We start from the raw sequence: 144,179 nt of genomic DNA, 5'->3' as shown, positions 1-144,179 counted from the left end.
AAATGCGCGTTTAGCGTGTTTTATAGCAGGGGGCTGAAAGGAGCTAGGAATTGGCCCAAAACGACCAATGGACTACTAGTTTCTGGCTGAAACTTCACCAAATCGGACACTGTACATGAGCAAAGCAAGTACATAAACACACAGAATCAGCATGTACATGAGCAAAGCAAGTACATAAACACACAGACAGCATGTACATGAGCAAAGCTAGTACATAAACACCCAGACTCAGCATATACATGAGTAAAGCAAGTATATAAACACACAGACTCAGCATGTACATGAGCAAAGCGAGTACATGAACAGGCATACACACACACAGACACACACACACATACACACACAGACACACACACACATACACACACAAACACACACACAGACACACACATACAAACAGACACACACACAAACACACACACACACATACATACAGACACACAGACATATACACACACACACACACACAGACACAGGCACACAGACAACACATACACACACATACACAGAGATGCACACACACACACACATATACAGACAGACAGACACACACACGTGCAGACACACAGACACACACTGACACATGCACACAGATAGACAGATGAGCACACACACATGCAGACACACACACACACAGATACACACACACAAACACACACACACACACAGACACACACACACACAAATACACACAGATACATACACACACACACACACACACACACACACACACACACACACACACACACACACACACACACACACACACACACACACACTCCCACACAAATGCGCACACACATATAAACAGACACACACAGATAGATGAGCACACACGCACACACACACACACACACACACACACACACACACACACACACACACAAACAGACACACAAGAGACACACGCAGACACACAGACACACACACACATACAGACACAGACACACACACACACACACACACACACACACACACACACACACACACACACACACACACAGCTATGCAGACACACACACACACACACTCACATACACATTCAGACATGCAGACAGATACACACACATACAGACACACATGTAGACACACATACGCATACACACAGACACACTCCCACACAAATACATACACACATATAAACAGACACACAGACACACAGACAGACACACACACACACACACACACACACACACACACACACACACACACACACACACACACACAGACACATACAAACAGACACACACACATGCAGACACACACACACACTGACACAGACACACACACACACACACACACACACACACACACACACACACACACACACACACACACACACACACACACAGACAGATGAGCACATGCACGAAATGTTGTTAGTGCATATGCTCCACAAGTTGGGTGTGCAATGGATGAGAAAGAAACATTTTGGAGTGAGGTGGATGAAGTGGTGATGACTGTACCCAAGGGCGAGAGACTGGGAATTGGAGCAAATTTCAATGGGCATGTTGGTGAAGGGAACAGAGGTGATGAGGAAGTGATGGGTAGATATGGTGTTAAGCAAAGGAATGCAGAAGGTCAAATGGTAGTGGATTTTGCGAAAAGGATGGACATGGCTGTGTTGAATACGTATTTTAACAAATGGGAGGAGCAGAGGGTGACATATAAGAATGGAGGAAGATGCACACATGTGGATTATATTTTATGTAGAAGGAGATTGGAGACTGTAAATTGGTGGCAGGGGAAAGTGTAGTTAGGCAGCATAGAATGGTGGTTTGTAGGATGACATTGGTGGTCAAGAAGAGGAGGATGAGTGTGAGGGCAGCACCAAGGATCAAATGGTGGAAATTGAAAAAATGGTAATTTTGAGGTGATGTTCAGGGAAGAGTTAAGACAGGCACTGGGTGGCAGTGAAGAGTTACCAAAAAGCTGGGTAACTACAGCAGAGCTAGTAAGAGAGATGGCTAGAAAGGTGCTTGGTGTGACATCTGGAAAGAGGAAGGAGGACAAGGAGACCTGGTGGTAGAATGAAGAAGTACAGGAGAGTATACAGAGAAAGAGGTTGGCGAAGAAGAAGTGGGATTGTCACAGAGATGAAGAAAGGAGACAAGAGTATAAGGAGATGAGGTGCATGGCAAAGAGAGAGGTGGTGAAGGCAATGGATAAGGTGTATGAAGAGTTGTATGAAAGGTTGGACACTAAGGAGGGAGAAAAGGACCTGTACCGATTGGCTAGACAGAGGGACCGAGCTAATAAAGATGTGCAGCAGGTAAGGGTGATAAAGGATAATGAGGGAAGCATACTCACAAGCGAGGAGACTGTGTTGAGGAGATGGAAAGAATACTTTGAGGGGCTGATGAATGAAGAGAATGAGAGGGAGAGAAGGTTGGATGATGTGGAGATAGTGAATCATGAAGTGCAGTGGATAAGCAAGGAGGAAGTAAGGATAGCTATGAAGAGGATGAAGAACGGAAAGGCTGTTGGCCCATATAACATACCTGTGGAAGCATGGAGGTGTTTAGGTGAAATGGCAGTGGAGTTTTTAACTAGATTGTTTAATGAAATCTTGGAAAGTGAGAGGATGCCTGAAGAATGGAGAAAAAGTGTTTTAGTACTGATTTTTAAGAATAATGGTGATGTGCAGAGCTGTAGTAACTACAGAGGTATTAAATTGATCAGTCAAAGCATGAAGTTATGGGAAAGAGTAGTGGAAGCTAGGTTAAGAAGGGACGTGATGATTAGTGATCAGCAGTATGGTTTCATGCTAGGAAAGAGCACTACAGATGTGATGTTTGCTTTGAGAGTGTTGATGGAGAAGTACAAAGAATATCAGAAGGAGTTACATTGTGTCTTTGTGGATTTAGAGAAAGCATATGACAGGGTGCCTAGAGAGGAGTTGTGGTAATGTATGAGGAACTTGGGAGTGTCAGAGAAGTATGTAAGAGTGGTAAAGGATATGTATGAGGGTAGTGTGACAGCGGTGAGGTCTGCAGTGGGAGTGACGGATGCATTGAAGATGGAGGTGGGATTACATCAAGTTTCAGCTCTAAGCCCTTTCTTATTTGTAATGGTGATGGACAGGTCGACAGACGAGATCAGACAGGAGTCCCTGTGGACTATGATGTTTGCACATGACATTGTGATCTGTAGTGAGAGTAGGGAACAGGTGGAGGAGACCCTGGAGAGTTGGAGATATGCTCTAGAGAGAAGAGGAATGAAGGTCAGGATGACTAAGACAGAATATATGTGTGTGAATGAGAGGGAGGATAGAGGAATGGTGAGGATGCAGGGAGTAGAGGTGGCAAAGGTGGATGAGTTTAAATACTTGGGATCAACACTTCAGAGTAATGGTGAGCGTGGAAGAGAGGTGAAGAAGAGAGTACAGGCAGGATGGAGTGAGTGGAGAAGAGTGTCAAGAGTGATTTGTGACAGACGAGTACCAGTAAGAGTGAAAGGGAAGATCTACAAGAGGGTAGTGAGACCAGTTATGTTATATGGGTTGGAGACAGTGGCATTGACAAAAAGGCAGGAATCAGAGCTTGACGTAGCAGAGTTGAAGATGTTAAGATTTGCACTGGGTGTGATGAGGATGGACAGGATTAGGAATAAGTATATTAGAGGGTCAGCCTAGGTTGGAAGGTTTGGAGACAAAGCCAGTGAGGCAAGATTACGTTTGGACATATGCTGAGGAGGCATGCAGAGTATATTGGGAAAAAGATGCTAAGGATGAAGCTGCAGGTAACGGGAAAAGAGGAAGGCCTAAGATAAGGTTTATGGATGTGGTGAGAGAGGTCATGCAAGTGGTTGGTGTGACAGAGCAAGATGCAGAAGACAGGAAGAAATGGAAACAGTTGATCTGCTGTGGTAACCCCTGACGGGAGCAGCCGAAAGAAGAAGAAGAAGACATGCAGACACATACACACATACACACAGACACACACACACACACACACACACACACACACACACACACACACACACACACACACACACACACACACACACACAAAAACAAATACAGAAAAATACAAACATACATAAAAATGTATCACAATTCAGTAGTATGCATTCCCATCTCCATTCCAGATCCATGAACGTTTACTTTAGGAGTAACAAAAAATCCACATTTGACTATCATTGTTTGGGGATTATGTATTTAACATTTGTTAAATGGGACAGAGCCCTTATCCAAGGTTTAAGTATTTAACATTTGTTAAATGGGACAGAGCCCTGATCCAGGTTGACTGATTTCAGGTTAGATCAGGAATGATACAGAAAGTTGATGATATAAACACTAAATAAATATGGTAAAACAAGGGTCTATATTAGAACATCGAAGTATTACTACACCGAATGTTCTAATATTGAACCATTTCACTTGAAACACCACAACATCGAACACTCAGAACAGCAAATGTTTTCCCTGGGAAAAAATTTGCTGTTCCAACAAACGTACACACAACACTAGCACACCAAAATACATAATCCATACACATACACTTCACAAAACTCTACACTAAACCATACATACACTACTAGCTATCCACTTACCTTAACCCAACCCTAACCATAAGGTCCATAACTACTGCACACTCACCTTACCCGCTCCCTAACCCTAAAGTCCTTATTGCACACTCACCTTACCCGCTCCCTAACCCTAAAGTCCCTTTTGCACACTCACCTTACCCGCTCCCTAACCCTAAGGTCCCTATCGCACACTCATCATTTGCACACTTACCTTAACCCGGTCCATAACCTTCGCTTCACAGTCGAGGAAATAGTGAAGCTGCAGAAACAGCTCACTGAATACTTTCGCTAGGAAAGTATTCGATATTCTGCAGCTTCGCTATATTCAGCGTTTGATGCAAAGGGTTCGATATTAGTACATTCGAAGTAGCAATACTTCGATGTATTAATATAAACCCGTAAAACAAGTCCTGCTGACTGTAAAGCTGTGCTCAACCATAAACCAAGTAGTATGAACAAAAATGTTGAACACAGCACTACAGCAAACTAATAAAAAGCAGATGGCAAAGAGAAGTGTAAAATCCAAATGGACTTTTATTCAAACACAGGTGAGCGCTTTCATGATAAAATTGCTTCTTCAGACCATACAAAAAATCAGCAGCATCTCAAATATTTAAAATGCAATCAGTTAAATATCTACCAATAAAAAACATTCAAGTACAATAGCCATAAAAATTTAAAGGCACAGCTTTCTTTTAAGACAGAAACCATAAAAGGCTATTGCCATAAAAACACACATAGCAGTATATTTATTTAAGAAGCTTTCTTTCTTTCAGAACTGGCTTAAGAGGTACTGATTCATTCAAACGTGCACCTCTGTCTGCTGATAGTGTAAGAATCCATCTTAATTCTTTCCCATCTGTGACATTAGTTATATCACCCAACCTAAAACTTTCATAAAATACTTCTACTGCCATAAACGTAAACCAATGGTTAGTGCCTTTCTCTAGGATGTGTTTAGCTAAGGCACTGTAACTATGGCCCTTATTGGCACAATAATAACGGACTCAAATTCATTCCTTAAGTCGCCTATTAGTTTTTCCTATATAAAAATTTGAGCAAGTCACACACTGTGCTAAATAAACTTAAGTTTCTGGTGTCACAAAATAGCTTTAACTTTAAAAACATAATGATTACCATTGTCTGGTTGTATTAATGTTTTGGATACATCAATGTAGTCACAAAAAGTACATTTACCACAGATAGAGGCACCAAAACTAGTTGTTCTAATACTAGATTGCTTTAGTTTACTTGTATTAGGGAAACAAAGCTGTCTTTTCAATTATTTTTTATTTTTATACACAAAATTTAGAGATGCACTAACAAACTCACATAGAATAGGGTCAGAAGATTAAATATGCCAATTTTTTGTAATAATATTTTTATAGCTATGCTGTCAGTAGTAAAAGTGACACGATAAGCTATATTGCTATAACTACTATTATGGACAGTCTTTTTTATGTTTTCTTTACGTGAAAAAAATGGGCGTCCACTACTTTGTCTAACTTGACCCTTTCACATGCTTTACAAACTTCAAAAGGTTTAAAACCGCGTTCTATAAAATCCATACTAGTGGAACACACAGTTGTTTCAAATTCTTGTTCCTGGTCATGGAGCTTGGAAACTGTTAAAATTGACCTCTTACCACATTTTCAAAAATATCCTGTGGTGCTGTGTTCTACATTATTGTTCAAACTAAATAAATATGCTTAACAATGAACTAGCATTACATGTTATAAAATCAATATAGTACATAATTTATAAGCAAAAATATATATATATTCTAAAAACAAATAATAATTACTTAGGAACTATCAGATAGTTCCTCAGATTAGGAACAGTTAGGGTTTATACTTAAATGTTGATGACCCAGTATTTTAGGAGCAAAAACAGATCTCTTTACTGGTGTGAGGCATACTAGTGCTGTTTGAGTAGGAGACAGGGAAGCACAGGGTGCAGGAGGGTATCTGTGACCACCTATAGTTTAGCTATTGCAGGTGAATGGAGCTGAAAATAATGGCTAGCAATAAAGAAAAAACATAGTTAATTTTGTAATATAACATGGACTATGTGTAATAAATAAGAGATGCAATGTTTATTTTAGCAGAACAGTTATTAGGATGAGTGCTGTATAAGGGCAATATTGAGAGGTGAGAGCTTCAACATTCTTGATGTCACAAGGAAATCTAGACATTGATGACAGTGGCTTTTCTCATTCTTCCCAAAATGGAGGTCCATACCTCCAAATAATTAAATGGAGGTCCATACCTCCAAATAATTAAATGGAGGTCCATACCTCCAAATAATTAAATGGAGGTCCATAACTCCAAATAATTAAATGGAGGTCCATAACTCCAAATAATTAAATGGAGGTCCATACCTCCAAATAATTAAATGGAAGTCAAAACCTCCAAATAATTAAATGGAGGTCCATAACTCCAAATTAAATGGAGGTCCATAACTCCAAATAATTAAATGGATGTCCATACCTCCAAATAATTAAATGGAGGTCCATACCTCCAAATAATTAAATGAAGGTCCATACCTCCAAATAATTAAATGGAGGTCCATACCTCCAAATAATTAAATGGAGGTCCATACCTCCAAATAATTAAATGGAGGTCCATACCTCCAAATAATTATAGCCACTACAAGGTTGCACAACCTCAGGATGAATTATAATCTCCCTTCGTACAGATGGAATATTTAAATATACTGTCTGTATGTCTAACTAATGCATGCTTAGGAACCCTTTGTCTTTCATGAGTTGGTATTATTAAAGCTGTGGAAGACTTGTAAAGAACTTACACCAGTCAGAGGTAGCACTATGGGCACAACAGCCATGGCAGGCATAGTTAATATTTATAAGGTACTACACAGTTCTTTTGCTTCCTAGTCAAAACTGCCAATGGTAGGGTCATATTTACCACCTTCCTGACTAAATGTTTCTCAGGAATCATGAAGCTAGACTTTCGTCAAGCTACAGCAAGTCCTCCTTGTATCTTCTGATTTGATATCATACAGTGAACTTAGAATTACATACAGGAAGCAGTTGCTGGATCTTTGTAGCCCTCTGCTCTGCCCCAGTCCAACACTTTTACAAAGGATAACAATTCACGGAGAAGTCAGTACATATGTATCTGTGGTGTAAAAATACAACATTAATTGATTTTTAAGTAAATTAAAAACACTTTCTCCACCCATTTTAATTTGATTTCATATGCCTCTAGCTCAATTCCTTTTAATCTACCATTTCTGTAAAATGTATGTGGTCTTATTTACAAATGTGAAATCACTGCAAAACTGTATACGTACAGTACTTCTCAATTGATTTCAGCTGCATTTTCTGCATATGGAGCACTCATTGTCTGTTACCATTTCACTTAATAGCAGATATTTCATTTTAAAATCACTGTTTGTTTTAACTCTGTGGTTACGTCTACATTCGAATGCCCTTCAGAATTCTTTTTTTCACTTTATTGTTTATTGTTTTAATCATAACATAACAATAATACCAAGCATAGAGTACAAAGAATAGAACAAAGAAGAAAAAAAACATTTTAACATGCCAAAAAAGAGAAAAAATATCAACTATGTAGTGTCAATAGGTTTAAAATACTGGTGTTCTCCTATTGATTGTTGCATACTTTGTATGATTTAGGACCTTGGTGTTAAAAGCATGTATGGTAAAATTGATACATCTTGGGCTTAAGTTTTAGGGGAACAATTAACTTGTAAAATATAAATTGAGATCTAGCTACACTATTTGCACAACGGATGGCACTAGTGGCTAGGCTAAGAGATATTTATAATGTGTTTTTAGTTTCTTTTTTATTTTTTATTCCTTTTACCTAGAGGTGGTCTTCATTGGTTTTTGAAATATATAATTAGAGATAGGTTTTGGTTAGTCCATTAGAATAGTGTTGAACAGATTGCTCCAATAAGTTTGGAAGTATGTCTTTTTATTGGGGTATGACAGGATATGTACTTTATAGCCATTACTTTGAAATTTTTCCAGGAGATTTTGGATTATTTAGCCAGTTTTTTGCAATAAAATATTTGATTAAGACACAGATTGTGCTTAAAATATGTTTGTGCAGCCTGGTGAGAGATGTGGGAGTTATATAAAGGATTGCAATTTTGCAAGAGAAGGTGGTCTTTTCATACCCCATCTTTTCAAGTTTTATTCTACTATAGCACCATAGTTTGTATACTATTTTACAGCTCCAAAAATATGAAGTAAATCTGAATTATCCTGAGTGCAAAAGGGGCAAGTTAGTGTTTTTTTATAACCAAATTTTTTTAGAACAGGGGGAGTGTGATATGCATTATTTATCATGAGCTGTGTATATATTAGATTCTTAAATGGAGTTAACTTTAATGTATTTTGTAAAGTATCGGATTTTTGATCCATATAAATGTTTTTATTTTTGTCTTCCCAGTATTTGGAATATAGGAGTGAAGATTGGAATTTAACTGCTGATATTAGTTTATACACGTTGAAGATCATTTTGGTTTTATAGGACAAAGTCTTGAGAATTAACTGGTTGTTATGATGTTTTATTCCTCAATTTTGTTTTTACAAGTAATTTAAGTTGTCTAAGCATAGTATCACATTTACATGGTGCTCCTGGGTGGGATCTTAGTTTGTCAATGTTTAGATTATTTAGATGGTGTAGCTGCCAGACTATAATATTTTTGATTTGCAGATATTTATTAAGATCTATCATTTTGTTATTGAGTTTTAAATTTGGATGTATGGGTTGCAGAAATTCAAGTGTGTTTTCAAGATTTAGCAATGCTATTAAGTTTTGAAATATAATTATCTTATTTTGAATCGTGGGATGATACCATCAAAATTTTATGAAATTCCTACTCTTACAGTTAATAATTGCACAAGCAAACCTCCTGGAAATAGTGCAGAATCAGGCCATCCACTGACATTTTTATTAATTACCAAATTACTTTTTTTTATTTAGTATGTAAATTGTTGAGCAGAAAACTGTTTCAAAAATATATAAAATCATGTTTTGACCTATGTTAAACACAGTGTGTCTTTTTTATTAGCAGTTATTCATTCTATTCAGTTTTATAGCATTCTAATTCTTAATTTTTAATTCTTTGTCATTGTAATTCTCAGTTAACAATATTCTAAAATCATACTTTAAACAAAGTATTTGAAGATGGCTGACCTATTTTTCTATCTGGCATTGTTTTGTACCTCCTTAAAAGGTATGCATATACGATTTCCAAGGCATATGTTGCCATGGGTTGTTCTGAAAGCCTTGGCTAATGTGTACATAAATCTTTCAGGAAGTCATTTTGTTTGGAGCCATAATGCTATCAATAGCTTATGGTTAAAATCCAGTATTTGGCAAAGTCTGTAATGTGCTGGATAGTAAACTGAAGTAAATTATTTATTTATTGTTTAATTTAGCTATTTATTGACATTTGATTACTGGGAAAGTCCAACTGGGTAGAAGCCCATTTTCAGCAGAGGCCCGAGGAGAAAAGCTTCAAATTATTACAAAACATTTAAGAACAATAATTTTAACATCTTCAAAAATAAAACAAAAGCATCTATAGTTTAAAAAATTATAACAAATTAGACATAATAAAAAACATTGGTTGAGAATCGATACAAGGAATGTGACAATCAAGTTAGTCTAATGCACACAGGAATTGCAATATGAACTGAGGGAAAACAGGCTTATGGTACATTTAGAGATAAAGTCAGAGATGCAAATTACACAGGAATTGCAATATGAATTGAGGGAAAACAGGCTTATGGTACATTTAGAGATAAAGTCACAGATGCAAATTACACAGGAATTGCAATATGAATTGAGGGAAAACAGGCTTATGGTACATTTAGAGATAAAGTCACAGATGCAAATTACACAGGAATTGCAATATGAATTGAGGAAAAACAGGCTTATGGTACATTTAGAGATAACGTCAGGCTTATGGTACATTTAGAGATAACGTCAGGCTTATGGTACATTTAGAGATAACGTCAGAGATGTGAATTAGAAAGCAATAAGGAAGTAAGTGAAGAGGGGACAGAAAGGAAGCATAAAGAATGAAAAGGAACGTGTTTACATTTAAGGATACATGTTATCCTGGCTTTAAACAAGAACAGAGCCAGATTTTAGTTAGGAAGCCTTTCAGAGTGGTTTTCAAAGATGAGAAGGTAGGTATAGACCTGATGTATACAGGTAAGGAGTTCTAGTCCTTAGCAACCTTGTACAAGTGTAGACAATGCCCAGCAGACTTGCTAGGTTTGTAGACAGACAGGAGTTTTTAGTCGCTGGATCACAATGACCAATTGGGAACATAGCTGTGCAGAATGTCTTTTAGTGCTAGGCAGGCAGATGGATGCTGGGTAATTTTGTAGGTGGTACTTTGTGTATATCTTAGTTAATTATTAGTTCTTAGGACTTTAAAAATGTTAAAGAGCAATATTTCACCTGAGTCAGGAATAACAATGTTAGGACATATGGATGTAACGTGATCTCTGCTGTGGTCATCCATCCATCCATCCATCCATCCATCCATCCATCCATCCATCCATCTATCCACAACCCCTTTTCCCATTTTTGCAAGTGGGGTTGAGGTGTGTCTTCAACAGTGATTATAATCTTGGACCAAAGTTCACACCACCAGATATCTAGCCCTTCAACAATGGTAGTAAATGTTTTCCAGTAAGTCAAAGAAATATAAAATTTTAAATGAATTCTATCCTTTGCTGTATTGACAATTTTTACATTTTTATAAGGACTAAAGTTTTGTTTAGGCAACTCTAAGCTTAGAATTGATGTACTTTTCCATTTCTGGAAACATATTTTCTCTTACTAATTTCTTACTTATTTATACTCCACTAATGTGCTTCATGTGCATAATGCAGAGCTAACTGTTGTTACAACTTGTGCCTTACCAGTCTTTTTCATCTCAAAAATAATTCACCATCAGGAAATCAGTTAGAAAGTTACTGTAAGGTTGATTTGATAGAATGCATAATTCCTCAGGATAGAATAGTGCAACATTTCATCAGTGTTTTCTTTAAATAAGTGAACAAATTAATCTTTTGTCAAAAAGGATCTGTGCTTGTTTTGGCTCAAATTTCTTCTACTTTAGAAATTGCATGTCATGCAATAATATCAATATGCTTGTCTTTCACTTTGATTAGGCTGCAATTTTGTGCTCATAACAAATTAGATGTCTGGGAATAAAATAATCTGAGGTTTTCTTTCATTTCTTATACTTATCAAACAAACATACTTGTAACTTTGTCCTATTTCTCTGTCCATGGAGACAGTTTAACTTAAGATTGTTATAAATATTAACTAGTGGCTTGAGATGTGTTACAAGACTGAAATTGTGTCATCATAGGTACAGATGCAGAGGGTTGGGAGGGTGACCTAATGGTTAAGGTGTTTGCCTTACAAACACAATGTACAGGGTTTGAGTCTCACAAGGGATAATTGGATAGGCTTAAAATGGCTTGCAAGGGCAGTTAGCTTAGTACTAACCTATAAACCTGTGATGGAAATGTGTGTGTACTAAGGACATTGCCTTTCAGTCTAAGAAAAACACTTCTGAATATCATTAAGGGATCCACTTGTATATCGTACAGGCTAGTAATAATCACTGTATTTCTGTAACAGAAACACACCTAATCCTGACAAGTTTGTATCAACTAGGAATTGAGGTCACTTGCTAGGCTCAATGTAGAGGACTTTCTAGTGGTATTCCGATTTTGTCCATATCCACAATATTCATTTTCTAGTTACACTTCTGGCTACCTAAGTGGTCGTAGAAAACTTCTGTATAAATCATTCACTGGAGTTTTCCATGCCCATTAAACTTCAATTAACAGTAGGATCTTTTGCTGGTGCATTTTAAAGTACATCAACATCATTTGGATTTAGAAACATATTATCGTTAAAAATATGAATCAATATAGTTCTTGTTTGCTCTTATTAAACTTGAATTTGTCTCTGTTTAGTATTAGGCTATTTCATTTTATTTTATCATATATTAAAAATTGTAAAACCTCCTTTAAATTGGAGTAATGCTACAATTTTGACTTGTGAAATTCAATTATATCTTCACTAAAGTTCTGATATTAAGTATCCACTCCAAAATGTGAGTTTTCTGATATTTCTTCAGCTAAATTTATACTAAAATCAATAATTTGTATTTTCTTAGACTCAAACTGCATGGTAAGAGTTGCGATGTTCCTAATTTCAGAGTGAAGTTTTAATTGATGGTATTTTTATCTTAATCTTGGGGATAATTCACTGGAAACATTGTCATCGCTCATGTCTAAGATTATTTTATCTACAACAGATGATTGGTATCAAAGGTGTTTTCTGTGAAAATGACTGTAACTGCCTAGGTTTCTTCATTTTGTTTTGTCTTTAATGGTATGATTGCTGGACTCAGGATACTGGTACACATACTCTTTCTGTGATGTCTTCCTCTTCAAGTTATCCAGGGTCTTTTTCCACTTGACTTATTAGTTATAAGAATACACTGTTGTGTCACTGACACATGCTTTGCAGAACTGTTAATTTATAATTTGATTTCAAAATTTCAGCTTGCCCTTACCCATGTTTGTGTATACTTCTTCGAGCTTGTCAGCAGCTGAATGATGACCTGAATTATTTGTTAATAGGTAATAAATTAATAAATACTTTGATTGGGTATATTTTCTCAGATATTATGCAGCTTAATAATGATCTCAAAGTTCCCTTAAATACATGAAGTGCAGCTTTAATAGTTTTGATATGTGCTGTCATGAATATTATAAAAATGCCTTAACTGATAATATTTCCTAGCTGTTATATTTTTTAGAAATGAGTGTAGTTATAGACTTAAGAAAACACTTTAAATATGTATCCACCTGCTGTACCTGTGTCTAAATACAAGCACAGGGTTGTTTTAATGTATGTTCTCATTTTTCACTTATTACTTTACAAACAGAGTTTGCTGGATTCAGGCTGCTTATGTTTTTTTTTTTTTTGTTGAAGTACATTCCCTTTCAATTTGATGAAGACAATATTTACTCTGGTTGTAATTCAGTAGGTTTCTGGTGAATTTTCTTGTTTGTCTGGCTAACCCCTATACCATTTATCAAAGTGGTTCTCTTTCTCACATGTCACATATCATTAGCCTTCTGCAAGATGATTATACTTGTTTTGGAAACTTTTCTCACAGTTACTGAATCCAAAAGTGATTGGTGACTTTTGTCATTGCGTATTTGTTGATGTTTATCCTTTCTGGGTTCACCGATATACTATACATTTGACGATGCATTAACTTCACATTTTCGACTTTGCGCAATTCGATCTCCAAGCATTGCTGATATGTCTAAAGATCTCTCACAAACAAATATGTATAAGTATTAGAAATGGATTTCTGAATGTCCTTCTTGAAAGTTTTGGTGATAAAAATCTTTGTATTGTCTATGTTCTGATTCCACTAGCTATGTTGGTGAATCCACAGTTTTGTGGCTAATATTCACAATCTGGTATGTTATACACTTAATATTTTTATTTTCTCGTATAGATATTTTTTATGGCATTAAATATCTCAAACTCTTTTGTCAAAATATGTTTCTATTTTGACTTTCCAATGCTGATAGATATCTGACTCTTCATTTAGTATACGATACACGTCATTTATCATTTTTCCTGCCATATATGACATCATGGCGTTTGATCTTGAGTCACCAGTTATAGTTTTATTTATTTTGTTTATTTTCACATTTGTTGACTGGGTTAGTCTGACTGGGCAATAGCCCTTTTTCAGCAGAGGCCCAAGGAGAAAAGCTCTACATTTATAGATAGACAGATGCACACATAAAATTATTTGTGAATTTGCATAGGAGGTGACATTTGGTGAGTTGTGGAGGAAGGAGTTCCATTTTACCAATGGATTTTTTTTAACACAGAGAGTCACCCAGTTAAGTTTGACATTTTTTTGAAGTAGCCTGTTTGATGAGCGCAGACTATTTAGATTTGAGCATGGGGGTGATTAAGTGCACAGCGAGGAATGGGTGTGTCAGGTTTGAGAATTTTGAAAGCTAATATTAGTTGGTTCTGCTGGAGTAGTAGATTTGCTAATTCAGCCCAGCCAAGGTTTAGGTTAATACAGTGAGTTGTTTTGTAAGGCATGAGTAGCGGGAGGCATATAAGAGGGAGGAGAGGAGATGTGACGCTATGTATCTTTCGAGTCCTGGGAGTCAGAAAAGGATTTTATTCTATATAGGGGTATTAACTGTTTTAATAGTTTAATTGTTGTGTTGGTCAAATCTAAGTTTATTGTCAATGGTAACCTAGTAACTACTTGGAGTTAGTCCGGGGATAATAGTCCTCCGTTTTGGATTGGATTTGAAAGTATAGGGAAGGTTTTGGGTAGGATGGAAGAGTAATAGTAATTTTTTTTTTTTTTTTAGTTGTGGATGGCCTGACCAACCTTCAACAACAGCAACCAGTCTTCAGTCAGAGTCTAGTAGTTTAGGGATAGTAGTTGTTGATTCTGATTGGATTTGTCTGAGTAATGTATATCCTGTCATCCAAGATTGTGGAGGGATTGTGGGATGATGAAAATAATGAAAATCAGAAAAGAAAGAGGTCCCAGTATGAGTCCCCTGACCCCCCCTGAATTAGGTAAGAGGGAGAGGACAGAGTGTTGTACAGCTTTTGCTGTACATGAAATTGGCCAGATTTTTATTATGTATGAAACCAATTGTTTATTTTTTATCTAGAGTGAAGTTTTGTGTTTGGTGGTGGTTGAGTTTAAAGGCCTCAGACAGAGGCAGAAAGACAGATATTTAAAGTTTGCATTTTGATGTTTTTGTTTGTCTGTTATGGTTGCAGAATGAGAGGAGGGGAGGGTGTTTGGGCCTGAAACCATGTTGTGAGCTAGTTAAAAGATTGCCTGGGTTAGGTAGTGTACAAGTTTTTGTGTATACATTTTTCCATGATTTTAGCGTGTGGTGAATATGGCTGTTATTGGCCCCTATAGACAGATCAGTGGATTGCCCCCTTGTGTGAGAGGGATTACATAGGAGATTTTCCATATTGAGGGGATAGTAGATTCAGTTAGTTTATGGTTAATTAATGGAGATGTGGGGCTATAACTCTACATAGCTTTTGTAGGATATTCAGCTGGTCTGGTAGAGGTCTGCAGCATGGCAGTTTTAGTTTAGTTTCTTCTTAGGTAGGGATCAATAAAGGGTGGTGGAAACTGGTTGGGGGGGAAGGACAGCACAGACTTCAGAATCAAACTTGGGGATTGGTGGGGGGGGTTGTTGTTGTTTGAAAGAAATGATAGATAACATTGAAAAGGAAAGTGTTGCCTAAATGGGGCCACTTTTTTCATCAGCTTTTATCATTTTAGATCTGCTGGAGTTGAGTGGTGGTCTTCCTGGATGGAGAAGGTTTTTGTTTACCGTGTTGACTTTGGAGTTTGTGTTGGTAGTTATCTTGGAGTGTTGGGTAATAAATTTTTTTTTTGTCAAAATGGATTTTTTGTCTCATTTCTAAGTTGAAGGAAGTAAATCCCATCAAGGGAGCTCCCGGCACGCCATTTGCTTTTTGCTTTGTTCTTTTTAATTTTTTTAATTTTGGATTTTTTGCTGATTTTTTGATTTGGCTTTTGATTTGGCCGGGGCATCGGAATTGGAATTTGTTAGATTTAGAGTTTTAAGTTTTGTTGCCGTATTGTTTAAGTACTATTAGGTATTTAAGAGGAGAGGTTGTAGATGAGAGAGAGTGTTAGTTAAAGTTAGATTGATCTTTTCTAAATTGTGACTGTGGTTTATGATGTTTTTTTACTCTCTTAGGTGATGCTTTGTTTTCTTTTATATTGGTGATGAGAGATGACAACTGATGATCACTTGGGAGGGTCCCAGACCTGTAAGCATGTTTGTTGATTGTTTATGAGTTTCCAGTTGGAGTCTTTCTTACTTTCTTTTCTGATTACCATGGGGGTGGGGTTGTGGGGAGGATATAATCTGTGAGAAACCATGGAGATTTATGTGGGTGGGGTTGGACTCTCCAGTTATGATTGATATCTAATTAAAATACTTAACTCATAATAAAACAGAGCATAAAAGTGGTTGCATATAGTTACATACAAAAGCTAGACAAGAAAAACACACTGATTGTGAGCTATAACTTTTATAAATGGCAAAATGTTTTAAGTAAATTTTATAATTTGTAGTTTAAAGCAGGAATTGTATAGAGGAAGGTAACATAAAGAGAGGATGAGTTTGGAGGTAGAAGCAGGATATAGCTGCAGTGTGATATTTGGGTATGTCTGACTGTTTTAATATAATTGTGTTATCTCAGCATCTACCTGCACTAGTTTGGAGCTGGTAATCTTTGTTCACTCCACTGTCCACATCAAAATACAGTCAGAGTTGATTGTTACAAAAACATTTTCATTACAGTGTACATAAAGACTCTAGAAATGGGGAGAATGAAGAAAGAAGAGACAGCAAAAAGCTGACAGATGCTGAGGAATGAGAAAAGACACTGCTTGAGAAAGGAGGCCATAAAAAATAAAAAGGAAGTGTAATAAAATACTACAAAGGAGGTGTAAAGATGGAAGGAAGGAATTAGACAGAAAAGTTTTAGCAGGAAGACGTAGAATGCATTTGACTAAAGGGAATAGAACACTAGAAAAATAGAAAGGGTCCTACTGGGGGGAATTTATTGAGAAGAAGGTTAGACTGGTGGTTCTTAACAGATATGGAGATGAGCCCAAAACTGACACTAGTTATTGTAGTTCAGAGCGGAGTTCAACAAGTAGTGGGAGCACCACTCCAAGTGGTTCAGATAAAGACAAATGCCTTAACAGAGGCCTATGTTCCCATAGAAGGGTGTATATCGACACACATCTTTCTGACTTGGGTGAATATTACCTGATGCATTCGTGTATAGACCCATCCTGACTCTTCTCATCTGTAAGGTAGACCAACAAGTCATCGTGGAGCTTCTCTAACAGGACACAGGTAATATCCCTACTGTTTACCAAACACATGTGGGATTTGCTCAGGATACATTGTGTCTATTACATCTGTTCAGTGTCCTCAACTAGGTCACCAAGGTCATGCATGATAACATTATCATCCTGCATAACTGGACCTGGCCAAGGCCCGTACCTCAGGGCTCTCTGCTAGGCCTTATATCTACAGTCCAGTGATTGGGTCCATACCTCAGGGCTCTGTGTTAGGCCCTATATCTAGAGTCCAGTGATTGGGTCCATACCTCAGGGTTCTGTGCTAGGCCCTATATCTAGAGTCCAGTGATTGGTTCCATACCTCAGGGTTCTGTGCTAGGCCCTATATCTAGAGTCCAATGATCAGGTCTGTACCTCGGGGCTGTATGCTAGGCCCTATGTCTAGAGTTCAGTAATCAGGTCCATACCTCAGGGCTCTGTGCTAGGCCCTATATCTGGAGTCCAGCGATCAGGTCTATACCTCAGGGCTCTGTGCTAGGCCCTTTTCTGTTCATTATTTAAGTCTCAGATGTCAAAAATAACTTACACATCCTTTGTCCAACCACCTTTGTGGGGGACTGCAGACTGTGGACGATCATTGAATCCAAGTGTGGTATCGGTATAATACAGAAAGAATCAACACACACAAAGGATTGCTGCCATAGCCATGGAGACACGGTAGAGCAATAAAAATCACGAGGGAATTAGTTACGTAATAAAAGAAAATACACAAGCTAATTATAATACAGACAGCACACCCCTATGAGCAGACCAACTGGTACGGGACCTGGTACTCAGGTAGATGTTGTGTGGAATGTCCACCAGCATGTGCCCACAGTGGTGACTACTCCCTTCTATGTAACACAACTCCTGAGTATGTGCGGGACATCCACATCAAAGGGCATTATAGTTCCATTGTTCTCATCCCTCATCACACCAATAACTGAGTACAATGCACTCTTTTTATGTACCTCACAACACCCAGGGATGAGTTACCTGTGTGCACCACATTTGCCATAGTGAGCTCCCACACATTTTATCAGGCATACCTAAATATTCTTTTTGTTGCTTTGTGTTTCATGTTGTGAAACCCCCATCAAGGTGTCATACAAGATGCATGTGTGATATGTGTTCCTGTGAGGCACACAGTAAATACATAGCTGATTGACAACATTTATGGCATGGGTTACATTCATAACAGTGTTGATTGTGCCATATATATGGCATGTACACCTGTCAACTAGCCAGGACTGTTCCTAATTTCAAATGCAGGTACAACAGTGTCCCTTCTAATACCTCCAGCAGATATAAAATTATGTGGACAGTGTGCTTGATTCCCCTCATAGATAAATCATGACTGTTGTACAAGTGTGATCTTGCAGAACCAGCTATGATCACTAACAATCACATGTTATTTTATTTTTATTTATTTTAGTTTACATTTGTTGACTGGGAATGTCTGACTGAGGTGAAGCCCTTTTTCAGCAGAGGCTCAGGGAGAAAAGTTCCAAACTAATACAGAACAAAATTAAGTTAAGATAATACCAGTAATATAACATTTCATGGTAACATAAGATGACATACAGTAAGTCTAAAATAATTAGTTAAAAAAAACAAGCAGCAGTACAGAAACACCCTGCCCAAAGTCTTAAGATGTATTTACAGAGAAAAGAAGGAAAAAAAAGCGTAGAGTTGGCTTGGAGGGAAGAAGGAGAGAGTAGGCCGAAGGTAGTGTAGCATGGAATAAACTCCCTCTCGAAATCACACCTCTCACCCATTATTTGAAGCTGTGAGAGGAGGAGGAGGAGGTGAGAGTAAGGAGGAAGAGCTGTAAGTTAGTTCGATGAGTATATTCAGGGAGGGTGAGAACAGTGGCAGATCCATTGCCCTTTAAGGTACTCTTTTGTGGTTAGTTTAAATTGTTTGGGATGGGTGAGAGTTCTGATTTTGAGAGGGAGTTTATTCCATGCTATGGAGGGGTAGTAGCTATATATGTTACACACTGATTTAGACTTGGGTTTGTAAATATTTAATAGATCTTGAAATGAGCTGCAGAGGTTCCTAATAGGGGGATAGTGGGAGATGAGAGAATGTAGAGCTGGACAAAAGGCTGGCTGATATAGGATAGAGTGTATTGTTTGCCACTGTGAGAGGAGGAGGAGTAGGTGAGGTAGTTCAAGCCAGTTTAAGTGTTTCAGAGAGAGACAGTCGTGAGATGTGTAGGTTTCTTGAGCAGTAAATCTAGCTATTTTGCAGTATGCTCTCTCAAGCTTGGTAAGGAGAGTGGAATTTATATTAGTGAGAATTTGTGAGCAATATGTTAAGCGGGAGAGGAGATAAGCATGAGTGGAGTGAGAGAAATTCTAGCTTCATGGGTGAGAAATTGTTTCTGTATAAAAGTCCTAGTTTGAGATGAGTTTTCCTGATATAATTATTTATATGAAGGTCGAATTTTAGTTGATCATCAATGGTAACACCTAGGAGTTTTGTGCTGGATTCAAGTTCTATAGGGGTATTGTTGAGTGACTTTATGGAAAAGGAGGGTTTGATATGGTTAACTGTTTTAAGATGAAAGAGTAGTAATTTCATTTTTTTTGGGTTGAGGATGAGTTGATTATTGGAGAGCCATGTTTCCACTGAGTTTAAGGAAGACTGGGCAACAGTACTCACTGTAAGCACTAAATAAGCGACAAATTACTACAGCACTCAACTTTCCTCACTTGCCTAGAGGAAAACAGGTTTTAGTACTTAATAAATAAGCACCAATCCAGGCATGTCTAAGGGTCAGCTCCCAGTGTTTTTTCCTGTCTACCTGATGAATCTGGGCATCTTGGGGAAATGCAGCAATTCCCTCATGTACACAGACAAACCTCTCCTCCTACCAACCAACACTACAACCTGTGAGAGATGCACTTATATAGCCAAACTGGAAGCAAAGCTCTCTTCACCCAAGACTGGACTATACAGTCAAGAGGAGGGGGTAAACACTTGCACCACACCAAACTCATCACATAGTCCCTCAAAACCTACACCATCAAAACACACACATAAAAACACAAAACACACACCTACATTTGCAGAGGCTCTCAATAAAAATCTTCCCAAGCAACAGGGACCTCCAAAGCAGAAACACAAGCAACTTCCACCCCCAACCCAACCCAAATGACACACAGCCCACAAACTCTGTGTGCCACTCAACCACAGCCCATGAAGCATAACAACGTACCCAACACTCTAGTCATAGGTGACTCTATAGTCAGGTACACTGATGTTTCACTCATCAGGCTAAACAAGGAGAAAGTTACTGTCAGCTGCCTGTTGGGTGCCAGGATCCGCCACATAATGCATTCACTCAGGTCACTCCACAACAAGCACAAATATGACTCTGTCATTGTTCATGTTGGTATGAATGACCTGAGATGTACCTCCCTGGACTACACGAAAAGAGACATGAAGGAGCTGTTCCATCTTATAGCCCGGTCAGGTATGACACTAGCCCTGAGTAGCATCCTGCCATCACCCAGAATGATACCACAGTACAAGGACAAAATGATTGACTTCAACAACTGGCTAAGCTACTGGTGTCATTCTAAAGGGATCCAATATCTGTCTGCCTGGGATAACATGATCGACAGACTGCGATGCTTTGCCAGAGATGGCCTGCACCTGCCACCCTTGGGATTCTGGATACTGGCTAAGGCTCTTGCCAACCCTATGGTGTTTTTTTTAGGCAAGATTCAAATGACAAACTCAAGACCATAATAGGTACAAGCAAAATCTGAGGCTAATGCTACTCAATGCTAGATGTCTAAACCTCAAAATGCACTCACTCGAGGCACTCCTTAAAATGGAAAACATTGATATGTGTGCAGTGACAGAGACCTTGTTCAAGGCTCCAGAGAGCACCCCTGCATTACCAGGCTGTGCAGTGACAGAGACCTGGCTCAAGGCTCCAGAGAGCACCCCTGCATTACCAGGCTATAATTCATACCACACCTTTCAGACACCTAACCTGGACTGAAACACTAAAGGTGGAGGCATGTCCATATTCATTAAGGATATCCACACCTTCAGGCTAGTTGCTTGGCATAATGCATCCAAGATTATCCAAGTGCAACTAACAGTGGGCATGACCACAATCCAAATTGTAGCTTGCTACAGATCCCCCACCATGCCCCAGGATTCCAACACCTCATTTCTTGACACACTGGAAAATATTAGGGTATAACCTAACACCCTAATAATGGGCAATTTCAACTACCACACCATTAACTGGGAATACTATTCATGTACCAACTCTTTTGCTCAACGTTTTCTGGAATTCATAAATTTCAGCACCTTGGATCAACTTATCCACACCCCCACCTGGGGCGGCAATATCCTAGACCTGGTCATTACCAACATGGGCAACCGGTGTTTCACACCAGAGGTCAATTCTTCGCAGGTCAAATCCGACACAAGCTAATCACCCTAGACATCATCCCAGCCCTTATTAGGGAAATTACCGTCAAAAGTTTCTCCAAAGCCAACTTCATGCTTCTTAAGACAGAACTGGCAAACTTCACGACGCCCATGCAGACAGACAATAGAGGTACGACTGTTGAATCCTACACAAATGCACTTTATAAGCACTTACATGAGTGCATGGATCATGCAATTCCGAACAGAACCAAGATGCTATCCTCCAAAAAAAGGAAGCCAATCTGGTGATCTTCTGCCATAAACAAACTCTACAACAGAAGAAAGAAACTGTTGCAAAAAAATAGTAAAAGCCCATGATTGGAGGAACAGCCTCAGTAAAAAGCTGAGATCCCTCATAAAATCCTCCAAAGCTAGTTATGAAAACAAAATCACCACTGATTCTAAAGACAAACACAAAGCATTCTATAACTATGTCAAGAATCTCAATGGCAACACTCAGATCTGCTCTGAGTTACAGCACAATGGCACTAAATATACAGAACCAACTGATATTGCCAACATCCTGGCAGATAGGTTCAGTGCTAACTTTACCCCTCTATGACCCCCTAAAGGGCCCATCTCTATACCGGAAGAATGCAAAGTTCCTGTAATCATGGCTGCACAGGTAAAAAACACACTCTCCAAAGCCAAGAACACAGAATCCATGGGACCTGACAACATCCCAGGCTGCATTCTACATGAACTACAGAATGAACTGGCACCCCACCTAACTACCATGTTCAATCATAGCCTCACCTCAGGCTTTGTGCCCACTGAATGGTGCACAGTGATGATTATCCCATCCAATAAGAGGGAGCCACTACAGACCCCAGGAACTACTGCCCCATAAGCCTGATGAGCCTGATCTGCAAGGCTATGGAACATATCGTCATGGAACTTATAAACAATGACATTGGTCATCTCCAAACTCTGGACCCCACCTAGTTTGGGTTTGTAAAAGGCAGATCATGTCTCCTAAACCTGATAGACTTCTTTGAAGTGGTCACCAAAGCTGTAGATGAGAGTAAGGTGGTTCACACAGGCTATCTAGATCTCGTCAAGGCTTTCAACACCCAATCCCCCACTCTGGAATTATAGATAAGCTCAGTAAACTAGGTATAAATCCCTATGTCACAAGATGGGTTGCCAACTGGCTCACTGACAGAACCCACACTGTGAAAGTAGCAGACTCCAAATCCGACTTCAGACCAGTGACAAGTAGAGTACCACAGGGTTCAGTCCTGGGCCCTCTCCTGTTTGGTATCTACTTCTCAGAAGTACAGGCAAACACAGAAGGTATTTGGCTAGCAAAGTTCACAGATGACTACAAACTAGGAGCCATAATCGAAATTCCTAACGATGTGGACATCCTACAAAAGGACTTCACTGAGACAGATGCCTAGTGTCAAAGCCATGGCCTCAAGCTCAATGCCAAAAAGTGCATTGTCATCCCTTTTGGTAAAAACTCTGTACCCATGAACTACCACATAGGCGGTAGTCTATGTAACACCAAACGTGTGATAAGAGACCTTGGGACACAGGTGGACAATAGTCTCTCCTTTGATAATCACATCACCACAGTAGTCAGGAAATCCTTCTACATGGCACACCTCATCACAAAAGGTCATTGTTCCCCTCTACTCATCACTCATTAGATCCATTATAGAGTACAACTCCCCTTTTTGTATGTACCTCACAAGACATCTACAACAACTAGAAGCACCACAGAAATATCTCACAAAGAGGATTACCAGCCTCAAACGGATACCATACCCAGACCGTCTCAAAAAACTTCAGCTTTACTCCCTCACATATCACCTACTCAGAGGCGATCTCTGCCAAACATACAAAGCTATGTCAAACCCAGAGCTGCTGGACATGCTCCACTTAAAGAAATCCCAATCCCACCAAGCTACATGCTCTAGGGACCTAAACAATAAATCCCAATCCAACCAAGCTACATGGTCTAGGGACCTAAACCTTGTCACCACAATAAACAGAACATGCTGGAGGGATAGATTCCTATCTCAGAGACTTCCCATACTCTGGAACAAACTACCTATCTATATCAAACAAAGCTCCTCATTAGCACTCTTCAAAAAAATCTTGATGATTGGATGGGAGATAGGAAATTCACACAGGGGATCCCTTCTGTGGCTCTGCTCAATAGGGGCACAGGAAAATAATTTTCTTGGGTGGCAAAAGCCAGGGTACCTTTTTGGCTAGACTTATATAGGCCTTAGGGCCAAACGCCTATTACCTACCTATGAACAGATAAGAGTTCAGAGGGAGAATTGGCTATAGTTATGAGTGTAGAGTCATCAGTGTATTTGACTATAGAAGAATGTGGACAGGAGGAATGGAGTAAGTTAGTGAAGATATTGAAAAGAAGTGGTCCAAGAATGGATTCTTGAGGGACACCCATTTTTACTGGATGGGAAGTAGATAGAGCAGAGTGCTATCTCACTGTTTGCAGTCTGTCTGTGAGATAGCTGGAGACAAATAGAGGTTAGACAGTTTGTTCAGTAGCAGAGAGTGGGAAACAGTGTCAAAAGCCTGCGAGAGATCAAGGAATAGACAGGAGATATGTTTCCGATCATCTCTGGTTAAAGAAATTGTGTTGAAGAAGGACAGAAGAGCAGTAGTGGTGCTATGTGTAGGTCGGAAACCATGCTGTGTAGGAGTGAGTAGGTTTCTCGGCAAGAGTTGTTGCATAAATTGTGCATGTATACACGTCTCTAAGACTTTAGAGAGAGAGAGAGAGGAGAGGATACAAATAGATCCGAAATTAGACATTTCTAATGAGTTACCTCCTTTATGAATAGGGAGGGTGTAGAATTGTTTCCGGATAGATGGGACTTTAGATTCAGAGATGGAGCGATTAATAATGATGGAAACGGGCAGAGCAAGAGAGTGGACAGCTATCTGGAGAAAGTATGATGGGATATTGTCAGCCGATACAGGGCATGGTTTAGCCTAGAGAGCAGGGTTTTGATATAGGTAGTGAGAACAGGTTTGAGGGAGAAAGTGTTTAGAGAGTTAGAAGTTGAAAAGGTTTAGATATGGATTCTACAAAGTAGGTGTTAAAGGTTTTGGCAGTTTCCTCTGGTGATTTGTCAGGGCATGGTTTGGTGAGGTAGGGTTACCAGGATGTAGTGGTTGGTTTATTGCATTTCAGATTTTTTTTGGATCAGATTTTAGAGTTGATGGGGGGTTGTTGTAAAATTCACTTTTGTCTTTATTGATGAGTTTTTTGCCTGATTTCTTTGTTTTTTATATCTTTCTAGGTCAGAATGGATTTTTGATTGTAACCAAGGTTTCCAGGCTTTCATGAGGGTCCATGTAGTTTTTGATAGCCAGGGGGATATATTAGCTTTTATCCATTTTATGGAGTGGAGCTAGTGAGTTTAAGATGTCGAGGAAGGTTGAGTTGAAGGCTAGGACAGCTTCATCTAGTGGGAGCTGAGTAAGGAAATTCCAGTTTACTCTAGAGATGAGGGTTTTAAATGTATCTGGGCTGAAGTTGGAGAGATTGCGGCAGGTGATGTATCTGTGAGGTTTAGACGGTTAGTATACATGACCACTTTTGTGGGTGAATGGTCACTCAGGGAATCAGGGAGTGTTTCAGGATTGTGATATTTAGAGGAATTTGAAACAAGTATTCAATCTATGAGGGTACAGGGGAATGAAAGTTATTCAAATGAGTTGGTCTTGAGATTAGCTGAGTAAATCCATATAGATTTATATGATGTGGGGAGCAGGCGTTATAGACAATTAATATTTATGTCCCCAAGGAGGATATTTTCATTAGGGATGTTCTATGATAAATAGGAGAGAATGTTTTCCAGTAGGGAAATATTTTCACCTGAATTGGATTAAGGATGGTATTATTCTGATATTATCCATGACTGTGCATACTTCTGTCTACTGTTGTCCATCAGCCTGTTACTATGTGTCCCCCTTGGTTGAGACCTCTGCTGACATTACATTCATATTCAGGCCTTGCTGCTGTGTGTCCATGATAGGTTGAGACCTCTGCTGACATTACATTCATATTCAGGCAACTCATTTTGCACAGCTTCACAATGTTCGCCTACTCTCTGTTGTATATACTGTCTTTAATATATGTCCGCACCAATTTTCATGTCAAGATGCTTATATCGCACAGAATGCTCTCCACTGATATGTCACCTTGTGTGACAGTCACATAATGTACAATAACTTTGCAGTACATACTGTACCATGTAGATATATGATTAGTGTTTATGCTACAACTGTCTTCATTGACATGCTCACATCTGCGGTACATTACCATGTTTCACCTGTACTCTTCCCCTGTGCTCATTCTTACAATTCATCTGTGTGTCCCTTTTCAATGCACACACTACCCTGAATGTTTATTTATAATGCAGTCTATGTACTCTTGCTGATCATTTACAAAACTTTTATTCAGTACACCTGAAACATGTTTCCAAACTGTTCTGCACTATATACACTTTCATGTAATGTGTTGAAACTGTTTATGCTGCTTTATATTACAACCACACACTGTGGCTTTCCACACAATCACACAGACCTAGTTTGTCTGTAGGTAAACAGGTGTACATGCCTGCAGGTGTTCATGTTGCTTTACAAGGTTCCTGGCCAGCAACACTATTGCTGCCTATGAAACCACTCTTGTTTACGTTTAAATGTGGTGCACATCATATATATGTAATTAGCACTGTTGCTCACCGTGCAAATATGTAAACTCCATGTAGGTTTCACGCTAAGCCTACATGGAGTTTTTTGAATCACCAAGAGTATTTCTGAAACAGCTTCCCTGTATGTTTTTTTTTTACTTTTTTGGTATAATTTAGGAAAATTCATTTTTAACTTGTTCACAACATGATAAATTCAAAAAGCCATGTTGTTACTATCATTTGACAATGTAACAATATATAAACAAGGGTCAACATTGTCAACAAGTACATATTTTATGAGTGCATATTTGGTAGAGTTCTTTAGCTATTCTCTTTTAATGAAAATAATAATATTTAAGTGTAGTAAATACAAAATATGAATAAGTAAACATTTTTGAGTGGTACCAAACATGTAATAATGTACTTTTCTGTCAGCTGTTGTTGGTAAAATGGGGACTTCCGCCAGCATACTCACATTCACTATAATGAATCTATTGAAATACTAAATCATACTGACATATGGAAAGATGAAAGTGTAGTTTATCACCACAGAAGAGATTACTAACAAAATGCTCATTGCTGACCCTGAATCCGAATAGAATCTGCAATTACAGTGTCTGACAGTTGTGCTGTGCTCACGTCATCTTATATAATGCATAGACTGGTGACACTGAAGAAAGCATACCATACATTTTTGTCACCAAGGTGAGCTACATGAGAAGGTCCTCAGCATTACTCAAATTCAGAGATAACAGCATTTTCAGACAGACAAAATTCTAACCAGATAAGATGCTAAGCACTAAGAACGCACACATCCTTCAAGCGTGAATTAATGTCAGCTGACAGAGACGGCATGTGTCTGATTGTGGGGTGCAGATAGAAGCAGAAAGCATGCAAGTAGCGCTGATCTTGAAATGTAACGAGCTAAGAAACTCTGCCGAAAAGAATCATATACTATAACGGCTGAGTGGGACTGCTACAATATATTGCAAGAAGAAACATCATGCAGTTGTACAACCATTCATTAGGCAAAATCCTTATTCAGGAAAAAAACTGCTATCACAATTCAATATTTTTCCACTTCATTTAGATATCACAGAAGGATAACACATTTCTCTTAGACTCATTGAAACATGCTGTCATCATTATGATGCAATCTTTCATGCTGATGAAATCAGAGACACTATAGTCATTCCTGTCTATCATCCTGACATGGACATTTCTTGGCCTTTCTGCATGCTGCTTTGAAAATCTCGGATGACCTGTTGATACATCTTGGTCATAGATACCTCAATACTAGTCAAGATAATGCTACTAATTGTCACCCAGATTCTTTCTACATCTTTTTGAATTATCTGTTTGAAGGACAGGAGCTGGTAGCAGAGAATTTTGATGATGATGATGACAAAATGCTTAGTACAGCTCACGATATGTCATATGGCGTGAGTGATGGAATGAAGTGAACACTGAGACACATTACTCTGGGCACCACTGAATATCAGGAAACACACTTTAAACAACTTGTGTAGCCCCATTACAAGGCAGGCCTTGCACTGATGTTGCACCTACTCGACAAACTGTGAACATTACAAAACCAGAAATGGATTTTTTTCATATCTTCAAATTTCTCAAAAAGCAAGTTTGCACACTACAGTACAGATAATAGTCAGAATACAGAAACAATTTCAAGTGCACAAGTGAACCCAAAAACGGCAGACTGCTCCAGTTCTTCAAATCTCTTTATTCACAATGGGATGAGCACTTTCGCAGGTTATACTGCTTCATCAGATACAAACAAGAATAAAAAATACTGCATTAAATACTCTAATAAACAAATCACATGCTGCATTTCACTTAACACTAAAAGGGACATAGTCCTAACAATACATAGCATTATGCACACTAACTAAAAACATATAAAATTAATGAAAACAATATATCTAATATGACTATAAACTCCTTTTAAAACAGTAACTACACAAATACTCTATACTAAGTACTGCTACTTTATCTGCGTAGGAGCCTACTCTTTAGGTTTAATGGGCACCCTGTCATTCAACCCATGCCCATAGTCACTTCTGAGACTGATTATCCATCTGGCTTCCAGTTGTTCAGTAGTGTTTCTAATATCACCACATCTGGCACTCTCAAACACTCTACCATTAGCTATAAATAAAAACATGTGTATCAAATCTGTCTCCAAGATACGTTTAGAAAGAGCACTATTTTGGCTGCCTTTACTAATATGATAGGCATGTTCTTTTATGCGATCCCACAGGGCTCTATCTGTTTTCCCAACATAAAATTTAGCACACACTGTGCAGGAAGCTAAATAAATGATGTGTTCTGAACTACAGGTTGCATATATATTAAGTATACATTCTTTCTTTTGATCAGGATGTAAAAACATGTTGTTATTATTTATATACTTGCAAGCAGCACATTCGCCACAGGGAAATGTTCTCTTATCTATTCTCTCAATTCTATGTGGTTTAGGGTAGCAAAGATGGTTCTTAAGGGATATCATCTTTTTATATATAAACCTTGGTTTGGTATCTAAAATTCCCATAAGACTTTCATCACTTGCATAAAACATGGGTATTCTTAACTTCATGTCTTTCCCAGAATCTTATGGCACTACTGTCTCATTTAACAATTTCTTTATCCTGATAGACTCTCTGTGAATGATTTTCTCAAGTTATTAGTTTGATGTTGGTAATCACTTTTAAGTGCGCTTAACCCAGACATCCTAAACGCTTGACTGCGGATTACATTCTTAAAAACTTTAGGTGGGTACATATGTCCCCTATGAAGAAGATGGTTACAATAGCACGGTTTTCTCAACACATTTGTATAAATACCGTCACCATTCTTTGCTATGTTCACATCTAGAATATGTATACTTGTATTAGATGTTTCAGAAGTAAACCGTAAAAATGTTTCTTTAACTAGTACAGATTCCGCATTATTATTTACTGTTGCTTGAGAGTCAAACAGTTCATCTTCAGAGTCATTGTCAGCAAAATAAAGAAAAAGAGTTTGTTTAACCCAGTTCTAGACAGCACCCTGTTTACTTTCCTTAATATACTGCAATAACGTGAATACAGACAAATGGTTTAATTTGTCACATAAGGAGTCTCTTACACTCAGATCCTTTTCCACTGACAAGTCATTAAGAATAACATGAGCTGACAAAGGTACAGGGGTAGTACTAATGGAACAAGCTGAATACGTACCAAGAATACAGATTTAACAGGTAATGAACACTACAAAATGGTTTCTATTGAGTATGTTGAGCAACAGTTTGATAAAATTGATTCATTACTGCAATCTCAAAACATACTCAAAACAACTCTCACTTTGACATCACAGCAAAAGACAACCACCACTATATACCCAACTGAACACACCAAATTGCTAGGAGTAGAAATAGACAATAAACTAAAATTTGACATTCACATATCCATGACCGTAAAAAAAGTCCACAAAAAACTAGGAGTGTTATACAGAAATAAGCAACTTCTCACCAAAGCAGCAAATATTTCAATAGCAAATTCCCACCTTATCTCCACCCTACTTTATGCCTCTCCAATATATTCCAACCTAAGGCAATGCGATCTAAACAAGCTAGAGACCTGCTACAACAAAATTGCCAAATTCGCCACAGGGTCATCCTACCATAGTCACCACTGTCTCTCACTTGCTGAACTGGGCTGGCTTGAACTCCCTCACCTCCTTCAATGATATCAACTATCACTCGCCCACAAACTAGTAAACCATCCACTAAATGTCCCATCCCTCCAGAATCTACTCCAACCCTATTGCACCACCAGATCACTAAGATCCAGCCAAAAAATCACTTGCAGATCGCTAAAGCCAATAACTCTGCTGGTGAAGCACTATTCTCTTGCACCATAGCCAAATTATGGAACTCTCTCCCACCCACAATTACCTCCATACCATCATGCACCCACTTCAAAACTTTACTAAAAGCGCACCTAAGAACATGCTGGCTATGCCCTTGCAACTCCCACTCTTAATATCACCCAGCCCATCCAACCACTACCTTTCTTTCCACTGCGCTAACTACCTTGATTATAGCAAGCTCAGATGCTCATAAGCCTAATACTTATTATACAGCAGGAACTTCTTATTGTAACATTTGTTAATGTCTGTTATGTACTTCACAGATAAAGATTCTAGTTGTCTACTGATGTACTGTGTTCTTCATCTGTAAATATGTTGTAAGTAATTGCTATGTTAAATTGTTAATCGCTATGTAATCCAATGTAACTACTGTCTGTTTATTTTAACTGTGGAGCTTTTCTCCCTGGGCCTCTGCTGAAAATGGACTTACATCCAGTCGGATACTTCCGGTCAACAAATGTAAATAAATAAAATAAATAAAAATAAATAAAAATCTCTGGAGAATGACGAATTCATCACATTAGAGGAATTACAATACTTACAGGTATTTAGTCCAAGTTTGGGAAAATGTTTTGGCATCCCCATGATTCATAAAAATGCTCAACACCCCCCATTCAGAATCATTATTTCAAATAAACGTACAAAAACTGAATGTATTTCAGAATACATTGACAGTGTGTTCAACCCCATAGTGCAAAAAACACAGTTTTATATTCGAGATTCTTGGGGCTTTTTAAATGAGATATTTAAAGTGAAATTAGATGTGAATAACTGCTGTTTTGCTACACTAATTGTTGTGTCCTTGTATACTAATATTCCACATCAGGAAGGGTTGCAAAATGTGAAAAAATACCTTAGAAATTATGCAAATTTTGGACATACCAGGATTATGACTAAGTGTTTTAATAGAAATGGTATTGTGTATTAATGTGTATCAGCAAATTAAAAGGTTAGCCATGGGCTAAAAAACGGCTCTGTCCTACGACAAGCTTGTACCTGCTGCCTGGGAAATAGACACTCTTGTTCATTTACCGGGGTTCCAGCACAACCGCTTATACCACCATTGTATTGATGACATCTTTTTTGCATGGGTGGGCCCTGCCCAAGATGTGGAAGACGTTTTACTAGCCATGAGTGACAGTATTAGGTTTTTGAAATTTGATAAATCAGGTTCTGGTAATGCTGTTTCCTTTCTTGATACTTGTATTTCTACTGATGCCACCAGCAGGAGTATAGTCTCTAACATTTTCAAAAAGGAAACCTATTGTAACAACTGTTTAGATTTTACCAGCCAACACCCCTTTTAGATGAAAAGAAATGTGTTAACGGGTCAATTCCTTAGACTCTGCAGACTGGTTAGCATGGATACTACTTTTAATGCTGAGATGCACTTGTTGTGTAATCTGTTTTTGCAAAAACAATCCCTAAGACCCCCAAGGATCTTGTGTATAGTGTGGCTTATGACGTGGCTAGAGACAGACACAGTAAATTTCAGCCCATTCTTCACTGTGGTTTTACACCTAAACAAAATAAGACTAGTGCTTTTCCAGGCAGGACACTGAGTTTCCAGATAAATATTTGCAGGGAGATGAAAAGTATCAGAAATGTCATCTCTCACAACTGGAACATTGTTACTAGTTCACAGAATTTACTTGTTAGGGGATTCTCCATTGTTTGCATATAAAAACATTAAAACAATTAGAAATTCACTTGAGAACAGAGATTCTACACTGGTGTTAAATTCTGTTGGAAACATTACTGACCCACATGGCATGTTCGAGTGTGGCAAATGCGTTTGTTGCAAGTTTATTTTCAAAGGGAACTGCTACACTTTTAAACACAATGACTTTAAAGTTATGTTTGCCCATCATTTTGACTGTTCATCCACTAATTTGGTTTGTAATTCTTGTCATTTTTTCTATGTAGGAAAGACTTGCAGGAAGCTGTCAGACAGAATAAATGAACATTGTGGGGCTATCAGAAGTTCTGACTTTCGAAATGTGCTAGATAGGCATTCGCTAACTTGTAATAATTTTGAAAAATTTCTATTTTTAGTATTAGAGCAATTTGAACTGTTTTTTGGAGACTACGCTACTCTTCTGGAGGTTAGGGAACTCAGATGGCAACTTTTGCTGAGAGCAGATTCAGCTCCTGGTTTGAAGGATAATATCAATTTAAAATGTGCTTTGAAATAGTATACATGACTTCACATGACTCGCTTTTCAATAGTTTGCTTTATACTGTACATGGCTTTTCAGGTCACTTCATTACCTTATAATGATAGGTGCATATTTTAAGAAGGATAGGGTTATTTCATTGGCTTTTACTATTTTACTGCTTTATTGCCATATGACAACATGGAGTGTATATTTACTGATTTTCTTTGTACTTTCTTATTTCTGAAGAAGTTTGTACATATTAAAAGAATGAAAGTGCACTCAATTACTGGTTCTGCTGTTGTTGTTGTTTTTTCCTATAGCTGTAGAAGTTTTTTGCCAGTGTAAAGTTCTTTCTTCATTTTGCAGCTTGTATGTTTTATTTGTATATATATATATATATATATATATATATATATATATATATATATATATATATATATATATATATATATATATATATATATATATATATATATATATATATATATATATGTGTGTGTGTGTGACAAAAGGAGGTACTACTAGCATAGCTAGCTGGAATTTTGTAAATGATTATATGTCAATTGTGAATATCAAACTAATTTATACAAGATGCTTGTGTTACAAATGTATTAGAACTGTATGTCTTGTGTATATCAATCTGGCTTGTACAGAAGTTTGTGTTGAAAAGGTATTTGTAAAGTGCTTGTGCTTAAAATGTAACCACAGTGTGCCCTACTGGAAGAAAAAAGAAATGTATATACACTACTGTAACTGTTTACACGTGTATGTTTTGACAGAGAAATTGGAGGGTTAACCTCAGTCCAGCAAACTTTAGAAAAATATCTGAAATTAAATTACTTTATAGGCTAGGCCATAAAGATATTTCCATGCTGCTAGAGACACAAAGTCTGTATTAGGAAGCTTTCTGTATTGTCTTTGGGGTGAACTAATTGTTAGTCTGGAAGCATGCAGGAATACAATTGTTTTATTTTATTTATTTAACATTTGTTGACCGGGAAAGTCCGACTAGGTTCCACAGAGCCTGTTTTCAGTGGAGGCCTGGAGGAAACCCACATGAACACAGGGAGAACATGCAAACTCCACACAGAAGGTACCCCAGCCGATAATCAAATCGGAGAACCTTTTGCTGTGAGGCGACAACGTTAACCGCTGCACCACTGCACCACCCTTTGACTTTATGACTACACTTTATGACTTCCAGCACCTGCCAAAGATCTGAGCAAAAGCCCTTGTCTGGGTATTTTTACAGGTAGATGCTAATTACTACCAGCTGCCAGCAATGGGGGGTTGCATAAGAACTAGAAGCCAGATGACCAAAGATAATGTCATTCTGGAAGCTATCCCAGCAGTAATATTTTAGATATTATTTTGAGAAGTCTCTCAGTGAGGCAGAGCATTCTGTATTCCGTCTTGGATCTGACAACAAGAAGAAACATTCACCACATCATCTGCCTTGCTCTAATGAAGTAAGTTTCTAGAAACAGTATAATTCTTTTAGATTCAGTCAGGGGTATTGTGAAGCTTAGTTTAGATATTTTTCTTTATTTGTTTGAGCCTGTCCTGCAATGTTGTTTTATTTCCTGTGATTACGATGTCACTGTGAATATATACTGAATATTTTCTTGTTCTTTATTATTATTAAATATAATTAAATCTTTCATTGTGGCACGTCTGTGTAGAGATATTTACGTTTTGAGAGTATTTGCATATTTATTTGTGACACTGTGTGGGCCATTCCAATCAGCCTTGCTCTTGGTCAAACTACCATTTATATTAGTATTAATATTACACAGTAAAAGTGGACACCCTTTGTTAATGGCCCTAAAGTAGCTGCTAAGGAGTGACTGGTGGCTGTGGTAACTACCTTAGAGTATGAGCAGAAAGGGGTATAGCTAGTAAACCTGTGCCAACCTTTCCCAGGTGTGTGTGTGTGTGTGTGTGTGTGTGTGTGTGTGTGTGTGTGTGTGTGTTAGCTACTCGGGCAAGGACACAAACCACTGGCTAAACAGAGAGGGTGCTGGAGATCTTGGCTTGGTCACTCAGCTGAGAGCTTAACTCCATAGCTGTGCCAGTGGGGAGTCTTACTGGGGATCTGGACAGAGGGAGAAACCAGCCCCAGACTAAGTGTTGTCTTTGGATGCTCTTAAGGGAAATTGCACTTGATGCAGTGTGTACCTGTTATCCTCTCAGTGAATGTCCCCCACTGTTGCCAGTGGTGAGGATTGAGGCTCCTTGATTACTGGTTGGCAGTGGTGCATCATCACATATTAATTGGTGGCAGTAGTGGGATCACCACATCACATATTGTGATTCAGTGGTATTGATATTGAACTTCTGTAGCCTGTAAACAGTGGTCACTAAAGAAGGTGTTTGTATTCTCATGCAGCCACACAGTAGACATTCAGAGTTTCGTATCACAATAGTTTTATTTATTTTTTGTTAGCTTAGTTAGTCAGGGAGAGCAGGCCAGGATGTCAGCAGAGGAGTATGGCAAGCTGACAAGGAGCCAGTTGGCTATGTGCCAAGCCAAAGGACTAGTGCATGCCAACCTGACTAAAGTGGAAATGATTGCAGCCTTAGTCACAGCTGCATCACAGACCAGCAACCAGGAGGACAACCAGACTGGTCTCAGGGATGTACAGTTCTCAGAAAATGGACAGTTCAACTTTTCTTCAGAAGACTTAGAAATCCATCTGGAGTTAAAAGACTTGAACTAGAGGCCAAACATTTGGAACTAGAATCAGCAGAGAGACTGTGGCAGGAAAAACAAATGGAATTAAAATCAGCAGAGACTGAGACATTTGGAAGCTGAAGCACCAACAGCTTCATCCACCACAAACGAGCTAAGTTGAAGTTGAATACATTTTAATCCAGCAAAAGCAATGGCCAGCTGTATTAAAAACATTATTTATTGTGGAAAAAATAAAAATACTAAGCACTTTCATCTAGATAGTACTGAACTTCATCAGAGTAATGAATGCATCCACAACAGCAATTTATATAGCCCCTAAAACTTCACCCTCATAAACTACTAATTAAAAACAATAATTGAATTGGGGGGAAATTGGGGGGAAATTTTCTTAAAAAAGTAAGTGAAGACACACAGAAAAAAAATACCCAATAAAATATAAAACACTAGATGTTGAACCAATGCATTTTGAAATACTAATACTTCATATAATTCTAATCCATCATTGGTCTTTTTTATTTTACCATCACAATTGTTGGGTTTAAAAATGTATTCCTCATCTACTTAGCTTGTTGGTGGTGGCTGAAGCTGCTGCTGCTTGTCTTCAGTACAAGTGTTTGAGGAGTACTGGACATAATACTGAAAATAACCAGTCAGCAGTATCATCTGTGTTCCTAGACTTATCTAACGTGTTTGACACTGTATCAGACCAACATGTATTCACTCAGCTTAATCCTCCCTTATCTGGTTCTTTAGTTATTTATCAGGAAGGTAACAGCAGTCAAATGACAACAGGACCTCTCTTCCTGTCTTCCAGTTACCATAAATGTCCCTCAGGACTCTGTGCTAGGACCATGTTTCATCAATATTTTTCTAAATAAGCTTTACACTGCCAGAAACCAAGCAAATATAGTACAATGTGTAAATTATTCAGCTTTAATATATACAGAACCCACAATATACAGACTCCAAGAAATCACTGAAATTTCTTTCTCCTTCTGTCTAAACCTGGCTGAAAAATTCAGACTTGCTCCTTAATCCCAATAAAACAAAACTGATGTTTTTCAGCCTGAAAATTATCTCAACCAAAAACTAAAATTGATATAGTACCACATTCTAAATTACTGGGCATTATAATGGATTACAGTCTTAAGTTTGATCAATATATTCTTCAAACAGTTAACAAGACCAACCAGAAAATTGGCTCTCTTTATAGGGTAAACAGTTCATAGGTTCATAGGTTAGTACTAGGCTAACTGTCCTTTTGGGCCATTTGAAGCCTAGCCAGTTACCCCATGTGAGAATCAAACCTTGCACCTTGTGTCTTTAAGGTAAACACCCTAACCACTATGTCATCCTCCCACCCTGTACCTTACAAATGTGTGCAGCAAGCATAAGGTAAGGTGATTGTCAGTCAGTAAAGGAAAATGTATGATATGGGTTATCAAGGAATTGTATCTCATCTCTTAGGTTGGATAATGCTTATACTAAATAAACAAAGGTAAAAGGATCATTATGCAGACAAACTGCTTCTGTTCTCCTGAACTAGCCAGTATTCTAGTTGTAGCACTCAAAACTGTTTCTCTTCCCTTAAACTAGCCAGTCTTCTAGTTTTAGCACTCAAAACTGTTTGCTTGTGCTCAGCACTTGTCCAAGTCTCGCTGCAAGCACTAAATAATCAACAAATTACTGCAGCACTCAACTTTCCTCACTAATCTAGAGGAAAGCAGGTCCCAGGACTTATATTAATAAGCACTAACCAGGCATGTCCAAGGGTCAGCTCCTGGTGTTTTCTCCTGTCCACCTGATGAATCTGGGCATCTTGGGTCAATGTAGCAATTGCCTCATGTACACTGACAACCCTCTCCTCCTACCACCCAACACTACAATCTGTGAGAGATTTACTTATATAGCCAAACTGGAAGCCTTCTCTCCAGCCAAGACTGGACCAGACAGTCAAGAGTAGAAGGTTAATACCACACCGCACTCAACACATAGTCCACCAAAACCTGCACCTCCCAAACCCACACATAGTAACACAAAACACACACCTACATTCATGGAGGTTCTCCATAAAAATCTGCCCAAAACAACAGAGACCTCCAAAGCTGAAATGCAAGCAACCACCCCCCCAACATTACCCAAACAACACATAGCCCACAAAATCAGTGTGTGACTCAAAGTTAGCCCATAAGGCAAAACAATGTACCCAACAGACTAGTCATAGGTGACTCTACAGTCAGGCACACTGACGTCCCTCTCACCAGGTTAAACAAGGAGAAAGTTACTGTCAGCTGCCTGTTGGGTGCCAGGATCCACCATATAATGCATGCACTTGGGTCACTCAACAACAAGTACAAGTATGACTCTGTCATTGTCCATGTTAGAGTGAGTGACCTGAGGCGTACCTCCCTGGACTACATGAAAAGAGACATGGAGGAGCTCTCTGACCAAGTGGCCCAGGCAGGTATAACACTTGCCCTGAGTAGCATCCTGCCATCGGCCAGAAAGATAGCATAGTACAAGGACAAAATGATTGACTTCAACAATTGGCTAAGCTTCTGGTGTCTATCAAAGGGGATCCAGTATCTGTCTGCCTGGGATGATATGATCGACAGGCCACGATGCTTTGCCAGCGATGGTCTGCACATTTCGCCACTGGAATTCCAGATACTGGATAAAACTCTTGCCACCCCCATAGTGCCTTTTTTAGGCTCAGACATCAAACACACCACCATAGTAGACATAACAAAGTGAAATCTAAGGGTAAAGTGAAATCTAAGGGTAATGCTACTCAATGCTAGAAGTCTAAACCTCAAAATGCACACACTCTTGGCTCTCCTTAAGATGGAGAACATTGACATCTGTGCAGTGACAGAGACCTGGTTTAATGCTCCAGAGAACACCCCTGCATTATCATGCTACAATTCTTACCACACCTTTCAGCCACCTAACCTGGACCGAAATACTAAAGGATGAGGGGTGTCCATATTCATAAAGGATATCCACATCTCCAGGCTAGTCGCTCAGCATAATGCCTCCAAAATTATCCAAGTACAATTAACACTGGACAAGACTGCAATTCAGGTTGTTGCGTGTTACAGATCCCCCACCATGCCCCAGGATGCCCACTTCATGTTTCTCGATATACTGGATAATATTAAGATGCAGCCCAATGCCCTAATTTTTCAACTGGGAAAACTACTCATGTACTAACTCATTTGCCCAATGTTTTCTGGAATTCATCAGTTCCAATGCCCTGGACCAGCTTGTCCATACCCCTACCAGGGCTAGCAACACCCTGGAACTGGTCATTACCTATATGGGTAACAGATGCTCCACACCAGAGGTCAACTCCTCGCTGGTCAGGTCCAACTATAAGCTAATCACCCTAGACATCCATGTCCCCCCATTAAGGAAACCACTGTAAAAAATGTCTCCAAAGCCAACTTCATGCTTCTTAAGTCAGAAGTGGCAAACTTCATTACACCCACACAGATGGAAAATATTAGCATGACTGCTGAATCATATACAAATGCACTGTATAAGCACCTACATGAGAGCATGGACCGTTCCATCCCCAACTGAACCAAGATTCTATCCTTCATAAAAAGGAAGCCTATCTGGTGGTCCCCTGCCATAAATAAGCTCTACAACAGAAGGAAGAAACTGTTACAGAAAAGAGCAAAATCCCATGATTGCAGGAACTTCCTGGTCAGCCTCAGCAAGAAGCTGAGATCCGTCATAAAATCCTCCAAAGCTAGTTTAGAAAATAAAATCACCTTGGATTCTAAATACAACCACAAAACCTTCTTCAGCTATGTCAAAAATCTCAGTAGCAACACTCAGATCTGCTCTGAACTAAAGCACAACAGCACTACATTTACCAAACAAACTGATATTGCCAACATCCTGGCAGACAGATTCAGTGCTAACTTCAACCCCCCCCTCACCCCCCCAAAGGACCTATCCCCATACCGGATGATTACAAAGCCAAATCACGGCTGCACAGGTAAAGACCGCACTCCCCAAAGCCAAGAACACAGCATCCTTGGGACCAGATAGCATCCCAGGCTGCATTCTGCTCGAATTACAGAATGAACTGGCACCCCGCCTAAGTACCATGTTTAATCATAGCCTCACTTCTGGCTTTGTGCCTAAGGAATGGCGTACAGTGATGGTTATCCAACTCCACAAGGGGGGTGCCACCACAGACCCTGGGAATTACCGCCCCATTAGCCTGACGAGCCTGGTCTGCAAGGCCATGGAATGCATCATCCTAGAGCTTATAAACAAAGGCATAGGTAACCTCCAAACTCTGGACCCCACTTAGTTTGGGTTTGTAAAAGGTAGATCATGCCTGCCAAACCCGATTGACTTCTTCGAAGCAGTCACTAGAGCCATAAATGAGGGTAAGGTAGTGCACACAGCCTATCTTGACTTCACCAAGGCTTTAGACACAATCCACCACTCTGGTATTATAGATAAACTCACTGGACTTGGCATAAATCCCTATGTCACAAGATGGGTGGCCAACTGGCTCACTGACAGAACCCACACAGTGAAAGTAGCCAACTCCAAATCTGACTTCAGACCAGTGACAAGCGGAGTACCACAGAGTTCGGTCCTGGGGCCTCTCCTGTTCAGTGAAGTCCAGGCCAATACAGCTAATTTCGGGCTAATGAAATTCACAGATGACTGCAAACAAGGAGCCATAATAGATTCACCTAAGGATGTGGACATTCTACAAAGAGGCCTCACTGAGACTGATGCTTGGTGCCAAATTCATGGCCTAAAACTCAATGCCAAGAAGTGCATTGTCATCCTCTTTGGGAAAAATACCATACCCATGAACTTCCACATAAATGGTAGCCTACTAAACACCGAAAATGTGATAAGATACCTTGGGACACAGATGGACAGTAGCCTCACCTTGATAATCACGTTGCCACAGTAGTCAGGAAATCCTTCTATGTAGCACACCATCACATAGGGGTTTTCCTCCAGAAAAAGAGAGGTCATCATTCCTCTCTACTCATCCCTTATTAGACCCATCATAGAGTACAATGCCCCATTTGGCATGTAGCTTGCAAGACATCTGCAACAACTGGAAAGGCCACAGAAATACCTCACTAAGAGGATTACTGGCCTCAAACAGATGCCATATGCCGACCATCTCAAAAACTCCAGCTCTACTCCATCACATATCACCTACTCTGAGATGACCTCTGCCTAACGTATAAAGCCATGTCTAACCCAGACCTGTTGGACATGCTACACTTAAAGAAATCTCAATCTCTCTGTGCCACATGCTCCAGGGACCTAAACCTTGTCACCACAATAAACCGAACATGCTGAAGAGATAGATTCCTGTCCCAGAGACTTCCCCTGCTCTGGAATAGGCTGCCTATTCATGTCAAGGAGTGCTCCTCATTAGCCCTCTTTAAGAGAAATCTTGGCAACTGGATGGGAAATAGGAAATTCACCCTGAGAATCACTGCTGTGGCTCTGCTCGACAAGAGCACAGGAAAATGGTTTTCTTGGGCAGTGGAAGCCAGTGAACCTCGTTGGCTAGGCTTGTATAGGCCCTAGGGCCGATAACCTAGTACTTACTTATGAACCTATGAAATGTAATACATAAAAAGACATTAAAACATACAATACATGCCCCTTTCATTGTTCAGATTAAGCAGGTTACTTCTTCAGTATCTGTTTGATAACCCATTTTAAATTAAATTATCTCAAGACGCATTAAAGCTTTCATCTTCGTAACTCAGTTACTCATTAAGGAAAAGCATTTCAGGTTCTTAACATTGTATCTGTTTAAATAACTCTGATTACACCATGGTGTCAAGGGGAAGGGGTACTTGGCTAAAGGAATGATTTTAATGCATCTTTTGCTCTTAACAGAACCACCCTCTGTAACCACTCCTTTGCTCCAAACAACCTGATTACATATAAATAAGGAACGTTTTGATGCTTCTCATTGTACTCAGCTAGGATCGCTTGTTTGTGTTTCAGTAAAGGATGTTCTATTTGTAACTCAGCTGTAGACTACCTACTATTTTCTATTTGATTATTTTGTAGCACCTATTTTACAGTTATAGTTTACAGTTCAACTTTTATTAAGTGAACTAAGTGCATAACAATTTCGGAAGTGAACATCACACCCTCCACACTGCGAGGTTTCTTCTTGGTTTAAATAAGTATTTACTAGATTTGTTTAAACATGTCCTTCCCACTTATCCATTTGGAACTTTCATTTTCTCTGTGTAGACCTCACTGACTTGTTTTGGCACAGGTGTTTTAACTCACAGAGTTTTCCTGCCTTTGTTATGCACTCTCCTGAATGCAGATATTTTTTATATGTCTAAATAGTTACGTATTTTATTTTATTTATGACTGTTACCATGCTGATTATTCTAATAGCATTTCACTGCTGTTTTGTTATTATTGTGTTTTTCACTTACATATTTTTCATTTTGATAACAGTACTTAGGAAATATGCACTTAAGTAAATTTGAGCTTGAAATATATTGCATTTTAAATTTCAGATGTCTGACCTTGTTCACAGAGAAAATGTTTTATGATATTACTGTGCAGCATTAGATTTATAGATATAAGTAACAACCTGCTCTACAAAATTGACTAATATGTGACACTTATGACTCTTAAAGAATCGGATTGAGTGCTGACACCCTGAAAAAAAAAGACCAAAACAGCAGGACGAGAGTGAGCATCAATCATTGTTCTTCTGTTATAAACTTGTGTTTTGCAGGGGAAATCCACCTGCATCCTCCTCCAAACATATATACCAACTCTGATATCATCATACCTCAGAAAAATAGGAATATTCCAAAATATGACAATCTCGGCCTTGGTATATGCGAGTCGGATTTTTTCAGCCATTTAGTTTCCATATCTCACAAAGCAGGAACTGACATTTCAAATGGCTACTGGTAAATCTATCTGGAAAAAAAAAGTGCTGTTAGAGAGTCCTTACATTCTGAGTCACAGAAAAATATTTATGTCCGCGGAATTACTAGAAGTATTAAGGCTAGTAAATGAACTGCATAGAGATGTGTAATGCCGCAGTGAATGCCAATTACTTTCTTTTCTCAAAGCCTAGTGTAAAAAACATTTCACAGAATGCCACCTCAGTGTAACTGATAATAGTAGGCACCTGGGGCCTGTAAAATCTATTAAAATGTGAAATGTAAAGATCAAAACACAATGTAAAACTAAGCAGCTTGCAGAATTTGCTTGGAGGAAACATATTAGCACTTTGATGCCATATGTCAGCAACACAGCAAAATACAGTTTATCCAAGGGGGGGGGGGTTGCAGTCCAGAGTATTTTTAGAAATCATCTACCCAAATAAAATCTCTGGATGATACTTGAAAAGCCATGCATTTCTTTTATATTGCATGTCCTCTCTGTACCTGATAACCACTAAGCCACCTATCGGTAGTTTGATCTAATTTTTCCCCAGTACAGGGCATCCCCAACATGGTGGGAAAAAAAAAACAACCAGATAGGCCATCATAGAGGCAGCCATGGAGATGGTTTGTACCCTCACTTGCATCTTCTGATGCTTTTAATGATAATGCAGTGAATTTTGATGTGGACACTTGTGTCACCATGAGGGCTACCTATGCTCTCCTGATGTATTTTCCTGTTTTACATATAATCAGATGAAACCAACTGTCATCATCATCCTCTTTCTGGTAAACCCAATGCCACAATCCTTCTTATACCCTTTTTTATTCGCCAGCTTCTACTGGTTGGAGGTAGAAGCTTTGACCAACGATACCCCTCCTTCCCAGGATGTGCAAGTTGGTCAACCACTCACTGCCATCTTCTTCTCTCCCGTCTCCTTCAGCAGCAAAGTCACTACTTGAATGCGGGTCACTGGGTCACAGTCACACCCTTATCCTGGGTCACAGTCATGCCATTATCCCAATGCAGCATGAAAACAAGCCTAATAGTTGTGAATTGTTTAATTAATAACCATGGTAACCATTTGTTACTTGTTAATGTGAGTCCATGAATGCACAGACTGAATGATGCAAGATGCAGACTTAATGTATATTAGGTCTGAGATTGCCATTTCTTGGAACATTCCCTTCCTATCTCTGTGAGGTATGGAAATCTTGGAGATGGTATATTAAATGTTTTGGGGGTGGGAGGAGTTTTACCCCCACATTATGGAATGCAGAGAGTTATTCCCTTTCAAAAAGCAAGTTCAGTTGAGAACAGTGGGGTTCGACATATGTTATTCTGCTGTATTTTTACACTTTTTTTTGTAATACCAGGACCTGCACATTTGAACCTCAGAATTACAATAGGGAACCTGTTATAGCACATTTATTGAAGAATGCCAAGAGTCAACGTATAGTTACAGTGAATGATGGGATGTCCTTCTTAAGGTCTGGTGCTATACAGTGATGTCAGTCATGGTGGCATGGTACATCTCAGTGTAGTGATATGGTGCATTCCAGTCCAGTCATGGTTATATGGTAAATCAACTCCATTCATGAAAATAAGGTACATCCCTGTCCAGTCAGGGTGGTATGGTACATTCCATTTCAGTCACTGTGATATGGCATATCTCACTGCAGTCATGGTGATATGGTACATTCCACTGTAGTCAAGGTAATATGGTACATGTAAGATCAGAAAGGGTAATATGGTACATTCAAGTCTAGTCCAGTTAGAGTGATATTATATATTCTGAGCTAGTAACCACACCTGGAACACACATAAATTCCAAAAACTCAGGGTGGAAAGTCCAGAACCACAATACTTAAAAGTAAAAAGGCTTTATTTAAAAAAAAAGATAATCACTTTCATCCTAAACATAAACAGACTTCTTTAGAGAGAGTAACAATGACAAAGTGTCACAATTTAAAATTTCATAAAAGCCAATCACCCTATATGAGTAACCAAAAAAACAAACTTCAATAAACTAACAACAGAAAAATATATTCAATTTGACTGGATGAATTGTTTGTATTAATGTTATTTTTAATGGCAGACTGTAATTCTGATGAAGTCTTCATGTTTGTCAGATGAAAGCGCTCAGTCTGTGGTTCTATTAATTTAAAATTTGTTGAAGTGTGTTGAAGTTCATTGTGGAATGTCCATTCCACATTTTGTTTTTTATTTTTATCCTGTATGAGTGTTTAACCCCTGTCCACTCAAACTCCTGCAACAATATTTACTTTTCTTTTAGCAAATAAAATATCCTACAACTTAAACATTGTGTATATATATATATATATATATATATATATATATATATATATATATATATATATATATATATAGATAAAATAAGTATACAAAACATTAACAACTTTGTATAAAATGCTGACTCAAAAAACATGCTAAAAACTTAATAATGAAGTTGATTGCTATCTTCATAAATCAGTATACCCTAAGCTCAAACACATCGGATATAGATATAAAATGATTCATACCAGGTGACGCATTAGCTTTCAATGTCAGCTGCCAAACTAACTCCTTATACTCCAGCTGCATTTCACTGTTACCACCTCTTTCATCATAGGGTGCTCTATCAGTACTGAATAATACAACACCTAAAGAAGTTTTTTTGGGGAGTTCGCATTTGAGGAGACTGGAGAGGATAGCCAGTCAGTGCGCCTCCTATTATTACCCTCAGAGGAATTAAAATCACAGAAAGAACCAAGGCAATGGTCATGGAAGAGGCATGAGAGGAATTACAATCACAGAAAGAATCATGGGAATGGTCATGGCAGAGGCAGCAGGAGATAACCAAAGACACAGGTTACGTTATCGAATCAGTGTCAGGTAACTAAGTGGGTAAGGAATTTAAGGTATGTAACTTTCTGTTATTATACCAGTGGGTGCTTTTCTGCTATTTAAAAAGGCTTCACTTTTGAATCATGTTCGAGATTAAATTTGGTGAGTGCACTTATTCAGCTCAGCCTATTTGCAAGAACATTGAACTTGACTTTATATTCTTTTTTTCTAATATTTGGAATTGTCATCTAACGCCATTTAAAAGGTAAAGCAATTTTGTTCCTCCACCACATCCTGTTGTCCTAGTTTTTGAGAACCTTTGTGAAGACCAGTTTAGGTGGTTACACACATGAAAATCTTGTATCCAGGATAACGTATCATGGCAAGAGAGGCAAGTCCTAGACTGTTTGACTGGGAACAGAGATATAAGAGCGATGAAACTGGCAACAGGGTGCAGTAGTCCATTGTGGAGCAGACTGACTATTAACTTAAGATGGCTTCCCTTTTGTCTGATGTAGCTACTTACGTGAGGGCTTCCAAAAATAAAGTTAATATAGGCCAGAGCATGATCCTTCTTTGTATTTTTCTGAATCAGCATTTTATACAAAGTTTTTAATGTTTCATATGCTTATTATAAATGAAATGTTTGGATATAATGGATGAGTAAGCAGGAACACACTGAAAGAGATGAAATGGGTGATGGCTCTGTCTCAAAACCTGTTTTACTTCCATCACATCAACCTCGTCCCACCAAGCATTATTGTTATTAAAATCAGATACTGTTAGCTACCCAATTTCTCTAGCAGTTACATCTGAAGAGTATGTAAAGAACACAACAGAAGGAGTGGTGTGAAAGAAATACAGAACCTGGGAAGAGGACATTGGTGTGCAAAGGGACAGCAGTACCAGCATGTTTGCAAAGGAACTACTTCTGTCTTAATATAAGAAACAGATCCACACAGAGTAAATGCTCCCAGCAAGCAGCTATAAATAACAATACCAATAATGAAAATCACTAGGAGCAAAGCAGAGGAAGGCTGGGTCAGTTCTATCCAAACTTGCATAAACCCAATGGATGTAGAAACGATTCAAACTTAGTCCATAGAATCCAATAAAAGATATTTATTACGTGCACATACAGTAGTTGGTTAGCGCTTTCGCTTACAGCTTCATCAGACCAACTATGACTCCCACAACAGTGGTTAAATACAAGTAATGGCGGGAAACAATCACAAACATTTAAAGGCATATTCTAACATCTGACAAATATACTGCAGAAATTTATTGGAAACATATATATTATAAAATGTTACTAATCATCATATGGTTCAAACGCCCTTCTCATAGAATAGTTTATATATTGTCTTATAACTTAAATACATTGAAACATTAAAACCTTAATGACTATATAGGAGGCATCAAGAAGTTATACAAAATTGCCCTATAATAAAACATATCTAAGCAGTAGAACAATTGTTTAAAATCTAACATACTAATAAAACAACATACAAAAATACGTATATAGAGCCATAAATGGCAGCCAGATCACTCATCATCAGCTGACATAATATTAACCATGTAGAAACCAAGTGTAGTTCTATGTCCCTGCACTACAGAATAAATGCATAGACATGTGTCTTACAACTAAACACAGAAGATGTTCTTGCATATCTCCATATACTAGGTTCCTGGTTGAATTAACAAATCATGGCCCTATAACTTAATACCACAACAAAAATATATAAAACATAAGAAATATATAAAAATAAATATGTGGCAGATATGTATAAAACAAACATATAAAGGACTTAAATAATCAAACTTTTAGTCTCCTCATTTTTAAAAATGGTTTTATCGGTACCTTACCATTCAAACCAGGTAAAACATCAGCCCTAAACTTAATTATCCAACTACTTTCTTTGGACTCAGTCAAATTACAAACATCACCACCTCTCTGCATGTCAAATAACTTCTCCAATATCCTGAACCTGAAGGTGTGTGTTGGATCTGTCTCAACCACATGCTTGGCCAATGCATTGCGTAAACACCCCTTCCTGATGTGGTAAACGTGTTCCTGCATTCTATCCCTGAGGCACCTATTGGTTTTCCCAACATAGAATGCGGGACACGCAACACAAGTGGCCAAGTACACCACATTTGTAGACATACAATCACCTCCGGTTCTCATTCTAAAATCACCATACCCATCGGGGTGGACAAAAATGAGTCTTAAAAAGATGTTATGTTATCCTAAGCCTTCAAGAGATGTAGGTCAGAATAATAGCCACCACACATCTCCGTGTGGTCATTGTAATTTCTGTTCCTATATTGAATCTAGTGCGATTTTTGTCCACCCCAATGGGTATGGTGATTTTAGAATGAGAACCGGAGTCCCGCATTCTATGTTGGGAAAACCAATAGGTGCCTCAGGGATAGAATGCGGGAACACGTTTACCACATCAGGAAGGGGTGTTTACGCAATGCATTGGTCAAGCATGTGGTTGAGACAGATCCAACACACACCTTCAGGTTCAGGATATTGGAGAAGTTATTTGACACGCAGAGAGGTGGTGATGTTTGTAATTTGACTGAGTCCAAAGAAAGTAGTTGGATAATTAAGTTTAGGGCTGATGTTTTACCTGGTTTGAATGGTAAGGTACCGATAAAACCATTTTTAAAAATGAGGAGACTAAAAGTTTGATTATTTAAGTCCTTTATATGTTTTTGTTTTTTATACATATCTGCCACATATTTATTTTTATATATTTCTTATGTTTTATATATTTTTTGTTGTGGTATTAAGTTATAGGGGCCATGATTTGGTTAATTCAACCAGGAACCTAGTATATGGAGATATGCAAGAACATCTTCTGTGTTTAGTTGTAAGACACATGTCTATGCATTTATTCTGTAGTGCAGGGACATAGAACTACACTTGGTTTCTACATGGTTAATATTATGTCAGCTGATGATGAGTGATCTGGCTGCCATTTATGGCTCTATATACGTATTTTTGTATGTTGTTTTATTAGTATGTTAGATTTTAAACAATTGTTCTACTGCTTAGATATGTTTTATTATAGGGCAATTTTGTATAACTTCTTGATGCCTCCTATATAGTCATTAAGGTTTTAATGTTTCAATGTATTTAAGTTATAAGACAATATATAAACTATTCTATGAGAAGGGCGTTTGAACCATATGATGATTAGTAACATTTTATAATATATATGTTTCCAATAAATTTCTGCAGTATATTTGTCAGATGTTAGAATATGCCTTTAAATGTTTGTGATTGTTTCCCGCCATTACTTGTATTTAACCACTGTTGTGGGAGTCATAGTTGGTCTGATGAAGCTGTAAGCGAAAGCGCTAACCAACTACTGTATGTGCACGTAATAAATATCTTTTATTGGATTCTATGGACTAAGTTTGAATCGTTTCTACATCCATTGGGTTTATGCAAGTTTGGATAGAACTGACCCAGCCTTCCTCTGCTTTGCTTCTAGTGATTTTCATTATTGGTATTGTTATTTACTTCTGTCTTAATGTTTAGATAAACATGAAGAGCAGAGAAGGAGATTCCAGTTTGCAGAGATGCATTTATGTGTTGGAAATAACCACACACAAGTATTCATAAATCATCTTTAACAGAAAAGGACAATGCAGCTAGGAATTCATGTTATGGACAGGATCTGGTCATTTATAAAGAGGAATTATTAACAACTACTGAAAAACATTCACATGCTTGCATTGCAAGTCTGAATTTTTATACACAGCCACAACAGTTGTATTATATGATTCTATAAATTAACACACACACACACACACACACACACACACACACACACACACACACACACACACACACACACACACACTCACACACATATATATGCATGTATATAACTCTTCTCTGGTAACAAGTGAATTAAAATCTATGCATCAGTAAATATACTTATCTCTTATTAAGTGAAGGTTTAAGGATGGCACCCAAATATTCAAAACAAGGGATAGGTCTTTCAAAATGATTTAATTTGTGGCCAACCTTCTTACGTATCTACCTATATACATACAAAGCTACATACCTGCCTACCTCCATACCAACATACCTACCTACCTACATACATAAATATCTACCTATGTACATGCATATAAACATGCATATCTATATACCTACCTACATACCTACCTACCTACATACATACCTGCACACCTATGTACATACATATATACATGCATATCTACTTACCTACATACATATATACATACATACCTACCTATATAGATATTTACATACATACCTACATACCTATCTGTTTACATATATATACATATGTACCTATATGCCTGCCTATGCATATCCGCATATATATATATATATATATATATATATATATATATATATATATATAGAGAGAGAGAGAGATAGATATATCCCAAAAGATCACACATGCCATCTTGCCATACATCACTTACACATATGACTAAACTCTCTCCCAATAGGCATTGTACTGAAGCCCTTAGCAGCTTCACTAAATCAACCATAATATTTTGTATCCATGGGTTTAAGGCGCTGATATGTTATATGATCATGATGCTATGCTTAAGGTAGCATTGTATACATAATATCATATGTAACAGAGTTTGGGTGATGCATGGTACCTGAGTTGATATGTTATATGATGATGATGCTATGCTTAAGGTAGCATTATATACATAATATCATAAGTAACAGAATTATAATGAAGCATGGTACCTGAGCTGATATCCATTATGATGATGTTATGGTTGAGGCAGCATTATATACATAATATCATATGTAACAGAGGTTTAGTGATGCATGGTACCTGAGCTGATATTTTATATGATGATATTATGCTTGAGGTAGTATTATATACATAGTATAATATGTAACAGAGTTATAATGATGAATGGTACCTGAGATGATATCTTATTTGATGATGTTATGCTTGAGGTAGCATTATATACATACTGTCATATGTAACAGAGTTATAGTTATGCAGGACATGAAGTACATGTAAGGGGTGGCACAGTACACTTTACTGATATGTTCTACGATGCTGACGTGAGGTCTGTGGCACAATAGCATGCAGAACAGTAGCACCATACATGAGGTGGTACAGTACATGTAAGCAGTGCTATAAATGCTGCAGCTTGGCCAGTAGTAATGGCATGGAACAAGGGGTGGCACAATGCATGAGAGCATCATGTTAGACAGCTGGCAGAGTGTACAAAAGTTGCATTTTACATAAATTTGGCATGATAAATGATATTAGTATGTTACATGGATGTAGAATAACTCCTGACCAAGCACATTACTTGACTGATGTATGGCAAATAACAATGGCATTATATTAAAAGGTGTAGGATATATCTTTCAGTACATGAGATAGATGATATGACAAATGATAATGGCATGGTACATGACTGCGGCTTGGTGCATTACAGTAGTATGTTATTTGAGTGAAAAATAGTTCATGACAGATCACATTACATGACTAAGCATTGGCATTATGTTAAAATCTACAGCACATAATTTGCTGTGCATAAGATGACATGATACATGACAGTAACATGGTACATGGCTGTTGCTTGGTGCATTACAGTACCATGTTATATTGATGTAGAATGGATCATGACAGAGCATATTTCATGACCATGGCATGATAAATATTGCTATCATATTAAAAGAGTACAGAATATATTATTGTACATGAGGTGACATGATAGATGACAGTAACATGGTTCATGGCGTAGCACATTTTATGACTGAGGCATGGTAAATAACGACATTATATTATACTGTGCAGTGCGTGATATCTTGCATTACATGAGATTACATAACAAATGATAGAAGCATAATACACGACTGTGATATGACAAAGGACTATACCTCCCAACCTGCAGACATTTAAAACAGGTATGTGGAGGCTTTGAGAAAGTAGCTACATCTAGAGAGTATGGAATTTTCATATATATAATTACATATAACTCCTGTGAGTTATACTATGATGCAGGGTATATATATATATATATATATATATATATATATATATATATATATATATATATATATATATATATATATATATATATATATATGTATATTTATGTATATGGGTCTACTTTACAAGACCGAATTACCATATAACCGACTTTCAGAAGACCGTGACCAAAAAACTGAAGTTTTACGTGAGTGAAACTTCACAATACTGACATTCAGAAGACTGAAAGTTTTGAATGCCGACCTGAGAATGCTAACCTGAGCAGAACAGATATCTACTCATTTCCACACTGTAGTTTCTTTAATTTGCAGGGGGTTTGGGGGGGCAGGGGGCACACCCCCCCTGCAAAAATGTAAAACTTGGAATTAAATAGCTGTTGTTATTGAATTTAAGAATTTGTACTGAATATTCATGATGGACAGGTTGGACTATTGTAGTTTAATGTTGCTATGGGGTAAGTTTTTAGTGTCATAATGTGGTTGAGTGGGAGGAAGTAGGGATTTTTTGTTGAAGTGTTGCACATTTATACACTTTTATATTTCATAATATTTGAAGAACATTGTTTTTTCTAAGTGTTGCACATTTGGATTGGTGTTTTATAATCCTTTGTTGCGGAGGAGCATTAAGGTTGCTACGGTCATGGAAAGAGGTCGCACATCTGCGTGTTTTGTATGTGTTTTATGTCTGTCAGTTATTTGCATTATGATAAAATGAAAGTCAGCTATATGACATGTCAGGATTTTGAAATGGCATTTTAGTCTCAGTCTTCTGAAAATCGGTGATACGGTAATTCGGTCTTGTAAAGTAGACCCATATAGATATAGATATGTCTATATAGTATCATATATTTATTGTGAGATAACATTATTTGCTCAGAGCCTTTGCTGCACTTAGGAATGGAATAAAACGTTTAGACTATTACTTGTGATTCAATCACAGCTATGCTAATCTGCTCACAATACAAAGCATACCTTCTCTGTAAACAGCAATGGAACAAGTACAGATAGAGTGGCTTGCACAAGAGTATAGTACTACAGTACTCAAAAGCAAGATAATTGCATACTTCAGACATTACTTTAAGCATGCTACTCATCTGATTCAAATACTTTCTGCCATCTGTTTGCCTTTCACATGATGACGTTTGTATATAAAGTAGAGCAATATATTCCCTAATGAGCTGGCCACGGTGGTGCAGCAGTTAGTGTTGTCACCTTACAGTAAGAGGCTTTCCGTTTCGATTCTCGGCTGGAGCACCTTCTGTGCGGAGTCTGCATGTCCTCCCTGTGATCAACTAAACTTTAAAAAGACATGCAGGTAGGTGTGTGAGTGCGTGTGTGCCTTCTCTGAACTTTACTCTGTAAAAAATCTACTGCCAATCATAAGTGGAGCGGTGATCTACTGTGGTGACACCTAACCATGAAAAGCTGAAAGACTTTTAATATATTCCCTAATGACACCTGAAAAAAGTCACAGCCTTCAAATGTCTTCACTATTTCCTAAACGTTTGTATGTAACAGCTAAATCCAAAACTTTTATAAATGGTCTGATACTCCGGTTACAATCTCTACAAGAGAAAGCACATTTCTTAATACGATAGTTTTTAAAATGTTTAGCTTAATTAACACAATATGAAATTATTATGCCCTTAACATCATAGAATTTTGACTCATTGTTTCTATCACTGGTCTTGCTAACACAAAAGTTTGTGTGTACCACAGTTTATTAAACTTGCTGTCTTTTTTTCAAACCATAAAAATTACAGTCCATATATAGATCCCCCACTAGCAGATTCACTTGAAACATTATGTTAGGAGCTACTAGTCCAATAAATAAGTAAAAGGAGAAGCTGTCCAGGAATAATGGCAAAAGGGACAAGACAGCTAATAGGTCATGGTAAGCAACAAAAAGTAATCCCTCACCTCATAAAAAGTGCGCTAAAAAAATAATCCCTCACCTCATAAAAAGTGCGCTACAAAAACTAATCCCTCACCTCATAAAAAGTGTGCAACAAAAACTAATCCCTCACCTCATAAAAAGTGGGCTACAAAAAGTAATCCCTCACCTCATAAAAAGTGGGCTACAAAAAGTAATCCCTCACCTCATAAAAAGTGTGCTACAAAAATAATCCCTCACCTCATAAAAAGTGGGCTACAAAAACTAATCCCTCACCTCATAAAAAGTGGGCTACAAAAATAATCCCTCACCTCATAAAAAGTGCGCTACAAAAATAATCCCTCACTTCATAAAAAGTGTGCTACAAAAAATAATCCCTCACCTCATAAAAAGTGCGCTACAAAAATAATCCCTCACTTCATAAAAAGTGTGCTACAAAAAATAATCCCTCACCTCATAAAAAGTGCGCTACAAAAATAATCCCTCACTTCATAAAAAGTGTGCTACAAAAAATAATCCCTCACCTCATAAAAAGTGGGCTACAAAAACTAATCCCTCACCTCATAAAAAGGGGGCTACAAAAACTAATCTCTCACCTCATAAAAAGTGCGCTAAAAAAATAATCCCTCACCTCATAAAAAGTGCGCTAAAAAAATAATCCTTCACCTTACAAAACATGCGCTAGAAAAAGAATCCTTCACCTCACCAAAAGTGTGCTACAAAAATAATCCCTCACCTCATAAAAAGTGGGCTACAAAAACTAATTCCTCACCTCATAAAAAGTGGGCTACAAAAAATAATCCTTCACTTCACAAAAATGCGCTACAAAAATAATCCCTCACCTCACAAAAAGTGTGCTACAAAAATAATCCCTCACCTCATAAAAAGTGCGCTACAAAAATAATCCCTCACTTCATAAAAAGTGTGCTACAAAAAATAATCCCTCACCTCATAAAAAGTGGGCTACAAAAATAATCCCTCGCCTGATAAAAAGTGTGCTACAAAAATAATCCCTCACCACATAAAAAAATGCGCAACAAAAAAGTGTGGTACAAAAATAATCCCTCACCTCATAAAAAGTGTGCTACAAAATGGTAATATGAGAAACTAAACAAACAAACAGCAGAATGTGAGAAAGGAATTAGTACTTTGACAAAATACTTATTCAGAGATACTGGCAGATACATTGAAATGACTGCAATTACAGTTAGCTAACTAAGCAAAGTGAAAAGTTCAGAAGTACATAAAACAAATTGTGTAAAGCAATAACAAAGGGGAATTGAGGAAACAAAAGGTAAACCTAATGGCTTTGCTGGATGTAGGTGACTAAGAAGACATACCCTCCTAGTCACAAGTTGTGTACAAAGGAAACTACATATATATATATACAGGCAAACTCTGTTATACATTCAAGAAATTCAGGTTGTGAGATGAAAGATTATACGACTAGGCCTCAGGTTTTACTTGGGCAGGGAAGTGTGTCAGCGCAGGTACCATGCATCACTATAACTCTGTTACATATGATATTATGTATATAATGCTACTTCAAGCATAGCATCATCATCATATAACATATCAACTCAGGTACCATGCATCACTATAACTCTGTTACATATGATATTATGTATATAATGCTACCGTAAGCATAACAACATCATCATATAACATATCAGCTCAGGTACCATGCATCACTATAACTCTGTTACATATGATACTGTGTATATGATGCTACCTCAAACATAACATCATCATATAACACATTAGCCCATGTACCATGCATCACTATAACTCTGTTACATATGATATTATGTATATAATGCTACCTCAAGCACAACATCATCATATAACATATCAGCCCATGTGCCGTGCATCACTATAACTCTGTTACATATGATACTATGTATATAATGCTACCTCAAACATAACATCATCATATAACATATCAGCCCATGCACGATGCATCACTATAACTCTGTTACATATGATACTATGTATATAATGCTATCTCAAACATAACATCATCATATAACATATCAGCCCATGTACAACGTATCACTATAACTCTGTTACATATGATATTATGTATATAATGCTACCTCAAACATAACATCATCATATAACATATCAGCCCATGTACCATGCATCACTATAACTCTGTTGCATATGATATTATGTATATAATGCTACCTCAAACATAACATCATCATATAACATATCAACCCATGTACCATGCATCATAACTCTGTTGCATATGATATTATGTATATAATGCTACCTCAAGCATAACATCATCATCATATAATATATCAGCTCAGGTACCATGCAGCCATCATTGTATAACTGATTCTGAAAAGGTGACTTTACACAGTGCTTATAAAACACCACTGTAGAAAAAAATGTTCAAATTATGTTGCATAGGTTATGGGATGATGATCTTTAATAATTTCTATCAAAAGCTGATCAAACTGTTTCAGCTTAAGCAGGTTTTTTTACCAGCTTAATGACAACCTTGTAGATGATAATTTCTCATTTGCATTTCTTTCTTTCTTTGGTAAATTTGATATAACCACCCAGGTCACTTATGAAAATACCTAAAGTCTGCCTGTCAATGTCACTCAATTTCCACTTGCAACAAAGAAATAACCATTATTAGCACTGCTTAAAAAGTCTATGTTACTGACAGAGAGACGTACTCCCCAGAGTCTGCAGCCCTCCAATGAATTGATTTTAATTAGTTTCTGAGTATTCAGGAAGGAAAAAAAGCAAGAGGCAAAAGAAAACAGATTAAGAAAAGAGGATATTTTATAGTTTCACACAATAGAAGTTTCTAATGATCCAGTAAAATTCTTATGAATGAATCTCTGGTCTCCCTGACTGACCCTAGCTATCTACAACCAGAAGGGCTTGGTTGGCTGTGGTAAAGATTCTTTAAATCCCTGAGAAACGGACAGACTGGATAGAATTTCATCTTTACTTACAACAGCTGCAGAGCCCAGCCTCCCCCCCAACCGTCTGAAAATACATACTGCGTAGTGATAACTGTATCACTTTATTTTCTTGCTTTAGGGGTAGTTGAAAAAATTACCTTGTTTTAAGTGCACTGGCCTGATGCAGTGTGCATGTCCACTCCTGTATTTATTCAGTAATGCATTCTGCTGTTGTATTCTCTGTCCCTACTTACATCTGAACTTCGATCAACAACACTCTTTTCAGGACAGCTACGTGACTAAAGTCACAGCAAACAGCCGGCATTATGCCCTGGCAGTCCTGTCTGTGGCCTTTTCCAGCTCGTTGTTAGTAATAAGACTATGTGATCACTCCCTGCAGCTGCAATACCACAGCTGAGGTGATCAAATAAAAGAGAAGGCTGCTGATCTGTAAAGGTCAGACCATGGAACAAGAGGCAAGTGTCCAGAAAAAAAAATTTAGAGGACACTGTTTTTTCAGTACTTTGACCAAATGTAGTTCTGTTTCAGTTTAAGAAAATAACATGTTGGACCACTCTGTTTCAGATAATATGCATAAGCAGATACATGTTTGTTTTTCTCTTAATGACTGTGAGAGTTGCAATTATGCTAAGAAAGTAATCCAGTGGTTTTACTCAGGAAAAAATAATTATAAAAATAAGGTAGTCCAACAGATAAATGGTGTCCAGGCTTGTGCCATAAGTGTTGGAACAGAGTGTTGTATGTCCATACCAACTACTGACACTGGGAATCTTTCTTTACAACTTGAAACCATACTTGTTCAAACAAATGCACAATGTGTTTTTTTTTTTTATTATTATTATTCAGTTCACATTCCAAGTTATTTAAATTTGTAAAAATGTATAGATATGATCAAGATAATAGACATTTTATTTATTTATTTATTTATTTACATTTGTTGACCGAGAGTGTCCGACTGGACGTAGGTCCATTTTCAGTGGAGGCCCGGGGAGAAAAGCTCCACAGTTAAAATACAGTAGTTACATTGGATTACATAGCAATTAACAAATTAATTACAGACATATTTACAGATGAAGAATATAGTACATCAGTAGACAACTAGAATCTTTATCTGCAAAGTACATAACAGATATTAACAAATGTTACAAGAAGAAGTTCCTGCTGTATAATAAGTACTGGCTTATGAGCATCTGAGCTTGCTATAATCAAGGCAGTTAGTGGGGTAGAAAGAAAGGTAGTGGTTGGATGGGGTGGGTGATATTAGAGTGTGAGTTGCAAGGGCATAGCCAGCATGTTATTAGGTGCGCTTTTAGTAAAGTTTTGAATTGGGTGCATGATGGTACGGAGGTAATTGTGGGTGGGTGGGAGTTCCATAATTTGGCTATGGTGCAAGAGAATAGTGCTTTACCAGCAGAGTTATTGGCTTTAGTGATATGCAAGTGATTTTTGTTGCTGGATCTTAGTGGTCTGGTGGAGCAATAGGGTTGGAGTAGATTCTGGAGGGCTGGGACATTTAGTGGATGGTTTACTAGTTTGTGGGTGAGTGATAGTTGATACCATTGAAGGAGGTGAGGGAGTTCAAGCCAGCCCAGTTCAGCAAGTGAGAGACAGTGGTGACTACGGTAGGATGCCCCTATGGTGAATTTGGTGATTTTGTTGTAGCAGGTCTCTAGCTTGTTTAGATTGCATTGCCTTAAGTTGGTATATATTGGAAAGGCATAAAGTAAGGTGGAGATAAGGTGGGAATTTGCTATTGAAATCTTTGCTGCTTTGGAGAGAAGTTGCTTATTTCTGTATAACGCTCCTAGTTTTTTGTGGACTTTTTTTATGGTCATGGATATGTGAATGTCAAATTTTAGTTTATTGTCTATTTCCACTCCTAGCAATTTGGTGTGTTCAGTTGGGTATATAGTGGTGTTGTCTTTTGCTGTGATGTTAAAGTGAGAGTTGTTTCGAGTATGTTTGGTGGGTTGGAAGATGAGTAGTTTAGTTTTTTTTGGGTTGAGTATTAATTGGGCATTGGATAACCAAGTTTCAACAGAGGAAAAGGCTTCCTGTGTGACTTTTTGTAGTTTGGGTAGGGACTGGGCTGAGTAGATGATGGTTGAATCATCTGCGTATTGCATGAGTGTGCCATGCTTGGTGGCAGAGGCTAGATTATTGGTAAAAACAGAGAAGAGTAGGGGTCCAAGGATGGATCCTTGGGGAACCCCTATGGAGACAGGTAGTTGGGGAGATATGTCATTCTGCCATACAACGGATTGTTGGCGGTCAGACAGGTAACTCTGAAACCAGTTGGTGACTGAATGAGAGAAGGATAGGTTATTGAGGACAGAGATGAGTTGTTTTGTGGGACCATGTCAAATGCTTCAGATAGGTCTAGGAAAGTAGCAGAGGAGAGATAGCCATTGTTTTTATGCTGAAGGATAGTGTTAGTAAAGGAGAGTAAGGCAATGGTGGTGCTATGGTTCGGTCGGAAACCATGCTGAGTATTGGAAAGGAGGTTGTTAGTAAGGAGGTAGTCTGAGACCTGAGAGTGTATGCATCTATCTAGTATTTTGGAGAGTGGAGAGAGAATATCTATGGGGTCGCAACTGGTTAGTTCTGAGGAGGGGCCGCCTTTGTGGAGGGGAATTATATGTGATACTTTCCACAGTGTGGGAATGTAACTTTCTGACCGAGATTGGTTAATCAAGATGGATAATGGGTAGGCCAGAGCATCAGCTGCGATTTGTAGGTATTCACTTGGGAGGCTGTCTGCTGCCAATTTGGTGGGCTTAAGTTTAGTTAAGAGTTTTTTTATGTTGGAGGTAGATAAATAGATAGGTAAATAAAACATTTTCTGTAGCCCAAAATATGTTCAAGAAATAACAAACTCTTCAAAAATAGTTTTTGGTCCATGAATGGATACTGCTATCTCTTAGTGTCAGGTTTCCCCTACAATGAAGTAGGACTGGTTTGTGAAAAAGTGCTTGGGAAAACAATACCTTGGACTTGGGCTTTCTGACTGGTGGGCATCGATTATGAATGTTCTTGGAGAATTGAAAGGGAAAGGGTGGAGGAACAGCTTATGATGGGTCAAATAAGGAGAGAGACTGAATTCTACAAGAAAACTGTGATTCAGATGGTGGATGTTAGAAGTAGAAGTGTAGAACTGCAATTAAAGTTGCAGCAAGGTCAGAAGAAAGCACATTCCAAAGGAGAGCAGGGGGTTAGCCTTTGTACTGACTGCAAGAGGATGTCAGAAAAAGATGGATCTATGCCAACTGCAATAATGAAAATGGTTGGGTAAAAGTGTGCTCACTAGAATGAGTTTTTCTCTGTCAAAATGGAGTGATTGGAAGGAACATTGATAATTACTTGCTCTAAAGACCTTAACCTGGTATGTGACATTAATAGAACCTGCTGGTGGGAGTGGGGCAGATTTGTCTCCCAGAGGTTACCACACCTTTGGAACAGACTCCCACTTCATGTCAAACAAAGAACCTCATTGCCCCTTTTCAAACACAATCTGGATGATTGAATGTGTAACCATAAATTCACCCTGTGGGTTCCACCAGTGTCCCTCTTGGACATGGGCATTAGGTGCTGATCATGGGAATAAGGGTAGACCTTGGCTAGGTTTGTAAGGCCCCAAGGGCCATTAGCCTAGTAACTTCCTATGATCCTATCAACATTCAGCATCCTGGATGGATACAATGGATGTCAGAGCTGTATATCACGAGGAATGAGGAAGGTCTTTTTTAACAATGTCCAGAAGGTGGTATTGAAGAAGAGGAGGCAGTATGTAATATATGATATAGTCAGGTAACATAGCTTAGAAAGCAGTTCAGCAGGCAAGCTGGATCTTGATGGTGTTTTGTCAAGCTGAAGATAAGCGAATGATACATGGTATGAAAGGGCCAAAGAAACATGTGTGTTATATATAGATGTTGGATGAATTATCAATACTAAAAACTCACATCCCATTTGTTTCATCACAGAGATGATATAGTACAGCTTGAATACACATATTTGGAATGCATGGGTGCAGACCTGCTCAGTTTATGAGCATGATTTTACAAAATTTGTATTTTGCATGGTTAAGAGCTCCTGCACCCAAAGTGTATTACCTTTGCTTTGAGATCAATACGCACTAGAAAAACTGCAATCACTGGCAGGCAGTGGAACATTTCTCTCATTCTTTCTAAAATGCAGTAGCACTGGACCACCCAGAACTTGCTAATAGCAACTGTAAAAATCTCACTCAACAATGAAGTGAACAGTAAAACAAGGCAACTGCAAGTTTTGCCAGAGTACTTGAGAAAGTTTGCAATGAGAGATGAAACAAGTTAAACAAAGTTGTATAATATAAATCTTTTGTATGCATTTCTTACTCTTGTTCTTCTAAAGGGAGAGCATGGGGCACTGGGAAGAAAATTAAATGCAGTGATATCACAGAGGTATCATAGATAGACATTTCTGAGGAAGGGTTGTATATATACATTTTATATATATATATATATATATATATATATATATATATATATATATATATATATATATACACACACACACACACACACACACACACACACACACACACACACACACACACACACACACACACACACACACACACACACAATATACATAATATATATCTCACAGACCTTGTGGCAAACAGTTTGTGCCATAGGTCTACAAGTAAACTAGATTCATGGGATCTCAACATAAGATAAATACCTTGAAATAAAGTAATCAAGATTAAGCTTATGGGTGTAAAAGCATAATTTATAAAGGGGGGTTCACCCATGGCCCTCAAATGTGGAGAGCTCCATCTCCAAACCTTAGACTGAACTTAAGCTGGAAAACCAGGTTTAGTGATAATGAGTTCTGTGTCATGAATAGAGCTGGCAATGAGGAGCAACACCGTCACAGAAACATTGCAAGAACCTTCCTTCTGTTTCTGGGTCAGCTGCCGATAGTGATTAGAGGTGGGGTATTCTAACAGACAAGAGACTGATGTTTCAGGATAATAATATATTAATAGCCCTTGTTGTTCTATTTTAACTGCATTTAGTTTTAGAGCACAAATATCTTGTGGGAGGGTAATGATGCAGTGCACTCTCCCTTGCTGCACTCAGGTTTACTTTGACTTGTACTGGAATTATCTCTGTCATATCACCACTCACTGGTCACCAGCAACCACCTCTTAACCATTGCAACAGGAAGGCAAAGACAATTATTCCATAATTGCCTCTATCCCCACCCTCAAACAACAAGGACCGACTCTTTATATTTCTCTACTTGGTAACCCTTATCCAGCAATACTGAGTTAATACTATATTACTCTTCTACCGCAACTAGTTTACTTACCTTAAAAATAAAACCACACCCATTATACTGCACAAATTAGAATCTTCACATTAGTCAACTAGAACAAACCTCCAACAACCTAAATCAACGTATTATTAATACCTACAGAGGTCCGTCATGCTTACATCCATACCAACTATTCAAAATGTATTCTCTCTCTTACATTTACTTCCTATCAGCCTTGACTATATTACTTAACAATCTCTAGCATATATCAAGATAATGCCCCCGCTTTGATAAGTCACCGCACAAACTATAACCACCAAAATGTTACCGCCTTCCATTGTATAATATCTCCTCCTTCCATTGTATAATATCTAAGTTAAGCTTGGACTAAACTACTACTGTTCAATTAAAAGTGCACTGGAACTTAGAAAATTGCCACATTGTTTAAATGACTAATTGTATTTTATTTTATTCTACAAATTGGTTTTAAATACCATTTTAAATCAGTTGAAATTTAAGTGTATATTTTGTTTCCATCATCATACATACAGTTTTTCATATTTTTATTTTTTTTCTGGTTCTTTTTTCCACTTTATTCAAAATGATGGTAATAACAATACTAACTAATTATACAATTATATAGGTTTTTAGGGTTCTTGTACACAAACCTGAAGAAGTCTAGAAGGACGAAAGCCATCTTTGTTAACAATAGGTTATGGAAATAGAAATTGATTTTTATGTGCAAAATGTATATGTATATATTTATATATATTTTTTAATTGCCAAATTAACTAAGGTTGATATATTTCCAGCCATGTAGTATATTGTCCTGGATAAAATCACAGACTTAATAATCTACTTAATAATTTGGTTAAATAAGAGGTACCACATCATTATATAATTTTATTTAAAGTACATAAGGGTTATATATTATTATGACAGCTACTAAGTAGGGCAGGACCAGCCCGAATGTCACACAGATGGGTGAAGGGATGTGAATTTAACATGTGTACCAATAACACTTTGTTTTACAGCACAATAAACCACTCCCATGCCTGATAAAAAGTATATATATATTTAGAAAGCTTGTGAGGAAATTATTACTCTATTTTTGTTTTACTTGGAATACTTGTCTATGTACTTAATAAAGGATTTTCAACTGGAAACAGACTGCCTGCCTTGCTTGGAATACTTTTGAATACTTAGTAATGCGTTACAATTATATATTTTCTATTATTACTTTTTGTTTTGACTTAAGACGAGTTTACATTCGCTACTTCTACTACTATTGTCTGATCTAATTAATATACAGTGATTAACTAGAAATATATGGACTGAAAATCTTCCACACAGAGAAGTTTCTTACACTGTTAAGTTATATACATTCTATCCATTTCACCTCAAGACAAAATGCATAAGTGCTAACTAAAAAAAGCCTACTCATTGAATTTATTCAGCTTAAAATAAACCTCTATCTAGACAATTCCTTCACCCCTTGAAATATAAATATTAAACATGTGGGAACATATATTCCAGGCATAGGCCATCTCACCTGTCTACAAAAAAAAAATATATATATATATATATATATATATATATATATATATATATATATATATATATATATCTTACAACAATTATGCCATCCAAAATAATATTACTACTGTTAACTAAGCTAGCCCTGACACAGTAAAGTTAATTAACCATAACATTCAAAGTATCAGCAACAAAGCATCTGAACTATAAAAATGGACTAGCATGCATAACCCTAATATCCTGATACTTATTGAAACCTTGCTACAGCCAGATGTCACAGATGAGGAAATTACTCCTCAAGGTTTTAATAACCTCATGTCAGACAGACAATCTAAGAAAGGAGAAGGCATGGCAACTGTATATCAGAAAAAATACTTGTGCAACTCATGCAATACAAAATAAAAAAATGACAATGCAAAGCTGTTTCACAGCTTACTCCAAGTTAATCAAGAAAAATCCATTTGTCTTGTAAACTATATATCCCCCTAAAATGACCCTAACCTGCTTGAAGGCATCCTGTCCTGGTTGTAAGTTCATCTGTTTAAAGGTAAGTACAAGTCTAGCTGCGCTTAAGGGCCCTTTGAAGCTTAGCCTGTCTTCCTTTTTGTGTTTGAATTAACATGTTTCATTTGGTTAGACATTGGCCTTACTCATCCTATGGTCAGTAATTATATATTACCCCTAACTGGAATAACAAGGATCATAACATAGATAATTTGGTTCTATGTCAAATAAACGAATGCTTGAAATGTCGAAAGTCATATGGTTGAGACCATATGATCGACATTTCAAGTGTTTGAAGGTTGACTTTTAATGGCACCGTACAGTGCAGAATGGGAGAATTTCCCTTTTCTGCACCGAAGTGCGGTCTCGGAGTTAATATATTTTAGTAGGGCAGTGTGGGGGGTGCCGGGGGGCTTGCCCCCCTGCTCGCACCGTTAAGGTATGTTTTTCTCTCTTTTTTTTTTTTTTTTATTATATATTCGAACTTCCAAATATCGACCATATGGTCTCAAACATATGGTATTCAACATTTTGGAAATTCGCATATATAACACAGACCCAATAATTCGAGGGGACAGATCCATGGGATAAATCATTTTGAAGATACCTCTGTCCATTAGTAGTACAGGGGTAGTCCTATGGTATATTTTCTATTCACATGCATAGATCTAAGCTGCACTTGAAAATGCACAGGAATGACCTTTGTTTTATGTTGATTCAGAGTCTATACCACAGCATTGGTATCCTCTGTGAAATATACCTGTTCCTCCAAACCATTCTGTTGATGTTGCAGAAAAGATTTAGATCCCCAGACTGAGTATTTCTGATGCTGAGCAGTAAATCCATCTGTAATGCATCAGCAGGCTCAGGTCACCTTTTAGCAGTCTGTAGGATACTGAGTATAGTGACTGGGCTTTGATCAGTTCATGCAGGACATGTTGCTTAGGCCTTGTATCCTTTTAGTACTGTAGATCTCTGGGTGTTCCAGTTGTTGTGTGTGTCTGGACAGATACATCCCAAAGGGCACATTATATTCAATTACTGGCATAATGAGGGCTGCCTAAAAGGTGGGGGGCAGTGACATCCCTTGACCTAAACAGAATTCCTTTGTTTATAAGCTGTGCAATATAGAAGGACATTCTTACAATAAAAGACACATGTTGATCTAAATTTAGGTCACTGTCCACATAGTTTCCCAAATCCCAAACAATTAGGTCAGCTCTTATGGTCTATTGTCAATGTGGTAATTCCCAAAGGATAGACTAATGTATTTTTTTAGCATTTGGTTTTCAGACCATGATTTTGACACCAATTATTTATTAGATAATTCTTCCTACAGGATGGCTATCATTTGGGGATTCAATGATTGCTCCTGTGTTACAGTCATCTGCAAACTTAGTCAGTCAGAGACCTTTAGTATTGGTTTTTACTTCAAAAAATTAGATGCCAAACAGGAGAGGTCCCAGCACAGAACCAGTGGGGACTCCACTGGTGACTTATCTCTTTATGGAGGTAACTTCCCCTATTTTGATTATCTGTGCCTTGAGTCAGTTGGCAATCAAGTGGGTAACAATGGGGTTATTCCCAGTATAGCTAGCTTTTCTACTATACCTGAGTGAGATGGGTAACAATGGGGTTATTCCCAGTATCGCTAGCTTTTCTACTATGCCTGAGTGAGATGGGTAACAATGGGGTTATTCCCAGTATCGCTAGCTTTTCTACTGTGCCTGAGTGAGATGGGTAACAATGGGGTTATTCCCAGTATAGCTAGCTTTTCTACTATGCCTGAGTGAGATGGGTAACAATGGGGTTATTCCCAGTATCGCTAGCTTTTCTACTATGCCTGAGTGAGATGGGTAACAATGGGGTTATTCCCAGTATCGCTAGCTTTTCTACTATGCCTGAGTGAGATGGGTAACAATGGGGTTATTCCCAGTATCGCTAGCTTTTCTACTATGCCTGAGTGAGATGGGTAACAATGGGGTTATTCCCAGTATCGCTAGCTTTTCTACTGTGCCTGAGTGAGATGGGTAACAATGGGGTTATTCCCAGTATCGCTAGCTTTTCTACTATGCCTGAGTGAGATGGGTAACAATGGGGTTATTCCCAGTATCGCTAGCTTTTCTACTATGCCTGAGTGAGATGGGTAACAATGGGGTTTTTCCCAGTATCGCTAGCTTTTCTGCTATGCCTGAGTGAGAAATTGTGTCAAACACTTTGGCCATGTTGAGGAATATAGAATATGTATCATTTTGCCCTCATCCATTGATTTCGTAACCTTTGCAAAAAAATCCACCAGTTTGAGTAAGCAGGACCTGTCCTTGATGAATCCAAACTGAGACAGGTCCAGTGTCTGGAGGTTCCTTATGTCCTGATTGATTAATTTCATCTTTCTATGACTGTATGTACTTTCTGTGACAGCTGAGGAAGTTCATCCTCCCACAGGAACTGTTGATTCAGTTCTGTACAGCAGTCATGGAGTCTGTTCTCAGCTCATCCATAACAGTGTGGTTTGGATCTCTGTCTAATCATGACAAAAATAGGTTACATCAAATAGTCAGGTCTGCCGAAAATATCATTGGTGCTAGTTTGCCCTCATTACAGGACCTGCACTATTCCATACTCATGAAAAGGGCAGGGAAAATTATCACTGACCCTTCACATTCAAGCCACCTTCTTTTTGAATGCCATCTTCTTTTTGAACTATTACCATCAGCCAGGCATTATGAAGCCATGGTGGTACAGCGGTGGAGTTGTTGCCTCACAGCAAGAGGTTCTCCTGTTCGATTCATGGCTGAAGCGCCTTCTATGTGGAGTCTGCATGTCCTCCCTGCGGTCGAATTTTAGTGACGAGGTCTATAACATTCTGGCAATTACTCTTCTTTTGGTCAATATTCTTATCCTTTTATTATATTATTATTATTATAAAGCTTGTTGATATTATGGTTCCACCATTTAGGTTTGTTTGTGAGGTTTGCCCTACACTTGTTCCTATGCATCTATGGAGTTGTTAACATGCTGGTGTAGTGTGGTAGTGTACATTTCTGTGTATTCACTGGTATTAACTGGGCTTGGAGGGGATTTGAAGCTTACTGATGTATCACATAGGAGTATGTATTTTGTCTTAAAGAAATTCCTAATGGTACCTTGGGTGCAAGGGATCTCTGGTTTCAGCTTTATTTAGAATGAGACTGCTTTATAGTCAGACCTAACTAATGATGAAGCTACACAAGGAATGGTACAAGATCCTGTTGTGATGAAAGGAAGTACTGCCAGCATAGCTAGCTGGAATTCTGTAAATAATTACGTCATTTGTGAATATCAACACAATTTATATAAGATGCTTGCGTTGCAACTGTACTAGAACTGCATGTCATGTGTATATTGAACTGGTTTGTACAGACGTGTTGAGTTGACATAAGAGACATGTTGTGTTGTTCTGTAAAGTGCTCATGCTTAAAATGTAATCACAGTGTGCCCTACTGGAAGAGAACAGAAATGTACATCCACTATTGTAACTGTCTAGTAATGTCTTTCAGCTTTTCCCGGTTAGGGGTCACCACAGCGGAATGCCAGTCTGTTTATGACTGGCAGTAGATTTTTACAGTGCTGAGTTGCCAGCCCAATGCCCAACCATCAATGAAGGCACACCCATTCACACACGCACCTATCTGCATATCTTTAGACGTCATTGGACCATGGGGAGGACATGCAGACTCCACACAGAAGGCGCTCCAGCTGAGACTCGAACATGAGAACCTCTTGCTGTGAGGCAACATCGCTAACCACTGCACCACTGTGGCCATACCACACTATTGTAACTGTCTAAGCATATATATTTTAACAGAGGAGACTGGAATACAGGAGGTTAACTTCAGTCCAGAAAATTTTAGGAAAATAGCTGAAATTAAATTACTTTATAGGCTAGGCAATAAACAATGGTATCTTTCAGTTTTCAATGCAGCTAGAGACACAAATTCTGTGCTGAGAAGCTTTCTGTATTGTCTTTAGGGTGAATTATTTACTAGTCTTGAAAGCATGAAAGAATGCAATTGGTGAGGATTGAGGCTCCTTGATTACTGGGCCATTGGTAGGGGTCACATATTAATTGGCTGGTAGTGGTGGGAAATCCACATAAGATTCAGTGGTGTGAATATTGAACTCCTGTAGCCTGTAAACAGTGGTCATAAAGAAGGTGTTTGCACTCTCAAGCAGCCACACGGTAAACATTCAGAGTTTCATATCACAATAGTTTTATTTATTTTTTTGTTAGCATAATTAGTCATTGAGAGCAGGCAAGGAAGTCAGCAGAGGATTATAGCAAGCTGACAAGGAACCAGTTGGCTGAGATGTGCCAAGCCAAAGGGGCATGCCAACCTGACTAAAATGGAAATTATTACAGCTTTAACCACAGTTGCATCACAGACCAGCAACCAGGAAGACAACCCGACTGGCCTTGGGGATATACAACTCTCATAAATTGAATATAAAAATCCATCTGGAGTTAAAGAGACTTGAACTGGAGGCCAAACAATTGGAAATAGAATCACCAGAGAGACTGAGGTGTTTGGAGGACAAAGAAAATGAGAAACTGCAGTGTTTGGAGGCCAAAGAAAATGAGAGACTGAGACATTTGGAAGCTGAAGAAAATGAGAGGTAGAGGCAATATGAAAGGAAGATGCTGACCCTTCACCAGGGTCATGGATGTAAAGGGGAAGGGAGTAACTGAACCCCAAAAGCAATAGAGGTCAGTAAATTTCTTCCGCAATTTACAGTAGGTGATAATTTTGATAATTTTCTCCTATGTTTGCGCTTAAGGGAAATTGCACTCAATGCAGAGAGTTACATTTGAAAATACTGCGTATGTACCTGTAATCCTCCTGGTCAATGTTCCCACACTGTTGCCAGTGGTGAGGATTGGGGCTCCTTGATTTCTAGTCCAGTGGTGGGGTGTCACAGCTCCCATATTAATAAGGACAAGATTCAAGATGTTATTCCCCATAGTGGGTACTCTCACTAATTGTTCCAGGGCATTTGTATTGACAAAGCCCAGGAATCTCTATGCTTGTGCAATAGTGGTGGTGTATGTTTCCTGGTCTACAGTTGGATACTTTAGATCACCTAGGAAAATGGCATTGGGTTTAATACTGAGTGATTCTAGTTCTGTAGATAGGCATTGTGGCTTTCTTTTGTCACAGAGAGAGTGCTATAGCTAGCTAATATATGGTGTGATATGACTACCAGCCTTGATGAGAGTCTCTTTGTGGATGTAAATTGAAACATCTCCACTTTTTTCATCTGTTGTGCAACAGCTGGTCTAAATGTGTGGAAGATGTTATAGGCCTGTACAGATTGAGTATTCTTTGATATTTTAAATCTTGTCTCAGTCATTACACAGGCATCAGTGGTTTCCAGGGTGAGAACAGCCTGCAGTGAATGGTGTTTATTCATATTTTCCTTTGTTTGTTTTATTATGTTGGTAGGTGTATTAGGTTTGGCTTTGCCTAAAACAACCACTGTGGAGGTGGGCAATCCTAGTAGAAGGTAGAATACTGCTCAATGCTAGGCTAATACTTGTGCTGTACACACAGTCTGAGAGCTCCATCATGTCTCTTGTCATAAAATCCATGGAGGTACACCTCAAGTAATTGACACTGGCATTAACTATGACAGAGTCATACCGGAACTTGTTGTCCAAGGACTTGATTGCATGCGTGATTTGACAGGTCCTGCCACCAACAACTAACCATCACTCTTTCCTTGCTCAGCCTGGTAAATATCAAATAACATAAAAAAAGTGGTTTCTAGGTGACACTGTCATCAACTGGACCAATGCAAATAACTCATGCGTTAATACCCTCAGTCTATAATCTTTCATTCAAGTAATAAATACCCCAACAAGATTCAACATAAAAAAAAACAAAGTTACTGTTCCACCCTTGACTGCATTCTCATCTACAACCCTGCTAAAATTCAACAAACCAATATTTTATCATATGCAATAAGTGACTACCACCCTACCTTCACAGTCTAAAAATATATTGGACGTCACCCCTCCCCCCCAGGTATAGCCTTGTTAGAAGTGTTATCCAATTTGATCCAGTGGCCTATAGCCACATTTAATTGGCATGCACTCAGATACTACCCACTAGATGATAGCAGTCATACTTTCAACAGAATATTCTCGAACTAGATGATAGTAGTAAACCTTTTTAATAGGTTATTCCCAAGCTTTAGTCCCTAGCCCCACTCAGGAAAAAGAAATAAATAAATCAAACCAAATTTGCCAATCTGGCTTACACAACTATCTAAACAACTTATGAAACAGTGATCAGGTAAGGAAATGTTGGCATAACTGCAAGAGTCCCCCAACTTTAAGACTTATAAGACACTTAAGCAAAACACTAACCAATAAAGTTTAAAAAAATACAGGGTTTATATTATAACAACGAATGATCAAATGATTGAATGTTGTTATATCGAACTCAAAAGTTCAAATTCACAAAACAATGAAGAGGAGAAAACGCTGAGAGAAGAAAAGGAGCCACTTTTATGATTTTAAGTATTTTCTTCTGATTTTTTGTTAAGTTTTACTGCTTTGTCGCCTACTTTTTGGCATTTTCCGGCTTGCTAAAGTTTATATCTGTAACAGTAACCGTACTTTGAACACATCTAGAGCCTGTTTACTGCATTTTCTGTGTTACACTTAATGTAAAATTGTTTTTTTCTCTAAAAACTGCATTTTACCTGATTTTGGCCTAGCACTCAAGTGTGGGGTCATTTATTGCACTGTTGTGATTATTTTGCTGCTTGTGTATCTCTGCTACCTTTAAACTACAACAAAAAGAAAAAGAAAAAAATCTTGCTTTTTTCCCCACTTTCTGAAAGTTAAGAAAGTTCAGTTACAGATTTGCTGTTCTGAACTGTTTGAAAGTTTCTAGAAGGCCAGTGCTTGCTTGGGCTAAAGGGAAGTCTCTGTGTTCACCAGTGGGAGTGGTTAACACTGAACAGCCTGCCTGTCCCTGGAGGAGTGGTTACTACCTAGAAGCTGTAGTTTTATTGGCCATTTTGGGTCAATTCTAAACTCTTTGATCTCTCTCTCTTAAAACCCTACAACTCTCTTTTTGCACGGTTTTGCGCACTGAGCAGCGTCGGGCAGAGCTGCCTAAACAGGTTTAAACTATTCCAGGCTCCACAAAGTCTGCTCTTCACTTTTTCCCATAGAACTGTTCAAACTCTCAAAGTAATCACTCTATTCTCTTTCTAAAGCCCTGCACTTGCTCAGCTATTTCAAGGAAACACTAACTAACTAAAGCACTACACCCTCCTTGACTTCTCATAAGTATTAGACTCCCGATTGGTCCTTCCTGATCAAGTGAAAAATCAGTTCCCTTCCCTGACCTGATCAGTAAAAAAAACAGTTCCCTATACTAATCTGGTATGTCCAAGGGTCAGTTTCAAGGTTACTCTCCAGTCCAGCTGGTGAATCTGGGAATTTTGAGGCCATGTTACAATTGCCTTATGTACACAGACAAACTTCTTTCTTCCTTCCAACAAACTCTAATACATGTGAGAGATGCAGTTACACAGCCAAACTGGAGGCAGAGCTCTCTCAACCCAAGACTGGCACAGTCAGTCAGGAGGAAAAGGTAACCACCCACACCACAAATCCAGTCTCACACAGACCTATTGCATCTGCATACCCAACACATAAACACACAAAAACATACTTGGAGGCTCTAAATAAAAATCTGCCTAAACAGCAAAGACCTCCTAAGCAGATATCCAAGCAACAGCCACCCTTCAACAATACCCACAAATCACATATCTCACAAAATCAGTGTGCCTCACAGTCACAGCCCATAAGGCCAAACACACCAAATACACTTGTTATAGGGGACTCTATTGTCCGGCACACTGATGTCTCACTCACCAGACTGAACAAGGAGAAGGTCACTGTAAGATGCCTGTCGGGTGCCAGGATCCGCCACATAACGCAAGCACTCAGGTCACTCCAAAGCAAGTATAAGTATGACTCCATCATTGTCCATGCTGGTGTGAATGACCAGAGATGTACCTCCCTGGACTACATGAAAAGAGACATAGAGGAGCTCTCTGACCATGTAGCCCAGGCATCTTGCCCTCACCAAGAATGATGCCACAGTATAAAGACAAAATGATCAGTTTCAACAATTGGCTAAAGTATTGGTGTCATTCAAAGGGGATCCAGTGTCTGTCAGCTTGGGATGACATTCTCGACAAGCCACGTTGCTTCGCTAGGGACGGCTTGCACCTGTCACCCTTAGGCTTTCGTATACTGGCCAAGGCTCTTGCCACCCCCATACTGCTTTTTTTAGGCAAGGCTCAAAGGACAAACCCACCTCCATAGACAACCCAAAGATAAAAAAACTAAAGGTAATGCTACTCAATGCCAGAAGTCTAAACATCAAGATGCACGCACTCGAGACTCTCCTCAGTATGGAGAAAATCAATGTCTGTGCAGTAACAGAAACCTGGTTCAGGACTCCTGAGAGCACCCCAGCACTACCAGGTTATAACTCATACCATGCATTTCGGCCCCAAAACTCGGACCAAAGCACAAAAGTAGGGGGAGTATCTACATTCATCAAAGATACCTACACCTCCAGGTTAGTGGCACTGCATGAAGCATCAGAAACCATCCATGTGCAACTAACAGCGGGAAAAACTGCCTTTCAGTTTGTAGCCTGCTACAGAACACCCTCCCTATTACAGGAACCCCACTTGACATTCCTGAGAACACTGGAGAATATGAAGGTCTCTCCAAACACTATGTTATTGGGTGACTTCAACTACCCAAACATTGACTGGGAAAACTACTCAAGCCCAAACACCATCGCCCAACAGTTCCTTGAATTTATAAACTCTAACGCAATGGAACAACTGGTCACCACTCCCACAAGAGGGAAAAACATATTGGACCTGGTCATCACCAACATGGGGACTCTATGTTCCACACCAGAGGTAAACCCCTCATTGGTAAGATCAGACCATAAACAAATTTCCCTGGACATCCATATCCCATGCCCACCCCCAGCCAAGAAAATCACTGTAAAGAATTTCTCCAAAGCCAACTTTGCACTTCTCAAGACTGAGGTGGAATCCTTCAAAGCCCCTGGGCCAGAGGATAATACAGCCCAATCCGCAGAATCCTTTGCAAATGCATTCTATGAGCACCTGCAGGAATGCATGGATCGTGCTATCCCAAATAAAACCAAGACTCACTCCTCCAAAAACAGGAGACCGGTCTGGTGGACCCCCGCCATAAATAAGCTATATAACAGAAGGAGGAAGCTACTACATGACAGAGCAAAATCCCAAAAAGGGAAGGCATCTCTGATCAGTATTAGCAAGAAACTTTGATCCCTCATAAAATCATCAAAGGCCAGTTTCGAAAGAAAAATTGCCCTAGACACTAAAGATAATCACAAGACCTTCTTTAGTTATGTCAGAAACATGGGCGGAAACTCCCAGATATGCTCTGAATTGTTGCATAACGGTACAAAATATACCGAACCTACAGACATAGCCAACATCCTGGCAGACAGATTCAGCGCAAACTCCCCCCCTTCCCCCCCAAAGGAGTAAACGCCTATCCCAACTGAATGTAACCTCCCTGACATCACAGATGCACAGGTGAAAGCTGGCCTCTCCAAAGCAAAAAACATAGCATCTATGGGACCAGACGGTGTCCCAGGCTGTGTCTTACATGAGCTCCAAGAAGAACTGAACCCTCACATTAAGTCACTGTTCAAACTTAGCCTTACTACAGAATATGTACCCAAAGAATGGCGTACAGCTACAGTGGTCCCACTCCACAAAGGTGGTGCCACAATGGACCCCAGAAACTATCGCCCCATAAGCCTGACTAGTCTGGTCTGTAAAGCTATGGAGCGTATTATCATGGAACTCATAAACAAAGACATTGAGAGCCTCCAGACACTAGACCCTACCCAATTCGGCTTAGTTAAGGGCAGATCTTGCCTCTTAAACATAGTTGATTTCTTTGAAACAGTTACCAAAGCCATAGATGAGGGCAAGGTAGTCCACACAGCCTACCTGGACCTCGCAAAAGCCTTCGACACAATGCCCCACTCGGGCATCATAAATAAGCTTACCAGCTTAAATATCAACCCCTATATCACAAGATGGGTTGCAAACTGGCTCAGAGATAGAACCCACATGGTCAGAATCACAGGTGCCATGTCCGAATCCAAACCGGTTACAAGTGGCATCCCACAGGGCTCAGTTCTGGGACCTCTCTTGTTCGGTATATACTTCTCTGAGGTTCAGGCTAACACGGGGGATTATGGCTGACAAAGTTCACAGATGACTGCAAACTGGGGGCCATAATCGAATCTCCAGCTGACACAAGCATCCTCCAAAAGGGTCTCATAGAGACGGATGCTTGATGCCAGAGCCACAGCCTCAAGCTAAATGCTAAAAAGTGCATAGTCATCCCCTTTGGGAAAAACAAGGTGCCCGCAAATCACCACATAGGTGTTAATCCATTAAGTACGGAAGAAGTAATTAGAGATTTGGGGACCAACATAGATAGTAATCTCTCCTTTGATAATCACATTGCCAAAGTGGTTAGAAAGACCTTCTATATAGCCCACCTTATCACGAAAGGGATCGTATCTAGATCAAGATAGGTCATTGTGCCCCTCTACCCATCACTCATCAGGCCCATAATTGAATACAATGCCCCTTTTGGGATGTACCTTACCCGACACCTGCAGCAACTGGAGAGACCCCAAAAGTACCTCACCAAGAGGATCATGGGCTACAAACAGATGTCCTACGCAGCTCGACTAAAGAAACTCCAGCTCTACTCAGTTGCTCACCGCCTACTCAGAGGCGATCTATGCCTGACGTACAAAACCATGTCAAACCCAGAATTAATGGACATGCTCCACCTCAAAAAATCCAAGTCCCTTAGAGCTACACGCTCCAGGGACCTAAACCTCAGCACAAAAATAAATAGGACATGCTGGAGGGACAGATTAATTTCCCAAAGGCTCCCCTCACTCTGGAACAGAATCCCAATTCATGTTAGACATAGCCCCTCGCTGACCCTCTTCAAGCGAAATTTGGACGCGTGGATGGGAAATTGCAAATTCACCCCTGGGATCTCTCCTGTGTCCCTTCTAGACAGAGGCAAAGTAAACTAATCTTAAAAGGGTACCTTCTGTGACCTACTTTACAGAGGCACAGTAGGCTAATCTAATAGGGAGGCGGAAGCCAAATACACTCTGACTAGGCTTATAAATGCCCTAGGGCAGATAGCCTAGTATCTACCTGTGAACCTATGAACCTATGAACAACTAGAACAGCGATTTTTTTCCCAGGGAAAAAAAAATCGCTGTTCCCAAAAAAAAAAAAGACATTAAAACATTGCATAAACCCCCCTACTTAAATATACTAACTCCAGATCGCACTACAGTGCCGAAAATGGCAAAGTGGCAGAAGCGGCCGAACGACTTCTTTCCCAGGGAAAGAATTTGCTTATATGCCACTTCATCATTTTGCCTTTTCGACATTTCAAGTTTGATCAAGACGTATTCGACAAAATGCGTCTTCGGTCATCTGCTAGGAACCCAAAATACACTACACAGAGATGTAAAGCATTTATAAAAGCAATTCAAAATCTTACTAGGTTGACATTAACAAACTCCTTATCCCCGTTAAATCCTTCCAACTCAGTTCCATGCCTGATGAAAGTGACAACAGTATAGAATTCTACCAGCTTTAATGACTACCATCTTAGTAGCTTTTCAGCTGCACTGCACAACTATTCTCTTCATATGTACAAAAATGCACCACAGTTTCAACTAAAACCTGTCTTAACTTCTATAAGAAGAAACTACTATATAAATTAAGACCCACAATTCTTGCAGCTGATAATTTTCCAATTGAATATATTAAACTGCTGCTAATGCCCTTTCCTACCAACAAGTATTCTTATTAATAGATCCATTAAAGAATGCTACATCCTCAAAATCTGGAAACAAACATACATAATTCTCCTGCACAAACTCTACAATTCAAAATCAATGGCCATACTCCTATCAAAATACCAGACACATGTATTCACTGCTTGCTACTGCAGTATCTAGCTATTAGAAGTGATCTTTTAGCGAAGCATGGATTTTTAGCCAAATCACAGCCCTAATACCCTTCCTTGAGACTGTCAACATCCTACGTAACATCAGTCAGCTTGTCTGCAGCATTTCTTGTTCTCTCAAAGGAATTCAGTACACTTTCCCACCTAGAACTACTTGAAACCTTGTCAAAAGTTACCTGTCATATAGCACCCTATTCTAGTTCAGATGTTATCTAACTGACTGTACACAGTATGTTAAATGGTAAACAAACCAGCCAACCTACCACCCAGTGATCATTGGTGCACCACACCACATTAGGCTCTTTGTTAATTAACTTTTCCATGAATGACTTGAACTGTGCCTTAGACCCACCCAATATTATCAAATATACAGATAATTCCTTCATCATCAGCTCAGCCAGGCCCGTAACTGAACTATAAAAGGTCACCCGAAAGTCTTTCAACTGCATTGAAAATAGGGTCCAAAACAGAGACCATATTTAAAACCTCAGAAATGCAAAATCATGCTCTTCTTACCCAAAACCACTCCACCTGACATCACAACTACATCTGTTTTCATTCTAAACTTGAAAACCTCACCAATATTATTTTGCTTTGTATTATCATTGATAATTTAAAATTCAGTCTGCATTTTCAAAATGCCATCACCAAAACTCAGCAGAAATTAGGTGCCATCTACAAAATAAAGCAATATGCATCCAAATCAGAGCAGAAAACAGCTGCCTCAGCCTATTACCTACCTTAACTAATGCCTCCGCAATATTCACAAAACTCCACACCTGTCAAATGAACAAACTCTCACAATGCTATAATAAGGTGATTAACTATGCAGCACTCCCCCTCCCACAAAAAAACATATATATCACTGCATAGTTCTTATCAAACTAAACTGGGTATAATTCCTACATTATATTAACTACTCTCTGATAAAGAGTGCCCACTCAATACTCTATGACTATATAAAATGAACATTCATAACAACTTTTCTGTAATGGTACAGACCTCTTAGAACTTGCTGCACTCAAGGAAAATGTCCTCATTATGTCTCTCTCAGCCCTCACTTCAATGCTTCAAAAGATACATATCTAACAGGCATCAGTCAATAAAATGGCACTCCACCCTCTCTCCATACATCCGAGTTACCACTGGTGTACCATAAGGCTCTGTCCTTGGTCTTCTCCTCTTTAATGTTTTCACCAACACCCTCCATACATCCACACAACAGGCCTCTCTAATACAGTATGCAGATGACTGCACACTCACTGGTACCACTGACAACATGGCACACCTTCAAAAAATTACTCAGGAAGTTTTAACAACCACTGAAACATGGCATTGTAACTCACAACTCATGCTCAACCCTAAAACATTACTACTTTTTTACCCCAATCCCTCTCCATACCTTTCAACTGTACACATTTTTGCCTCATATTTTTGGTTCATTTTCATAAAATTGTGGTTTTATGACAAATTAGTGACAAATCATTCATGATTTGAGTTTCAAACTTCATAGCCTTCAGAATATTCATGCTAATGCAAAACCTATTATTCTATCAGCTTTCTAAGTCTGTAAGAGCAATATTTAAAAGTCGTCCCTATTTTTGTGCCTTTGCCTCCCTTTTATTTATGACTTGTCTAGATTTCTTGCTCTAAGAGACTGAGAGATATTGCTCACTATCCTGATAATACAACCCATGAAGTCACTTCTCACAGCAAATAATTAGGGCTGATAGAGGATGAAAATCTTAATTTTAACCTGCATTTAAAAAATTGCATAAGAAAAACTCATCAAAATCTAGGGATGTTTTATAGAGGCAAAACCTTTCTCATAGACACAACTAAAGCTACACTTGCCACTACTTCTCTCTTCCCCACACTTCTTTATGGTGTTCCCATCCTTGCTAACCTCAAGGCTTCACAAAAATAAAAACTTGAACAATGCTATAACAAAGTTGCTAAATTTTCTGCAAATACCCTTTTCAGAATCCACCACTGTATAGCACTAAAAAGCCTAAATTAATTAGAACTGCCCCATCAAGTAACATATACATAGCTTCCTACCACTTATAAAATTACCCAGAATCCATCTGCTAGACCAGCACTAAATAACATTCTACATGACTATGTTCCCAGTTGGTTCTTATGATCCATTGACTAAAATTTCTTCTCTGTCAACAAACCTGCTGGGCATTGTCCATACTTGTACATGTTGCTAAAGCCTGGAACTTCTTATCTCTGTACATCAGGTCAGTAGCCTCCCTCCCACTGTTCAAAACCATTCTGAAAGAGTTTCTAGCTAAAATCTGGCTCTGTTCTTGCTCAACAGCAGGATAAACTATATCCCTAAATGTGAACAAATACCTGTTCATACCTGACATATCCTTACTCTTGCTTCTTCAGTCACTTCCTTATTTCTATCAGTTTCTCTCCCCCTGGCTTTCTCTCATAATATATCATGTCTGCTTTTCTCTCACTTTGCATTGTAATTCCCATTTGTATTGTACTAATGTACCTTTATTTTTTCTCTAAAATAGCTAGAGTTTATCTAACTATTAAATCATTATCATATAACTTGTACCTATTCTCAACCAATGTTTTCATATTTTGTTATAATTATTTTTTTTTGTATTATTTTTAAAGACTCTAAAATAATTTTTTCTAAATTGTAATAGACAACGTTGGAGCTTTTCTTCCTGAGCCTCCACTGGAAATGGGCTCCTAGCAATAATCAAACATCAATAAATAAATTAATTAATTTAATTAATTAAATGTCCTACTCAGTCTCCTTACAAATGTTGTCTAAAAGACTCTGTATACCTGATCAGTGACCCAACATTTATATGACTTGCAGAACTACCAGTTATTACAAATATGTGTACAATTATCTGTTTGTTGTACTAACATCTACTGCGATATTGTTAACTAAATTAGTAACCTTGCATTTGACTATGATAAGTAATACATTCTACCCTCTAAAGAAACTTTCCAAATGTGCATAATCCTCATACTCCTGCAATAAGTTTGAAATGAAGCATTACAACTTTTCTCTGCCTAGTTCTATAACAGTTTACATTCCATCCAGCCCATGGAATAAGTCCTACTCACATGACACATTGCTACTTTGCCCCCTCTCAAAAATATTGAATCCTGGAATATAGATTATCAGTATGCCCTGCATGCTGCATTAAATGGTTGCAATGAAACTCGCTCATCACACAGCTCTGTTCTCTTACCTTGCAGTATCTCCTTATCTGCAAAGTATGTTGGCTTAGTTTTTACATTTTACAATATACTTATTTAAGGCATTATCTACTGTACTCTCTAGCAAGTTGGTATGCTGTAAAGTAGCTTGGCAGCAAGGAACCTCCCCCCACCCATTTCTTAATAGACTGCCTGTTAGTTTCAACAAACTTATGTCTATTACATACTGGACTCTAGCCTGTGTTAAGATATTTCTTAACCAGCCTGTTTTAAGTTATTTCAAGCCGAAAGACACAACAGCAACAACAACTTCCCTGACAGTACTACACATCAAAACCTCTTATTCTTACTATGAACAGTACATAGCCTTATTCTGTTACAGTTTTTAGTGATTGTGCTTGACTCTGGGCTTGGCTCAACCTGCTCCGTTCGCTCTACTCCCACCCCCATTCCCAACCACCCCCCATATAATTTCCTTTATAGCTAACTACTTTGCACCTCCCACAACATAACCCTCCCCCTCCTGTCTTTCACTCCATAATAGAATATACCTCAACCCACTTGTTGCTACAATGAAATATTCTAACTTCACCCCCCCCCCTACTGGTACTAGCTGGTATGCACTATCTAATAGACCAACAAATTATACTCTTCCAATAATTTCATGTGGTTTGAAGGAAGTATTTTCCTTCAAAAATCGGGGGTTGCCATGGGGTCCCCCTGTGGTGGATGTTTCACCAACTGCGTTATGGCGTATTGGAAAACCACTTTATTGTTTCCTAACCCTTTGTTTCAAAACTATGTTGCTTGGTACACTCGTTACCAAGACAACATGTTTTTAATTTGGAAAGGCCCTACTAGCCTAGTACAAGAATTTATGACTACAGAAACCTCTTTAACCAATTTTTTATGTTTTTACTAATATGACTTACATACAGACACTATTAATTTTCTTGACATTTGTATTCACAAAGATTATCATAACAGTAGGTTTAGAACTACGATATACAGGAAGCCTACTTATTCAAATTTGTTCCTTCATTTTTCTAGCTCTCATCCCTACCACCAGAAAAGAGCGGTGGTTAAGGGACAGTTAGTTAGAGCAGCTAGAATGGTGTCAGATGAGACGGATTTTATAAGGGAATGTCAACTTCTGGAGAATATGTTTATCAACAGGGGATATCCCTCAATACTAATTTCTAACATTTCTGCAGAAGTTATTACTAAAAGACAAGTAGGCTATTTCCAGCCTTTATTGTCAACAGATTTAACAGTTGAACGTACTTCTAAAGCTAACCAGGAGGCTTTATCATTATCAACAGAGTCCCATTGTTTTGCAACTAGTTTTCTTTGTACCTATAATCTTGATCATGCATTAATAAGAAACATTTTAAATAAAAATTAGGCTTTTATTATTGAGGACAATAGACCGAACAAGGTTTTAGGTAACAAACCTAGGGTGGTTTTCAGACGTGGCTGTAACTTGAAGTCACTCCTGTAATATTCTAGTAAACCTTTAGTAAACAAACATATAGGTATGATAAAGTGTGCAGCATGTCACCAATGCAAGTTTGCTTGTTTGTTTGTTTAATTTAACTGTGGAGGCTGCCCACTAAAGTGTGCTAGCCTGTGTAACTGATTTATCACTGTCTCTGCATTTTCTGTGTGTTTCTACCAAAAAAACAAAAAAACAAAAAAATAATCCTTGCTTTCCCGCCTTCCTCGACTAGTTTAGACCAGTTTACAGGCATTGCTGTATTCTGGGCTGTGGTGTAGTTCCTGTGTTGTCCATTACCTTACTTGTATAGAAGGAAGTTTCTTTGCTCACCAGTGGGAGTGGGGAGCCTTGAGCAGCCTACCTGTCCTTGGGGGAAGTGACCTCAGCACAAGAAGCTGTAGTAATTGGTTGTTTGGGACCATTCCTAGCTCTTTTGTAGTTCACTGTTTAAAATCCGCCTCTGGACATTTTTCTGGCTATACTGCTCAGACAAGCTCCCAGAGTGGTCCTAGCACTACCTTCTGGATTTAAGTATCTTCTTCTGTAGCTTTCTTTGAACTAGCCTGAACTGTTTTTTTGCTGCATTATTTTAAAATCTGCACTTAAGTTTGCTTGTTTGTTTGGACCATTAACAATAGATACATTTGTAGTTCACTGTTTAATAATTGCCTCTGAGCATTTTTTTCTGGCTATTTTGTAAAAAAAAAAAAATTGCTTATTTTACATTTTCTGTATAGAAATGCTTAGTTCAATTTATTTAGTATTGCCTAGTTTTAATAGCTTCTGTAGAATTGCTTAGTTTAACTAGTCAATTTCCTGTTTTAACTGATTTCTGCATTATTTTGAAAATCTGGACTTATAGTTACATTTAGACTAGCCCGGTGAACAAATGTTGCTTGTTTGTTTGTTTAATTTAACTGTGGAGGCTGCCCACTAAAGTGTGCTAGCCTGTGTAACTGATTTATCATTGTCTCTGCATTTTCTGTGTGTTTCTACCAAAAAAAAAAAAATCCTTGTTTTCCCGCCTTCCTCGACTAGTTTAGACCAGTTTACAGGCATTGCTGTATTCTGGGCTGTGGTGTAGTTCCTGTGTTGTCCATTACCTTACTTGGATAGAAGGAAGTTTCTTTGCTCACCAGTGGGAGTGGGGAGCCTTGAGCAGCCTACCTGTCCTTGGGGGAAGTGACCTTAGCACAAGAAGCTGTAGTAATTGGTTGTTTGGGACCATTCCTAGCTCTTTTGGAATTCACTGTTTAAAATCTGCATTTGCATGGCTTTGCGCGGTCGTGCGCATAGCGCAGCACCGGTTAAACAGCTTAAACTTTTTCTGGCTCCGCCAAGTCTGCTCTTCAAATTTTCCCTTAAGGAAGCTCTACTCTTAGTATAACCAGACTACTCACTGTATTATAAGCCTATCACTTGTTCTCAATACTTCTCTACTAAGTAAGCACTCTCGTACTAAGTAAAGCACTACATCTACTTACCACCCCTGTGAATACCCACTTCCCTTAAAGGTATACCACTCCCTTATACTGTTCTAGCATGTCGAGTGGTAGATTACTGGCATCGTCTCCAGTTCAGCTGGTCAATCTGGGCATCTTGAGACAATGCTACAATTGTCTCATGTACACAGACAACCCTCTCCTCCTCCCAACAAACACAATTACATGTGAGAGATGCAACTATATAGCCAAACTGGAGGCTGAACTCTCTCAACCCAGGGCTGGCATGACCAGACAGGAGGAGATGGCAACCACACACACAACAATCCCAGTCCCACATAGACCTACCACAACTGCAAACCAAACACATAAAAACACAAAGACATACTCGGAGGCTCTAATAAAAAATTTACCAAAACAACAGAGGCTCCCAAAGGAGACATCCAAAAATCCACCACCTCAAAACAAAACACATGCGACACATACTTCAATAAATCAGTGTGTCGACCAATTGCAGCCCTTAAGGCCAAACACCTTGCCTGATACACTAGTAATAGGTGACTCCATAGTCAGACACACTGATGTCCCACTGACCAGGCTGAACAAGGAGAAGGTGACCGTGAGCTGTCTATGGGGGGGCTAGGATCCGCCACATAACACACGCACTCAGGTCACTCCAAAGCAAGTACAAATATGACTCTGTCATTGTCCATGCTGGTGTGAATGACCTGAGACGTGCCTCCCTGGACTAAATGAAAAGAGACATAGAGGAGTTCTCCGATTATGTAGCCCAGGCTGGTATGACCCTGACCCTGAGCAGCATCTTGCCCTCACCAAGAATGATACCACAATACAAAGACAAGATGATCAGCTTTAACAATTGGCTCGAGTACTGGTGTCATTCTAAGGGGATCCAATGTCTGTCTGCCTGGGATGATATGTTGGACAAGCCACGCTGCTTCGCAAGGGATGGCTTACACCTGTCACCACTGGGCTTCCGGATATTGGCTAAGGCTCTTGCCATCCCCATAGTGCCTTTTTTAGGCAAGGCTCAAAAGACAAACCCACCTCCTTAGAAAACAAAAATGGAAAAAACTAAGGGTAATGCTGCTCAATGCCAGAAGTCTAAATCTCAAGATGCAGGCACTTGATGCACTCCTCAGCATGGAGAACATCGACGTCTGTGCAGTAACTGAAACCTGGTTCAAGGCTCCTGAGAGCACCCCAGCACTACCAGGCTATACCTCATATCATGCTTTTCGGCCCCAAAACCCAGGCCAAAACACAAAGAGAGGGGGAGTGTCCATATTCATAAAGGACACCCACACCTCCAGGTTAGTAGCAACACATGAAACAACAGAGACCATTCAGGTGCAATTAACCATAGGCAAAACTGCTATACAACTGGTAGCATGTTACAGACCACCCTCCCGATCTCAAGAACCCCACTCAGCCTTCCTGAAGGCATTGGAGGATATGAATGTATCACAAAATACCATCATACTGGGAGACTTCAACTACCCAAACATAGTTGGGTACATTATTCTAGCCCTAATACCTAGCCCCAAGGTTTCTGGGAATTCATTCATTCAAATGCACTGGACTAGTCAACTCTCCCACTAGGGGAGATAATATACTAGACCTGATCATCACAAACATGGGGACAAAATGCTCCACACCGGAAGTATACCCCTTACTAGTGAGATCTGACCACAAACTAATCACCCTGGATATACATATCCCACCTCCACCCCCAGCACAAAAGACCACAGTGAAAAACTTCTCAAAAGCAGACTTCACTCTTCTTAAGAAGGAGATCGTATCCTTTAAGCCCACTGTGCCAGTGGATACCACATCCCGCAATGCCGAATCCTTCACAAATGCTTTCTATGGACATATCCAAGAATGCATGGATCATGCAATCCCAAACAAATCCAAGTCCCTCTCCACCAAATGTAAGCGTCCTGTCTGGTGGACCTCAGCCATAAACAAATTGTATAACAAAAGAAGGAAGCTACTGCACGTCAGAGTGAAATCCCATGAAGGGAAGACGTCTCTGATCAACATTAGCAGAAAACTACATTCTCTCATAAAAACATCCAAGGCAAACTTTGAGAGAAAAATCGCTAAGGACACTAAAGATAACCACAAAGCCTTCTTCAGCTATGTTAGAAACCTGAGTAGAAACCCTCAGATATGCTCAGAGTTGTATCACAACAACAAAAAATACACTGAACCCACAGATATTGCTAACATTCTGGCTGACAGGTTCAGTGCAAATTTCTCGCCTCCTTCACCCCCAAAAGAAGAAATACTTATCCCAGCTGAATGTAATATCCCTGTCATTTCTGATGTCCAAGTGAGAACCGCCCTAAACAAAGCAAAAAACACAGCATTAATGGGACCTGACGGTATCCCGAGGTGCGTGTTATGTGAACTCCAAGAGGAGCTAAACCCACACATAAAAATGCTATTTAACCTTAGCCTTACTTCGGGATATGTACCTGTACACTGGCGTACAGCAACAGTGGTCCCACTCCACAAGGGGGGTGCCTCTACAGACCCTGGAAACTACCGCCCCATAAGCTTAACTAGCCTGGTCTGCAAAGCTATAGAAAGATTCATTATGAAACTCATAAACAGAGACATAGGGGACATACAGACACTTGACCCCACCCAGTTCGGCTTTGTGAAGGGCAGATCCTGCCTTTTAAATCTGGTTGACTTTTTTGAAACAGTCACTAGAGCCATTGATGAGGGCAAAGCAGTCCATACAGCATACCTGGACTTGGCTAAGGCCTTCGACACAATACCCCACTCAGGCATCATAGATAAGCTAAACAGCTTAAAAGTAAACCCCTATGTCACTAGATGGGTTGCAAACTGGCTAAAGGACAGAACCCATAAAGTTAAAATCGCTGGAGCAATGTCAGACTCAAAGCCAGTCACAAGTGGTGTCCCACAGGGATCTGTCCTGGGACCCCTCTTGTTTGGCATTTATTTCTCAGATGTTAAAGCAAACATGGGAGGGCTGTGGCTGACAAAGTTCACAGATGACTGCAAACTAGGCGCCATAGTCGATACACCAGCAGACACACACATCCTACAAAAAAGGCCTCACTGAAACGGACAACTGGTGCCGTAGTCACGGCCTTAAACTAAATGCCAAAAAATGTATAGCCATCCCTTTTGGAAAAACAAAGTACCCACAAATTATCACATAGACAGCAACCCACTGAGTACGGAAAAGTAATCAGAGACCTAGGGACCCAAGTAGACAGTGACCTCTCATTTGACACCCACATTGCCAAAGTGGTTAGAAAAACATTCTACCTTGCACACCTCATCATGAAGGGATTCACATCCAGATCCAAGGATGTCATTGTACCCCTATATTCCTCCCTCATCAGACCCATGATTGAGTACAATGCCCCATTTGGTATGTACCTCACCCGGCACTTGCAACAGCTGGAGAGACCACAGAAGTACCTCACCAAAAGGATCAAGGGTCTCCAACATATGTCTTATTCCGCCAGACTAAAGAAACTTCAGCTCTATTCAGTGGCATACCACCTGCTCAGGGGTGATCTCTGCCTGACGTACAAGGCCATGTCCAGTCAGGATTTGATGGACATGCTCCACCTCAAAAAATCCAAATCTATCAGGACCACGAGAGCTAAAGACTTAAACCTCGGCACAAGTATAAATAGGACATGCTGGAGGGATAGATTCATAACCCAGAGGCTTCCCATGCTTTGGAACAGGATCCCAGTTCGTATTAGGCAGAGCCCCTCACTGACTCTCTTCAAGAGAAATCTTGATGAGTGGATGGGAGATCGAAAGTTTACCCCAAGGGTCACATCTGTGTCACTGCTAGACAGGGGCACAGTAAACTAATTCTATTATATAAGGGGACCTTCATTGTGTCACTACTAGACAGAGGCACAGTATTCCAGATTTATTCTGTACATTTTTGTACCATTTCATGGGGTGGCAAAAGCCACATCACTATGGCTAGGCTTACAAATGCTCCAGGGCAGATAGCCTAGTACTATACTATAAAACTATGAAACTATAAACACCACATATCAATTTAGGATTCGTGACAAATGGTATAAGGTTCAGGGTAGATTTTCTTGTGACTCGAAAGGAGTTGTCTACTCTGCCTGTTGCCTGAACTGCCGTTCTTTCTATATCAGAAAGACGGAAAGAAAGCTTAGGCAATGGATTTACGAACATCAATACACCATAAGCAGGAAAGATATGAACAACGCCTTAGCTAGGCATATAGAAGAATTTCCTGACCACAGTTTTAAGTTTAACATCTTGAGTCAGGTACAGTCGGATGTTAAGGGGGGACCATGGCAAATTAAACTCGAGATAGAGGAACTACTATGGCAAATAAGAACAGTAGCCTACATGCCTCCAGGTCTCAATGAAACTGTTTCCATTAAATGTTTCTTAAAATTGGCAGCTTTGAAAAGATAATTTTTCTTTATCTTTTTATTTTTATATTAGGAGTTTTCCTTATATAATTTGATATTTGTGGTCATTGTTTAACACCATTGATATGGTTCTTAGTTGGATAATTATTTTTAAAAAAGAATTCTAATATTTTTTAAAAATGAATGACATTCATTCAGCATCATTTATTTGGGTATTTTTTAATCAAGGTTAACTAAGAACTGTGGAGCTGATTATTGTGCGTTTTTCATTTCAGTATTGTAATTTAATACGTTAGTAATAGATTTTTTGACAAGAAACTTTTGTATTAATATACATTTTATATATACTGACACAACATGGTTTAAAAGTTTTTGATAAGGAACTTGTTTTTACTAATTATTGTGAGAAACATATTAATAGTTTAATTGGGCAGTTAGTGCACTATATATCTATGCCCAAATGGTTTGTCATTGTATGTCTGAGGAAGGAAACGTATTGACGTTTCCAAAAGCGCTTACATTAAATTTTTCAAGGTTTTTAGCTCCCGCTTGTTTTGCTGTTTTTTGTTCTATTTTAGAATATTAAAAGAGAGGTGTTAATCCAAGCCACCAATCATCTAGTTGTTTGTTATTGGTGTCTGTCTACTACAAACTATAACCGAAACATGAAATGTAATACCAGCCATGTACTATTTAAAACACATCCTTGCAAGCAAGTTTTTCATATGCAACCTTCAGCTAGAAATTGTATCTATTCATAATGTTGTTGTTTGTCTCTCGGCTTTTCCCGGTGAGGGGTCGCCACAGCTGAATTCCGGTCCACTAATGATTGACAGTAGATTTTTATGAAACACCGAGGTGCCAGCTCAACTCTAACCTTCAACGAAGGCACGCCCTTTTACGCATGCATGTCTTTCGAACACTACCCAACTGTGGGGAGGGCACTCCCAAGCCAAGCAGAGAATCGAACGGAAGAACCTCTTGCTGTGAGGTAACAACGCTACCACCATACCACTGCAGCATCCTGTATCCTTTCATAATGCTGACACTAATTTATTTATTTATTATTTATTTTACATTTATTTACCGGGAAAGTCCAACTGGGCATGGGATCATTTTCGGTGGTGCCCTGGGGAGAAGGGTTCCACAAAGATTAGCACAGCAAATACAGTAAATACAATGTACATGTTAATAAAGTAGAGTACAGAGTCAAAAGTTAATAAATACAATTCCAAGGCCAAGAAAGGAGCAAAAAGTAAATATACTATAAGGAGCGCAGTGTGCTACAATAAACAATACAGTTCAAAGGACATTCTGTTCAGTCATTTGGTTACACTCATCAGTGGCTAGTACAGTAAACACACATTGATTAGGAATATAGAAAGGAATTGTTGCAAGCTTTCATAGACGGTTAAGGTAAGATATGATCTAATTAAATGAAGTGACCCAGGGTCAGAACAATTATATAACCAAGAACTATGTAAATGGGACCAGAGAAGTTTTTTGAAATTATTTTTGTTTTAAGTGGTCCTAATATCTATGGGATGGTATTCCATGCTTTTGCAACAGAAATGGAAAACAAGGAGCCCCCAGAACTGTTGTTGCTTTTGCCTGTGTCAGCCAGTGCTTTATTGGTGGATTTTAATAAATGTTTGTTAGAGTAGATATTAAGTAGAACTTGGAGAGCAGGGACTCTATCGGGATAACAAAGCATTTGGCGGGCTATTGTAAGCTGGTTATATGTGAGCAGACTGGATAATTCTGGCCAGGATAGTTGCTTGATTGCTATGCAGTGATGTCTCCTGAAAGGTGAGTCAGTAGCAAACCTAGCTATTGTATTGCACCAGGTGTTTAGTCTACTTTATTTAGGTTGATGAGTATGGGGGAGGCATAGAGGAGTGTGGATAGTAGGTGGGTTCTTGCGATGGTGACTTTACTGTCATTGGTGAGGTACTTTTTGATCTATATAGGGTTCAAAGTTTTTATGGACTTTCTTTATTGTCTGTGCAATGTGCATATCGAATTTCATGTTGTGATCTATGATAACCCCTAGAAGTTTGGTGTGTTGGGCAGGTGTGATATGGGTGTTATTGGCTGAGAATATTGTGAATGGTAGTATAGGGTCTAAGTCTCTAGTGGGATAGAATATCATTAGCTGTGTTTTACTGAGGTTAAGTATTAGTTGAGAGATGGCTAACCAGGTTTCAACAGCAGCAAACGACTCTGTGTCAATTCCTGGAGTTGAGGGAGTGATGGGGCAGAGCAGATTAGAGTAGAGTCATCAGCATACTGGACTAGAGTGGCATGCTGGGTAGCTTTATGGAGTCGGTTGGTGAATATGTTGAAAAGAAGAGGTTCAAGAATGGATCCGTGGGGCACCCCTAGGGTGACAGGTAGGAGGGGAGATAAGGAGTTTTGTCATTTAACTGCTTGTTAGTGTTGGTTAGATAGTCTTGAAACCACGCTAGTGTGGAGTGGCTGAGATTAAGACTGGAGAGAGAAGAAAGGAGTTTGGGATGGGAGACAGTATCGAAGGCCTTGGAAAGATCTAGGAATACAGTGGATACTAGGTTACCATTGTTTCAATGTTGATTTTCTGTGTTGGTAAATCTAGTACGGGCTATGGTAGTACTGTGATTGGGAAGGAAATCATGCTAGGTGTTGTTTAGCAGTTTATTAGTGAGGAGATGGTGCTTTATTTGGGAATGTATACATTTTTCAAGGATTTTAGATAAGGGGGATAGAATAGCAATTGGACAGTAATTAAATAGTTCCACAGAGTTACCTCCTTTGTGGAGTGGTATTATATGTAAAATTTTCCACAGAGAAGGAACGCGTTTTTCTGATAAAGAGTGGTTAATGACCATGGAGACTAGGTAAGAGATGTCTTTGGCTGCGAGCTTTAAATATTCTGCAGGTAATTTGTCAGTGGCCAGGGTTGTGAGTTTAAGCCTGTTTAGGTATTTATATATTGTGCTAGTTGGGACAGGCTATAAGGAGAAGAGGTTTTGGTCTGCTGGTACAGAAGATATGTTTGAATGCGAAGTGGGAGAACTACTATTGGTGAGGCCTAGGATGGATTTGGTGAAATGTTCGTTGAACTGGGTGGCAATATTATTGGTGGTAGTGTCAATGTTTGGGGGTGGAGTACTGGTCTTTCCTGGTTGTAGGATTTTATTAATGGCAGCCCAGAATTTTTGTGCGTTATTTTTGTGTTTGGTTTGAATGCCTATATAGTGGTTCCTTTTGTCTGTCTTAATTTGTTTTTTGGCCTTGTTACTTCATTCCTGGTATGCCTATCAGTTTGAGTATTATTTTGATGCCATGAGTCCCATGCTTTATCTCTTTGTTTTAGTAATAGACTGGTATCTCTGGTCAATCAGGGGGCATAGTTGCTTTAGTTCTGATAGTGGCAAGAAGATTTAGAATGTTTAGAAAAGGGTTATTGAAGTAGTCTATGGCACTTTCCAGGAGGAGAGATGAGAGTGGTCTCGAGTTGCATTGATTAAGTGCAGATATGAAGTCATGGGTTTTAAAATTTTTTGTATACTGGATTTGTTGGAGGGTGGAGGATTTTAATGGATTCACTTGGTGTCTAATTATAAATGTGGGAAGGTGGTTGCTGAGGGTGTCTGGGGTGGAACCTGAGAGGTAGGTCTGAAGGACTGAAATGGTCTATTAATAATAATGATGCAGTCTAGGATGGACTCATTTTTTGATGCTTTATTTACCGGTGTTGTGGTTTTAATTAGTTGATTGAAATTGTGCAGGTTAATGTGGTTAGTGAGGTGGAGCAAGTTAACACCACCTAGTATGATTGTTTTTTGGGGAAATATTTGGGATGTCCAGTCTAAAATGGATTCTAGTTTGTTAATGTTACTGCCAGGGGGTATATAGGTACCAATTATATGTAATTGCTTTTTAGTAGATACAATAATACACAGAATTATTGCCAAAGCAGATGAAAAGGTGCTCTAAAATGCATGTGCAGTAATTACCTGCTTAACCGAAGTGCTGAAGATGAGTAAAGGTAGACCTTTAACGGGCACTTCATTGTGCTGAAGTGCAGAATTGCCCATCTCATTTATATGTAGCTGGTATGTTGCTTACTCCTGCTGCAGTCTAGGGAGGTCTGTGACTTGCACCCTCATCACAGGCAGAGTAGACACAGCTGACATAGCAGATGGGTTACAGCTTGGAACACTGCTGCTGTGATGCAGAGTGATGCCATTCTCATCGCATGCCCATTACTCAGTGCACATTGGTGCCATGGAGAACTGTTACATTGATGCCATTCTCATCTCATGCCCATTACTCAGTGCACATTGGTGCCATGGAGAGCTGTTACATTGATGCCATTCTCATCTCATGCCCATTACTCAGTGCACATTGGTGCCATGGAGAACTGTTACATTGATGCCATTCTCATCGCATGCCCATTACTCAGTGCACATTGGTGCCATGGAGAACTGTTACATTGATGCCATTCTCATCGCATGCCCATTACTCAGTGCACATTGGTGCCATGGAGAGCTGTTACTGTATGGCATATAGGTGCTACCAGATACTATTACTTTAATGCACATTGTCACCATGGGTACTATTACTATAATGGACAATGCTATTGTAATGCACAATGGTGTCATGGGGATCTATTACTATAATGATCTGTACTATTGTGATGCACATTGGAGCCAGGGCACTATTACTATCATGAGCACTACTACTGTGATGCACGGTGGTGCCTGGTGTCATGGAGCACTATAACTATGATAGACACTGTTACTGAGATGCACATTGTTGCCATAGGGCAATACTTTCATGATGAACACTACTATTGTAATGCACAATGGTGCCATGGGGCACTATTACTATGATAGATACTATTGTAATGCACAGTAATGGCCATAGGGCACTACTACTATGATGGACACTACTACTGTAACGTACAGTGGTGCCATGGGGCACTATTACTATGATGGACACTACTATTGTGATTCACAGTGGTGCCACAAGGTACTATAACCATTATGGACACTACTATTATAATGTACATTGGTGCCATGGGGCACTGTAACTATGATTAACACTACTATTGTGATGCACATTCATGCTATGGGGCACTATTATTATGATGGATACTTCTATTATGATGTTCAGTGATGCCACGATGCACTATTGCTATAGCTGTCACTACTATTGCAATATACATTGCTGCTACAGGGCACTATTACTATGATGGTCACTACTACTGTGATGCACAGTGGTGTCACAGGCAATATTTATCTGATGGAAACTATAATTGTGATGCACAGTGGTGCCACTATGCGTGCCCAAAGCTATTTATTGAACGTGTCTTGCAGATCTCCTTTGATGAGACCACTTTACAAACCCAATAACTTCACCAAAAGGAATGAAGCTCTGTACTTTTTTCAATGTCTTGTAGACTTTTGTGGCCAGATGTCTGTCTCTGTCTTACTTCACCATTACAGAACTGATTGTCCTGGACTTTCTGGACTTCTGGTTTCACTGCATGCCCAATATCTCCATCAATACCAGAACCAGAGAACTAAATCTTTACCAAAAGGTAAATAAAACATGTTGGAGGGAGAGATTTATCACTCAGCATCTCACAAATATTGGGAATAAACTTCCCCTGCATATTAAGCAATGCAACATACTATCATCGCACAGATTTACTCTGGGATTGACTGATATGGCCTTCCTACAGAAAGGAGATGCAACTGAGAGAAGATACTGGTAAGGTGTGAGTGGTCACAAGCTTCAGTGGCTATAGAGTATCAGAAAATTGATGAATCTAACATACGATCATAACTATTATTCAAAATTATTTATCCTCTATGTAGCAAAAATTTGACACAGACTAATATATGCACCATTTTTCTCCAGCATTTTTAACTGCCCACTAACCTGCCATAAGTGATGTTTCCACGCTCTTTTCCTAAATGAAAATGATTGTTTTCTTTTAAAGTGTATTGTCACACTTTCTTTAGCAACTCTTAGTGATGTTAGTCATTACAGTGTTTGAAACAAACAGTGTGCTACTTTCACAATTAGTTCATTCATAAGCAAAGCTACATGAAAAAAAATATATATATATATATATATATATATATATATATATATATATATATATATATATAATATGGGGCTACTACAAAATTTTGAACTTTCACAACTTTGAACTTCTTATGGTCGAGACCATAAGATAAAATTTGTGAAAGTTCAAAATTTAAATTAAAAAAACACTTTTTTTTATGTTTTTGCAGGAGGACACACCCCCCTGCACACCCCACATCCCCTGCAAATTAAATATACCAACTCTGAGATCACACTACAGCAAGGAAAATGGTAAATATACCATTCTGCACAGTGCGGCAATCTCCATTTTAACAGTTTGAACTTTCACAACTTCGATCTTATGATCTCAACCATAAGAAATTCAAACTTCTGAAAGTTCTAAATTTAGAAATAGACCTGATATATATATATATATATATATATATATATATATATATATATATATATATATATATATATAGGTTGGGACCATATGATTGAAGTATTGAAACTTCAAATGTTTTGAATGGAGATTACCCTTTTCTGAAATGTAGTGTAATCTTGGAATTGGTATATTTAATTAACAGGGGGGTGTGGGGTGCAGCCACCTACATGGGGGATGCAGGGGGCTTTCCCCTGCAAAGATGTTAAAAATAGAATTTTTTTTTCGATCATTTGGTCTTGAACATAACAATTTTGAAGTTTTGGAACTCAATAATCTAACATAGATATAAATATATATATATATATATATATATATATATATATATATATATATATATATATATATATGGGAACCAGAATATTCAGAATATTGAACATTTGTTATGCTGGAAAGTGGACAGAATACTCATTTGTTGTAGAATTCCGGCTTTACTTTTTGTGAGTTTGTGGTACAGTGGAGAGTATTTGCCTTTCCTTGATGTTGTTCAATCTCAGAGTTACTATAGCAGGGAATGGGGGTGTGGGAGTATGCTCCCCTGCAAAAAAAAAAAAAAAAATGTCTGTTTTTTTTTTTTTTTATAGATATTTTGAGCTTCGATGTTTTAACAGCAAACTTTTTTAATTCCTTTTAATATACCAATAAAGACTTATTTATGGGCTTACATCATACATCTCAAATGTTTAGCTCAAGAAATCTGGACAAATCCAAAAGTAATTATGGGGACAAAGGCCCAAAATCAGGGGCAGATTTTAAATATTGATCTTGTAAACTGTGAAAGTTGCTAGAATAACAGGTTTTCTATTAGCATGCATGTTCTGAAGGATATGAAGTCTGAAATGCAAATATCAGTCTTTATATAGTGAATTCAGTCCTCAGTGATATGCCACAAAACTGCAAATTTTATGAGGAAAAGGCAAAAATATGAGGGAAAAATCTGGAAATTCTGCAAAAACCTGACTGTTGAGCAGTGCAGATAACATAGGTGACAAATAGATAATATGGCTAGGCTTGAAACCAGTCAAGGAGAATGGCCTAGTTTTCTTCTATGAACATATGTACCTGTATTTCAGTCCAGCTAATAGATTGTTCTCAGCATTGTAGTTCAGGCAGTTATACTTGCTGAAAATTCCTAGCATAACAATTGTGTTGTGTAAAATGTTGAACTGTGTGATACACAACAGCCAGGAAAAGTGATAATGAAAGATTGGGTTTCAAGTTTACATGATTTACATGAGCATCCAAGATCTGTTGGTGGTCATGCATTGGTTTAGTTATACTGTAACTATGACTTTTTGAGAGCAATTTCTGAAACAGAGAGGACCCTTAGAATTTAAAAAAGCAGAAAATATCAAGACAATGATAGTATCCATGACTGTGGTAGTGAAAGTACTACAGGCAGAGGGAGTGTGTGTCTTACTGTTTTACTGCTGCATTTCTCCTTAAGCCTTTAGGTAAAATAATGAATCAACATTACTCTTAGCACTGCCATGAGATAGTACTATATGCATTCATACAGAAAAAATGTTGCAGTGCATTTTATCCTTATTTTTTTTAGTGATATAATACATAAGTATTTGTCAGATGATTGAATCTGTTCTACAAGTGCAGCATATCACATTTAATTTAGAAATGTTAACAGTGATTTATTATCAATAAATTAAATCTTGATTATTTTGGGGCATCTTTATTGAGTCTGTGAAACAGCTTAATGCCATTGCTGGCTATAACTCTACAGTAAAAACAAAATTATCATTAATCCAGTCTCTTTCAGGTTTTGCTATATTAATAAGTGATCATCTTCAGGAGGAAAGTAGTAACAGTTTCACTAAGATCAAATAACATAAGTAAGCTTACCGCTTTATTAAAGATATACAGTTTTATCCTTGCCATGTTGGTTGGTCTTATTTTTTTACTCACTTTGGACTTGTTTTGCTAAGACCATCTTTTATCCACTGTGATTGCTTTTACTATTAAATCGAATAATGCATGTGGGCAGAGACACCAATCATTTGTACCATGTTTAAAGAACCTTATGTTATGCTGTTTAAAAAGTGACATAATTATATGTAACCTTACTCCATCCCAATAGCTACACCAATTCAAGTGTTCCATGTAGGCCTGACATGCTTAGAGGTCAGTAGTCACTGTGAGATAAACTTCCTTTTGTAGAATAGGATCACATTTCCTTCCTGATTAAGTCTAAATAGTATGGATGAAATTACTAATTTATTTTGGTGTGTGTGTGTGTGTGTGTGTGTGTGTGTGTGTGTGTGTGTTAGTTATTAGGATCACAGTTCTACTATAAGTTTATTGATTATACTAATTTTAACAATGGGTAAACCTCTTTTTGAAATACATTATCCTTATTAACAGATTTAGCAGACAGACTCAGCAAGCTAAATACTTAAGGATGATGAATTTCAACAAAAAGTCGTATTTTTAAAGTCTTTTAACTTAACAGAGGTTACTCGAATTTACAATTAGACAGTGTAATTAATGAAGTTTGTTCTAAAATACATCATTTTCCCATGTCAACTTACAGCCATATTCCTAAAGAGAAGGCAAAGAATAACTTTTCAGAACCTTCCCTTTAAGATCCACCATATCTAAAATAACAGGTAAATAGGTAATATTGGATAATTGTCAGATTACTGCTGATAATTCAGATTTAGTTAAAACAGTGGGAGATAAACCAAGAATTGCATTGAAAAGGACTATGATTATTAAAAATGTCAGGTAGTTTAGTAACAGATTTTGGGGCTCATATACCTGTAATAGTTGCAAGTTACATAAAGATATAGAATGCAGGGGAAAACATCAGATTTCAACACAACAATTAATTGTTTCACAGTGGTTTATGTAGCTAGATAGCACTCTTGCAAAAGCTTCTATGTGAGAGAAGAATACACAGAACCTCTTACAGCATATTAATGAACATAGGTTAGCTATAAAAATATTGACCATAAAGCTTTAGCAAAACATACATCCAGTGGGAAGTCTTTAAGAAATGTGGGTTTTACATAATTAAAATCACCAAAGATTACCACACCATTTGATAAACTTTTTTTATCCAGTGTTTGCAGGAACTTTATGTGCAAGTCACAATTTAATTTTGGACTATTCTAGCATGCAACCAGAGTTCATAGGTTCATATGCAAGTACTAGGCTATCTGCCCAAGGGCATTTATAAGCCTAGCCAGAGTGTGTTGGTTTTCGCCACCCCCTTAGATTAGTTCCCTGTGCCTCTGAACAGCAGTGCCATTAATTCCCTGTGCCTCTGTCCAGCAGAGCCACTCCAGTGATCCCTAGGGTAAATTTTCTGTTTCCCATCCACCCATCAAGGTTTCTCTTGAAGAGTGCTAGTGAGGGGCTCTGCCTGATGTATATTGGAATCTTGTTCCAAAGCATGGGGAGTCTCAGGGGCAGGAATCTATCCTTCCAGCATGTCCTATTTATCGTTGTGGTAAGGTTTATATCCCTAGAGCGTGTGGCTCTCAGGGATTTGTTTTTTTTTTAGGTGGAGCATATCCATCAATTCTGGGTTGGACATGGCCTTGTATGTCAAGCAGAGATCACCTCTGAGTAAGTGGTATTCAACCGAGTACAACTGGAGTTTCTTTAGATGGGCTGCATAGGTCATCTGTTTGAGGCCAGTAATCCTCTTGGTGAGGTACTTTTGTGGTCTTTCCAGCTGTTGCAGGTGCCTTGTAAGGCACATCCCAAATGGGGCATTGTATTCTATAATGGGTTTAATAAGTGATGAGTAGAGAGGCACAATAACCTCCTTTGTTCTGGATGCAAACCTTTTTGAGATTAGGTGGCCACATAGAAGGATTTTCTAACCTCCTTGGCAATATGATTATCAAAGGCGAGATTGCTATCTACTTGGGTCCCCAGATCCCTTATTACTTTTTCTGTATTTAGGGGACTATCACCTATGTGGTAGTTCGTGGGCACTTTGTTTTTTCCAAAGGGGATGACTATGCACTTTTTGACATTCAGCTTGAGGCCATGATTTTGACACCAGGTATCCGTCTCAGTGACACCTTTCTGGAGGGTGTCTGTATCAGCCAAAGAATCAATTATGGCCACTAGTTTGCAGTCATCTGTGAACTTGGTCAGCCAAAGTCCTCCTGTGCTTGCCTGTACCTCTGAGAAGTATATACCGAACAGGAGGGGTCCTAGGACTGAGCCCTGGGGGACTCCACTTGTTACCGGTTTAGAGTTGGACCTACAGTCTGCACCTCTCACCGTGTGGGTTCTGTCTGTGAGCCAATTTACAACCCATCTCGTGATGTAGGGGTTAATGTTCAGTTTGGTGAGTTTGTCTATAATACCAGAATGGGGAATGGTGTCAAAGGCCTTTGCAAGGTCTAGGTAGCTGTGTGGACATCCTTTCCCTCATCTAATTCCTTGGTAACTGTCTCAAAGAAGTCCACCAGGTTTAGGAGGCATGATCTGCCCTAGCAAAGCCAAACTGGGTGGGGTCCAAAATTTGGAGGTCCCCAGTGTCTCTGTTAATGAGTTCAATGATGATGCGCTACATAGCCTTGCAGACCAGGCTAGTCAGGCTTATAGGGCGATAGTTCACGGGGTCCGTTTTGGTGACACCTTTGTGGAGTGGGATAACTGTTGCTGTGCACCACTCTGTGGGTACGTAGCCAGTAGAGACGGTGAGTTTGAACAGTGAGTTTAGGTGAGGGGTTAGTTCATTTTGGAGCTCTTGTAAGATACAGCCTGGGACACTGTCCGGTCCCATTGAGGCTGTGTTTTTGGCTTTTGATAAGGCTGTTTTAACCTGTGTGTCAGTGATTGCCTGTGCCTTACATTCTTCTGGTATGGTTATGGGCCCTTTAGGGGGTGAGAGGGGTGTGAAGGTTGCACTGAACCTGTCTGCCAAAATATTGTCAATATCAGTCATTTCAGTGTCTTTTATGCCATTCTGCACCAACTCAGAGCAGATCTGAGAGTTTCCACTTAGGTTCTTGACATAGCTAAAGAATGCTTTTTGTTTATCTTCGGAGTCCTTGGCAATTTTTCTTTCAAAGCTAGCCTTGGATGATTTAATGAGGAATCATAGTTTCTTGCTGATACTGATCAGGGATGTCTTTCTTTCTACGGATTTTGCTCTTATCTGTACTAGTTTCCTCCTTCTATTGTAGAGCCTGTTTATGGCAGGGGTCCACCTGACTGGTTTCCTTTTCTTGGAAGAGTGAGTTTTGGTTTTACTTGGAATAGCACGATCCATGCATTCCTGCAGATGATCATAGAGTGCCTTTGTATAGGTTTCAGCAGCTTGGACAGCACTGTCCATTGTCGTGGGGGCTGTGAGCCTTTCCACCTTGGTCTTAAGCAACGTGAAGTTTGCTTTTGAAAAGTTTTTCATGGTGGTTTCCTTGATTGGAGTGGGGGGTGGAATGTGAATATCCAGAGTGATTAGTCTATGGTATGATCTAACCAGCGAGGGGTTGACGTCAGGTGTGGAACACCAGTTGCCCATGTTGGTGATGACCAGGTCCAATATGTTGATCCCTCTGGTGGGGGTGTTGATCAGTTAATCCAGGGCGTTAGAGTTTATAGATTCAAGGAAATGTTGGGCAAGGAAGTTAGTACTTGAGTAGTTCTCCCAGTTAATGTTTGGGTAGTTGAAATCACCCAGTATTAGGGTGTTTGGTAGGACCTTCATATTTCCCACTGTCTCCAGAAATGTGGAACAGGGGTCCTGGGTCATGGTGGGTGATCTGTAGCAAGCTACAATTTGGATTGCAGTTTTGCCCATTGTTAAATGTACTTGGATGATCTCTGATGCATCGTGCTGCACCACTAACCTGGAGGTGTGAGTATCCTTGATGAATATGGATACACCCTCGCCTTTTGTGTTTTGGTCTGGGTTCTGTGGCCAAAAGGTATGGTATGAGTTAAACTCGGAAAACCACAGGCTGAAAGCTCTCAGTCCACTCCAACAAACAACTGCAAATGGTTATAAATAAATTTATTGTATGAGCTTTCACTGGTAGAAAATTCTCTAACTTCTTCAGACAAAAGCCTTTTTACCTGAGAGTGGTTATTCTCTACCTCTGGGTGAAGCCGGAGGGGGGTGATGTCATACCCTTTTGACACCAAGGGGGAGAAGTGTCCTGTACATTTTTTATTAATAACTTCGTCAAAGATGAATTCCATAAAAGCCTGTGGGTAGCCCCTTTAGTAAGTACTGAAGAGGATTTTAAGATTTTTAACTTCAGTTCCCTTCGGGTGGACATGGACATGGTTGACTTTTTCTCAAAAGGTCTGACTTTTGTGTGTGATAAGAGGGTTAGTTTTGTTAAAACCGTCATAGACCTTAAACTACTTGTCCACAAGTTGAATCTTTCTTACTTGATGGGGTCTAACTCCTCATTGACTAATAATTTGAAAGTATCTAGCTTGTTCAACCCACAGTTGCAAGATACTTTAGCTCTATTTGAAAAAGCCTGTGAAATTGATTTTAGACGGCTTTTGTTCAACAATACATGGTTTGTAAACAAGTCAAAGAATATTACTAATGAAGAACTTGAATTTATTGAGCTATTGAACTTATGCAAAGTACTGGTTATGAAACCTGACAAAGGGGAAGGGTTAATATTCATGGATCAGCATGATTATATTAGTAGAATGCAGACTGTTTTAGATAGTGCTGTATATGAACAAGTTAGCCTCAGCCAGGTTAATGGTGCATATAGAACCATCAATAACAACTTAAATTACTTGTTTTTGGAAGGGAGTATCGACATTGATGTTTTACATTATTTAATTATGCCAGTACCCATTATTCCAAAGTTCTTTGGAACCCCTAAAATTCACAAGGATCTAAACAATCCACCTTTTAGACCAATAGTGGATGGTAGAGGGTCCATCACTTATGCGTGTGCTAAATTTGTGGATGCCAAATTAAAACCAATTGTTAGAGCTGAGTCTCAAATCTGTCATGATTCTTGGCATTTTCTTGAGAATGTGAATAATATTGAGTAAGATGACGGTCTAATTTTCATCACAGTGGACGTGAAAGATCTGTATACTGTCATCCCCCAGCAACTAGGTGTAGAATGGGTTAGGAAGTTCCTTCACCTTAAGGGGCTTGACAATAAAGATATCCATGTTATTGAAACATTGTTAGAGTTGGCCCTGAATAACAACTTTTTATTTTTTGAAAACCAGTTCTATTTACAGAAAAGCGGGGTAGCCATGGGTGCCCCTTGTGGAAGTAGTTTTGCTAATAGTGTAATGGCTTATTGTGAATGAGAATTTTTATTTAAAAATTTGAAATTTAGGGAACACGTTACCTGGTATACAAGATACCAGGATGACATGTTCCTAATATGGAAAGGTGAAGTTTCTGTAATTCAAACATTTATTGATGAAATTACAACATTTACCAACTTTTTAGAATTCAAATAGGGTATGAAGAAATTTATTATTTAGATATCCACCTTTCAAAAGATCATTTAAACACTAGATTCAGGATGACCATTTTCCGTAAGCCTACCTATTCAAATGCATTCTTGCATTTCTCTAGCTGCCACCCGCTGCACCAAAAGAAAGCAGTAGTCAAGGGGCAGCAAGAATGGTGTCTAACTTTGCAGACTTCATTTTGGAATGTGAATTCCTAAAAACTATGTTTAGTAAGACGGGCTACCCACAGGCTTTTACGGAATTCATCTTTGCCGAAGTTATTAATAAAAGATGTACAGGACACTTCTCCCCATTGGTGTCAAAAGGGTATGACATCAAACCCCTCCGGCTTCACCCAGAGGTAGAGAATAATCACTCTCAGCTCCTAGGTAGGATATTAGATTCTTGACAACGTTTTCTTTGGATTCCCAATATATTAAAGAAATCATCATTCAAGATGATCATGGTTTAAGAAAAGCCTTTAGTCAAGTGCCCCAGTTTAGAGGCTCGAATTTGAAAAGTTTGGTCGAGATCTCTAAAAAATAGTCAAGGGCCATACAGGGATGTACAAATGTGGCAGATGCCATCAATGTTATTTTATCAATGTCACTAAGGTAATAAAAATCAGAGATAGAGTTTATGTTCTAAATGCTAAATTCAATTGTGATTCCCAGGGGGTGGTCTATGCAGTAGTTTGTGACCACTGTGAGGCTTTCTAAATAGGGAAAACCGAAAGAAAAATTAAACAAAGAATTTACAAACATTCATACAGTATCAGTAATTCAGTCGTCACTAATGCATTGGCAAAACACACTTTGGAATGTCCCACGCATAAGTTTTCCTTTGTAGTCTTAGAAAAAATAGAGAGAAATTTAAGAGTGGGTCCCTGGGAGCTGGCATTGGAAGAAGCCGAATTAGCATGGCAAATTCGGACAGGAGCTCACACTCTGCCAGGGCTAAATGAAGCATTGTCTATAAAATGCTTATTAAAAAAGAAAGCTTTAGCTAGGTGAAAGTGGTTTATATGCTGTTTTAGATGAGCTTTAACATGTGCATTGCCTGTCACTATACTGATATAATTGTTTAACCTTTCACTGTATGTGTATGGAATGAGGTATAGTATAGCTTAGTCTGTATAGTTTATTTTCATACACATGTATGTTCGAATGGTTTTTATTTATTTATTATGTTCATTCTGGGAGTAAAATGAAAATCCCAAATTATATTTGGTATTTTTTATTTTATGTTTATTGTTGTTGGCTAGGGTGCCACATTTTCCAAACGATGAATTTCAAGTTTAGTTCTGGTTCCATCATGTTTAATAACAGTCGTATGGATGGCAGGAATCAGTAGGTTTTCGATGGTTCATGTTGGTGTTTTTAGATTAATATATAGATTTTTAAACAATGTGTGTTTTTTTAATTAAGCATAAATTGCACATTTTTATGTTAATATTACAGACAATACTGATCCACTTGCTATACAATAGTTCTAATCCTATCTAAATAATAGGCAACTGGCTGTACTATGGGAGAATAACTTGTCTTCCCACTTACCAATTGCCCTTGGAGTCCCTCAAGGCTCTATATTGGGTCCTCTCCTCTTTTCTATTTTTACTAACGACCTATACACTGTACTACCTCAAGCCACCTGTATCCAATATGTGGATGACACTACACTAATATGCTCAGCCTCCTCACTTTCACAACTGCATTCCCTAACCCAAGACACGTTTAACACAGTAGAGAATTGGCTTCTTCAATGATGTCTCATCCTGAACCCAAAAAAAAACAAAAATGCTACTATTTACTCCCACCCGCAGAGCCCCCCCACTACATTTCACAATCACATCTAATAATGGTACAATCATATCTCCAGACTCTACTACAAAACTACTTGGAGTACTAATCGACAACCACCTCACCTTTGAGCCACATATTAACAGCACTATAAAAACAGTAAACAAAAAACTAGGTTTCCTCTATAGGATCAAACCCTTTCTTACCCCACTAGCCAGGACCACTATTGCCTGGACCCACCTTATCTCAGCCCTACTATATGCATCCCCTATCTATACCAAACTATGCAAAAGCAATCTGAACAAGATGGCTAGCTCCTACAAAAATATTGCCAGATTTGCAACTGGCTCTAACTATAGAACCCATCATTGTAACAATCTTAATCAACTAGGGTGGTTAGAATTGCCAAATCTTATTCTATCAAACCAGCTAACTATTGCCTATAAGATACTGTTTCATCCTACAAATACTCCAATACTAACTAACCTAATCACCCCCTACAATAACCTGAAAACCCTGCGCTCTTCAAACAAATTAATGGTAAAGATATGTAAAACCAACAATCTGACTGGAGACTCTCTATTCTCTAACACAGTGGGTAAAACCTGGAACTCCCTCCCTACTCATCTAACCTCTCTACCTTCAACTGCCCTATTTAAATCCAAGTTCAAATCATACCTTAAATCACACTGTCTATGCCCCTGTGCAAACCCAGACTAACTTCCTCCACTGTCTCCTGACCCTGTTCTTCTCACTCACACAAACTAGTTATTCCTTTTCTACTAACACTATTGTTTGTAAAACCTTCTTAAAGTTCAAATAGTGCTCAATTCTACTTACCTTATATTTTTGTTGTATGTATATCCATACATGATATGTTAGCTTAGAAGACTTTTTCCTTACTCTTAAGCTAAAATGTATTTACTAGTATACTCTTAGCTAAAATGTATTTACTAGTAAAATTTGTTAAATCTTAGTAATGTACTTATATTATTGTGATTTTATTCTGAAATGTGGAGCTTTTATCCCCGGGCCTCCACTAAAAATGGACATGTATCCAGTTGGACTAGCCCAGTCAACAAATGTAAAATAAAATAAAATAAAATAAATAACAATTCTGATTGTTTTTATTAGTAGTCAGCATGTTGTAAGACTGGAATTTTGAACATTACGGTCATTGTAATGGTCTAACGCTGTGTTGCTTTAATTTTTAAATGCTTGCATAACATCACGAGGCTCAGTGTTTTTCATTGGTAGCCTGGTTTTCAAATGTACTTTTAAAAGGTGTGTTTTATGTAAAATGTTTTTTGTCTGAAGAAGCTGGAGAATTTTCTACCAGCGAAAGCACTTACAATAAATTTATTTATAACCATTTGTGGTTGTTTGGTGGAGTGAACTGAGAGCTTACAGCCTGTGGTTTTCCGAGTTTGTCTAGTTTTTCATTGTTTTCATGGTATGCGTTATAGCCTGGTAGTGCTGGGGTGCCCTCTGGAGCCTTAAACCAGGTTTCTGTTACTGCATAGATATCGATGTTCTCCATACTGAGGAGTGCCTTGAGTGCGTGCATTTTGAGGTTTAGACTTTTGGCGATGAGTAGCATTACCCTCAGTTTTTGGTTATTTGTGCTATTTACAGTGGTGGGTTTGTCTTTTGAGCCTTGCCTAAAAAAGGCACTATGTGGGGCAGTAAGAGCCTTAGCCAGTATTCAAAAGCCTAGGGGGGACAGGTGCAAGCCATCTCTTGTGAAGCAACGTGGCTTGTCGAGCATGTCATCCCAGGCAGACAGATACTGGATCCCCTTTGAATGACACCAGAAACTTAGCCAGTTGTTGAAGGTGATCATTTTTTCTTTATACTGTGGCATCATTCTTGGTGAGGGCAAGATGCTACTCAGGGTCAGGGTCATAGCTGCCTGGGCCACATGATCAGAGAGCTCTTCCATGTCTTTTTTCATGTAGTCCAGGGAGGTACATCTCAGGCCATTCACACCAACATGTACAATAACAGAGTCATATTTGTACTTGTTCTGGAGTGACCTGAGTGCTTGTGTTATGTGGCAGATCCTGGCACCTGACAGGCAGCTAGCTGTAACCTTCTCCTTGTCCAGCCTAGTTAGTGGGACATCAGTGTGCCTGACTATAGAGTTGCCTATTACTAGTGTGTTGGGTATGTTATTTTGCGTTAAGGTCTGTGATTGCGTGGCACACTGATTATGTGAAGTATGAGTTTCATGGTTGGTGATGGGTTGTGGAGGTTGCTTGGATGTCTGCTTTGGAGGTCTCTGCTGCTTTTGCAGATTTTTATTTAGAGCCCCCGAGTATGTTTTTGTGTATTTATGTGTATTTGCCTGTGTTGGTTTGTTAGGTCTGTGTGAGACTGGTGCTGTGTTGTAAGTGTTACTCTTCTCCTCTTGACAGTCAGTTACAGTTTGGGGTTGAGAGAGCTTTGCCTCCAGTCTGACTGTATAATTGCATCTCTTTCATATATTATTGTTTGGTGGTAGGAGAAGAGGGTTGTCTGTGTACATGAGGCAGTTGTAACATTGCCTCAAAATGCCCAGATTCACCCATCGGACTGGAGAGTACACCGGAAACTGCCCTTTGGACATGCGTGAATAGGTAGAGTGAGTTGTTTTTCTGATTGACTGGTGGGGACGAATAGAGAACCTTGTCCTTCTGGACAGTATAAGGGGGGCTAGTGCTACGGGTATTTAGTGCTTGTTATGAGTTTTAAGCAAGTGCTGAGCTGTAAAATTAATGGTTTGAGTGCTAAAGGTGAAGGTTTGTCTAGTTTCAAGGGAAAAACTAAAGAGTAGACTTTGTGGCGTTGGGAATAGTTTAACCCTAGCTAACCGGCGCTGCCCGGCATGCAAAACCATGCAAATGTGTTTTTTATATCAGAAAGATTAAAGAGATAGAAATTAGCCAAAATGGCTAATACAACTACAGTTTCTGGGCAGAAACCAGTCCTCCAAGGGCAGGTAGGCTGTTCAGAGCTTCTCACTCTCACTGGTGAACAAAGAAACTTCCTTTTTGCCCAAGTAAAGTATGATCAAACACAGAAGCTTAAACACAGTCCAGGTATCAGCAGGTTTCTGAAACTTGATTGTTCTAGCTTAGTAAGGCAGGAAAACAGCAAGATTTTTTTTTTTTTCAAGAAAACAGTAGAAACAAATGCAAAAACACTTTTATAGTGCAGTAATGGCTGTCACACTTGAGTGGGAAGCCAGTAACAGTTAATACAATTTACAACAAACAATGAATTTTAAAGTGCAGGCACAAATAAATGCAATTTCAGTGTAAAATGAGCACTCTGAGAAGCAACAAATGCCAGAAAATGAGTGTTTAGGTGGAAATAGCAATAAACAACAAGAAAAACCAAAAAATGGTACTTAAACACTCCAAAGTCTTTACTTTTGTCTCTCTGGTGTTGTAGGTCTCTGCAGGAAACCTGGGCAGGGGCTGCTGAGCTTATACAAACACAGAAAAACATGCAAATGTGGTTTTTATATCAGAAAGATTAAAGAGATAGAAATTAGCCCAAAATGGCCAATAAAACTACAATTTCTGGGCAGAAACCAGTCCACCAAGGGCAGATAAGCTGTTCAGAGCTCCCCACTCTCACTGGTGAACAAAGAAATTTCCTTTTTGCCCAAGTAAGGTATGATCAAACACAGAAGCTTAAACACAGTCCGGGTATCAGCAGGTATCTGAAACTAGACTTTTCTAGCTTAGTAAGGCAGAAAAACAGCAAGATTTTTTTTTTCAAGAAAACAGTAGAAACAAATGCATTTCATTTGAAAGAACCTAGCTACACCACAGGATAGACTTGGAGGGATATTTAAATGTGTGCAATTTGACTTGATCCATGAATGTGTAAGTAATGATGTATTGATTTGAATGATTTGGGTTCTGGAGTCGAGCGAGTGCTTGACCATATAATCAGTTATACCAAGTAGGAAATGTTATGTCACGATGGTATAAATTTATTATAGTGTGACGATCTATATATAACAAAAACAACTAGATAGCTAGTTGATCTATAGATGCACAATACAATTTATGCTGCTAAGGATGAGATATGCATATATTTTAAAATGGAGTGTGCATACAATTTTATTATGTGATGAATTTTGGGTATTATAATGTGGATTTTATTTATGTATCAGCAACTAAATAGTTAATTTGTTGCTGTTTTAATCTATGATGTCAAGCAACTAGGGGGCATTTTGTGCTGAAGTGATTTGCTACAACAAACATTTGAATTTAATTAGGGGAGGTGTTATGTATAAATGGAAATGTTTGGCAGTTTATGCACTTTTACTTGTAAATTGTCTGATGAAGCCACATTTTGTGGTGAAAGCGCTTACCTGCTTGAAAATAAATGTGATTTTATTTTACTGAATGGTGATACAAGTCGTGCTTCAGTTCATCTTTGCTGTTTTCTGCTGTTTTGCCTACATTTTACAGCGGGGACTGTTTGCCTACTGGGGAACATCCTTTCTTGGATTATTATGTTTCAATAGCTTTTCTTTAGAGAGTTTTCAAATTTCGGATACATTTGTCTATTCAGTACAGCACATTCACTATCAATTCAAAATAATTATAAACAAATAATTTAGGTTTCCTTTAATAAATTTTAGTTGCACACAGTTACTCGTATAATTTTAATATACCACAGAAGGAAGATCATTGGGCCACAGTATGTTGTTTTAATAGCAAATGTTGCAATGTGTCTTTTCAGCTACACATTAAATAATTTCCATAGGCAAATATCTAATAAACATTCCAGGTCACACTACAGCCTGAATGATCATATAAGGAAACAAAACTTTAATGTGAGAAATGTACTAGTCAGTAATCCTGGTATTAAAAACTTTAACTTCAAATAAAAATTAAAACAGGTATTCAAAATATCTGCTTTTATCATGCTGTATTCAAGGCAACTTAACACTATTATATATATATATATATATATATATATATATATATATATATATATATATATATATATATATATATATATAACACTGAAACTTCCTTTTACATAATCAGTTTAACATTAACTCTTTGTCCTTTTTCTTCCACCGATCATTATTATTATTATTATTATTGTTATTATTATTATTGTTATTATTATTATTATTATTATTGTTGTTGTTATTATTATTATTATTATTATTATTATTATTATTGTTATTATTATTATTATTATCATCATCATCATGCAGAACAAAGGTCATTTATACTTCTGTGCATAACTCCAACCTGAGTCACCACTAACAGTGTCAACAGCTGAAATGCAGGCTATTTAAAAGGGACGTAGAGACAACAGAAAGTTGGAACTAACAAATGTAATAGCTGAACGCATATAAAACAACAAGACAAAAGTTATGTTAGGTACATTACTCAGGTAGTGAGTTATCCAACAGAGATTAAATAACTTCCTCTGGTCTCAGTTCACAATGTTTAATAGGCCTGCTGCTTATTGCAGCCGCTGCTGTTTAGAGGGGAAAGCAGGGATAACAGAAATAAATGACAGTAGGTGGAAGTATGTAGGCCTCACTCAAACTGAATTAAAATAAACTGGAAGTTATGTTAGGTGTATCAGCCAGGTACTCTGTCCCAATACACACATACGACAATAACAATCAAATGCATTCAAGCATGGATTTCACTAACATATGTAGAATAGGACAAATTCTCAGACTTTTTACCAGGTACCAAAATATACAAAATTGTGAATTTCTATAAAGATATTTTTCATTTCCTTTTTTTACATTGCCTCAAAATGCCCAGATTCACCCGTCGGACTGGAGAGTACACCGGAAACTGCCCTTTGGACATGCGTGAATAGGTAGAGTGAGTTGTTTTTCTGATTGACTGGTGGGGACGAATAGAGAACCTTGTCCTTCTGGACAGTATAAGGGGGACTAGTGCTACGGGTATTTAGTGCTTGTTATGAGTTTTAAGCAAGTACTGAGCTGTAAAATTAATGGTTTGAGTGCTAAAGGTGAAGGTTTGTCTAGTTTCAAGGGAAAAACTAAAGAGTAGACTTTGTGGCGTCGGGAATAGTTTAACCCTAGCTAACCGGCGCTGCCCGGCGTGCAAAACCATGCAAATGTGGTTTTTATATCAGAAAGATTAAAGAGATAGAAATTAGCCAAAATGGCCAATAAAACTACAGTTTCTGGGCAGAAACCAGTCCTCCAAGGGCAGGTAGGCTGTTCAGAGCTTCTCACTCTCACTGGTGAACAAAGAAACTTCCTTTTTGCCCAAGTAAGGTATGGTCAAACACAGAAGCTTAAACACAGTCCAGGTATAGGCAGGTATCTGAAACTTGATTGTTCTAGCTTAGTAAGGCAGGAAAACAGCAAGATTTTTTTTTTTCAGGAAAACAGTAGAAACAAATGCAAAAACACTTTTATAGTGCAGTAATGGCTGTCACACTTGAGTGGGAAGCCAGTAACAGTTAATACAATTTACAACAAACAATGAATTTTAAAGTGCAGGCACAAATAAATGAAATTTCAGTGTAAAATGAGCACTCTGAGAAGCAATAAATGCCAGAAAATGAGTGTTTAGGTGGAAATAGCAATAAACAACAAGAAAAAACAAAAAATGGTACTTAAACACTCCAAAGTCTCTACTTTTGTCTCTCTGGTGTTGTAGGTCTCTGCAGGACACCTAGGCAGGGGCTGCTGAGCTTATACAAACAAAAAAAAAAAACATGCAAATGTGGTTTTTATATCAGAAAGATTAAAGAGATAGAAATTAGCCCAAAATGGCCAATAAAACTACAGTTTCTAGGCAGAAACCAGTCCTCCAAGGGCAGATAAGCTGTTCAGAGCTCCCCACTCTCACTGGTGAACAAAGAAACTTCCTTTTTGCCCAAGTAAGGTATGATCAAACACAGAAGCTTAAACACAGTCCAGGTATCAGCAGGTATCTGAAACTGGACTTTTCTAGCTTAGTAAGGCAGAAAAACAGCAAGATTTTTTTTTCAAGAAAACAGTAGAAACAAATGCAAAAAATACTTTTATAGTGCAGTAATGGCTGTCAGACTTGAGTGGGAAGCCAGTAACAGTTAAAAATACAATTTACAACAGACAATGAATTTTAAAGTGCAGGCACAAATAAATGCAATTTCATTCTTAGAAGCAATAAACACCAGAAATTAGAAGAAGTTAATAGAACTTGTAATATTCCATCAATTGCCACACCTAATATTTTACACTCAGTGTTAATTGTACGTAGTCTTGCATTTAAGGATGAGTGTATTTAGTAACACACTGCCTCCAGCAATGGTTTTCCTTCTTTGACATCCAAATTCGTTGTATCTTTCAAAGGAAGGGTAATCAGTGTGCCAACTTTCTTTGATTGCAGCAGCTTTATATATATATATATATATATATATATATATATATATATATCTATGCATTTTCACTCTGAGACTATTGCTTTTTCTAACTATGCTTCTCGTCTTTCAAGCACAAATACGGTGTTACTGAATTTGATGTATTTAATAAGCATAAATAGTGCTCTAACATAGCACTATTGTTTTAGACATACAAACCTATGTCAAACCCAGAGCTGTTGGACATGCTCCACTTAAAGAAATCCCAATCCCTCCAAGCTACATGCTCTAGGGACCTAAACCTTGTCACCACAATAAACAGAACATACTGGAGGGATAGATGCCTGTCCCAGAGACTTCCTATACTCTGGAACAGGCTACCTATCTATGTCAAACAGAGCTCCTCATTAGCACTCTTCAAGAAAAATATTGATGATTGGATGGGTAATAGGAAATTCACCCCAGGGATCACTTCTGTGGTTCTGCTTGACAGGGGCAAAGGAAAATAATTTTCTTGGGTGGCGAAAGCCAGGGTATCTTTTTGGCTAGGCTTGTATAGGCCCTAGGGCCAATAGCCTAGTACCTACCTATGAACCTATGAACCTATGAGAGTTTATCACCATCAAAGCAGTACCAAAATGACTTATATGTATGCATCAAAGAAAATCCTGTAATGAAGCGCACTTTCTTCCCAGAATGTCATGAACTCTACAGAGTTGCTATTATTAAATATTCATAATAATCTTACTTTAATAAAGCCAATAACCTAGGTAAGAATAACATTTAACTAATCCCACATTTGACTGTGTTTATGTTACAAAAAGTAGCATTTTCTCGAGAACTTTGTTTCATATGATTTAAAAGAACTGTCTTTACATTGTTAACTTCTACAGCTATTGCATTTATACTTACATTTGTTTGTTTTTAATTTGAACAACACAATACACATGCCAATAAAGTTTAATCCAGTTATGTATGAAACTTTGTTTTATCTACGTTAACCAATATACTTGATAATCCCATGAATATAGAGTCTCATACAAGAGCATTGCCTTTTTCATTTTCTAGAATGCTCTCAATGTTTTTTGATTCAGTTGTGTCACTGACTTGTTAAATGTCATTATTCAATATCTATGGACCTATGTTACCATCTAGTGCCTCTCTTTTAAGTTCTCCATTCTCTGACTCAGAATGTATGACTGTTGAGTTTATCACAATTTTTCTTCTGCTTTGATTACAGTTATCTGTATACTCAGTGATGTCTGCTTAGTTTGACAGTTGGTTTCCACTGGCATTTATTTCACTAGGTGCTTTACATCTGATTATAACCTTAAGACACAAAGGTTGCACGAGGATTTCTGTAGTGTGTGTGAAAGTTAGATTCTGGTTAATCCAGATAAGGAGAGCCTCATTCAGCATTTATTATTTCACCTTCATGCTTATTCTTTCTTAAATTCTTAAAGCCTTTTACGCTATTTCTTTGACTGAATGTTTTCTCTCTTACTTGCTGAATTCTTAACTGTGCTATTTCTAGCTTTACTTTTTATCTTGTCATATTTCTTCTCTAGTCTTTTCTTTAAGCTACCCCAGGATGCTAATGTGTTAGTCAATAATCATGAACAAATAATTATTTAATGTTAAGCAATTGATTCTAAGAATACTTTTTTAACTGAAGGTGCAAGGCGTCTTGCAAAAATTTACTTTTTTGTGCAGCACACTAGCTATCAACTTTTCATTGCAATTTAGTGAAATTGTCTGTTACTAATCATCATGCCTAGTAATATCATTTTATGTTTTTGAGAGTGAGTCTGATGTTTCTTGGAACTACTTTGAATTATCTTTATTTAACATTTCCATATTGTGTGAGCTCATAGTACAATGCCCTCTTCCTTCGAACCACTCATTCACATATACAGTTACTGACTTAAGGTTATACTGGCCAAGCAATGACATCTACAACAGAAGATATAGACTTACTGTAAATAATATGGTTTATTATAAATTACATACAATATCGGCATTCTTATTCTTTAAATAAATCCCCTAGAGCAAAACTGTAAAATTCTTACATGTTTCAATAGCTGAAAACAGCAACGGTAAACTGAAGCACGACTTGTATCACCATTCAGTAAAATAAAATCACATTTATTTTCAAATAGGTAAGCGCTTTCACCACAAAATGTATCTTCATCAGACCATTTACAAGTAAAAGTGCATAAACTGCCAAACATTTCCATTTATACATAACACCTCCCCCTAATTAAATTTAAATGTTTGTTGTAGCAAATCACTTCAGCACAAAATACCCCCTAGTTGCTTAACATCATAGATTAAAACAGCAATAAATTAACTATTTAGTTTCTGATACATAAATAAAATCCACATTATAATACTCAAAATTCATCACATAATAAAATTGTATGCACGCTCCACTTTAAAATATATGCATATCTCAGCCTTAGCAACATACATTGTATCGTGCATCTAAAGATCAACTAGCTATCTAGTTGTTTTTGTTATATATAGATCGTCACACTATAATAAATTTATACCATCGTGACATAACATTTCCTACTTGGTATAATTGATTATATGGTCAAGCACTCGACTCCAGAACCCAAATCATTCAAATCAATACATCATTACTTACACATTCATGGATCAAGTCATATCGCACACATTTAAATATCCCTCCAAGTCTATCCTGTGGTGTAGCTAGGTCCTTTCAAATGAAAGATATAGTACCATCAAACATGTTATAACATAATCGTTCAGCTTACAACCCTTGTATGCTGTCAAAAATCAGTCACAAAGTGATTTCTATTTTGCGTCATTCAAATAAACAGTTTACTGTACCTTCTTAAACATAGATGAATGACGAGCCTATTTATCTATATATCCATACTAGGTTCCAGTATGCAGTTAAATATGCATTTATCCAGTTTACTTTTACAATAAACCCCCCTTTTTAGTGTGAATGCTGTTAAGCATTCAATCTATTTATTTCACAAAAGCTATATATAGATATATATATATATATATATATATATATATATATATATATAATGCCCATATAAGTATATTATTGTACATCCATCAAATAAACTAATTTTATCTAACAGATACTTATAGAAATGGTAGTAAAGAATGACAGATCCTAGGCAATAAATGCATTTCTAAAAACTAAACTACACTTCATATGGAAATATTTATAGCTAGCCAAAAATAATTTATCATTTGAGCTACATATACTAAGCTGTAAGACATGTTCTAAATATATATGGTGGATATAGATGGATTTTCCTTGGACCAAGGAATATTTAGTAATATGTGTAGAAGTATGCATATAAGTGAATCTGTTTATGCAACTATATGGTCAGTTTTATATGAACATGCTTGCAACAGGAATTAATGGTTGGTTATGTATGTTAAGGATGTGTGTGTGTGTATGTATATATATGTGTATATATATATATATATATATATATATATATATATATATATATATATGTGTGTGTGTGTGTGTGTGTGTGTGTGTGTGTGTGTGTGTGTGTATATATATATATATATATATATATAAAAACTTTTTTTAAATATATCTGGCTATATAGTATGACATGCACTCTATGGTTTATATATAACAACAGATATGCAGTGGTATTGATTATGATACCATATATATTTAGAGCATGTCTTATAGCTTAGTATATGTAGCTCAAATGATTGATTTTTGGCTAGCTGTAAATATTTTCATATGAAGTGCAATTTAGTTTTTAGAAATGCATTTATTGTCTATGATCTGTCATTCTTTACTGCCATTTATATAAGTATCTGTTAGATAAAATTAGTTTGAAGATGTAGATTGATGCCAATATTAGTAGCAATTTGATGGATGTACAATAATATACTTATATGGGCATATTATGAAGAGTTGTATTGATTTTATATAATACCATATATGCTGAATATATAATGGAACTGCTCATGTTTGTGAAAAGATTTCTTAAGTATATATATATATATATATATATATATATATGTATATATACATACATGAGGACTTATTAGGTAAATCTAATGCTACATACTCTTTATGTTATAGGAAATGCACTTTGCAAGTAGCCAAACAGTGAATTATTCAGATGGCTATGTTTTTAAGGAATAGAGGCATGGCGTGATGACGTCACGATTAGGAGTGCTTTTCTGAGGTAAAGTCAGTGCTTAACAGCATTCACGCTAAAATAGGGGGTTTATTGCAAAAGTAAACTGGATAAGTGCATATTTAACTGCATACTGGAACCTAGTCTGGATATATAGATAAATAGGCTCGTCATTCATCAATGTTTAAGAAGGTACAGTAAACTGTTTATTTGAACGACGCAAAATACAAATCACTTCGTGACTGATTTTTGACAGCATACAAGGGTTGTAAGCTGAACGATTATGTTATAACATGTTTGATGGTACTATATCTTTCATTTGAAAGAACCTAGCTACACCACAGGATAGACTTGGAGGGATATTTAAATGTGTGCAATTTGACTTGATCCATGAATGTGTAAGTAATGATGTATTGATTTGAATGATTTGGGGTCTGGAGTCTGCTTGACCATATAATCAGTTATACCAAGTAGGAAATGTTATGTCACGATGGTATAAATTTATTATAGTGTGACGATCTATATATAACAAAAACAACTAGATAGCTAGTTGATCTATAGATGCACAATACAATTTATGCTGCTAAGGATGAGATATGCATATATTTTAAAATGGAGTGTGCATACAATTTTATTATGTGATGAATTTTGGGTATTATAATGTGGATTTTATTTATGTATCAGCAACTAAATAGTTAATTTGTTGCTGTTTTAATCTATGATGTCAAGCAACTAGGGGCATTTTGTGCTGAAGTGATTTGCTACAACAAACATTTGAATTTAATTAGGGAGGTGTTATGTATAAATGGAAATGTTTGGCAGTTTATGCACTTTTACTTGTAAATTGTCTGATGAAGCCACATTTTGTGGTGAAAGCTTATTGCTTGAAAATAAATGTGATTTTATTTTACTGAATGGTGATACAAGTCGCTTCAGTTCATCTTTGCTGTTTTCTGCTGTTTTGCCTACATTTTACAGCGGGACTGTTTGCCTACTGGGGAACATCCTTTCTTGGATTATTATGTTTCAATAGCTTTTCTTTAGAGAGTTTTCAAATTTCGGATACATTTGTCTATTCAGTACAGCACATTCACTATCAATTCAAAATAATTATAAACAAATAATTTAGGTTTCCTTTAATAAATTTTAGTTGCACACAGTTACTCAGATAATTTTAATATACCACAGAAGGAAGATCATTGGGCCACAGTATGTTGTTTTAATAGCAAATGTTGCAATGTGTCTTTTCAGCTACACATTAAATAATTTCCATAGGCAAATATCTAATAAACATTCCAGGTCACACTACAGCCTGAATGATCATATAAGGAAACAAAACTTTAATGTGAAATGTACTAGTCAGTAATCCTGGTATTAAAACTTTAACTTCAAATAAAAATTAAAACAGGTATTCAAAATATCTGCTTTTATCATGCTGTATTCAAGGCAACTTAACACTATTATATAATATATATATATATATATATATATATATATATATATATATATATATATATATATATATATATATATATGAAACTTCCTTTTACATAATCAGTTTAACATTAACTCTTTGTCCTTTTTCTTCCACCGATCATTATTATTATTATTATTATTATTGTTATTATTATTATTGTTATTATTATTATTATTATTATTATTATTATTATTATTATTATTTTTATTATTGTTATTATTATTATTATTATTATCATCATCATCATGCAGAAACATGCAAAGGTCATTTATACTTCTGTGCATAACTCCAACCTGAGTCACCACTAACAGTGTCAACAGCTGAAATGCAGGCTATTTAAAAGGGACGTAGAGACAACAGAAAGTTGGAACTAACAAATGTAATAGCTGAAATATAAAACAACAAGACAAAAGTTATGTTAGGTACATTACTCAGGTAGTGAGTTATCCAACAGAGATTAAATAACTTCCTCTGGTCTCAGTTCACAATGTTTAATAGGCCTGCTGCTTATTGCAGCCGTTTAGAGGGGAAAGCAGGGATAACAGAAATAAATGACAGTAGGTGGAAGTATGTAGGCCTCACTCAAACTGAATTAAAATAAACTGGAAGTTATGTTAGGTGTATCAGCCAGGTACTCTGTCCCAATACACACATACGACAATAACAATCAAATGCATTCAAGCATGGATTTCACTAACATATGTAGAATAGGACAAATTCTCAGACTTTTTACCAGGTACCAAAATATACAAAATTGTGAATTTCTATAAAGATATTTTTCATTCCTCTTTACTAGCTTTTGATACTCTGTGAAGACCAGATCATGTCTTTGTTAAGTGCCAAATCTATTCTGCAACATCAAAGAAAGATGCACAATATTTCTCTTAAGAGTGATTATGCAAACATGGCTGACATACCATGACAAACATACCATGCTAAACATAACATGGCAAACACATCATGCTAAACATACTAAGGCAATCATCCCATGCAAAACATGCCATGACAAACATACCGTGCTAAACATATGATGGCAATCATACCACATGAAACATACCATGGCAAACACAGATGTTTATACATTTATCTGTTGATGTTGAGATAACCCATACTCTGAACTATAGGCTCTGACAGACAACTGTACAAGTGACTTAAGTTCCAAATTCCACAGGCAGGCCCTTAATTTGAATCTCAAAAGGATGCCATGGATTTCAAGGCAAAGAATTCACTGGAATATATATGGATCTAAGTAGTTTTAGGAGACCACATATATGTCTGAAGAAACAACTCACACTCAGTAAAGATAAGGACAAAGTATGTTTAGTTAAATATCAACACTGCCTCTGAGGAAAGGTTTACTTTTACAGTTGGTCATGTGGAGATGGTAAGCACTGAAGGTTACTTAGGTTATCTTTTAAAATACACCTCTGATACCCAATTATATAGCGCAGTTAGTTGGAGTCTGCATTTAGTGAGGCAGTCACTATAGTCTTCTTCATCCCAGCAGATCATTATCATGTTCTCCTACATGTACCTGATCCCATGGCAGTACATTTATTCGAAACAATTGCCTTGACTAGGCCCAATCTTATCGAACTCTAAACTCCCTATGTATGTAACTTTGATTTATGTATTTGCATAAAAGTCACAGAATTATGAGGCTATGACAACAGGCTATCTCCTCATGGACATAATAAATCATTCTATCCCTTTCAGGGAATTATGACGAGGAAAGGTACTTAATTTACTTGGAAATATTCTGTACTGGACACAGCGTATGAGGTGAATCCAAAGACCTAGATCACTACAACGTATGAGGTGAATCCAAAGACCTGGATCACTATATTTTTTGTTCAATCTTCCACTGACTGGATCACCCGAAGAGTTCCCGAAAGAATGAGGTATCTGGGACAGATTTAGGGGACTGAATAGAATTTTCTGCAAGCTCTTTCAACTCAGAGCTATACCAAGATGGTGTGCAGAGTGTGGGGAAGGGGTTATAACATCTTTTTCATGAGGAAGAAGAAGATCTGTCGCTCTCTTTCTCTCTCTCTCTCTCTCTCTCTCCATCTTCAACTTGAAGAGAACTTGACAGGAGTCTTGAGTTCCTTTCTTTTTTCACGCTTTTATAGGAGAACTTGAATAGGAGTAGGAAGATTAGAAAATGCAGCAACACTTTTTCACGTATCCTCCTCACTGGCTGCAATTGCCTGAGACGGAACTGGACATAGATCCATCAGAGGCAGGAATCATCAATCCACTTAACTGTCTAGAGTGGACTTTGAGAGATCTTATCATGGCTTCCTTAAAGGTTGGACCAGTGTCACATTCTCACCCATCCTCCTAACAGACTACAGTGGGCTGTGGAAGAGATGGACTTGGCTCCATTGGAGGCCGGACCAGCATCACATTTTTACCCTGCCACCTAACTGGCTATAGTGGCCTGTGAGAGAGCTGGAAATGGCTCCACTACAGTTGGGATTAACATTACATTCTCACCCATCTTCTTAATCGTCTACAGTGGGCTGTGAGAGAGTTGGATATGGTCTATTAACAGGTGGGTCAGCACTGCATTTTTTTTCTTCCCCAGATTAAATTCATGGGCTGTGTGAAAGCTGGAAACAGCTCCATGATTGGTTGGAATCATGCATCCCCATATGACTAAGTTGGACATCTGGGACCTGGATCATCTCACCCATTCTCCTCATGGTTTGCAGTGGACTGTGACAAAAATGTACGTGTCTCCATCAGATATAGGACTTACCCATCATACTGACTGGCTTCGGTGAACCATGAGAGAGAGATGGACATGGCTCTGTCACAGGTGGGAGTCACTCATCCTCCTGATAGGCTGCCATGAGAAATGAGAAAAGTGGACATTATTCCATCACTGATGAAACAAGCATCACTTTCTATACCAATCTTGTTTTCAGTTACAGTGAGCTGTGAGAGAGCTGGACATGCCCGTATCATAGCTGAGACCTACTCACATTCTGGTACATCCTCTTCATGGACTACAAAGTTGGACAAGGATCTGCTGGAAGTGGGACTCATCCCATTCTGCTGATGAGCTAGAGTAGACCATGACAGAGCTGGATGGACATTTTACATCTGGGACCAACAGCTCTTTTTTTACCATCCTTCTGATTGGCTATAGTAGGGTAAGAGAGAGACAAGGTTAGACATGGCTGTTCACACACAGGACTAGCAGCACTTTCTAACCTATACTACTGAAGGGCTACAGTAGGCTGCTAAGACCTTGACATGGCTTCATTATAGGCTGAACATGGGTCATATCACACAACTACCTGATGAGCTGCAGTAAACTGTGGAAGAGGTGGACATGACTCCAACATAGGTGGGAGCTGGATCATCTTTCATCCAGCTGATGAATTCCACTGAGCTGTGAGAGTGCTGGACATGACTCCCTTATGAGAAGAACTGGCATGGAGGTTTGGATGCTTTATAGTATATTACAGTATTCATGGACAGACTGAATCCACTGAGTATTATCACTGTAAGGAAAACAAGAAAACTTCCTACACATTTGTACTGTTTTAATACATTTTATTCCAATATGCTTTTCAAGTTAATTTTCAGAAAATGCTCTGGAGTGCAAAATGAGTTTAGGCTTCTAAAGGGGTGACATTACATGCCACATACCTTCTAATGAGTTAAATATGTGAATTTTACTGGCATAAACCATATTCGCAGTAGCAACCCTAAAAATGAGAGATTATTTCTGATTAGGACTCTTGATGATGGCAGGGAAACTGAGAGTGACCTTTAGCATTTCCAGAACACTTGTTAGGGCTGCTATTCCTGTCTTTTTCATTTGAAAAACTCTTTTACTTGAATTGTTTCTACTTCTTCTGTAAAGAGAACTTTCTTACATTTTTTAATATGGCCACTTTAATTCACAAAACACAACTCATTATCAGCTCTGTAGTACAGCTGTTATGCACGGTGCACACGGTGCACTTTATCCCCACCAGTAGCAGGCCCATTTTCATTTACATCCTTAACTACAGCACATCTTATCTTTTCCACCAGACTAAGCAGTTTACGTTAACTCTCTACCATATACTGCATTTACATGCAAACTTGATGCGAGGTGCACCATATCTTATCAGTGGTTGGTAACATCATTTCCTATCCTATCTATATTCTGCCCCCATCCCCCTTGGTTTCCCTTTGGGTTCACTCGCTCCTCTTCCACCTGATTTTCACTCTCGTAGCGTTCTAATGCCAATTTCCATTGCCTTTTAATGTTTCCTCCCCTACTTTCCTCGTTCCAATCAATTTCTGCCATCTTCTCACCCTGTCCAGGAGCATCTTGTGTAATTCTTGCTCCCATATTGTTTTTGTCCCCTTCCAATTTTGAGTGATGCTGACCTCTTTCTTTATGCCCTGTAAGCAGAATTCCCAAGTATGCTCTGTTTCCTTTTGAAATAGATTTCCACAATCATCTCTACTGGCCTTTACTTTTCCTGTGCCCACCCCTGGTCCAAGAACATGTGCAATATCCCTACCTTTTCCACCTGACACCTTCAGCATCTACTGTCCTCATCTATGTCATAATTTATGAATCTCTTAGGGGTTAAATACCATCTATGCAATATTCTTAGACTTTCATCGCCCACTCTGTGTACTTATTGAATATATCTTTGTGCCAGTATTGCCTTCTGTCAATATTCTGCAACTCCTTTCCATTCTACCTCTCTTCCCCAATTCTTCATCATTCTGTCTTCATTAGAATTTTCTTTCTTTCCCTTAATTCATCTGTTTGCTCCATTGCTTTCCTTATCACTTCCATTTCCTCCAGGTTGCTGTCCTATCTCCTTCTGTCCTGCCTTCCTGCCTGCTACTTTCTCCTGCTGCTCTCTGTACTCTTTTTCCAGGTCTCTCTGAGTACCAAAGTAGTTCCATGGCTCAGCCTCTCATATTCTGTACTTCTGAATTAGCTGCCCCATTGGCCCAGTCATATTCTGTACTTCTGTATCAGCTGACCCATTGGCTCGCTCATATTCTGTACTTCTGTATCAGCTCCCCTGTTGGCCCGCTCATATTCTGTACTTCTGTAGCAGCTGCCCCATTGGCCCGCTCATATTCTGGACTTCTGTATCAGCTGCCCCATTGGCCTGCTCATATTCTGTACTTCTGTATCAGCTGCCCCATTGGCCCGCTCATATTCTGTACTTCTGTAGCAGCTGCCCCGTTGGCCTGCTCATATTCTGTACTTCTGTATCAGCTGCCCCGTTGGCCCGCTCATATTCTGTACTTCTGTATCAGGTACCCCATTGGCCCGCTCATATTCTGTACTTCTGTATCAGCTGCCCCATTGGCCCGCTCATATTCTGTACTTCTGTATCAGCTGCCCCGTTGGCCCGCTCATATTCTGTACTTCTGTATCAGCTGCCCCTCATTGTTTTAAATCTTTCTTCACCATCCCTTTCTTTCTACATACCAATTTTTCCTCTTATGCGATTCCTCTTCACCTCCACATTTCTTTAGTTTTCTTCATTCACTTTTGCCTCTTGGCTTTCTGTTGCCCATAGTTTTTTGGGGGTTGCCTTCACCCAGTTTCACACATCCTAGTTCTTTTAGTGTTGCTCCATTCATGTCCTTCAGTTAGCTTCTCCATGTCTCCCTTTCCCATATGCTGTCTTTTCCTTCACCTCCTTTACATCTGTTTCTACGCAGTGAATTATGTTACATTTCATTGCAGGTGCTAGAATATATGTCAGCCGCCAGACCACCCTTTTCCATTTCATTCATTCTCATTTTTGCCTTGCTTGCTTTTTCCCCTTACCTTTATGGTTGTTTTCCACATTTGTTGTAGACTTTTGTCCTGGGGCGGTCTATTTGTATGTTACAGAGTAGGTGGAGAATTATTGGTTGTAGCACCATCTTTGCTGCATTCATTCTCTTAAATAATGTAAAAGTCTTCTTTGCTGCCTGTCTGGAGTGGTTCTTTTACTTTTTTGAATTTCCTCTAGCTTCTTCCTGTTTGTCTGTGTCACCTGTTCTCAGCGTACAGTGTTAGGTACTTGGGAGACTCGACGTCTTTTATCTCACCTAGCCTCCTTTTCCCTTCCCCTTTTACTAATTCTGCTACCAACACTGGATTACTGCAACTTCCATAAACTTCCAGAAGCCTCTGGAATGTTTATTTTTTTATAGATCCCACTGCTGCCACCATATTGTCTGACATTAACACGCAGCAGTCATCTGCATGCAACACTAATTGAGATTTTATCCCCTCCTTTTCTTCATGCATTATTAAATTGTGTCCGACTCCAGTGCTAGCTCCTTGATCACAAGCAAACCTGGGGCTAGTGAGCACCCCGTCTGGTCCTCCTCCAAATCTTAATCTCCTCAGATACTTATCCATTTATGACTATTTCAGGTTATATGGCCTGTATGCAGAATATGAACTTTTCCCCTGCCTGCCTTTGTTGCAATGTCTTCCATAGAAATTCCCACCTTGCCATACCAAAGGCCTTCTGCATGTTAAGGCATACAATCCCACTTGCCATTTTCTGCTTGTTTTCTTCCCTATGGATACCTTCCTTCCAACAGGTCCCATCAGTTTTTTCTGCCTTCCTTCCCTTTATGAAGTCATCTTACTCTGCTTCTATTATTTTTGGCAATACATCATCCAGTCTTCCAACAAATATGTTTGCCAAAATCTTGATATCTACATTAATGAAAAGAGACTGGCCTATAATTTCCCACTTCTGCCCTTCCTGCTCCTCCTCCCTCTTTAGGTATCATGGTTCTCTTAGTCCTCCTCATACATTTAAATATTTTGCCCGAGACTTGCATTCTTCCTGTAAGACCTTCCACATTTCCTCTCCCCGCCTGTAGAAATGTATGTGGAATCCATCTGTCCCTGCAGCTTTCCTATCTTTAATCATGAATATGTTTTTTTTTATTACATCACTTTTCACCTCTGCATTTAGCTTGTGCCTTTGTTCATCATCCAGTATATATCCCTCTACAATTCTTTCCTCAGTTCCATTCTGAGACTTCTGTCCCTTCATTCTGTTTGCAAATCTCCCTGCAGTATTCATTGAATTCTTCCTTGATTAGTTTGCTTTCTTTTAAATATTCTCCATCACCTCCTCTTACCTTCTGTACCCCTCTCTCTGACAATTTCTTCCTATATTTCTTCACTAGCTTTTTCCCTTGCCCCTTCTGCACTACCCACCAGTAGTCCCGCTGGTAACATTGTTGAATTTCTTGCTCCGTAGCAATTTTCCTCTCCAGGTCCAAGTTTGTTGCACTTTCTGTGATCTGTAGGGTTTGCCCTTCTACTTTCATTTCTTCCAATTTCATTCCATACCACAAGAAGCTGTCTCCATCCATCTCCCCAATCACCCTTCCTTTCTTTCTTCTGCCCTCATCAGTTTTCCCCTGACTTTGATCCCAACCCATCAGTGTTCATTCAGTTTGTTTCTTTCTTTCAGATTTTCTGTCATTTACAGTCAGTTTCATTCATGAGCTACAGTTCCATTATCAAGACATCCTTAACATCAGTTACAGCAGAGAGTTATGGCACTAATCCATGTAGCTATATTAGTGTTAATTAAGCAGGTGTAGTGTGGTTGCAGAGCCATTTATCTGTCAGAAGTTGCTTCGCCTGGCATTTAAAGTCTTTCAAGTTGCAGATTGTCCTTAGGTGGAGTGAGATGATATTCCAGCTATTAGCAATGCTGTGTGAATACAGGGAGTATTCTGCATTATTGCTAGGGGTAGTTATCGAGAGTAATGATTAATGGAGGGTAGAGGTCTGTTTATAGTATAAGGTTGAACAATGGAGTGAAAATACGTGTAAATTTTCAGAGTTGTGCAGTAGTCTGATGGCTGTATTTAATTGTGAGTACAGTAGAGTATGACTGAATTCAAGCCAAATTAGTTGTTTCTAGAGAAAGGCAGTGATGTGATCTCTATTGTTATTTGGTTGTGTATTTGGCTACTTTGTTGTAGCTTTGTTCCAGTTTGACTGATGCAGAAGAGTTAAGATTGGTTAGGACAGGAGATGAATAAAATAGTATTTGTCTTGGTATTCTACAGATACTAACACCTGTGTCTGGCATTCAAGGCATCAACTGAGCCATTATGGATGGATTTACTGTACATCAACAAGTAAATGACATCAGAAATACTTGGTCTGGGGATCTAAACCTCTTCTGCAATATCTACTGCTGCTCTGGAACAGACTCCCCATCCACATAAAACAAAGTTCATCCCTGTCCATTTTCAAGTGCAACATATATCTATGGATGGGAAACAGAACATTTACCCCAGGGCTGTCCCCTCCCCCATACTACTAATGGACACAGGCAGATCCTAAATACTTTAAGTCATGTATGGATCCCCTCAAATTTAACTAGGGTATGATCCAGTTATTCTCATTAGGGTTAATGTTTAATTAGGAACTATGGGATGAGTAAGGCCAATCTATAACAAAATAGGACAGGTTATTTCAAGCAGAAACAGAGAAACTGACTAGGATTAAAATGGCCTGCTAGGGCAACTAGCCTAGTACTGACCTATGACCCTATAAAATAGGGTGGGCAGTAGATAAGAAGTGGGTGTGCTTTGTCTAGCAGAGTCAGTAAGGTAGGGTTTTACTCTACAGATGCAGCCTAGCTTTTGGTCTGTCTTCTTTATGACTTTCTGAAGGTGGAGATCAAATTTCAGGTGGTCATCTATGATCATACCTATTAGTTTGATGTGGGATACACCATCACAAGGCCTTATCCCTTTATTCTGTCTCCTACAGACTGTTGAGGGGAGATCTATGCCTGGCATACAAGGCATTGTCAGACCTCACTCTGATCAACCTCCTTCATATCCATAAAACAAGCAGCACCAGAATTACCTGTTCTAAAGACTTAAACCTTGCCTGTGATATAAATAGGACCTGCTGGAGAGACAGGTATATATCCCAGAGACTACCCCATCTCAGGAAGATGCTCCCCATCCATGTGAAACAGAGTTTCTCCCTAACCCATTCAAGTGTAACTTGGACAGTTGGGTGGGAAATAGGAAATTCATCCCTGGTTTGCACTGGCACCTATGTCTGCAATGGACACATGCAGCCTGCAAATGGTTCATCTCCCATGTGCCTGCTTGTAAATGTTTCATCTCCCAAGTCCCTGCTTACACATGTTAAGGGTGCTAGAACTTGTCAGATTTTTGGAATGCATGGCTAAGCTTAAAAAGGCCTGTGTGGTCATTAGCCAAGTAAACAACTAGGAACCTATGTATCTATGAACCTATGAAATTACACACTTTCTTTTAGGTCAATATGGAGTTAACAATCAAACAAAAACAATCTATTGATGGTCAAGACAATCAGTTAAGTGCAGAATTCTATTAATTTTCAATATGGTAGGAGATACATGAACTTTTACAGTTGTAGGTAACAACAGTCATACAGACATTAGCCATGTTGAAAAAGCAGTTCCCTAAGGGCCAATCCTAGGCCTATTATTGTTTTTCCTGTTACTATTTCACTATAAGACATACCTTAAGAGCTTCCACAACTCAATTGTATTCTATATGCACAACCGTAAACAACCCAAAACAATTCTGAACCTCCATATCCTCTCTCATCAACCCAGGCACAAAAAAGGATTCCAGCCCATATCCAGACATTTCTGTCTTCAAACAGCTACTTTTTTCAATACATACTTTATAGAATGCATAGTTAACTTAACCTCAAACTCACACAACACATCCCCTTTCATGTAGCAAACTTCCTCCACTTTAGACTCTAGCGTATCTCCTTCACAAACTCACCTAACTGCAACCTCCCCGATACACACATAAACAACTCCACCCACTTCACCTTTCGACCAGTTGCTATACCTATCATAAAAAAGTTTTTACATAAACAAAACTTTGTTCCTCCTCAGCCAACAACCTGCCCTAAGAATACTTAAATCTAGCTGCAGATGCAATGGTATACCCAATCAGCATTCTTATTAATAGATCAATAAGAGAATCCCTTTCTCTAACTTATGGAGAATGGTGCATATTATCCCCTTACATAGAGGAGGCAATTCCACTGGCATTACGAATTTCTACCCCATAGCCATCGTGTCTCTTCTATCTAAAGTTCTTGAAAGATGTATACATTAACAATTTCTCCTTTATCTCTGAAAAATAAGCTAGTCACCAATAAGCAACATGGATTTCGGCCAGACCACAGCACCTCCACTGCATTCTTATCATTGGCAGGCACTGTATCTGCAGTATTTATATATCTATCAAAAGTCTTTGACATGGTCTCTCACAGTAAACTCCTCAATCATCTTTCCACCCTGGGTCTATAATCTCCATCTATTCAATGGCTGTCTTGCCAACAGGCAACAAGCTGTAAAATGGCAAGGATGCATCTTTGCATACCTTCCCACTTCCACAAGAGTCCCACAAGGATCTATCCTTGGCCCTCTACTATTCAATATTTTCATCAACAACCTACATTCATCTTCTTGTGAAGGAACCTTGATTCTATATGTAGAGGACTCTACCATCATCTGCTCTACAAACACCTTAACTCACCTGCAAAAAAACACTCAACAAGCTGTCATCTCCATTGAAACCTGGGTTACAATGGCAGATCTCCTAGTCAATCCCCAAAAACCAAGCTCCTCCTCTTTACCCCAAAAACTCACACCCCTTACAAAGTATCTTTCAGAATCATTCTAACCAATTTATAGTCCTCCGTAAAAAACAAACTTGAAAGCTGCTACAACAAAATTGCCAAGTTTGCTACAAATTCATGCTCCTTTACCCATCACTGTAAAGGTCTGTATATCCTTAGCTGGCTAGAACTCCCCTCAACCTCTCCTACATTCAGCTAATAACAATACATAAAATCATACACAAACAATTAGCCTGCCCAGCCCTTACCCCTTTGATCAACATATATTTCACTAAACAACTCTTAGATCAGAAGACAAACAACTTCTCATTATAAATACACCAAATAAATCCCCTTGGCCCAAGCCTATCCTCATACATAGTACCACAAACATGGAATGCCTTACCTCTAACCACCAGAACTATTTCTAACCTATTCACCTTTAAATGCTCTCTTAAAGAATACTTTACAAATCATGGACCTGTTCCTGTGCCAGTCCTGACTGAACTTACTCAGTACACTTCACTCACCCCCTTCAACCTAGATCATACTTCACAACCTTCTACAGCCTCCTTCTCTAGTCCTCTTTATTTTCAAACTACCTTACCTTATCCACTTTATCCCTGCAGACGACCTTTACTTTACCTGTCTCTCTTTCCTCCCTACTCAACTAAGCTACCTGAAGACACCCTACCCTGCAGTCTTCTTATAACTTCCCTCTCTCCAGCCTTCCTACTTCTAGAACCATAATATGAACACCTCTCACATACTAAGACATCACTCAGTTTCACCTCACTGTCTCTAACCTGTAATCTCTAATATCTCTTTAAATGTCTTATTAGAATTGTCTCAGGATGCATTCATCACATACTAAACTATGTAACAAATAATATGACTACTGAGTTTTTTCACATATTTTCTCTAAATCATGTTACTGTTTTTTATTGCTCTCTACTATGAAACATACGTTCCATGTTTTTCTCACTACAACATTTTTTCACTTTTATATTTTGTAATGTAACATGATACTTTGTGATTTAAAATATTTGTACTTGATGTTATGTAATGTAACATGATACTTAGTGATTTCAAATATTTGTACTTGATGTTGTGTAATATAACATGATGCTTTGTGATTTAAAATATCTATACTTGATTTTTGAAAGATTGTGATAGTGGTGCTTTTCTTCCTGGACCTTTGCTGAAAATGGACACTTTCTGGCCCGGTCAAATTTTTCAGTCAAGTGTCAAATAATTAATTAGATGACATAATGAAAACCAATGCCCTAAATTAATCACAAACATGAACAAAGTGTTTCAAAGACTTTTAATGACTTAATATATGGATAAAAAAGTAATAAATTAGCAATCAGGAAGAAAAATTAACAGATATGATCTTCTGTACATCACAAAAGTTTAACAAAATTCCCTCTTTAACAATTACAGATCGACTCAGTTCAGTTCTGTCAGTTTCAGTTATCAAAAAGAATTCAGGCCTTACTCTTGGTCAAACCTTATCCTTTTAGCTCACACCCAGTGCTAGGTCTGATAGAAAATTGCCCATCTGTTTATAAAAGAGGCAACATGTGTTTGCCATCAATGGTCTAATTCCATGCCTTGAATATGCACAACCTATAATTAACCTAAGATTCCTCCCAAAACACATCATCAGTTCAAAGGACTAAAAACAGCATTCTGCACTTCATGTATCCATGTTCCTACAGAAAGCATTATAAGTGAGAAAGCCAACTGGCTTCTTGTTACTGCAATGCTGCCTTCTTCCTCTATGCTTCTTAATGTCAGTTACTGTCACCACCCCCACTTTGAAACGAGCTGACGACAAGATCTTCAATAATGAAAGCACATTGCTCTGTAGACCAACATACAGTTTAGTTTCCGTTGATAAAGCCTTCTTTAAAACTGCACCTAAATATATAATGATACCCCAAAAGAAATCAGAAAAATATTTTTTTAAAAAGTTCACAAAGCTGTTTACAGGCCTTTTTAAGTAACCTGTCTGCAACAATGGCTATAATAAATGAACAGAAACTTTGTTTTTTTTTTTTACCTTATGAAAGCCAAATCACTTGTACTATTAACTGTATATACTGATACCTCTCAACCTCATAGAGCAAGAAATTTGGATAAAGCCATAAATAATAGGGGGACAAAGGCCTAAAAATAGTGACACTTTTTAAATATCACTCCTACAAACTTGGAAAGTTGATAGAATAACAGGTTTTATATTAGCATGAATTTTCAGAAGTGTATGAAGTCTGATACTCAAAAGTCTGTCATTATTTTCTGACTTCATCTTTCAATGATTTGTCATTGATTTTCCAGAAAACCACAATTGTATGAGAAACAGACCAAAAATATGAGGCAAAAATCTGTACAGTTGAGAGGCATGTTATACTGCACATATATGACATTGTAGTTAGAATTTAATGTTGCAGTTTTACACTAGAAGAATTCGTAAGTATTTTAGAGTAGCACATTTACAAAATTTAGACTGTGTATATATATACATTTCATTTCGTGTAATAGTTGTCTTATGTTAGTGTTGGGAATATATTCTTTAAGCAGAACATGTGTACACTTATGAATCCTGCAAGAAGGCCACGGTTTGTTTTGAGCATGAAATGTATAATATATGACAACTACCCTGAAAATTTTCTTGTCAGTCTTGATATCACCGCATAACGTGGCAGCTTCATTACACATATGGAAATGGGAACTTGGGAGCTCATTTACCTGCTAATGGAAATAAATAAATATTAAGATGGAATTCAGTTGCTGGTCTCAGCAGATGGTGAGTAACTAGGGAATCCCTCTGTAACACAGGAACACCAGAACAATGCTAGGCAACATATCGCCATGACTGTAAGATGTCTAGCCATATAATCTTTAAATATGACCTTCTTAAAAGTTTTAGCCACCCTTTACAGGCACTTAACTGTACTCACTTCCCAAATTACAAAGGTTTGTGCATGATAATCATGGTGTAAATTTGTCTACCTATCCAGTCATGAAGATACAATTTAAAGGGAGGCAAATCTACTTATCTAGTAGTGACAGCTTATTCTACAGGCTGGCGGTACATTAAGCTAGGAACCTAACCTGTGTGTGTGTGTGTGTGTGTGTGTGTGTGTGTGTGTGTGTGTGTGTGTGTGTGTGTGTGTGTGTGTGGATTTAGGTACTTAATGTGGGTTTTTGTAAAGTCACTGTTTTTTTTCAATAAACAGAAGGCCAAATAAGATTGGAAATTTCATGGCCTGAGCAGCAAGACACAGCCCTCTTTGGCATAGTCGGTAGGCTGTTGAATCTAATGAGAGTTTTAGTAATCTTTTGGGGCAGTTGGAAGATTTAAAGCCTTTAATTTTCTTTTTAGTTGAGCGATATGCATTAGAGCATGAACACTCATTCATCGGCCTACTTAACTGAATAAACTACTTGAAACTTCAACAAGGCATCTTTACTCCTTCCATGGGGAGGGTATCAGAAAGAGTCTTCAAGATCTGTTAGCTAAAGTTATTTTTTCTGGACTAATCCTCTGTATTCTGTTTCTTGTTAGCCCGGTCACCCTCTGGGTCACAGGTGGGATACCAGACATGACTCAAGCCTTCTGAATTACCTCTGTTTTTCAAAGTTAACAAAATCGTAGAAATACATATGTAATATATCTGACAGATGCAATGTTGGAGCAAAAAATAGTAGTGAGAAAAAAATACAAAAATAAGCTGTTGGTCAGTCAGCAATCCAGGTTATAAGGCATGGAGTTATTTACAATATTTGGTGCTGTGGTAGCATTGTCGCCTCACAGTAAGACGTTGTCCTGTTCGATTCTCAGCTAGAGCATCTTCTGTGTGGGGACATGCGTGAATGAGTGTGCCTTCGTTGAAGTTTGTGCATCAGGGCCGGCAACTCGGCACATAAAAATCTACTGCCAATCATTAGTGGACCAGAGTTCCGCTGTGGCGACCCCTAACCGGGAAAAGCTGAAAGACTCAACAACAACAGAATTTTGAAGTTACAAAAGGAGAAGTATTGTCCCAGCAATTAGTGAAATATTATGTGGAAGTATTGTTATATTGAGTTAGAAGGAAACTTTGGAATACTATATTTCTGATGGTTCCAGCCAGAAGATCTCTCAGTTTTTACCCCTCATGTGCAGGGACATGGATTTGCAGTTCTTAAAAAATGAAAGTCCTTGTTCATGAAATGAAATCTAGGAATTTATCTGTGATTTTTAACGTAATTTTCTTTCATTTATATATATATATATATATATATATATATATATATATATATATATATATATATATTTTTTTTTTTTCTTTTTTTTGTGCGTGTGAATTGATGTACACACAAAATTAAAGCAGCTTATGAGTACATAACGATCAATGAAACAAACTGACTGCATTCAAAGTAGTAAATCTAAGAATAAATACGGGTTATAGAAAAGGAGTACACTGGCCTAGAAAGTGAACTTTATTGAATATCCCATGTTTTTCAAAAATATTCATATAGTTCAGATTGGGATTCTCTGTTATTATCCCCCAAAACAGGAAATAGCTGCCCATGCTCGCTTTTAAAGAGCCCCACACCATGTTCCTTTTGAGACACGGTGAAGATTCAAACTATTTCTTCACTTATGCTTGACGTGGAATAAGAGGTGATACTAAACCAAGCCATGCAACTATATGTGCTCAGTGCTGTACTTACCAGATTTCGCACTTCACATATTATACAGCATGAGCCAATGATTCCTGACAGTCAGACTAGTCTTTATACTATTACTGCAAGACAAACAAGTTAGACCTATAGCTAAACATTGCCCAAGTATCTGGCTATCAGCACCACCTTCTGAAAACCAGGGAGGTCGCAGAGACCGTCAACCATAGTATAGCAACAATGTACATTGAAAATGTCTCATCCCAGAGTATCTGCAGGGCAGCCATCTGGACTATGGTACATACCTTTTCCAAATATTACAAGCTGGAAATCCAGATGAATAGCAGGATTGATCCTTATACCTCTCAAATGTCCAGATTTATGTTGATTGTCCAAATTTTTGCTCATTTTTATCTGTTCCTCATAAAATTTGTGTTTTTTTTTTTTTCCAAAAATTACCAACGATTAAAATCACTAAATAATGAAAGACATTTGACTATAAGATTTTATGTCCTTCAGAAAGTGCATGCTGGCGCAAGTCCTGTTATTTTAGCAACTTTTTAAGTGCATTAAAGCCATATTTCAAATCTGCCTTTATAATTAGGCCTTTGATCCCCCCCCCCCCCATTATTTTTAGTTTTGCCAAGGTTTTTGAGCCAAGAGGTTGAGAGGTATGTTGCTCCTTCTGTCTGCAAGGACATGCTGTAGCCAATACTGTTCTCATGAGTATGGAATGCCATGAGTATGGAATCATACTGCAGCATTAATACAAATATTTAATGTTAGGCTGTGTATATTAACACAGCTATAATATATTCTTATCTGCTCCTTTTTGTAATCCAAATTCTTCAAATACATTTTGCAGTTTGTGTGTATATTTTGACTTCAGAACCATTTTGTACATCATTGTTGTATAATCTTCTATTACCTACTAAATTGGTCCATCAGCAATGCCACACTGGGGCACAAAGTAAAAAAAGGTACTTAGTGTTTCCTTTTCCTGATCATAGTAATAGAACATATGTAGCCAACCCATGTTTTATTATTATGTAGTCTAACTAACAAGCAAGTACTTGCTAGGGTTAACCAATCTCAGTGCTTTCTGAGTTGGCAGGTTCTAGTCATGTATGAACATGACTAGAGAAAACCAAAAACTGTGCAGTCTAAGTGCCTGCAGTTGGTTGTACTTAGAAAGTCATCACAGTCCTTTATTGGCAATCGTTAGGCAAATTGTCATGTGACTAGAGCATGTTGAGAATTGCAGCTGGATGACTGCAGCTTCATGGGCAGTTTTCATTTGCAGGTTTGAGGGCTTTTCTTATTTATTTACTCTTTGCAATTGACGTGGATGGGGACTGTGTATACATCTCAGCTTTGCTCAGGAATTCTGTATATAACCAACAATTTCTCAAAATAGTTAATAACAACAGGAATACAAAATCAGGGATATTTTTAACTATTAGTCATTTAAAAAGGTAATTGATGAGCAGGTTTTGCGTTATTATGCATTTTATAAAGAATAAGAAGAGTAAAAACCTGTAATGGCTGGCATTACTGACTTGTACATAACTTGCATTAATTTACTAGAAAATTAGGGAAATGACAAAACATATGAGACAAAATCAGAGACATTTGCAAAATTCAGGGAAACTGAGAGGTATGGCACCATATACTTGCACATTTAGCCATCGACAACAGTGTACATTTCAATGTTTTTTTTACAACTTTTGGTGAACGCAGATGATTTTCAGAAGTAGCTGTCTATTTGGGGAAGAGCACTTCATTGCAACAACGATTTCTCACTTTGAATGTACCATACTATTCCACACTGAAAAGGTCTGTCACATTTTCATTGTTATGATTTTTGATTTACAAATAGCCATGATTAATAATGCTGAATCATATTTCATCTAAACAACTTTTGAATCAGTATGAAGAAACTATTAGCCATGATGTGAACTTCTTTGTTTATGTGCTCCTGTGTGCCACATTTTTTCCATTTATTCCACACCATTTGACAGATAGTGTTACACGTTATTATATCAAAGGTGAAGAGTTAGTAAAAGAAAGCAAAGAACAGGTTATTATTGGCCACTCACTTTAAAGTGACCATTGCTGTGGCTTGATGTGGTACATGGGACAAAGCTGAGTGTCTGAAAACTCCAAGCTGAAGTTCATTACTGTCATTTGACTATCTTTGACTTTTCCCTGGTCTGTGGGGAGTGGTAATAATGCACAATGCCGCTGCAAAACACAATTGCATTTTTAAAGCAGTTTTTATGGCAGTGGATGTGGGGACAAGATGCATTACTGTAGATGTGTTCTTTTACATTCTTCTCAGTAAGACATCAGGAGTTTAGAGAAACTCAGTCTAAAGTTTTGTTAACAAGTGATGTATGAAAGCAGATGGCAGTTACAGGATCACTTGGGAGAGAACAGTTTATGTCAAATACCATCATGGCCTTTATTTATGTAATTCCATCACAGTCAAAAGTAGTGTCTAGTGTACCATCTCAAGTGGAATATAATACAGTGGGTCACTATGTGTTTTGTTTCCAAGCATCATTTTAGAAGTCTCTGAATTTTTTATTGTGAACTGCCGATGGGGAAGGGGGAACAAAATGGTTAAGGTGTTTTATGTCACAAACAAAAGGTACAGAGTTCAATTCTCACCAAAATAAATTGCCTAAACTTAAAATGGCTCCTGAGAGCAATTAGCCTACGCTTACCTATGAACATAGCCTCTTTTCTACACAGCTAGTAAACCTGTCTTTTCAAAGGGCTTACTCTGTTACAGTCTGGCATTATGGTTAGTTTCAACCTGAGGGTTATTTATACAACAGGCTAGGGAAAACTAATCTGTAGAATATATGTATAAGATCTCATTATGTCAAAAGGAAAAATCTTATTTCACTCAAAAATATATGTATATATTTTTTCAGGTGCCACACACCATGGGTACAATGCCATATTTTCAAGCAGGTAAACCTGTTGAGTCAAATTCAGAAGTGTGCTAAACTGGAAGCTGTAAGGTATGAATTACAGTCTTAGGTGTGTTTTGTGGCAGAAAATCCGGCTTTGTAATGAAATAATAAAATCTCAGTGTGACAGACATAGCCTTTCAAAGACAAAACCCCGTGGCTGTAATTCATGTACCTTTACTGCTAGTTTGCATTTTTTTACTGTGGGTTCTGTGGTGGATTTCTGGTCAGTATGCTAATATGATAATGGCCTACAGTACTTTGTCACTGAGTTGTCATTACATCACTAGTATAAATCTTATTTATTCTGAATACAGAAGTTTCCTTGTCTTTAGTCTTATCTAATCCCCCATCTTAGACTGACATGCACTAAACGTCTTTATAAGAAGATAAATTCATCTCCCTAGCTTAGACTGATATACACTAAACAGCATTATAAGAAGATAAACTCATCCCCCAGCTTAGGCTGACATGCACTAAACAGCATTATAAGAAGATAAAACTACGTATTTGCCTTTACAGGTAGAATGACTAGCTAAGTATATCTTTGAGATTCATTATATGTTATTCTTAGAAATTTGCTATAATACTTTGTACAATTACAGAAACATGGTCCTTTATTGCTTGATACAACCCCTAGTCGTATGTAGCTATTTAGAAGCTGACGCTTTGCCATTCATTTCAGAAATATAGCTATATTTTTCTCTTTCACCACTAACTTACCAGGTTTGCAAGAAATTTATTTAGCACCACTATGTGAATCAGCAATGGCTCCAACACTGATTTGCCCACATATATATCTTTTCAACCTGTCAGACTCCACAAAAATGGCACTCATTAACCTAATCTTGATTATAATACACATTTTGTAATGTATCTGTCTAATCACTTGTCATAACTGGAATGACCACAGCTCCTCCTAAATAAAATCAAGGGCCTAAATCATAAGAAAATATGTGGACCACCTCAAGACCTTGTCTCTCTCTCCTCGGTATCGCACAGGCTACTGAAGGGTGACCTCTACCTCATGTATAGAGGTGCAATAGACAGTTCTGTTAGACCAGTAACACACAAGTCCAATGGTATCAGAAACAACCACTCAAGAGACCTCATTTTCTTTTCCAAGATTAACAGAAGATTCTTGAGGGATAGGTACATATCTCACAGAATACTAGCAGAAGATGCCGGAGGGATAGGTGCACATCTCAGAGAATATTGACAGAAGATTCTGGATTGATAGGTACATATCACAGAGAATAGTAACCGAATATTCTAGAGGGATAGGTACATATTTATTTATTTATTTATTGACATTTGTTAACTGGGTTAGTCCAACTGGGTTATTGTCCCATTTTCAGTGGAGACCTGAGGAGAAAAGCTCCAAGAAATACAATTTATGATCACAGAACAAGAAAAAAAAACAAGTATTACAAACAATAACAGCAAGCAATACAAATAAACATTTACATGTGTAGAAATAAACAACTACAATTTTTTGTTTCTTGAAAAAATTAAATTCTTAGTTGATGAACAGATGGGGAAAGTTAAGAGTGATAGTAGGATGCAATGAGGGATATATGAGTGTGGGAGGAGGGGAGAGCTAAGTAGGGTCATAGCAGGGACAGGTTCTGGAATTGAGTAAATGTGTCTTCAGTTCTTTTTTAAATAGTGGAGTATGAGAGATAAAGCGTATATCAAGGGGAAGTTTATTCCAAGCTTGGGCCACAGAATGCTTGTAGAGTTGCTTACCAACAGACTTGTTAGGGTGGTAGACATCAAGCAATTGCTGATTTGAGGTGCAGAGAGATCGAGAAGGGGTACAGATGGAAACAAGGAGAGATAGGGAAGGACAGCAGGAGGGTTTAAACAGCACAGAGTGCAGCATGTGAGATTGGTAGAGATGAAGTAATTGTGGGAGTTCCAGCCATTATAGAGACTTTAAGGGAATATAGTGGTGTGTGTTGTTTGGGCAGTTAGTAATGAATCTGGCTATTTTGTGGTAGGTTTGTTGAAGTTTGTTCAGGGTAGTAGTTTGAATATTTGTGATAATTGGGGCAGCATAGAGAAGAGAGGGGAGGAGAAGTGCTTGTCCAAGGGTGAGTCTAGCCTCAGGAGTGAGGTATTTTCTGTTCCAATATAGGAGACCAAGTTTTTGATGGGGTTTCTTTATGCATTGCTGTATATGCTGATTGAATTTTAGTTCATCGTCAGTGATAACCCCTAAGAGTTTAATGTGGGTGTCAGAATGGATGGCTGTATTATTACAAGATTTAATGACAAAGGAAGATCTATGCTGAGCAAGAGAACGGGGGAGGAAGAGCAAGAGTTTGTTTTTTTTTTTGAATTTAGGATTAGTATGTTTTTTGAAAGCCATTGTTCAGTGGAGAGTAGAGCTTTTTGGGTTAGAGTGTGTAGGTCAGAGATGTTGTCGGCTGTAGAAATAATAGTGGAATCATCAGCGTATTGAATGAGAGATGAATTATTGCAAGAGGTTAAGAGGTCATTAGTGAAGATATTGAATAAAAGGGGGCCTAAGATGGAACCTTGTGGAACCCCAGTAGAGATAGGCAGGGAAGGAGAATATAAGGAGAGCCATTTGACAGATTGCTGGCATCCAGATAGATAGCTAGCGAACCAGATGAGGGTGGAGGAGGATAGGTGAAAGTTTGCAAGTTTAGATAGAAGTAAAGGATGGGATACAGTATCAAAAGCTTTGGAGAGGTCTAGAAAGAGACAGGAAGTAGGGTTGTTATTGTCCAGGGATTCTGCAATGGTGTGGGTGAAGGAGAGTAGTGCAGTAGTAGTGCTATGATAGGGGCGGAAACCATGTTGAGTAGGGGTGAGTAAGCTGTGATTGAGAAGGTGGTTTAGAAGTTGAGTATGGATACATTTTTCTAGGATCTTAGATGGGGGGATAGAATGGCAATAGGTCGATAGTTGGTAGGATCAGTAGAGTTGCCTCCCTTATGGAGAGGGGTGGTATAGAAAGATTTCCAAAGAGTAGGAACAGTAGATTCTAACATGGATCTATTAATTAATATAGTCACAGGGTAGGCAATAGAGTCAGCTGCAAGTCTAAGGAAGGTGGGAGGTAATTTATCAGGAGAGAGAGAGAGCAAGGTTTGAGTTTGAGCAGTAGGGATTTGATGTAAGAAGTGGGAAGTGGCTGGAATGAGAAAAAAATGTTTTTGGGGGTGGGTGTTGGATCAGGTAAGGAGTAGGAGTTAGTCTGGGAGGGTAGGAGGTTTTGGATGGAGGAGATGAAGTGGGAATTTAGTAGGGTAGCTGTTTCCTCTGGAGTCGAGTTTGGGTAGGGGGAAGGGTTAGAGGGAGAGCCTGGGTAAAGGATGCTATTTAGTGTAGACCAGAGTTTATGGGGGTTAGATCTATGTTTATGGTGGCCTGAGCTATATAATGATTTTTTGTCTTTAATTGTCTGTTTTTTGGCAATATTACGTAGTTGTCTGTATTTGAGAAGATGAGGTGTTTGTTTAGTTTTGATCCAGGCTTTACAGGCACTGTCTCTTTGTTTTATGCTGGTCTTAGTTTCTTTTGAAAGCCAGGGGGCATGATTAGATTTCACTCTGATTATGCTAGAGGGAGCAAGGGAGTCCAGGGTGTTTAGGAAGATGTTATTAAAAGTGTCAATGGCATCATTCAGAGGATGTTGTTTAAGGATGGACCAGTCAATGTTTTGCAGTTGTGAGTTAAATTGAAAAGAGTTAAATGAGGATAGTTTCCAACAATCTCTAAAGAGGTGGGGTTTAGGAGTGTGAGGGTCATATCTTAGGATAGAGGTATGGAGATGGTCATTGAGGGAGTCTGGTAGGGTTGTGGGCTGGTGGTAATGCTGAGGGGAGTTAGTAAGAATCCAGTCTATAGTGGAGCTGGAGGTAGAGTTTTTGTGGAAACGAGTGGGAATAGAAATTAGTTGGTGGAAACCATGAAGGTGAATACTGAGTGAGAGAGAGAGTCAGTAGAAAGTTTATACAAGTCTATATTGACATCCCCAAGGATGAGTGTTTCATAGGGTATATTGAGATAGAAGCAGGATAGTATGTTTCTGAGAATGGGTAAATTATTGCCAGGGGGAATATAGATGGAAGTTATAGAAAGTTTTTTGTGAGGATTTAGATAGAGCATAAGAATGAGGAGTTCAGCAGGATGGAAGCTAGGAATAGGTGTGGGGTAAGGTGAAAGGTTAAGGCTGTTAGAGTAGAGGATGGCTACACCACCTCCTTTCGTTGACGTTCTATCAGAGCGGTAGATGTTGTAACCAGGGGGGAGTATTTCACTGTTTGAGATATGAGGCTTGAGACATGTTTCTGATAAGGATAGGATGTGAGGGGTGTTGTAAGCTATCCAAGAGTGTAGATCAGTAATTTTATTTGCTAGGCTTTAAATGTTTAGTGAATAAAAGGTTAGGTGTTTGCGAGGTATTGAGTATTGGGGCTGAGGTTGTATATCTGGTTGGTTGTTGGAAGAGGGTTGAGAGCAGGAGGTAGTTAAGGTGGATAAATGGGGGGAGGGAGGTGCAAGGTGAAGAGGGGCCAAGGTTGGGATGGATGTCTCCAGAGGAGAGTAAATGTTTATAGAGAAAAGCGACTGATGTAAAAAGTAGATAGTATTTGGGAGGTCTGTATTTAATCCTATTGGATGGTTTGAGAATTTGAAGTATGTGTCTTTTGTACAGAGTTATGGTAGTAGAGTTAAATAGGTCTGGAGAGATGGAAAAATAAAGTGAAGTTGGAAAGTTGTAGTGTGAGTGCAAGGTAGGGGAACAAAAGAATGGATTTAAGAGGTAAGAGTGATAGGAGGTAGTAATAGAGAGTATAGTGAGTAATGTTGCAGATATAAGTAGATGCAGCATGATGAGAGGTTTGGTTAAGGAGGGAAGGGGGTAATTGTAAGAAATAATATAAAGTAGGTGAATATGCTAAGTTTGATTGGGTGTTGGATTGTGGGAGTGGTAATAGACAGGGCGTGGATTTGTAGTAGATGGCTGAGCAGGGAAGGGAAGAATAGGTGATTATGTTAAGTGTGATTGGGTGTTGGAATGTGGGAGTGGTGCTAAACAGGAAGTGAATTTGTAGTGGATGGCAGGTCAGGAAGGGGAGGGATGGTTAAGTATAAAGTAAATTGTACTGAGGGTGGGTGGGAGTGGGGGTAGGGTAGGGGAGCGAATGGAGCGGGGCTACACTGAAAAGGAAAGTCAGAAGAAAAAACAATCAATAAAAAGAGAAAGAAAGGGAGAGGAAAGTGTGTAGGGTTCTAGCAAAAGCAGAGATAGTGGGCCTGAGATTAGGATAGCAGGAGGTAGGAAGCAAGGCACAAGTCTAGAGATGTAAGGAAGATCAGGGTAGGACAGGAATAGGGAGTTATTAGAATATCTTACTGTGGTAGATAGGAGAACAAGAAGGTTGAAGGAAGAGTGGGTAAAGAGCAAAAGAGTAGTTCAGAAAGGAGGTATGAGTTACAGTGGAGATTGAGCAGGCAGATAAGAAGACAAATGAGTATGGAGAAATGAATAGTTCAGAAAGTAGGTAAGGATTAACAGTGGAGAGGAGTAGGGTGACGAGGGGGGTAGGAAGACTGCGGGATGTTAAAGTAAGAGTTGGAGGAAGAGGTAGATGAGAGGGGAGTGGTCAGCGGGTGTACTGCAGCCAACACAGGGGTAGGCCAGAGATTATAGGCAGCAAATATAATCTTCAGGTGAGCAGTATGTACTTAGGTAAATTTCCACTAAGGAAGGAACAAACAGCAGATGTTTGGTAGAAGGTGGTTTTCCATGGAGTTTGGGCTTGAAGTAGAGTCAGGGAAACACATGTAGCAATTAGGTAAACCTGAAAACATAAAAATAAGACAAGTGAGTTGCAAGGGGCAATGGGAATAGGGATTAGAAGAGGTGGAATCCTTCAAAGCCCCCGGGCCTGTGGAAAATACGGCCCAGACTGCAGAATCCTTTATAAACACATTCTATGAACACCTTCAGGAATGCATGGATCTTGCAATCCCAAATAAAACTAAGACCCAATCCTCCAAAGGCAGACGTCCTGTCTGGTGGACCCCAGCCATAAACAAATTATACAATAGAAGGAGGAAGCTACTACATGATAGAGCAAAATCCCAAAAAGGGAAGGCATCTCTGATCAGTATTAGCAAAAACCTACGGGCACTCATAAAATCGTCTAAGGCCAGCTTCGAGAGAAAAATTCCACAGGACACTAAGGATAATCATAAGGCTTTCCTTAGTTATGTTAGGAACCTGGGTGGGAATTCCCAGATATGCTCAGAATTAGTCCAAAATGACAAAAAAATACACCAAACCCACAGACGTCGCCAACATCCTAGCTGACAGGTTCAGTGCAAACTCCACCCCCCCCACCAAAAGGGCAAATATCTATCCCAGCAGAGTGCTGCCCCCCCCGACATCTCAGATGCTCAGGTAAGAGCCACTCTCTCCAAAGCAAAAAACACAGCATCAATGGGACCAGATGGTGTCCCGGGCTGCGTCCTACATGAACTCTTAAGAAGAGCTAAACCCAAACATAAAACTACTGTTCAATCTCAGCCTTACTACAGGATATGTACCCAAAGAGTGGCGTACAGCAACAGTGGTCCCTCTCCACAAAGGTGGTGCCTCAATGGATCCTGGAAACTATTGCCCCATAAGCCTGACTAGCTTGGTCTGCAAAGCTATGGAAAGGATCATCATGGACCTCATGAATAAAGATATTGGGGACCTACAGACACTGGATCCTACCCAGTTCGGCTTTGTTAAGGGCAGATCCTGCCTCTTAAACCTGGTCGATTTCTTTGAAACAGTCACCAAGGCCATTGATGAGGGGAAGGTGGTCCACACAGCCTACCTGGACCTCGTAAAAGCCTTTGATACAATACCCCACTCGGGCATTATAGATAAGTTCACCAGCTTAAATATAAACCCCTATGTCACTAGATGGGTTGCAAACTGGCTCAAGGACAGAATCCACATGGTTAGAATTGCTGGAGCCATGTCAGACTCCAAACCAGTTACAAGTGGCATCCCACAAGGCTCAGTCCTGGGACCTCTCTTGTTCGGTATATATTTCTTGGAGGTACAGGCCAACATGGAAGGACTGTGGCTGGCCAAGTTTGCAGATGACTGCAAACTGGGCACCATAATCGACTCTCCAGCCGACACAAGCATCCTCCAAAAGGGCCTCATAGAAACAGACAACTGGTGCCAGAGCCATGGCCTCAAGCTAAACGCCAAAAAGTGTATAGTCATCCCCTTTGGCAAAAACAAAGTGCCCACAAATTACCACATAGGTGGTAATCCATTAAGTACAGAAGAAGTAATTAGGGACCTGGGGACCCAAGTTGATAGCAATCTCTCATTTGACAATCACGTGGCCAAAGTGGTTAGAAGAACATTTTATATAGCCCACCTAATCATGAAGGGATTCACATCTAGATCAGGGGAGGTCATCGTGCCTCTTTACTCATCCCTCATCAGGCCCATAATTGTGTACAATGCCCCTTTTGGGATGTACCTTACCAGACACCTGCAGCAAATGGAAAGACCCCAAAAGTACCTCACCAAGAGGATCAAAGGGCTCAAACAGATGCCATATGCTGCCCAGTTAAAGAAACTCCAGCTCTACTCAGTGGCATACCGCCTGCTCAGAGGTGATCTGTGCCTGACGTATAAAGCCATGTCCATCCCGGAATGAATGGACATGCTGCACCTCAGAAAATCCAAATCCCATCGAGCTATGCACTCGAGAGACTTGAACCTCAGCACTGAAATAAATAGGACATGCTGGAGGGACAGATTCATAACCCAGAGGCTCCCTTCACTCTGGAATAAAATCCCAGTCCAAGTTAGGCAGAGTCCCTCACTGACTCTCTTCAAGAGGAATATTGATGAGTGGATGGGAGATCATAGGTTTACCCCGGGTATCACTTCTGTGTCACTGTTAGACAGAAGCACAGTATACTAACCTCGAAAAAGGGCATAGCAAAATTAATTTAAAATGGGTGGCAAAAGCCAAACATACTCTGGCTAGGCCTATAAATGCCCTAGGACAGATAGCCTAGTATGAACCTATGAACCTATGAACTGAGAACATTGACAGAAGATGCTGGATTAATAGGTACATATCACAGAGAATAGTAACCGAAGATTCTGGATGGATAGGTACATATCTCACAGAATATTAGCAGAAGATGCCAGAGGGATAGGTGCATATCTCACAGAATATTAGCAGAAGATGCTGGAAGGATAGGCACATATAACAAACAATATTAACAAAAGATGCTGGAGGGATAGATACATATCACAGAGAATATTAAAAGATACTTGAGGGACAGGCACATATCACAGAGCATATTAACAAAAGATGCTTGAGGGACAGGCACATATCACAGAGAATATGAACACAAAATGCTTGAAGGATAGGTACATATCTTAGAGAATAGTAACACAAGATGCTGGAGGGATAGATGCGTATGACACGCAACAGAATGCCATCTCTGTGGAACTGTCTCCCCTCCATGTGAAGCATCCCCCCAATCTGCCTCAATAACATGTTCTTATTGTATTCAAACGTAACTTGGAAGAATGGACTGGTAACCTGGTTCAGCTCCAGTGGTCCTCATGGATAGAGGAAATTAGTAAGTACTCAACATATACATGTGTGGCCTGTCTAGAGATTCATATCACAAAATATAAGGGTTAATAATTACCATGGAAATGCAGGACTAGGCTTTCTAAGACTCTCGCATATCAATAACCAAGTACCTATGAGCCTACCTAAAAATACTTCTAAACAGCAATACTGATAAGCAATACATTTTTCTAAAACACGAGTGTTATGTCACTTTGGTTAATATATAAACGGAGTAATATGCTGAACTATTTGCTTTAACAAGTGGAAGAAAGCAGTCAGCCATGAAAGTAACTAGAGAGTCTAACATCTGCGATGGTGCATGAGAGTATTTGCTCAGTTGAATACCAAGCACAAAATTTTGAGAATGAGGGGTACTTCTGAGATTATACGTGGTTGGTTTGGTGAAAAGTTTGAGTGAGAAGGCACAATGTCCGAGCAGAAAGGGGTTTGTGAATTAATCATCATAGTAGGAGACAGAATCTTAGATGTACCGACAGTGATTTAGTTTTGGCTAGAGTTAAGCAGTGGTGTTCATTATTGGGGGAATTAGTAATGTACCATCAGATTTTATTGGAGATGGTTTGCAATGTCATGGTATTTTTCTCTGAGGCTGGGTAGTCTATATTCAAGCGAAGTGAGAGAATGCCTCTTCCCTGTGGCAGTTTTGCCTAGCTTAGACAGAAGAGATGACAGCTTGGTCACCCACAACAGTAGTGTGTTGAACTTTTTTGCATTTGTTATGAATTTATAGTTGAAAATTAAGAGATTGGTCTAGCCAAATGCCAAGGTATTTTAATGATGTGGTAGTTTTTATGCTGGTATTATTAAGATCTTTAATATTAAGGAAGTTGGGTTTGTTTGTGTCTTTCGGCTTTTCCCGGTTAGGGGTCGTACTTTAGCAATTTTTTGGTTGGTTGGTTGTTTTTGAGGGACTGAATATAAGTTTCTGGCCTATTAGCTACTAGTTGAGGTTGGGTCATCTTGGAGCTGAGTTTGTATAACAGAGTTGGATTTGTTTGACTTGAAAATGACCATGTCACCTTCGTAAAGAATTAGAGGTATCTGAGTATGGTCAGGTGGGAGGATGTTGATAAATATGGAAAAGACCAGATGGGCTAAAGTGGAACCCTGGGGGACTCATTTCATTAGAGCACTGCTTCAGAAGTGTTGGACAGGGCAGGCTTGTATACATACATATATATATATATATATATATATATATATGGGAGCACTTGACAACGTCGACAGCTGAGAACGCCAACAAGGAGATTGCCGACACCAGAAAATCGAAGATTAAGAAGACCGACGGATGAAAACTCCGACGCTGAGAAGACCGACGGATGAAAACCCCGATGCTGAGAAGACCGATGGATGAAAACCTCGAAGCTGAGAAGACTAACATGGGAAAAGGCTGTGTAAGTATGCGGTAGTGACGGACGTTAGGGTGCGAGTAAGGTAAGTGTGCGATATTGACGGTGTCTAGGGATACGGGTGGGTTAAGTGAGTTAGGGTTAGGGCGCGGGTTAGGTAAGTGTGCGATAGTGATAGTCTTTGGGTTAGGGGCAGTTTAAGTGAGTTAGGGTTAGGGCGCGGGTTAGGTAAGTGTGCGATAGTGAAGGACCTTAGGGTTAGGGTTTGGGTTAAGGGTGTAGATAGTTGTGTATGTGAGGTTTAGTGTGCATTTGTAAGGATTTTGGTGTGCTTGTGTTTTGTGTGTGCTTTTTGGACAGGGGATTTGTTTTGTTTGTTTATTGTCAGTATTATGGTGTGTCGGGCATGTGAGGTTTCGTGTTTGTGAACGTTCGGTTATGTGGTGTGTCTGATTTCGTTGTCGGTGTTGTGGTTTGTCGGTGTTGTCAGGCTACCTATATATATATCTATAGTTTACTATCAAAAGATTGAAATTCATTTGGTCGACTAATTAATATTAAGTAGTTAATTTGGTCAACAGAGACCTTCTGCCATCCTTATGTTGACAACAGGCAAGGATTTATCCTTGTTAGCACTGTTGTGCGATCCTGGAGTTGTAATATATAAGTAGTGGGGGGTGTGGGGGTTCAGCGGGGCACCTCCCCCCTACAAAAACACTAGTGTTAGTTTGAGGTGTGTGTCGACCATTTAAATGTAGACATTTTGGTGTCGATATTATCACCTGTCAATGTAATTTCAATCTTTTGATAGTAAACCATATATATATATATATATATATATATATATATATATATATATATATATATATATATATAT

Source organism: Protopterus annectens, chromosome 15.part0 (genome assembly GCF_019279795.1).
Source record: "Protopterus annectens isolate FY-2018-M chromosome 15.part0, PAN1.0, whole genome shotgun sequence".
NCBI lineage: Eukaryota > Metazoa > Chordata > Ceratodontiformes > Protopteridae > Protopterus > Protopterus annectens.
The sequence above is the reverse complement of the archived record's forward strand: the minus strand, read 5'-3'. Positions refer to the sequence as shown.